The sequence below is a fragment of the Varanus komodoensis genome, unplaced genomic scaffold (assembly GCF_004798865.1).
Source record: "Varanus komodoensis strain SLA01 unplaced genomic scaffold, ASM479886v1 scaffold22, whole genome shotgun sequence".
Taxonomy (NCBI): Eukaryota; Metazoa; Chordata; class Lepidosauria; order Squamata; family Varanidae; genus Varanus; species Varanus komodoensis.
Genome location: NW_025335606.1, coordinates 7,987,845 through 8,112,417, shown reverse-complemented (window position 1 = coordinate 8,112,417; position 124,573 = coordinate 7,987,845). Strand labels below are relative to the sequence as shown.

The 124,573-nt window shown below is 45.9% G+C and overlaps 2 protein-coding genes across 3 annotated transcripts; both read right to left on the bottom strand.

Moving 5' to 3' along the window:
* Positions 1-3,196: 3,196 nt before the first annotated feature.
* ME2 (malic enzyme 2) lies at positions 3,197-45,565 on the bottom strand. Of its 2 annotated transcripts, none has more exons than XM_044431329.1 (16): positions 45,412-45,565; positions 25,882-26,003; positions 23,461-23,594; positions 19,925-20,074; positions 18,245-18,320; positions 16,917-17,078; positions 16,435-16,538; positions 14,523-14,632; positions 14,312-14,409; positions 13,296-13,409; positions 13,086-13,200; positions 10,883-11,025; positions 8,626-8,728; positions 7,037-7,107; positions 5,390-5,488; positions 3,197-4,985 (listed from the first exon to the last, which is right to left on the bottom strand). In XM_044431329.1, exons 2-16 carry the CDS (start codon positions 25,987-25,989, stop codon positions 4,821-4,823), a joined length of 1,752 nt encoding a protein of 583 aa, XP_044287264.1. In that variant the 5' UTR covers positions 25,990-26,003; positions 45,412-45,565; the 3' UTR covers positions 3,197-4,820. The 2 variants fall into 2 exon arrangements, with proteins under 2 accessions (XP_044287264.1, XP_044287265.1); XM_044431330.1 differs by lacking the exon at positions 45,412-45,565 and adding an exon at positions 31,343-31,353.
* An 11,128-nt stretch (positions 45,566-56,693) lies between these two features.
* On the bottom strand, positions 56,694-102,472 carry MAPK4 (mitogen-activated protein kinase 4). The gene is made up of 6 exons (XM_044431331.1): positions 102,315-102,472; positions 101,418-101,988; positions 73,002-73,146; positions 60,832-60,993; positions 58,888-59,089; positions 56,694-57,381 (listed from the first exon to the last, which is right to left on the bottom strand). The coding sequence occupies exons 2-6, from the start codon at positions 101,961-101,963 to the stop codon at positions 56,694-56,696; spliced, it is 1,743 nt and encodes a 580-aa protein (XP_044287266.1). The 5' UTR covers positions 101,964-101,988; positions 102,315-102,472.
* Between the last annotated feature and the right edge of the window lie 22,101 nt (positions 102,473-124,573).

Here is a 124,573-nt window from a genome sequence, read left to right as displayed (position 1 = left end):
CTTGGTACTGTTAGACGAGATTCACCAACTCCTTGCTAAAGGAGCTGGTGAATCTCGTCTAACAGTACCAAGGAAGTCGGAGTATAGCGGATAGGATTCGGTGATGGCACAATGTCGAATTCGATTCCATATCCGTGCTGAATGATAGATAACACCCACCCATCAGATGTGATGGACTCCCAAATGGAGAGCCGACTCTTCAGTCGATCCCCAAATGAGAGGGGGGAGGGTAGAGTTGGAATGAGAGGAGAGGTTCGCTCGTCGCATCAGCGCTGTTGCCTGTCCGTATCAAAGTGGCGGCGGCCCTGTTGGAAGCGCTGGGGTGGTTGTTGCCTGCGATGCTGCTGACGTTGATGCGGTTGCTGTTGCCGAGGCGGAAATTGTTGTTGGTACTGTGGATGTGCCCATGACCACCTATGTCGGGGTAGAGATTGCAATTCCATACGACGGGCCGTCATCCTTGATTCATGGATTTTCTTCAATTTGCTATCCGTCCTCTCATGGAAGAGACCGGAACTGTCGAACGGCATCTCCTCAATTCTCCGCTTCATCTCGTCCGGAAAATTGCAGTTACACAACCAGGCGTGTCTGCGGAGGGAAATGGCACCGACCAGCGACCTCGAATCAGAGTCCACGTGGTGCCTCGCGGTGGAAAGCTGTTGCACCGCCACTTGCATAGCTGCCTTAACAAAAGTCTTAGCAAGTTCGCCCTGGTTTCCCGGGAGGGTATCGATGATGGCATCCAGGTGTTGCATAAGGAAATACTGGTAACGCGCCAGGGTTGCCTCATGATTAGAAATTCGTAAACCAAGGCCCGAAGCTGCGTATACCCAGCGGGCAAGGGAATCAACCTTTCTGCCCTCTTTGTCATGAGGCGAGGTGTGTCCACGGGCTTCCCAACCCTGCGAGGATTCTACAAAAACCGAATTCAGCTTGGGGTGATGGAGAAGAAATGGGATGTGTTCTTCCCACACCCGATACATGGACTCGTATTTACGAGAAGTTGGTTGTGGGTGAGCTGGGAGGTCCCATGGCTGGGTCACTGCCTGCCGTAAGGTCGTAATAAACGGCAAGGCAATAGATGTGGGTCGTTCGCCCCTGACCACATCATAAAAACGATCGGTGCTTGGTCCCGGCTGTTGGTGGACTTCTATATCGAGCGATCTCACTAGTCTGGCCATCAGATCGTTAAACGATAGATACGGTTCCTCGGGCGACCCCAGGCCCTGAGAAGCAACCGCTGAATTCGGCGAGGTCGAGTCAGCCTCAGACTCGTCGGATTCCATCCAGTAGTGGGGTGGTACACTGGAGGAAGAATCTCCTGGTGACTCTGATCTGCCACTTTCTTTAGATGGGGCCCTCGGGGCGTCTCTGGGCGTTGAATGGAAATGTTCCCGAGGCGCTGGTGGCGAAGATTGTCCCCTGGAGGTCGGATAATAGGCTACGGAGTGGTACTCTTCCCGTCTCGGAGCGGAGGAGTACCTGGAGTGGTACCAATCATCAGACCTCGCATCCGAGGAATGGCTCCTACAGCTTCTCGGAGGGGAGATGGCGATCTCGGTATCCATCGGGATCGGAGGCATCGGGGTTGGTGATTGAGCTCTAGGTGGAGAATCTCGTATTTCCCCATCAGAGATGGAACCACGCCTTGAATCCAGAATGGGTTCGGCTGTCAGTCGGCGCGGTGAGCCCGGTGGGGTAACCCTCATAGCCGCCTGGATGTTCAGGACCGAGGGGCTGCCGGTTCCGAAGCAGGGCTCGGAATCGAGGAAGAGGCCGAGCCCGAGTGGCGGTGTTTTGCCTGCTCGGGGTTCTTCGGCTTCTTAACCGGCTTGCCCGGCTTATCTTTCTTGGCCTTCTTATGCACAGGATATTTATCTGAGTCGCTGTGCTTTCTTTTTTCCTTTTGTTTCCTTGGCAGGGAAACGGACTGGTCGGCCATGGTATGAGCGCCTTCTTCAGAAGGGCATGAGGGCGGAGCAATGGAGGAAGAGTCCAGGTGTTGCGGCAGGTCAGCTGAAGTTGGACGGCCTTCGGGTGGGGCCACAACAGTGGAAGGCTTAGCCACCAGCCGGTCCGATTGGAGGTCCCATAAGAGTTTGCGGAGGCGGTTCTCCCTGTTCTTCCTCGCCTGTTTAGAGAAGGCCAAACAATGGCTGCACTTATCGGTTCTGTGCCCTTCCCCCAAACAAAGGAGGCACAGATCATGCGGGTCCGCGGTGGGCATTTTGGAGCCGCATTTTCCGCACTTGTGGAACACCGCCTGTTGCGCCATCATAGAAAGAAGAAAAAAGGAGATAGTAAAGCGGGAAAGTAATATTTTTGGGGTTTTTTTTTTTTTTTTATAGGAACGATAAAGAGGAAAAAATGGTGCTAAGTAAAGAAGAAATATAAGTGAAGTACTAACAACAAGAACAAGGGATACAAACTTGGTAGGAAAAAGGAGAGATTTTCGAACAAGCAAGAAGGTAAGTAGTAATCTGAGCGAGAGCGAAGCGGCACGAGGCACAACGAACGGCGGTCGCAAAGACTGGAAAATGGCGGACATTCCGCTCCTTATATAATGCTAGGGGGGAGGGGGAGCGGAGTTCCCGCCAAAAACCGTTAGCTGTTAATCTTCCGGCCAAAGGCACCGCGCAGGCGCAGAACGCATATGTGTGATGCACAGAGGCCACGACGAAGAAATTGTGCAATCTATACTTTGCAGCAACTTATTTGTACTGGAACTGCATCTGCTGCTCCCAAGCTGTTACTCCAGAGCAAGTGTGACCCCTGCATTGTCAACTCTATGACATCGTCTTGTCCTGACATGGGATAAATCCAAGTCCCATAGTTGAAGAGGCACAACACGCCCAATAATTCTTCTTATTAAGATGTCAGCCTCCCATCTCGGGACATATTAACTCCCATCTGTTCCAACAGGCATTTGCCAGAGGAAATGGATGGAACAACTTCTGTTGTAAGGAGCTGTCATCGTTTAAATATCTTAGATCATTTCAAGGATATGTCTATGATTTTATATTTGGCATTTGTTAGCATTTTCTTTACGTTGTTTCACAGTTTAGAGCTTTAGTTAAGAGAAAAAGAGGTTGAGAAACAAAATTTCTTACACGTATAATCACTTGGGATCTGAGCTTCAGTTGTCAGGCTTCGTGGTAGCTCCGTATCCATAGTTACAAAAGTACAAAACATCTTCTAGACAATGTAACATTCAGAATTTAATTGCATGGAGTGGGGAACCAAGCAAGTCTTTTTCTTTCCTTCTTGGACAGTGCACATTTAACATTGGCTTCCCCAAGACATTAAGAGATAAGTGCTTACAGAGTCCCAGAAATATTTGTGTTATTCCCAAAGGCCTACCAGGTAAATAAATAATGGTAAAATAAAGATTGCCAAAATAATGCATGCCCCCAAATCCAAAGCTAGGAAGAGCAAGGGAGAAAGAGTGCTTCCCAGTGGAAAACTCCACTTGAGCGGTCCTTGCCCTAATCACATCACTATATTTAGGATGTTGAAATGGGGATGCAAGAAGATGTTTCTCAGTGCGGAAGTGAATATGACAAAGTTCTGGGAAGGAACAGAGAGCACACGACTTGAGGCCAAGGAGTACAACAATGAGCATGCAGGGCAAAAATAACTTGGAAAAGCAGACTGCATGGAGTCCATATCCTACACATACACTGGTTGCTGGGAGAAGGGCCCGGTCGCCTGTAAGGGTGGCAAATTAACCGACAATCAGTGCCATCATCATTTTGAACAGTCTTCCATCGGAAGTCGCTCTGCACAATGTGCAAACCTGGACATTCTAATTTAACTTTGCGTTAAACAGCCCGGAGTTAGCCTAGCGACACATGATTCATTAACAAACCATTTGCTGCTGTAATGTGTGAGCTGGTCATGAGGACGGAGACCTGCAAAATCAAAACTCCACCAAACACTACAGAATTCAGAGTCTGTATTCACACACTAAGCCACACAGATTCTGGAGATTTAAACCATGCAAAAGCTCAGAAGAAGCAACTCAGGTTTTTGTCCCGCAAAGGAAGCAGGACACCTCGGATCTGAGAAAGCTGGCATGGCCCAGTCCAGCACACAAAACTCAGCATATCAGAGGGCCGCAAAGTCACAGAAAGACGACCAGAGTATAAAAGGGGACGGGGTGCCTTGACTGTCTGCTTACTCATTCGCTTTATATATTCAGCAGGATCAAGGATAAAATATTTTCTGGACTGGCCCACCTCAGGCTGCCAGTGGAAGGCTGCATATCGGAATACTTCCTTCATTAAAAAAGAAATTCCCTTTAATTAGAAAAAAAATAATAAAAACATACCAGGAGGCCAGGTCAGACTTTTTTGGTAATGAATCTGACACAGAAGAGGCATTCAAATATTCAACACCTCTCCATGCCCATCTCCAATGAAACTGTCTAGAAAAGGCAGACTTTTCAATTTTGCTGTATATATATATAAACGGGATCTGTAATAAATGGAATCGTAAGGGAGAGTGAAGGATTTTCTGGTACGTACTCAGTTACCTTTGTGAGGAATTTAAGATAATAAAACATCAAGGGAAGGTTTTCGTACTGTTTCCAGACAATCACTTACGTCAGGGGAACACATCAGAAGGGGAATCCGCAGCACGAACAATCAATCCAAGCTATCAGTCCAAGCTATGGTTATACAGTCAGATTTAAAACTTGGTTTTGCAAAGCAAAAGCGGATGTTATCAGTCTCAAAACACCCTGATTTGAACAGTGTTCTGGAAAGGGGATCCCTGCAGAATTTCAGATGCCACCTGAGCAATTGAGCCACGGGGGCAAGTCAGCGGTTTTCGGGTGAGTACGATGCAGATGCCGGCCAGTCGTACATATCTGGTAGAAAAGATTCATACTCGTAGCTCCAGATCTTTGATTGTATGTACTGGTTCTTGTCTGCAGGCTCAGGGTAATGGAATGCCATATGGTTGGCATACAGAAATTCCATAACCTGGAGAGAAGAAGAAGAAAAGGAAAGGTGACATCATCGCTCTACAGAACACTTTCCCAACCCGACACCATCTGGCTGTGTTGGACTACAGTTCCCATCACCAGTTGCCAGCCTAGCCAGGCTGGCTGGGGCTAATGGGAACTGCGATCCAAAATATCCAGGGGATGTCAGGCTGGGGGAAGCCACTCTGCAAAATTCACACGCAGGTCCTAAAAATGATGCCTGGGATTTGGTACCCAGAGGTTTACTCCCTTTGTACACGGAAGTCACTCATCACTGAGCCCTTGTTCAAACAACCAGGGAGGACCATCTCCTCGTCCCATGACAACATTTCTAATTATTATAATATCCGGACTGCATGGGGTTCTATTCCAGGATGCCCATCTCCTGGTACATGCACTTACTTTCACTGCAATGTTAACAGAAACCTCTCTGATGTTGGAGAGCGCAGGATAAAGTCTTCCTTCTGCAAGCTCTTCCTCACTCAGTTGTTCCATCAAAGTCTTTTAACACAAAGAAAGAGGGGAAGGAATATCAGACAGGTGGGATTAGACAAAACTGGTTAGCACTTGGATTACGGCACAGTGTCAGAAAACTAACAGCTGCTTTGCAGCTGTCTCTGAGAATAGCTCCACTCTGCAGAGGAACTTCACTGTGTTTATTTAATCCATTCTCCATCTCCATTCACCACTTCTCCCCTGAGACTTTCACAGATTTTAGTCATTTTGGGGTTCTGGACCAGGTCTAGAACCTAGAAATGTGCCCTGGAATGGGTTTAAGAAGCAGCTAGAGGAAAGTGTCAGAAGAAGCTCAAGAAGAGTATCACAACTCCCTCTCCTGGAAGTTTCTTTCCTGCAAATCACCCTTTCTTGAGAAATCTACTCTGGAATGAACACCTGACTAATTATGCCAAACAGCTAAACAATAGTTTACAGCAAAATAGTTTACTTTGCAGAGAGAAAATCTCTAACAAATCCCACAAGATTTCCACCAAATATGGGCCACACGTTTATTTTATTTTGGCCTGTGGCTGCCATCAGATCACATGCGGATGTAAGTCACAAACGCATCTGGGGAGGGGCGGGAATGACACCGTGCAATTGCCCACGACGTGACAGATGTTTCAGATGTCCACGTAATCACAGGTTAACTGCAGCAGCGTCACAAACCAAAGGATCGCATAAAAAGCCTTCTCAGTAACCTCACTGAACATTCTTCCCGAACCCTTTCGGTGTTTAAGACTGCAACTTGCATCAGCTCGGATTGGCCTGGTGTTGGATCACGGAGTAAAATGAATATTCTCACCTACAGGGGGCGCTGTGGCACTACGCCCACCTCTGTGCATCCACTTCATAGGGATACATAAGAAAACTGTTTCAGTTCTGTTGTCTAATCAGAATCTATCCAGTACACACCCTCCTGTTCAAACCCTCACTCTAATCCAATCTGCAGTCCGTCCATTTTTGAGCTTCCAATATTATTTGCAAACCTCAAGGTATGCATTTCACAACCTGTGTACGTTTGCAAAACATGCAGGAAAGATGTGTATTGCTGAAAAATGGACACACTCTTTCTACTTTAAAGTGTAACAATGCATAGATTTCAAAGATGTGCACAGATGTGGATACTGGAAATATGTATGGATTTTTGTAAAGAAAAATTCAAAGCTCATAATCTGACAGACTTGACCGGGAACAAGCTTTGAGGTGGAATTTGGGGAACTTTGGTGAGCTCAGGCTTGGCTAATTCATGCTTCCTTAATATATCACGTACAGATGCACACCTACATAGCAAAGGGAAGATTAAAATCTATCCTTAGCAGGTTTGCCTAACCGTTCCTGAACCAGCCAGTTTATTTGTTATAAATGGATAATTCTAATTAAGAACTAAGTCCTTTTCTTGCCTCTTCAACAATCAGAAAATAGAAGTCAGTTTGGTTCTTGCATTCTGTCTTTTTAATCTGAAATCATTCCACATAGGCAGAAACTCCAAATTGGTTACTGTTTCACCCACCAGCTCCTCACCCAGCACATTTACAGCCATTTATTTACCTTTGCCGCCTCCAAGAAGACTTTATCGCTAATGTGCCGAACGCCACTCAAAACAACAGCAAGAGCAACACCTATAATAAGGTTAGAAATCAGTTTGCAACATCCTTTAACTTACTGATTTAAAGGGTTTTTATTTTGCTGTTCATACAAAAGGTCACAGTAGTGTGTGCTGCTTTTGAAAATGCAACTCTGCCCAAGAATTAAACCAACAAGAAAATTAAACAACTCACTGCCTGGAGGTAAGAATGGGGTTTTCCTCAGCAGTGGAGAAAAGCAGACTTTCTCTACCACTGGCCATTGAAGCTGGCAGACCAGTTGGGAGAGGTTTTCCATCCCGGTTTAAAACCACCGGTTGAAAACCCAACCACCATGGCAGCAGCCAGCCATAAACAGCACGCAAGAACAGCCCTGCAGCTTCAGCCACATGCTCCATGCTGTCCAACAGTCTCTTTCCACAATGGCCAACCAGAGGCCTCTGGGCGCTCCCTCAACGGGGCACGATGGCAGCTGTTCCCCGAGGCCCCAGACTGGGGGAGTCTGCCATTACCTAGACAGGATGCTGCAGTGTGTCTCCCTGGTCTGTACAAACCATCGTAAGCAATAAAAAGTAGGACAGTGGCTATATACCAGTTCTCTAGTGCTGTGATACACCAACGATGTTGTTGGTTAGTTGCAGAGTTGTGTCCGACCCATCGCGACCTCGTGGACAACATTCCTCCAGGCTCTCCTGCCCTCCACCGTCCCTCGGAGTCACCCACGTCCACACCCGTTGCCCCAGTGGCTCCATCCAGCCGCCTCATCCTCTGCATACACCGGTGCATTTTTTCAACGTGTCCTTGCCAGTGTAATGCATTTCCGATGCAAGAGGGCCCTAGATTTGCACGTGCCACCATGGCTTCCAACCTCCTCATCTCAAAGCAGCAGCAGAGCGCATGGCCCTCCGGGTGCTGTCGGGTTCTAATTCTCACCAGCCCGAGCCAGCAAAGCCAGGGGAGGAGGATGCTGGGAGAGGTGGCTGAACAACACCAGACAGGTTGCTGGTTCCTGATTTTTGTCTTTATAAGAAAAAGAGCCGGGAAGTGCCCAGGCTGTAGGGGCTGGGCCCACGTCTCCCAAACTACAGCCTTCCAAGCTTGTCACGTCAGAATCTGAATCAGAAGGGGGAGGAAGAGGAGGCAGAGGCAGAATTCACAGCTGAAAGGCCAAGGCCATACGCCAAGAGGCTGGTGAGAGAGAGACCGAAGGAAGCACCCCTGCACAGGCGGAGCCAGAGGGGAGCAGATGCAGTACAGCCAGCCCGACAGTCCGGGGTCAGATCAAAAGATCAGACCAGCTGAGTGCCATCTGCCCCACAGGCAGCAGGAACCACCCTGAGGGTGGCGCTAGTGGAAGGGAGCAGGAGGACTCAGAAGCTGGAACCGACTTCTTACCACTAAGCCCCATTTCCCTAGTGTCTGGTATTCTAACTTCACAGGGCTCTTTTATCAATGACTTCTACAACACACCTAGCTGACCCGCTTTAACATATGAACGACTGCGGTTAGAAGCCCCTGGTCGGGAGCGACGTGGAGGGAGAAGGAGGGCTTTACCTGGAAATATGTAAGCGTTGTTCCCCTGGCCTGGTTTGAAAGATCGGCCATCGCTCAACTTCACTGGCTCAAAAGGACTTCCACTGGCAAAGAGACAACGCCCCTGCCACACACAAAAAGAGGAAATGATACTTCTGGAAGCCAGATTTGCAAATGTCCAGCCTGTCAGCAGTATCTCAAGTATGAGGAAAGCACAGAACAACATTCTGCAGCAAGCCTTTATATATCTGATTCTTTATATACTGGGCAGCCACTGTACTTTTTCCTACACCGAAATGATCCACACAAGGGCTCCAATAGGATCGTATTATAACCTGCATAAGAGCAGGACCTGCCCAACTGGTACATCTACTGGATAGCCATGTACTGGACGCATGCTCCCATAGAGCCTGCATGTGTGGAATTCTGCCTGTGTGTCAGTGGAGTCCTGCAAAGTGAGAGGCAGGGGGGATGCACCGTTCTGTCCGCTTGATCCACCCAGTATTCCTGGGGGGCAACTGGGACCTGTTTCCAACATGCACTGTCAGAGCTGGAACCGTTCCAGATGCTGTGGCTGTACAGGATGACACAGTCACACACAGAGCATTTTGTGTGCTGGAGAGCATTGGAAAACGCAACCCCCTGTTGTCCTGCAAACTGATTAGGTACAATCCAAGATGACTTTAGGATTTCAATGAAGGTGCGGCTCACTTTTAAGCAGGGAAACAAGATACTGATGATTAAAAAATCAAACCAAACCAAACCAAACACCACCCAAGGGATAAATGGGGTGCAACCAAACTTAAAGTTTTGGTTAATAATATTTATTTATCTCATGATCTTAGGGATGTGAAGGCTTGGGAAAAAAACCCTGAGAACTTTTGGGGAGGGGGGGGCTTCTTTGAAAAATACCTGGAAGAAAATAAGGTTTTTTCTAAATGTTTTATTCCGTCTCCTCTCCTTCCACCACCAGCCCGGACTTCACATTTCTACTTGCCCCTTTTCTGAGTCTTATAAGAACCTGGCAGGGCGCATCATTGCTATTGCAATCTGATCCCACAATGGCTAATTGTCTAACATTACGAACGAATTGCACTACCCAGTTCCATTCAACACATGGCTTTATGGGAAAAAGGGCACTGTGTTCATGCATGTTAGATATCAGGGTTTCTGGCCGCTCAGCCAAATGAGTCAAGCTGCATAGACCCAGGAAGAAAAGATATCATGACAAGTCTCATAAGAACTAGAGATGGAAGTCTCAAGGGTTAATTGGGTTGGCTGGACATTTGTTAATTCTCCTGATGGAGCCTCAGTTAAGCATTTGAGTGAGTTATTCTTAGGACTTCTCAAGGAAGGAGGTGAGTTTCTTCCCAAGGGTGACTGGACAGGTTTTATGGTCTTAACCTTTTAGGGCATGGGTCCTCAAACTACAGCCTGTGGGACGGATCCGACCTGTCATGTCCTTCCATCCGGCCCGCTCCACTGTCTGCCGCACACAGGATGCAGTGGCTTGCTCAGTGGGAGATGGTTTTGAACTTGCTGGGAGATCTCTGACTGAGCGAGTCACTGCCGCGCATGCCCAATGGCACCTTGCGCACACCTGACGACGCCTCACCTGCCCACGCACCCAGGCACCCCCCCCACCAGCCCGTGTGTGTAGCCGCCGCCTTTCAACTGGCCCCCTATTGAAACAGTTTGAGGACCCCTGTTTTAGGGCATGACTACCTGCAGCTGGGATGGAGGAATGTGGAAGGTGCCACATGAGATGTGGGCCAACCAGGACTGGCTGTTGGGAATCGCCCTGTGCCCAGAAGAGGAATAAAATAAGGGCCTTTTGTCTCTCTCTGAAAAGAAATTTGGCTGGAAACTTTCTGCCTGGTGGACCCTGCTGGACCTCTGCTCACAGGACATCCGTCGCTGAGATGAGGTAGAGTAAGGGCAGTTTTGCTGTCTTCTTTGCTGGGTGATGCATTGCCGAGTCACATACTCTTGAGAACTGGAGTTCTAATCCTTTTGAGTATTTTACCTTGGATTCTTGTATTGCCTTTTACCTTTTCCCCTTCCCTTTTCAATCCTAGCCCTCTGTCCCCTCCCCTTTTATAAATAAACTCTTTCCATCAGCCTAGTGAGGCCATTTCAGGGCATCAATGCAAAATCCAGTGCCCAGATCAGGACAGACTGCAGAATCAGACACAGAGATTTGCAGCCCTGACTGGGGCTGTGTGGGGCTGCCCAAGCCTTCCTTCCTGACGAGTGACATTCGGAAATCTTCATTTACCTCTGTCAACGTGTACGCATCCTCAGCGGTGCATTCTGCTTTTGCAGTTGGGTTACTCAGTGCGAATATTATCGGCCTCTGATTGATCGAGCCCATTGCTTTGATCACGTCGTGTGAAAAGAGGCGACCAGCCCCTGCAACTCCTGGAATTGGAAAGGTGCCAATCAAGCAAAAACCAGGGAGCAACCGCCTTTTAAAAGAGGAAAGTTCAATTTCTGGACAGCAGAGGCAAATGGAAATGCTTGCGTTTTAGCACAGAACTAGTATCTTTGGGCCTGGAATCCCACCGAGCTGGACACATAGCGTGGCCACTACAGAAACACCCAGGGATGTGTCAGCACATGCTTCTTTCACAGAACAACCTGCCAAGCTCATGTGTGCCTTGGAGCAGCAGAACAGGAATGCACCAAAAGCATCGTACGTGAGCGCACACGCGCAGAGGACGCATCTGCATGCAGCAAGACGTTCACTCATGTCACGTTCATGTAAGCACCCCTCGATGACACTGCCCTGCCAGCTCTGCTCTGGAGCTGCCTGGCCATTTGTTGCCACGCCCAGTTGCAAAGAGGTTGCTGCAGCCAACAAACCCCTTAGTTTCATCCAGCAAGCACTGGCTTTGCGATGGGGAAATGGGTCTGGCTCAGTGGGAAAGCAGTGCTTTGCATATTCTGCCACTCTGTACGACTCTGGTGCACCCGCAGATGGAGCATTGTGTTCAGTTCTGGGCCCCTCATTACAAGAGGGCTGCAGCAAGGTTGGAATCAGTGCAGCAAAGGGCCACTAGGACGGTGGCCGGTTTGCAGGGGAAGCCCTAGAAGGAGAGACTGAGGGAGCTGGGTCCTTTCAGCCTGAAGAAGAGACTCAGTGGGGATCTGTTGGCAACATACAGGTATGTGAGAGGGTGTCACACGGAGATGGGTAGAGGCCTGTTTTCCCCTTGGAGGAGGGCCAAACGTGTTCCAATGGAGCAAAGCTCAGGGATTCCAGGAATTACTTCCTGATAAGACCCCCAGGGTATGGAAGGCCTCCAGGGGAGGTGGTCGAAGCTCCATCGGTGAAGGTGTTCAAGGATAGGCTGGACATGCACATGGTGGGAATGTCATGACCGGAGCCAACTGAAGCCGGGGGTCAGACTAGATGGCCCAGGAGACCCCTTCTGATTTCTGTTTCTATGTTTCTACACAGAAGTTCCAAGTTTAATCCCCAGCACCTGCAAGTAGGGCTGGAAAAGTCCCTGCCAGAAACCCTGGAGAGCTTCTGTCAGTCCGTGTCACCAGTACAGGGCTGGATGCACCAAGGGTCTGTCCTCAGGTTAGTTTCCTGTGCCCCTAAGCGACAGAGCACTTTTTATGACTCCGCATGCCGAACCATCACCTCTGATCAGAGTATCTTAAATGCACTTTGCATTTCACCTCCAGCACAACTGCAGGTCACAATGCAGATCGCTCAGTAACAAGTCACAGAGGCTTGGTTTGCTTATGCATTTCCCTCGGCCTTTACGTTTGACGACCGGCAGCAGCACGGCTGGGCCATCCCAGCTGCCAAGTACAGATGAAGATGAGGCAATGCAGACGCCTCTGCTGGTAGTTTTACATTCATGCAGTCTCACGCCGCGTGCAGAAGAGTCTGGGGCAAAGCAGCATCAAGCGTTGCGCATGCTTGTGTGAATCTGCCCTTCAGCTACAGACGGCGGAGAAGGTGAAAGAGGTCTGCTTTAACAGGAATGGCCCTCTGCTGCTACATGCAACTCTGGGCATCCCCACAGAATTCACATTGACCCAAACCTGTTGGCGGTGCAGACAGACATGGATCGGTCACAGCTGAAGATGGAACTTTTGCCGATCTGATGCCCTGAGTTGTTGCTGTTGTTACATTCCATTTATGCCTCCCTTTTGCAAGGAACCCAAGCTGACTTACAAGTTTGCTTTCTCCCCATTTTAACCTCACATCTTTGTGAGGTTGCTTAGGCTGAGAGTTTGTGACTGTCCCAGTCACGCAGTGAGCTTGGCTGAGTAGGGAGTAGAGCCCAGCTCTCCCAGTTTGGTCCCCAGTCCAAGGCTCTAGCCACCATGGGACACAAAATTTACAAGCATGAGGTTTAACAAGCATAAGAGCTGCTCTGGGAAGCCGCTCCATGCATTTAAAATCAAAGCACCATCTGGTCTCGCAGCAGAACCACGTGCTTAATGACCAGAACACTCACCAATGATAGCAGAAGGCTGAAGCACATTCACCGCATCCAGGAAGGTCTTGGGTACCTGGCCAGGGGCTGGGTGAGTAAAGGGCTCTTGATTAATATCCACCGCTTGCTCCCGACCCTGAATATTTTGGAATAACACATCCTTGAGGATCAGAAAACAAAAAAGTGGAAAAGACTAGATTGTTCCCTGCCAAACTTCAGGTGGAAACTCACCTGGGCCAATAATCCAAATTTGTCAAACATCCATATTTTCTTATATGCTTCCTCTGTCGGAAGTCCACTTTCCACCATCGCCATGACAATGAGATTTGCAATTCCGAGAGCAGCCTGAAGGACAGGAGGAAAACGGGATAGATGCAGTTTTGCAGGGTGGTCAATCAGCAACTGCATAATCAATTCACCAAGTGCATTTCAAACAGAGTTCTGGAAAACTCAGGGTTCCTCCAATGGGAAGGGATATAAGGCCAGATAAGATTCCTGTAAAGATGCTAGCATCCCTGCAGAGTTAAGCCACAGTTCTGCCCTATACCCATTGCCTGCTCATCAGAGGATGTGGAAAGCAAAGAAAGAGAGCCTGTCAGCCCCACTGCTAAACCAAGCATGCCCTCTCTGCAACCAAACCCTCTGCAACCTACAAAGGTGCTTGGGAAAGACAGGTAAATGCAGGAAGTGTTCAATGAGGAAAAGCTCATTGGAAGATGCCTCCCACACCTCTGAGTCCTCCTCTGAGCCAGGATGGGGGCCCAGCACAGCAAGGCCAAGCTGCATGACACCTCAGATCTTCAGCATGCAAAACAGGTCCTCTCCCACCAAGCTGGGTCAGTTTTCTCTTAACAGACCAGAGGAAGGCTGCAAACAGGGCGACTTATTTTATATTGTTATTTTTTGCATTTTAACTTAATGTTTGTACTTTACAAACATTGGAGGGCCCTGAAAATCACCCCACACAGTGCACACATTTAAGCAGAAGCTTAATTTGTCTAATTTACCTTGGCGCTGCAGAGGCAGCTTTCTCTGGAGCAGAATTTGGATCACAGAGCTTTTCTTTTTAAAAGGCTGACAACCATACAAAACCAGCCCCCATGATGCAGCAGGGAACCCGTGCCACCCTTGATGGCATGTCTGATCATAACAAAGCAACACCAGGTACATCTCAGGTTGTTTTCTAATTTTAATAGCTGGGAGAGGGAGGTCCAGAGCTGTGCCCTTCTCCCAGCTGCACAACTCACCTCTCCCGCACCGAGGAACAAGATCTTGTGCTCCGTGAGAGGTTTACCCGTAACCTTCTGGGCCGCCAACAGCCCTGCCAGGGCCACAGCAGCTGTCCCTGTGAAGAGGACCAGAAACGCACTGAGTAGGGCGAAAACGGCAGGCACAAAAACACACAGGGAGCAAGTGGAATGCAAGACAGGTGCTAGAAACCCAAAGGGAATAATTCACCTTGTATATCGTCATTGAAAGTGCAGTATTTTTCTCTGTACTTCCTCAAAAAGCGGAACGCGTTATGGTTGCCAAAGTCTTCAAACTGAATGAGCGTGTTTTGGCCATACCTAGAGGACGCAACAAGAAAGCAAAGTGAATTTCCGTCCGCCGACAGACCCCCGTTTTCAATGGATCTGTTCCGATGCGTCGCACATGCAGCTGCAGCCCTGCCTGTGGAGCTGCGCCACTGACACAACAAATGTATCATGGGATGGGAAACACCCACTTGCCCCATCAACAGACCTCAATCATGCTCCTAACCGGGGAGCTGAAACAGTCTCTCAATCCTTTGTTTTGTCGTAAATTTATACCCGACCCATCATGACCCCATGGACAACATTCCTCCAGGCTCTCCTGTCCTCCACCACACCCTGGAGTCCACCCAAGTTCACACCCACTGCCCAGTGGCCCCATCCAGCCACCTCATCCTCTGCCGTCCCCTCCTTCTTTTGCCATCAATTGTTCCCAGCATCAGGGTCTTCTCCAGGGAGTCCTTCCTTCTCATTAGGTGGCCAAAGTATTTGAGCTTCATCTTCAGGATCTGGCCTTCTAAAGAACAGTCAGGGTTGATCTCCTCTAGGACTGACCGGTTTGACCGCCTTGCGCTCCAAGGGACTCGCGGGAGTCTTCACTGCACTTACGCAAGCCCCTTTGCCACGGCAAGGCAGTGATCCATGAAGGGGTCTCGATCCTTTAGCAGACTTTAACAGGCCTTTTCAGAACTCTTTCCAATTCTGAAATGTCCTTTCTTAGATCAAGAGATCAGAATCATGCCCAGTTTTCTAAGTGTGGTTGTACCATTGATTTGTATGATGTTGGCAGTTTGTTTTCAGCTCCTTTCCTAGATATCCCTAACATGGACTTTGCCTTTTTTGCAGAAGCCACACACACACAAACTCTTTCTTGGTCAGTCACAACCAGCTGAGGACCATCAGCTTATACTTGCTCCTACATATTGACTTCGAACCACATTTGCCATTTTGATGCTCATTCTCCCAGTCTGGAGAGATCCCTTTGGAGTTCCTGCAACCCTGTACTGCTTTAGCCATCCTATATAATTTGCTATCATCAGCAAACTCGGCCAATTCACTGCTCACCCCTAAGTCAACTACAGATAGCGCAAAAAGGTTTGGTCACAATACAGATCTCTGTGGGACATTACTCTTTACATCCCTCCATTGGGAGAATTTACCATATAACTACTCTCTGCTTGTCTGTTTTTTAATTAGTTATTAAATCATAAGTGGACCTCTCTCCTTACTTCATGACTGCTAAGTCGGCTTGGGCATCACTGGTGAGGAACTTTGTCAAAAGTCTTTTGGAAGTTCAACTAGATACTGTCTATCCAATCTCTACATGTTTTCTGACATTTACAAAGAATTTGAAAAGGTCAATGAGATTGTAAAGGGTTAGCCACTGGGATTTCTTGTTTTGGCTTCAGCTAATGACACGAGTTTACATTACTTAAAAAAATGTTTACCTGAAGTGTTTCCATAAGTAAACATAAGTTATACAAGTAATCCGCACTTCCTTCTCCTCACACGGATACTTAACTTGCTTTTGTGCTGACATTTTGTTACTGGGGGCTGAGACATGTTATCAGCACTCCTCATATTGTTATGGTGCAGTTGGAATGCAACTATCACTGTTTTGAATTTATACGCGCTTTTCTGAAGAATTTATTTATTTCCTTCACATGCCACCCAACTGGCGGATGCTGCCTTCGGGATGCTTTAGTGCCATGATTGTAATATTCTTAAGTCCAACATATTTATGAACTGAGCCCTCCTCCATCAGGAAATGTAACTTCAGGACTCATACGGATTCTTTGCACATTTGGGAAGGGGTGTAATCATTTCAGGATTTATACCTGCCTACAATGGCTTCCATGAACTCATCAATGAGGTCGTCATACAGCTGCGAACGGTCTCGTTTCTGGTACAGTCCCATGTAAAATGGGTCTTGCAGGAGTGTCTAAGAAAAGTGAATGGAAGTCATTAAATCAATATGCAATGCTACAAAAACCTACTTAACATTATAACTATGCTATAAATGATTGGGGCAATTCCCAAGAAACGCGAACATGTGCAGCCAATCAGCGTCTTAGCTGAATATTATGCACGAAATTAACTTTCAAAGAATAATAATCTAAGAAGCTTACAAGCGAAGGGTAGGTGCTGGGACTTTGCACCAAAGAGGGAAGAGAGTAAGGAATGGATCCGGTTACATCTGCACAGCCCGTTCAGTTGGAACAGGATCAAAAGATAATCAGAGAGCACAATTCCGCACCTGCTTAGCCCGAAAAGAAAGCCAACAACTCCCGACATGCCCCAGCCAGCCACTGAAACTTACCTGGTTGTCGGTGCCGACATCAATACACACAGGCAGGCACTTATCAGGATGTATTCCGGCACAGGCAGTGTACAAACAAAGTTTCCCAACCGGAATTCCCATTCCATACACACCCAGATCGCCCAGACCCAAGATTCGTTCTCCATCTGTGACGACGACAGCCTGAAAAATACAGGTGGAAATTTGACTTTCCTCAGAGACTTGCACCAAGGTTAAAGCACCACTACCACAAACATTTAAGATCTTTTTTCTCCTGGTACAAATAAAGAATTTATAGTATCCATGCCATTTTGAGCAAAAAAGCTATTCTTTTCTGAATTAAACTAAGGCTTGGCTGCATGAGCTATCTGGTGGTGGAATCACAACATATCTGCATGGCCTCATGATGAAACCTACCAGGGATAGTACCTTCCTAGAATTTGGGGTCTGGAATGGAGAATTCCTGCACAATATGACTTCATCCATACAGTGCATATAAAAACACAAGAACATCAGAAAAGCCCTGCTATCAGACCAGAGGTCTATCTAGGCCAGTATTCCATACACACCGCAAAGCAGCTGCCCATAGGATCCCTCCAGCAGGATGGGTGCAAGACCTCCTCCTGCCCAAGCTCATCAGCCAGTGATCCACGCAGGCAGCCCACCTCTGGTGAAGAAGGTAGCCCATAGCCCATAGCCAGCAAAGCCAGTAGCCACGGATAGCCCCCTCCCTCATAAATCTGTCCAATGCCTTTGGAAAGCCACCCAGATGGGTGTCCATTGCCACTTCCCACAGCAGTGAATTCCATAGTTTAAGTATACATTAAGTGAAGACGTACTTCCTTTTATCTGTCCTAAACCTCCCACCAACCAGCTTCATGGGGTGATCCCAAGCTCAAGTGTTATGGGAGATAGGGGAACTGTCTCCCTCTCCACTTTTGCCACACCATCCAGTATTTCCAACACCTCTATTGAGTCTCCTCTTCCTCTCCTTTGTTCTAAGCTGAACGGTTCCAGTTGTTGTGGGTGCACCTCAGACGGGAGCTGCTCCGTCCCAGATGGTTTGTCCACCTAAAAGATCTCCAAAACAGTTGCTAACTGCTTCAAGGAGATCCTAACCAAGATTAGTTGGGAATTTTGTGGTATGAGGTGAAAGGACAGACTTCAGAAGGCATGCATGGTCTTTGTAGGGCACAAACCCCAAAATGCTAAAATACGTCACGAATTTATCCATCTATTATCTACCCTGAAGAAACAAGGCTGCCATTACAGAAAATATACAGATGAATGAGGAAGAGTAGTTTGGCTTTTGGGTGCTACAGGAATGAAGGAATTAGAGAGATCGTTACCTTTACATCATTTTCTGGCCAGTTGTTCACAATTGATCTAATATGACCCCTATCTGTAATGGCAATGAACAATCCCCTGCAAAAAAAAAAAAAAAAGGTCAAAACAGAAATACATTCACCCCTGAAACTTTTAAACTACTTCTCTGATTTGCAAAGGACTGCTTGGCACAAAGCATCTCTATCTTAAATTATTTATTTAATCATTAAAAGCAGTACCTTAAAAAGCCACAAGTAACATGACATAGGATGTCTAAAAGATTCTGTTATTTAAAGTTTCTGGAGCTGAGAAAACCAAAATTAATCAAATTTTAATATTCATACAAGCGTCACTCTGCCCCATGAAATAAAGGTTGAACCTATCCGATAAACCAGGAACAACAGCGCCCAAGGTGTAGAACAAAGATCATTGAACAAAGAGATCATAAAACAAAGAGGAGAAGGAAGAAAAAGGCTGCTATGTGAACAGGAATGCACAGTGGAACAAAATGCCAGGGAAGGGGTAGATTTTTTAATTGTCAACTAATTATCAAATGAAAAACAATGCAAAAGCATCAACATTTTAATGTTGTAGGATTCTAACTTATTAAATTATCTGTACTGCAGTTATAATACATATTAACTAGCTGTTTACCACTGCCGCAATTCTCTCGGTTGGCTTGTTTGCATACAAATTGTATGAGCAATCAGATGTCTCAAAAAACAATATGGAAATACTTTATCATCTGTGAGGGAAGGGAAAATGGTCAGTTTGGTGTGGTTGTAATCCCCACTCTGGATCCTAAGAATAGGAGGAAATTGGTGGGGCAGGCTGAGGAATGAAAACGTCTTTCCTACTGGTGGAAAATTTATTTATTTATTTAACTGATATACTGCAACCTATAGCCCAAGTCAGGGCTCTCCAATACATTAAAAATCAATAATACAAAAAGTCCATAAAATACAACAATATTACAGTAGGAATAAGTATAGCAGTTTAAACTCAATTAAAGTCCATAAGAATATAAACAATATAAAACAGCCTTCCCCAACCTGGTAGCCTTCAGAGGCATTTGGACTGCAACTCCCAGAATTCCCATCCAGCAGGGCCACTGACTGGGAATTCTGGATGTTGTGGTCCAAATGTGTCTAGAGGGCACAAGGTTGGAGAAGGCTGAAATAAAATATATTCAAATTTGTTAATTGTTAAAATACCTAGAAAATAGGACAGTAATGAGTGTGCCAGGTGAACTTCTTTGGGGAGCCCGATCCAAAGGGGTGGCACAACCATGAAGAAGGTCCTTGTGGTATTTGTCAGTAAATATGGGAAAAGACAATCCTTCAGGTATCCCCGTCCCAAGCCTCTTAGGGGTTTTGTATGTGAGAACAAGACTTTTAAACTGGTCCTGGACCTCAACTGGTAGTCAATGTAGATAATACAGAAGTGGCATAATGTGGGTGTGTGGGCTAAATTTTGTCAGCATCCATCTAGCACTATTTTGTACCAGTTGAAGTGTCTGGGCCAACTTCAAAGAGTGTTAAAATAAGTACTTTTTCATATTGCATATTGTAACATAAGCAGAAACTAAAAATGAAAAGAAGAGGGCAACAGCTTCTTTCCCTTCAAGTTTCCAGACTGAGGCAGCTGCAATTCTAATGTTTCACAGATATATGCACAGAAATATCTTATAAGGCTGTCCTTACTTTGGCCTCCTAAAGATATGTCCATACTGGGAACACGCTAGTCCCACCGTCGGTGTATAGACAATTGGCATTAACCGCTCAATGTCATCTCGCAAAACTCTGTAGAATAACTTCTCGTTTCTCTCCTGCATCCCCATTACATAGATGTATCTGTTAACAAAGCAGCAGAGAAGCAATATTGGTTTGAGACATACACTTGCCTGCTACTGGAAAAAACTTCTAAAGATGAACTAAAAGAGTAAACATTACTTTTCTTCATAGCTTATTTTATTGGTGCCCTTCCTTTTCACCAACACGATGGAGCTCAAGGCAGTCAACAATCACAGGAAGTAAAGCATTACAAATTGCATCATCAATACAGATAAAACCAGGGCTTTTTTTGTCATAGAACGCACCGGAACGGTGTTCCGGCATCTTTTTTTTTTTACGGGCATAGTAGGTTCATTAACATAGTGCCTGCGGGCTGCTTGTGTGTCGGCGATCATTGTGACGGCGCCGCTCGGCTTGGGACGCTGCTTGGCTGAGTGCTTACTGCCGGCGGCGACCATTATGTTTATGTGTGTGTAGAGTGACTGACCCCAAGAGGTGAGTTCCGGCACCATTTTTTTTTTTTTTACAAAAAAATCACTGGATAAAACAATAATAAAACAAATATATTGAAAGCTGGAAAAGTTCCCCTGTGTGGTCTGCTTCCTAAGGGTCAAACTACAAGTTACACTCAGCTGAGCATCTATTCTTTAACACTCTCTTTTCCTAATTTTCTGCAGAATTTCAGCAGAGGGATAGCCAAAGATGGGCAGAGAAGATTAAAAAGCTGCTTCTCCTCTGCCTTTTAGCAATTAATGTTTGCTCAAAAGCCTAATGCTGCTTTTGACTTCCCTGAGGAAAAGATATAAGCACTCCTGCACACAGAAAAGTGGCTCTTGGAAGAGGAGGAAGTAGATTTTGAGCAGGAAATTGACAAAAAGAAAGAATTAAGTAATCTCTTTCTCTTCTCTCACTTCCTTCAGTCACTTCAGGGAAAACTGCAGCCTTAGAAGCCCCTTTCAGTCAAAGCAGGGGTGCAGAACTTCAAGGGCCAAATACAATGGTGAAGAATCTCTTGGGGCCATGTGCTAGTGGTGGGAAGGACAGAGGGCAAAACTAGGCGGGCCAACAAATGCCAGCAGATTTTGGTTTCAAGCTTTCACTAGCAGTAACTAAACCTTAGCAGGAGATTCATAGATCCCCAGTATAGTAGAGTTGGAAGGTCCAGAGAGCCATAAGGTCCAACCCCCTGCTAAGTGCAGGACTTTCCATGTTTAAAATGGGGGAAATGATCAGGGCAGGTGCAAATTCTCCTGCGGCCTGACCTGGGAAGGCGCATGTGCTCCTCTCCACCGTTATCTGCTTCCACTGCCGCCCACGCCTCCCCACCTACTGCATTGTTACCCCGACCTCCTCTGCAGGGTGGCCAAGCTCTCTGAAATCCACGTCAGGTGGAAAGGCTCTTCAGAGAGGCCACCAGACCCAACCTCCTGGCTCTGAAGGATCTTTCTCAGAGCAAGGCGTTGTGGGAGGGGTGTCTCTGGAGACTGCGACGCTAAGGGCAAGTTCCAAGGATGCTCTTCCTCCCACAATGCCTGAATTTATGGAAAGAACGACCCTTCAGAGCCAGGAGTCTGGGAAGGGCCACCTCTCCAAAGTGTTGCCCCAACTACTTTTCTGGCTGATGCAGCTCTTCCAAGAGCTCGGCTGGCTGCAGTAAGAGCAACTGCCGAGTGGGAAGCAGCCATGGAATGGGCAGGTCATAAGGAGCGATGGGAGACACAGCCGTGGCCGAGGGAGGGAGCACCGTGGTGGCACATCCTCCCGCCAGAGAGAGGGAGCCTGCAATCTGTTGCTTCTCCTGCCTGAAGCAGGGGATTCGGCCTGCCTCAAAAGAGGGCCAGCCCTAACCAAACTGCAAAAGCAGGGAAACTTCCAAACACTCAACTATCAGGGGAGAACGCTGGAAACAGGACGTGGGCATGGCCACCGGGAGAGCGCAGGGACCTGATTTGGCCCTCAGTTGGGTGGATCTGGCTTGTCAGCCCTGAATAAAGGAAGACAATGTCAAGAGAGATAAAAATGTCATGCATATCATAGCTCATTTGGTCATCTTGTCTGGCCTTTAGTTAGAATGATGCCACAATAATTGGGAGCAGGGAAACAAAGCAAAGGTGACTGGAACAGCAAAGGTCTTGTCTTAGGGGTTGTAGGGATTGTTCCTTAGCCAGGTAAACTTTGGGTGAAGCAGGGCTGGGTGGACAGTTGTGTCCCTCCCAGCTACTTTCACCAACTGCTCCTTTAATGGATGGAAAGATGGATAAAATAGGCAAGGATGACTTTTTTGTTTTAAAGCCGCCTACTGGCTTTAAAAGAAATCTAATTAATGCATTAAAATCCAACAGAGAGTTTGACCATCAGTTTGCTGTAGTCTATTCACCAATGCTCCTTTTCTAGTTGGGTGTTTATAGTGGCAGGATATGGTATTGAAGGGGTAGTTCTCTCAGACTCTTCTGAGCCTTTAAATATTGACATATTTGGAGAATGAAAAATAGAAAGCACTGAGAAACTCAAGCAGAAATACATGATGTGCCAAGCTATGACTATGAGCCAATTAAAGTAAAGCCACAGATGCCAAGATCAGCATGTCTCATAATACAGATATTTGGAACTTGTCCATCCTGATGGTTCCTGTAGAATGAGGAAAGTGCAACGAACTACTTTTAAAACAGAATCCACATTTTAATTGCTATATTCCATATGATAGCTATGCAGATGGCAAAAGGTATGCAGTTTTATTGCATTTAAATGTCAGTTGTGAAAGCAACCTTGAACTGCAGCCTGAACACAATGTACTTACTTGGAAGTAAGCCCTTTGCACTCAATGGAAATTGCTCCCAAGATAGTAGCATTCGATTGAGCTGTACAAATTGGCTTATGGGGACGAGGGTAAAATGGATAAATCAGTTTAGTCCCTGGGTGCCCGAGTTTGATATGAGGCTCCCTTGATAGTTAACCCCTTAGGCGGAACATTGCTTTATGGGTAAATCATCTGTAGGTTGTAGACTGCATCCAAGCAATTATTTATTAATGTTTAAGTCTCTAATTATCCTTAACTTTGCAAGAGAAAAGGAAACCGAAACAATGAGACGGAAGGCTGCTATGACTTCACAAGAACCAGAGCAACAAAGAACTTGCTGGGAATGTTTGGAAAACAAGACCAAGTTCAAAGATTTATGGCTTCCACCATCTAGAGTTAAAGACAGCCAAACAGCAAGGAGAATGGATGTACTTAGCAGGAGCTGCTTCTGTGGAACCTCATATCCTGTATCATTTCATATCCACTTTCCTAAGAAAAATGCACTGAAAACTGAATATTTTTCCCATGGATTTTGGGCATCCTGTATTGGTCCACCCTGACAAGTTGCCAAATTACAACTGGAATTGTATCCCATCCAAATTTGGAGAATGCATGAAAAAACATTAAGCGCCAGCCAACGCACTCTTACTTTTCCAAAGGGTCGGTCATTTTTGCCACGTTCCTATGAAAACGTAAGGCTTGGATGTCTTGCGTCTCTATCTTTGGAGGTAGAAGACCCTGGAGGCCGAGCATTTGTCGTTCTTTTAACGTAAATGCCATGCCCTGGACACAGACAGGAAGAGAACAAGTTAAAAAAACATTCAGGCAGTTCAGGCCAAATTGTCTTAGCTGCACACGGCTGCCCCCAAGTGTGTGTTCACTTTGCTTGTTTCATCCTCTGATCCAATCTATACCACCCTTTCTCAGTGCTTATACAAACAGGTGAGGAGGCAGCAACGGCAGAGAGGAAACGCAGCACCAGGACAATCCAGAGATCAGCAGTGAGAAACACACGGTGACAGGGGCCTTGCGATTTGCCAACAATTCCAGCCCTGCATTAAAGCTCAATTTTGATGTTTCTGAACTTTAGCTAACAGTTGGGAACAAAAGCCTTTCCAAGTTTGGTTCCAGAGATCAGCACACAAACCTTTTAAGGGACTGAGCTTGGGTGGAACAGCAAGAGGATCTGTTATCACCTACTGTAGATCACTCACTGGCAAACATCTTAAGTTGTGGCTCAGCACAACACCATTTTCTGGCCACGTCCCCAGTGGCAGTGCATGAAATACCCATTTCTGTAGATAAATTCAGCAGCCTACAAAACCCTGAGGCTAGACTGCTGCATTAATGTCTCTATGTGAGGCTGTCTGCACTGATTGCTTGCAAGATCCAGTGGGGACAGATAGTAAGGCAAGAGTTACTGCAAGCACCAAGATCTGCTCTGGACCTCTCAGCTGCCTTGCAGATAGAATGCCTGGGAGTCTGACTTCTCCTCGCTCACAGCCCCATGGATTTCAATGAGCATTCAGAGCAAGTACATCAAGCACAGATCTGGGATATGGATTCAGAAAACTGCACAAGGCTCTTTCTTTGAGCAACCTTTTGAGAACTGATCCATCATTCCTTTTAATGGCTCTCTGTGGCGTAACCAGCTTTAACGTTATGGTTGCTTATTGGATAGAGGTTTTTTTTTAAATCAAATTTTATTATTTTCTCTATAAATCCAAAACTAAAACAGCAATTGATCAGAACATCGGACATACTGGGTTGACATCTCACTCCTTTTTACATTCAACAACCATATTCGATTCGACACATAGTCCCGTTTCTCCAAACGCTTACTGGATAGAGTTGACATGATTTTCTGATCTGGCTATGGCAGTGTTTCAAATCACGTTGTTAGTCACCTTGCGTAGAGGCAAATCAGCAGTATTGCTTGTGGTACTGGCTAACGCAGGCAAAGACTGGCCAAAGTTGCTTATTACCCACAATGGAGTCCTAGAACCATCAGTTTCTTTAATATCCAAAGAGAATTTCAGGGTTTCTTCACTGAGTTAGCAAGTGGCGTCTCCTTTGCCATGCTGGAAAGGTGCAGGCCTGGTGCCAGATGGGTGACCAGGTGTGAGAATGGAGCAAGAGGTTGGCCTCAATGGCCTTCTAGGCCCCTTCCAACTCTACCACTATTCCATTCTAAATGTTTGCATATTCATTGTAACAGACATTAAAGACTGGAATGACAACAATATCATGGTACATCAATATTTAAATTAAATCTTGAAACTCTCAGTTCCTGCCCAGCAATTCTTATACAGGCTGTTTTGCTTGTCCTTCCAGGTTTGGATTTCAGTGAGCTGGACATCTTTTTCGTTAACTGCGCTTATAAACTCCTTCCACTGAGCCTGACAGGGGGAGGAGAAAGAATAAAGCTTCAGGGCTGCTGTGAAGCAGCACCGTCTTTCTAACAGAAAGTGGAGATCAATTGCTTTAATCTCTGTTCAGTCTCTTTAGAGATTCAAGTCTCCTCAGAAGCTTTCCATTTTTAGAAGATTTAACCTTCAAGGTCCCAGTGGCTCTGGGGACACGGGCTTCAGGAAACAGACATTCAGATAATGTTACTGGAAGGGACGGGCATCTGTGAGAGACGAGCTACATAGCCCTGTTTTGAACGTCCCCAACCATACTGGCCGTGGAATTCTGGGAGTTGTAGTCTAACACAACTGGAAGAGTCCTGGTTGGGGAAGGATGCCCCACGTAAGCACTTTTATTTACAGGAGGCAGCCATCCACCCCCATCTCTCAGCCTCTTCCGCTCCCGATTGTGCCAGCCATCTGCCCTGACTTTCACTTCGCCTCCATAATCTTCTTATGACTCCACTTGAGGAAAAACAAGTGGCTGACTGAGCAAAAAACCGGATGGTGACCTTGAGGTGCGCGGCGGCTGAACCTGTGGCACGCAGAGCTGCTGCTTATCAAAGCACTGCTCAGATTCTGAATGGAAGGTGTCCCTGCACCTGTAGCCTGCTTAAGCCCTAGGGCACACTTACTCATTCAAACGTCCAGGTGAGACTGACCTTGTTCGTTCGAGGGTTCAGCATCAAGAGCTTCCCTTTTTCTTTTGTATGTACACCACGGCATGCCAATATGCACGGAGAGGCGGCTGTTCTTAATCGAGAAAACATTTTGAATAGTTTACCTTAAAGAAAAGGAAAAAGGGGAAAAGGTAGGTGGGAAAAAGGGTCACATTACATATGAGTAAGGTTCTCTTCTCATTCTGCAGATCCATACGGGGCAGCAAGATTTCTCATTCTGGTTTAGTACTATAAAGACTTTCAAAAACCCTTATACTACAAAGAAAGCATGAACAATTCTCGGAAGAACATGAATGACTCATGCTTTCTAATTTTTATTATATTTGCTTATCATTATATTTCTGGCCTGTCTTTTCCTTCATGCAAGGTGGTTTACATAGTCCTGTGCCTCTCCATTTGATCCTCACAACAGCCCTGCAAGGTAGATTAGGCAGGGAGTCCATGACTAGCTCAAAATTGCACAGTGAGCTTCTTGGCCAAGTGGGAACCAGAACCTAAATCCCTCCAGTCTGAGTCCTCTGGCTGTACTCCTTCACTTCTTGGTATTTGTCCCTGAAAGACCAAGGTTAGTAGCAGCAGCTGATATCCATGAGTAGCTGGCTCCGTGTAGGACTCTAGCATTTTGCATATCCCACAATGCCCTCGGGCAGTGATGGCGAACCTTTTAGAGACCGAGTGCCCAAACTGCAACCCAAAACCCACTTGTTTATCGCAAAGTGCCAACACTGCAATAAAACCTGAATACTGAGGTTTTAGAATAGAAAAAACAACTCACAGCCAGTCTAAGAAAATATGTACATATCCTTGACAGCACACTGATTGGCCATGCAAAATCTCACATGAGTCACGGCTAATGAGTCGCAGCTCGTGATGTCATCATCTGGTGTCGCTACTCCTTTCCGAGCATGCGCATGTGCACTGTTATCTGATGCTCGGATGCTGGGGTGATGCTGGCATGACTTGACTTGCATGCCAACAGAAGGGGCTCTGCATGCAGCAAAGCTCAGGGAACCAATGGAGCAAAGCTCAGGGTCCCATTGAGATGCCAGGAAGCACTTCCTGACAGTCAGGACCTCGAGAGTGTGGAATGGGCTTTCATGGGAGGTGGTTGAGGCCCCATCGATGCGGGTATTCAAGGATAGGCTGGACGTCCACATGGTGGGCATGTCGTGAGTGGAGGCCGGCTGGTGCCGGAGGTCAGACTAGATGGCTCGGGAGGCCCCTTCTGACTTGCTCTGTTCTCTATGTTTCTATGTCCGCTGCAGCACGTGTGCCATAGGTTCGCCACCACTGCCCTAGGGCATCCTGGGTGCATTGTGGGAAATTTAAAATGGCAGCTGGGGGTCCTCTGATGGAGAAGAAAGTCCACCTCACCAAGGTCCCTCTCAATCTGGGAGCCAGCCCAGGCCAAGATAGACTCAAAGTCAGCTTAGACTCTCACCTAGCTGAGAATTAAAGAATCGTTCTGATTAATGGGTGGGATAGAAATTTAACAAACAAACTCCTCTGCCTGAAGAGCAGAGATATGAATGTTGTATTCACAGGAATGTACGCAAGTGGACTTGTATCTGGATTGTGCAGATCAGACCTATGTGTAAATAGGACAATACGTGGAGGACCCCTCCGTGATGTGATGCTTTGCTATCTGTCCATTTTATCCGCTATCTGTCTGTGATGGGTCAGACATGACTTTGTAACTAAACAAACGAACAATTTTATAGCATTTAAGGTTCCTACATTGACAGTATCAAATTCCAAAGGCATCTCTTACCAAGAAACAAATGTAAAGCACAAAGACTTTGAACTACCTCTGAAACAAGAAAAACACATAGCCTGCAACATAGCAAACAATCATCAAAACCGAAAAGCACTAATACCTGAGCTAAGAAAACACCTTTACCAAAGAAGAGAAGAGGCCGGTTTGGACCAACCCCGGCGTGAACGACTTCGGTGAGCCTTCCTAGAGAGGAAGTTCAAGGGGACGGGGGCCACGCTGAAGGAAGCCCTGCTCCTTGTGACAGGCACCTGAGCTGGGACAAAAAGGATGCACAGGAGTGGCCCTTCCTTTATTCATGTGTTTACTGGATTTATATCTTAACCTTCTCCCCAAAATGGCGGCCAAGCAGGCTTAGCCCACATAGCTGTAGGCCTCGGGACAAGCATGGCTCTCTTCCTGGAGAGGTCCTTCTGCTCCGTGTCCTCTGCACACGATAGAGAAGTAAGAGGTGAAGGTGCCGCTCATTTTACTCCCAAAGGAGCAGACAAGCACACCGACCTCCAATGCAAGTCTTCAGGGCAACCTTTATTTATTTGTTTGTTTGTTTGTTTGTTTGTTTATATTGCGATTTATAGCCTGCCTTTTTCCTACAAAGGGCTCAACGCAGCTTATATCATCTCTCCTCCTCCATCTTATTCCCACAACAACCCTGTGAGGTAGGCTGGGCTGAGAGTCTGTGACTGGCCCAAAGTCACCCAGTTGGCTCCATGGCTGAGTGGGGACTTGAACTCAGATCCTCTGAGTCCCAGTCCCGTGCTTTTAACCACTACACCACACTGGCTCTTAAGTGTCAACCTTAAGTGGCCTCCAGTGGCACTTCCGCACATTATCTCCCTGCTTGTTTCCACTCAAGAAACTCAGGGATGAAATGACATTTACTGAACTGAAAATGCAGGTGTACACGCTGACCAACTTCGCAAAGTCAATGAAATTACCCGTGATGCAGGCTGCCTTTAGAATGCAGTGTTCCTTGGTTCAGGTTACTAATTAACAATGAAACTCCTAGACGTTATATTATGTTAATCAATTATGAGCTCGTGAGGTAGGAGAGCAGTTCTAACGTATTGCTTTGAAATCCAATTCTGTGGTCTCTATAATACACAGCAAAAAAATACTGCCATAAATCAGCTCTTCTGTCCATCACCAAGGATTTACAAAGACCTCTGAAGGTCCTTCGGAAAGTTCTGACAGGAATGTGGGAAACAATTGTGCCTGGGTTTTTATTTTTAGCCCTCGTGCATTCACTGCTCTTGGCTGGCCCGGTTTAATTTGCAGGATGGGGGTGGAGGCAAAATCAGCCTTTCTTTCGAGGTTCTGAATTCAGAATCTCCTGTACCAACTGCCTGCTCTCTCGGCACTTTCAAATCCAATCAAGAGGGAGAAAATAGCTTTAGTCTGAATCATGCAAGGTTTTTTTTTGGGGGGGGGGTGGATCCCAGACACAATTATTTATTCACTGCTTGGCAACACAAGCAATGGAAACTTTGTTGGTATTAGAAACACAAGCTGCTTTGCACAGAGCGATCTGGGAGCAAATCAAGAGACTGTGGACAAAAACCAGCTGGCTTGCTAAAATCAAGTGGTTCAGAAAGAATTAACAAGTACAGATAGTACAGACTTTATAGCCAAGAACAGCATTCAGTTCCCTCTGGAACAAATATATCATTGGCAGGTAAAGAGTTCAGGCAGGTCCGGATTCAGACAAGGTTCAATTATTTCTTTTAGCACTTGTCGAAGGAGTAAGTGGACAATCTTATGAGAATTTAGGCAGAGAAAATAGCCACCACTTCCCATACAACCCAGCCATAGCAGGCTGGTGCATGTGGCTTAATGAAAGGGTTGGTTGTTTGGGGTTTTTTTTTTTTTGCCTAATGTTGTGAAAGATTTTACCTTAAAAGACTTGAAATACAGTTTGCTGCTTTGCTTTTAACAGACTGGTGAATTACCAAGTAATATATTGCAAAACCTCCATAAAATGGGCTTTCTTCTAATAATAAGAGATTTTTCAGGGCTGAAAAGCAACCCTGAAGAAATTTATCAACTGGTTTATTGCTGGGAAAGAGGGTACACTTAAGAAATTGAAATCATGCAGCACAAGCCATGCAGGTTTTTAGATCCCAATATGAACACCATCATCAACTTATTTGGCTTTATGTTACTGCCTGACATGATTAGAGAAGGTTAAGCATCTTCAAAGATATTTAGCCAAGAGATACACACTCCTTCCAATGAATTATTAACTGAGGAACAGGATTGCTCTTCTGTGGCATGGAGCAGGGAACAAAGGAAGTGAGATCCAAGAAGCAGAGCGCCCCAGGAAAAACAAGTGAGCTTTATTATTCTCTCTCCAACTTAATCTTCAGCTCACCATTGATTGCTGGATTCCATTTCAACCCTCATGAGGTTTGCCATTTTGCTATCCTCCAAATTCTTTTAAAGTCTCTTCTTCCCCAGCATGCACAATGCAACCTAATCTTCGAGTTAAATTGTTAATCTGCTTTTCTGGGGACTTTGCTTAGGATCCAAACATTTTTATCGGTCCCTCCATTTCACAGCAGCAGCAGGTAATCTGGTGTTCTTCTGGTGTTACACGTTACAGTTCTCATCAGTCTTAGCCAGGACAGCCAAAAGTCAGGAATTATGGAAGCTGCCATCAAAAGCATTTGTTGGACACCAGAGACAATGCCCCATGTGTCACTCCCCTCGTGTAAATGACATTGTGCTAGCAGAAACCAGCTTCCCAGCCACATGCAAGGGGAGAATTCAACTGAAGATCTCCCTGTTCAGTCCCTCGCAAGAGCAAATGTGTGAAGGAGGAAAAAGTATCTCCAGTGGACAGAAGATGCCACCACTCCTGGCTGCACTCACCCAATCCACCACCACAGGCAGCCCACCGAGACCAAATGCTTGCTCCCCAGAGGTGGTATTCGTGCTACAATTTCGGGAAGCTGCACCTACATCAATGATCAATATGTAGTTGTATGTAGCCCTCTGGGGAGCCTCCAGCCTGTAGGAGGTTCTGAATGCCTTACGCCACACAACAACTAAGCTTAAAAAATAAACCCACTAGTGCCAAGGAAAAGCCTAGCTGATGCACTGGGGAGGGCATTCTTTTGCGGGGAGAGGTGCTGCTGGGAAGGGCATGACTAGGTCAGTCCACCCACACACTAGCTTTCCTACCCATCACTTCTTCCAGCTCCGGAGAGCAGATGCCGCTCTGGAGAAGCAAGCCTGCAAACACAGAGATGCCGGAACATCACAATGGCAGCTGCCGAAAGCCTCATGGGGCAGAATGGGTTTTTTCCATCATGCCTCTTTTCTTTAATAAGGGAAGAATGGCATGAGAGGGCGGAAAAGCCATTTTGCCTTGAAGAACAAGTATTCTCTTCTGAGACAACACATTGGGACTGGCAACAAAGAAGGACTCTGTGGTGGGCGGCTCAGATGGGAGAATGCAAAGGAAAGAGAACAGAGTGATGTATGTGGAGCCGAAGGTAAGGACACATTCCGGGGAGGGGAGGGGGGGGGGAGAGCGCACATTACGGTGACCTAAAACAGAGGGCAACTCTGGCCCTCCAGATGTTTTGCCATACAACCCCCATCAGCCCAAGCCAATAATAAGAGAAACTGTAGGCTGAAACATTTGGAAAGATGCAAGCAACTCACCTTGGTGTAAAGCATTTCCCCCTCGGATCTTGGGTTGAATGCAACATCAGGTGAGCATACTTGCGCATTGTGAATGGCTCGGAAAGGGTGTGCCTGGAGCAGTGATCAGAAAAGGATCTTGACCATCCTTCTGTGTCTTTAGGGAGAAAGCAAGTTGTGTAAACCATCCAGGCTCTGTCCACTGGGTGGAGGACCAGCTGCAATTGGGGCCGGATCCAGTTCCTGCCGAGGACAGAGCTAAGAAAGGTGGAGCACCCGCTTGAGAAGCGTTTGCAGCCAGCAAAGAAGAACAAGAGCAGCATCTCCAGGTTGCACAGTGAGCAGATGTGATCCATAAGATTTTGTGGAAACAAGGCCCAGCACGGCAGTGTGGAGAAAGCAAAGCAGCTGCAAGACAGATGACTGGCGAGGAAGAGCAAAGTTCCTCTCGGACCTGTCCTCAAAACTTTTATGGAGTGAGGCATTCCCACCTGACTGAGCTATTTGCAAAAACAGGCTCTCTTGCTCATGCGGCTGGCCTCCCAGAAGTTCCTCTCCTCAGCCAGAATGGTGGGTGGCTCACAAGTTCAATTTCCCCTAATGTCTGTTAGGTCACCAGTTGAAATATCACCACAGGGACCACAAAGTCCCAACATAAAAGCTCAGTTCTGGTCTACTTGCATGGGCTGCCTCTACATGCTTAATTTTTTAACCAATAAGGCCACACATAGCTCAAAACCACAATACCCAATGGAGTATCTCCCCTGAATGAATTTACCCCTACACTTAGGTCATGATTTCAGGCCCTCCTGTAGGTGCTGCCTCTGAGGGAGGCTTGGAAGGTGCAACAAGGGAGAGGGACTCCTTGGTGGTGGCCCCCCCATTAAGGAATGTTTTCCCAATGAGCCCTGTCTGGTGCCAACATTATTATTTTTCAGTGCTTGATCAAGTCCTTTGTCTTGCAGGCATTTGCCAGCATAGGAGGTGATTTTAATCAAGTCTGGAATTTTTCTTGTTCCTTGTTTTTAGATATGTGCGTATGTCTCTGTGATTCCATATGTATATGTTTTGTATGTCCATGGTTTTTATAAGGTTTAAATCTTATTTAAGGTTTTTTATATTTTTAAGGTTTAAATCTTACATTTTTAAGATTTTTAATCTGTCAACTGCCCAAAGAGATTCAGTTCCAGGGCAGTATAAAAATGTAATCAATGCAATGCAGTGAATGTCGGGAGCTGAAGTGCCCAACCCTACAAAGAGAGGGGGTGTATAGTTGCAGACCTACTCTTTCACATGCACACATCAATACTTGTTTCCCACTAAATGTTCCTCGTTTCAGGAGCCTGATTTAAGAAAGGGGAGAGAAACTAATGTTGTTTTGGTCTCTGTTGTCCAGCCTTTGGAATCTGAAGCTGTTGTCCACCTACTTCAAGTTATCTGCTGGTAGATCCAAATCTACCTTTTGCCCTCCCCTAATGTAGGTGTTCTGGGTGATGATTCCAGGCCAAAGAGAGTCAAGCAAAGGAGAAAAGGTAAAGATTACTGGATACAGCAGAAGTCGTGGGGCAGTACAGCTGAAGGACAAATGTCATTGGCAAGAATTGCACAGGTTATGAGGCTGGGGAGATGAAGATGAGGCTGTAGACGGCTTTGATGGCAAGATGCTGCTGACGGATCTGGAAGTGGGTCCTCCAGTTGCTCCAAAACGCTGTGCTTGCAGGTCAGGTAAGACGAAATCTTCAGGTCATTCTGCCATGTACAGTGATGCAAGGGAGTTTCCACTCTTCTTGGCTTGATGTGGGGACGGCATGCCCAAAGCAGGACTACGCAGGTCAAGTCAAATCCATGTCAACACATAATTCAAGGGGTTGACCCTCTTTAAGCTCAGGACCCAAGTTCCACTTTGGAGAACTTCTAAGGGCTACATTAGAGGACTTATGTGGAGTTGGACCATGAGTCCATCCAGCTTAGTATTTGCGACATGGACTGGCGGTGACTATCCAGGGCTAGAGGTCTTTCCCAACCCACCTGGGATGTTCTCTACACCCAAGCTACAGCACTGAGCAGTGGGTGGGGCAAAATGAGCAGGGCCAAAAATGCTGGCACATTTCAGCTCAAAGCTCTCAACTGCCAGTAACTAAGCCATAGGAGATCTTCAACCTTCAAACCCTCACAAAATCTAGGGAAAGGGGATGTGTCCCTCTGGAGAACCCAGGGAGCTGCACTAGGTCCCTACAAGGCCAGAGTGGACCCCTAGGCCCGAGTTTTACACCTCCAATGTAGTTAATTCCTGTACAATCCACCATACAGGGACCTGTGCAGGGAGAGAGACAGGGGGAGTGCGTCCCTGTTGGTTCTCCTGGATCTCTCAGTGGCTTTCGATACCATCGACCATGGTATCCTTCTGGATCGGCTAGCGGGATTGGGAGTTGGAGGCACTGGTCTGCGGTGGTTCCGCTCCTATCTCAATGGCCGATTCCAGAAGGTGCTGCTGGGGGACTATGGCTCTGCGCCATGGCAGTTATGCCATGGAGTTCTGCAGGGGTCCATTTTGTTCCCCTTCCTATTCAACATCTACATGAAACCACTGGGAGAGGTCATCAGGAGGAACGCTGATGATACCCAGCTCTACCTTTCATTTTCAACCAATCCAGGTGAGGCAGTGGCTGTACTGAACCGGTGCCTGGCCAAGGTAATGGGCTGGATGAGGGCCAATAAACTGAAGCTCAATCCAGACAAGACAGAGGTCCTGTTGGTAGGTGTTTCGGGCTTCGGGGTGGGGGACCTGGACCTTGTCCTGAATGGGGTTGCACTCCCTCTTAGGGACAAGGTTCGCACCTTGGGAGTGCTCCTCGACCCTGAGCTGTCATTAGAAGCTCAGGTGATGGCGGTGGTGAGGAGCGCTTTCCTTCAGCTTCAGCTGATCCTACCTGGAGAACGATTGCCTGGCGACAGTGACACATGCACTGGTAACTTCCCGATTAGACTTCTGTAACATGCTGTACATGGGGCTACCCTTGAAGACGGTCCGAATACTTCAATTGGTGCAAAACAGAGCTGCCAGGTTGCTGACGGGGACAGGCCGTTGTTCCCATATAACCCCAGTTCTCCGTCAGCTCCACTGGCTCCCAATTGAAGTCCGGGCGCAATTCAAGGTGTTGGTTATCACCTATAAAGCCCTTAACGGCTTGGGACCTGGGTATCTAAAGGAGCACCTGTGTCCATATATGCCCTCCCGCCCCTTCAAATCGGCGGCAGCGACCCTTCTCCGGGAGCCCTCTGTGAAGGGTATTAGGAGGGTGAGTACCTGGAGGAGGGCCTTCTCTGCGGTGGCGCCCCACCTATGGAATGCGCTCCCCAGAGAGGTCCGCCTGGCACCATCGTTATTTTTTCAGCGCCATACCTTTTTATTTAAAAGTTATTTTAATCGTTAATTTATGAATTGTATTTATTGGGTTTTTATGTACATGCTGAGATGTTTCCGGTTTTTTAAGTCTGATTATATGGCTGTTTATTTGTGTTTATTTAGTGATGTTGTAAGCCGCTCCAAGGCTTTTTGCGAATGGGGCGGCATAAACATGGTTTAAATAAATACATACAATTATTACCTATTGGATATTACAGGTATAGGCCTCTTCAGAGATACCACGGACACGTAAGACAGGAGAGGCCATGGATTGTGCGGACAGGTGTGACCCCACTGTGCCACATACGGTTGGGTGGACTAGCCCAACAAAATTGCCTGTGTTCCAACTCCTGTTCAAAGAATCATGATGGAAAAACTTTAGTGCATCTTTCTTCTCTCACGTTTTGAAAAATGAAACCCACGTTTCGACTCCAGGATGGGCTAGGAGATAAAATAAGAACCAAATAGCTTCAAGATGCCACTCAGATTCAGAACAATTTGCACACACCTTTCTTTCCCCACAAAAGTGTTTTCCTTTCAGTAAGACCAGAAGACAATCCCCTGTCAGCTTAGCCATCCAGACAAGCCAGCTTGACTTCAGGCAGCCAATACTTTTGGGCATGTTGAAGCCTGCAGCCAGGATGACGGCTAGTCCACACAAGCAGGCTTCTTATCAGAGGGGCAGCTGGCCAACTCAAACTAATAGTTAGCACCACTCAAAAGTGCTTATCTAGAAGCAAATGTTTCCCAACAGCAGACGCTGTGTGTGTTACACAGCAAGGACTGCATCTACCTACTTCATGCATTAGGGAAGCTTCCTTTTGGGAGGAAGGAATAATTTGGATAAAGCTTGTCATGGAAAATCCTTTAATATTCAAGGGTACACGTCTCCTTTTAAATTACCTTCCTATCTCTTGGAATTTAATGTGAGATCCACATAAATGAATTTTCCACACCCTTTTGACAACGAAAAGACTAATACAGGCAGAGTCCAAGTTACTAGCAACCTGTACTTACAAGCAAATGAACATAAAGCCTATTAATTTTAAAAAATCACAGCGGAAAATAGAGAGGAAGCAAAAGAGGAGGGAGGGCTGGCAAAGCATCAATACAAAGAGAGGACATGAAAGGAGGGAGGGGCCCCCTCCCAAGCATGCCTTCTTACCCTGCCCATCCAGAGAGGGAAATCCTTCTGGCATTGCCTTGCTGCAAAGAGGAAGTATGAGGACCGGGCCGTGGGCAGCAGCAGAAACGGGCAGAACACCGGGTCCAGGCACAAACTCAGACAGAGTCCAGAGCTTCACTAATGGGCCAGAGGCTAGAGGCAAGTCAGCAGTCCCAGGTCGAAAGCACAGAGAGCAGTCAGATTTCACACAGAGAGCAAGAGAGGCAGAGCACAGTTATGAGGCTGGTTTACCGGGTGAGTCGATGCAGTGAAAGCAGGAGCAGTTGGAGCAAGGCCGAGTCTACTCAGGGGAAGGACAGGAAGAGCAGGAAGGGTGCAGGCTGGAGCACAGCAGGGTCTATGTGGAGGGAGGGAGGGAGGGAGGGAGGAACAAGGCATGGATTGTTTTGGAGCCAAAGCACAAGTCCTGGTGACAGCTTGTGTCGCTGTGGCCAAGAGTCTCCAGGAGCTTCAGCTGTAGTGCACGCTTGCTTCCCAGCTGTATGTCCACCGAGGAGCACCTTGCTCGGCAGACTCCTGTGGGGCTAATCACCCTCTGATCCTCACAGGTGGTACTTGTGAGTTTGGAGGGGCGGGGTAGAGATATTCACAGTACTTGCAAGTCCCCCCACCCCCCATGAATGTGGAGGGAAAGCTGTGTGTGATCTGACTTACATACAAATTCAACTGAAAGACAAATTTCTGTTTTCTCAGGAATGAAACTCATTCGTAACTGAGGGACTGCCTGTATTACAACACTGGAAAGATAACCATTATCCATAATAATACAATGAGTGGAGAAATGAAACTTTCAGTTTTTGAAGAGATGGCCTTATGGTGTAATTTATAAACAGACAGATATATAGGCATCTGGGACACCTGCATTGAAGAACATGCATAAGTATTAAGAATGACATAACGTTCTATTATATCCTAAGAGATAATATATACTGTACATAACCAGTGCACCGTATTTTACTTTGATGTACCCAGAAGTACCATTCCATCAGGTTACAGAGGCAGAGATTTGAAGTGCAGTCACTCTGCTGAGACACCAGCTTCATTTGACTCTCCCTCAACTGTCACCCAGCAGCAGCCATTCCATTAGGCTACAGCAGAAGGAGAAAAGGGAAATCAGCTTCAGGCCTCCTCCAAGTGTGTTCACTGGTTGCAATAAAAACTTTAAAACTTTAAGAACTGCTACCTCAGTTTCCCTTTCCCCTCTTCTCTCCCCATCCTTTTTTGTGACCTGCTTTTTAGATTGGAAGCCTGAGAACAACTTTAGTCTTCCTTGCTATTTTTCTTTAAGCTACTCTGAGAGCCCTTTCAACTGAAGAGCTGAGGAAATGCTTTGAAATAAAGCACCTTTAAAAATTGTAAGAGCTTTTAATCATGTCAGCCTCCAATAAGTGATCTAAAGTGGCACAGACCAGACACTAGCCCTAATCTACAGGCAGCAAGAATGACTTTATGTTCAGTGGAACAAGCAACATGAACCAGAGAATTGCACACTCTCCCTTTTTATTAAAAATAACTGCATCTTCATCAGCTGGAGACAAAACAGGTCCGTGCTAGGCTGGCTCATTGCTTTAGAAGAGATAAAGCAGCCTCCCATTAATTAAACTGGCAATTTCCTAGCAGAAGCTGGTCGATGCATTATGGCTCTGTTTCAAATGCACACACAGAATTTCCTTCTGCATGTCAGATTCCATTTAATTCCTCCAATTATTGTCCTGCAGCAGAAGAGAGATAAAGGCATTTCCCTAAGATTGTAATGTAACACCTCAATACAGGAACAGGCATTTTGTTCCAAGACATCAGAAATGTATTAAAAGCCAGGAATGGGCAACTTGTAGACCTTTCACTGTTTTGGCCTGCAACTCCCATCATGCCTCACCACTAGCTATTCTGGTTAAGGCTGATGGGAGCTGAAGGCCAAACTATCTGGAAGGCCACAGGTTTTATTTATTTATTTAAAAAATGTGTAGTCCGTCCATTACTGTCATCTCTGGATGGCTTACAACATTATTTCAGACTTCAATAAAATAAGATAAATTATCTATTCCACACTGAGCATCATTTAAAATAAATTAAATAAGTCATTTCTGAATAAACTGAAGCTCAATCCAGACAAGACGGAGATCCTGTTGGTTGGCGGATCGGGCTTTGGGGAGGGTGAATTGAACCTAGTCCTGAATGGGGTTGCACTCCCTCTTTGGGGCAAGGTTCGCAGCTTGGGAGTGCTCCTCGACCCGGAGCTTTCATTGGAAGCTCAAGTGACAGCAGTGGCGAGCAGCGCTTTCCTTCAGCTTCGGCTGATCCATCAGCTGCGCCCCTACCTGGAGAACGATTGCCTGGCGACAGTGACACATGCATTGGTAACTTCCCGATTAGACTTCTGTAACGCGTTCTACGTTGGGCTGCCCTTGAAGACGGTCCGGATACTTCAGTTGGTGCAAAACAGAGCTGCCAGGCTGCTGACAGGGACTGGGCATTATGTTCACATGACTCCAGTCCTCCGTCAGCTTCACTGGCTTCCCATTGAAATCTGGGCCCAATTCAAGGTGTTGGTGATGACCTATAAAGCCCTAAACGGCTTGGGTCCTGGTTACCTGAAGGAGCGCTTATGTCCATATATGCCCGCCCGCCCGCCCCCTGAGATCAGTGGGAGAGGCCCTTCTCCGGGAACCCTCTGTGAAGGAAATTAGGAGGGTAAGTACTCGGAGGAGGGCTTTCTCTGCAGTGGCGCCCAATCTATGGAATGTGCTCCCCAGAGAGGTCCGCCTGGTGCCGTCGTTATTTTTTTTCGGCACCAGGCGAAGACCTTTTTATTCAAACGTCATTTTAACTGTTAATAGTTATGTATTTTATTCTTTGGCCAGGGCGACTTATTTTATATTGTTAACTTGTTTAATATTGTTAATGTATAGTATTTTAATTGATTTATTTGTGAGCCGCCCCGAGGCTTTGGCGAATGGGGCGGCATAGAAATTTTCTAAATAAATAAATAAATTTCACAATTAAAATTATGTGTTGAAATATTGGCCAAATAAAAAGGACTTGACCTGGCGTTGAAAAACATATAATGACGGCGCCAGGCGGACCTCTCTAGGGAGCGCATTCCATAGTCAGGGTGCCACCGCAGAGAAGGCCCTCCTCGGAGTACTCTGTCTCCTGACCTCTTTCAAAGAGGGTTCCCGGAAGAGGGCCTCTGCTGCCGGTCTTAGGGGGTGGGAGGGCATGTAGGGAAAAAGGCGTTCCTTTAGGTATCATGGTCCCAAGCCATTTAGGGCTTTATAGATAATAACCAGCACCTTGAATTGAGCCTGGACTTCGATGGGAAGCCAATGGAACTGATAGAGGACTGGGGTTATGTGAGAATAACGACCAGTCCCCAACAGCATCTTGGCAGCTCTATTTTGCACCATCTGAAGTATCCGGACTATCTTCAAGGGCAGCCCCACGTAGCCCCAAGTAGAGTTGCTTCCTCCATCATTCATTGAAGAGCAACAGGCAACCACACTCTAGGTCAGTTTGGCATGCTACTTTGGGTTTTCTTGCTGTGAAGTACTCCCTATCAAACAAATTAGGAACCCTACAAAGAGTTAGGTTACACTATTAATAACACTTCTCTGAATACTGCTCCAGCCTACAGATACTTAGTAAGGAGAGACACTAGGAGCATCACACACACACACACACACACACAACCTGCGAAGTGTACATCCAAGCCTGCCTTCCTTCTGGATTGTTTACTGCACTAAGCTAATCTTCTATGGTGAGCAGAATATGTCTATAGGTGACCAGGGACAGAATCTCGTATGAAATGTTAGTAGGTGGTTCTTCTGCCAAGTTCTTGGGGAAGACTATACCTTCCCTAAAGGATCAGGTGTGTAATCTAGGGGGTGCTCTTGGGCCCAGCACGCCAGTGGAAGCACAGGTGGCCTCAGTAACACAGAGCACCTTTTATCTGCTTAGGCTGAGACACTAACTACACCCTATCTGGACAGAGATGGCCTGGCTATAATCATAGCATTCATGTTCTGGTAACACTTTATTTAGATTACTGTAATACATAGGTGCCTTTTTAAACGATGCAGAAGCTTCAGCTGGTCCAAAATAGAACCAGAGGAACAGAGAAATTGGAGACTGGCCAATGTTTATATGATGTCAGTGCTTCACAGTCTGGCTGCCTCTCAATTTTTAAGTTCACTCCTTCCCAGTTGGACTCTGTGATCACAAGCCCTCTTTGAATCAGGGCTTGTCTTCCCAATCATAGCTTGGTTAGATACAACAGACCATCAGCTTGGCTTTGATATCACACTAACTTGTTGCTTACTCAGCCAAAGAGCAGGAAAAGGAACAGAACATGTACCAACATGTAGCTCATTCACAGTAGGGCTTTATAGGACAGGATGCCTGGTTTATCATTAGGTGCAAACATACCCTATCACATGCAGCTTGTCCTCAGCTTAAAAAAATAAAATACAGCCACGAAAGCTTCAGACTGTAAATTTGCTTTATTATTTTGTTCTATATTACCCAATAGCTGAAGGTCGCCAAGGAGTTTATAGCAGATGATTAAAACAAGCCAATTGTAACATCTAAAACAATAGACTTGACACAGACACTGGGTGCCATTAAATATCTTCGTATGTCTTCATGTGCCTTGACACTGACAGCTTTTTAACCAGGCACCAAAAGGATGACAAAGCTGGCACCAGGCAGGCCTCACTGGGGAGATCATGCCAAGGGGAGGCACTGCTCCCTGGCTGCCATCCAAGAAGCCTTTTTCAAAGCTGGCACACAGAGGAAGGCTCCGAGGTTGAATCTTGTGCCCTGGTAGATCATGGTTGGGGGAGGCAGTCCATTAACTGAGGAGGAGGCTGGCAAAAATGGGTGGGTTCCTCACCCTTTTCCGACATTCCTTTTCCTCCTAAAAATGCCCCACTGCAGCTTTTTGCCCAAAAAACCACACTAGCGTTTGATTTTTAAAAAACTCAATAAAACATAACAAACAGCAGAAAAAATAGTATGTACCTTGTCTAGCGAGGCCCTAATTGTTAAGTCACATAAATAGCCAACAGTCCCCATATTATCCACGACCCAGCAGGATGGGGAGCTGCTCGTGGGAAAGTTTCTTGTTATCTCCAATCTCTGCCATCCCCAAACCCTTAGCAGCCCCCCGCCCAGGGACAGGGTTAAGTGAGAGCAACCGGTTCGGAGGGAGTAAGGCGCCCACCATGGGAACTCCAGCCAAGACTCCAGGAGTTGCCTGGCCATTCATTAATGGCTATGCTTGCCGTATCATGTGACATTTCAAAGAGTAAAGGGGAGGATGGAAGGAAAGGCAGATGTGGTTGTGTCTCTCAGATGCCTCTCCATCCCAATACCGAATCAAGGCTGGAGAAAGCCACTATGCAAGCCTGCAAAACTTGCAACTCAACCCAGCAGCCGGATGCTGTGGCTGCCACATATTTGGAGACCGTCCCCTTCCCAAGGGCCCAAGCTGGCCACAATATATCGATGACAAGCCATGTTCAAGCTTAGGGGGTCACCAAGTCACACACCCCACAGCAAAGCCTCTTCCACATGCAGTGCCTCTTGGACCAACTAGCACCCTCCATAACACATCCTGCCAGATGGAAGAAGCAAGGCGAATCACATTCTGTGAAGAAGCCTATGGGTCAGCCAGCAGCCGCAACTGAGCCACTCCGAAGCCTACAGGTCACCAGCAGCCGCAACTGAGCCACTCCAAAGCCTACGGGTCACCAGCAGCCGCAACTGAGCCACTCCGAAGCCTACGGGTCACCAGCAGCCGCAACTGAGCCACTCCGAAGCCTACGGGTCAGCCAGCAGCAGCAACTGAGCCGCTCCGAAGCCTACGGGTCAGCCAGCAGCAGCAACTGAGCCGCTCCGAAGCCTACGGGTCATCCAGCAGCCGCAACTGAGCCACTCCGTAAGTATAAGCAGAGAGAGGGCATGACTTAACCAGAACTACCTCTTGACCATCTGCAAGACCACAGTTCAGAGGCCAAGCACCTGCACCGCTTGCAAAAGGAGCCAGGCATAATCCCTGGCACCTCCAGTGTAAAAGATCAGGTTGCAGGTCACAAGGCCCTGAACCTGAGATCCTGGCACCTGGCTGCTACTGGCAAAGGGCTGGATGTGCTACTGGGGGTGGGCAACACTGAACTGGGTGTCAGGGTGGATTTGATTTAAATCATTAGTCCATAAGACTGGATTTAAATCATGGTTTTCTACCTAATCTGTCTGCATGCATGCCTTACCCATAGGTAGTGGAACATCATTAAAATATTCCCCAAACAGGTCTCTTTTATAGCCTGCTGCCATTATAGGTTTCATCCTCCAGGGGAAGAATACAGTGGTACCTTGGCTCATGAACTTGATCCATTCCAGGACTCTGGTCGAGATCCAAAATGGTCGTGAGCCAAGTTAAATTTCCCCATAAGGTCCAATGTAAATAAGGTTAATCCGTTCTGTAACTGTTTTTTTTAATCAGAAAAATGTGAAGCAAAGTGACAAAGAACAACAAAGATCACGGCCATCTCCCCCACCCCCCCGAGCACAAGCACGGCCATCTCCCCGCCCCCCGCACCAGTACGACCGAGATCGCACCTGTCATCCCTGCACACACCCGTCACTCCGGCACATGGGTGGGGAGAGAGACGGGCGCAATCACGGGTGCACTGGGGAACAGAGAGACGGGCATGAACAGGGAGCGCTGGGGGAGGGAGAGACGGGCACGATCTCGGCCATTCCCCCCCCACCCCCAGCACGATTGCGGCCATCTCCCCACTCGGCCGTGATCATGCTGGTTAGAGGGGGTGAGATGGCCAAGATTGCGCCCGTCTTTCCTGCAGGAGTGTGCCCGTGATCACGCACGTCTTCCCTGCACGAACGCAGCTGCGATCCTGGCCACATCCCCACTCTGGGGGAGGGGAGAGGGCTGCGATCCTGGTCGCCGCCCAATGCAGAGTTCACGACCCACGTCAAAATTTTCATGAAATTTTTGTTCACAACCCGATTTGGTCATGAGCCAAGACGTTCGTGAACTGTGGTGCCACTGTAATATGGTAAACCTCAGGGTATACACAAAAAGAATCCAAAGACTTGTGGAGTATTCTTCTCAAAGGGTTTCATTTTCCTTTTTGCTACCTGCCCCTCCCTCCTCACACTTAGCTTCTAGTGCAGATCTATTCCGCTCCCAACAATCTTCTTCTAGTCATTGATTTTTTTCTGTAATCTGACTAATTAAAGGAGAATGTAAGTTAAATAAATAAATAATAAACATAGACTGAGCTAAGAGGTTGATTCTGTGTACATAGTTTTGTAAAGGAACAACGGGATTAAGGTCTTTTTCTCAACCCTGTATATTTATTTTATAACATTTTGCTGTGAGGAAGAGGAACATCTGCAGACACAAATTCACTTTTGAGAACTGTAAAGCCAAGCACCTGCAATAATATCTTCTAAACAGAAAAACTGCCCAATAATCATACAGAAACCTCTGGAAGAAAATGACAGAATTCATTTATGAAAAAAATTAAATAATACATGAATATATAGTCTCATGCTACATAATTAAAAACTAATACTTATTTCATGATGAATGATCTTTGGACCAAAATATATCTTAAATAAATAACTATCTTTAGGTAGATTTTTCCCAAAAAGCATTTTATTTAAAAAAAAAACCAATTTGAATCAAAAATCCAATTTAAATTGTAAAAATCTGATTGTTTTGATTAAAAATGACTTTTATCCGCCCTGCTAGGTGTAACACGGAGTCTCGGTGGCTTACATGAATCCAGTGCCATGCAAAGGTGATTCCACTGTCAGGTGCTTCAGGTGTACTGATGTTCTCAGCTGCCCAGCCGGAGGGTGGCGGAGGGAGATGGAAGGAGGCTGGGGCACCATTTGGATAAGATGTAAGCCACCAGCTCAAACCTCCTCCCTTGCGCCCCCAGCACACCGCTTGGCCTTCTCGCAGAGGCAGATTTCTAACCTTGGAGAGACAATTTCTCTTCCTGCAGGTTGCAAAGGAGGCAGTCCCAATTCTGCTCTTGGTAGAATTATTTAGAGTCCTAGCTCTGAGGACTTCCAAGTCCCAAGCAATGTATGCAGGTTGCCCTCAAACATGTAGTGAGAAATTATATCCCGATGAGTCATGAACAGAAGACCAAGAGAGAAAGTAAATACCCATAAATTATCACATTTAATATGCATTTGCACATTTAAATAAACTTGTGGATGATATTTCATAATGGTGGTGACTCTAGAAGTCCCCTGTTGCAGCACACTGGATTTCCCCCTTTCCAGGTTCTACATGCGTACACACGTGTGTGGGCCTATGCACACGCGTGTGCTCAAGAGCGCAAGCAATGCATGTGCAGGCAACAAGATTCTCCTGACTTGGCTCCACGGTTCTTGCCAAAGCTGTCACAAAAGAATTTCCATGTCGAGAACGGCAGCACAGAGTCAAAATGCCGGTTCCTGAGTTTGAAACATTCACTTCCTGGCTTTTAGGGCTGAGTAAGGTCATTTCAGGCCAGGAGCTGGCACACTGAACAGCTCGCTCTAAGGGCTGGATGTGCAGAAATACACAGATTGCATCCAGAAGGCTCATTTTAAACTTTAGAGGAGCGATTGGCACTGGCTTTGCCCTGTGACCGAACCGCCCCTCGCGTTTGTAACTTGTCCAGCCGCTTTGTTTCACTCCTAACAGTGTGAAGGTTTCCCCCAATAATCTCCCACCTGTCTTAACCGTGCACGCATCGATTTCAACCGGTTTCCCTCCAGTTGGAGACTGTCCAGATGACTTTAAGGTATAACAAATAGCATAACACATCAACAGCAGCCTACAAGAAGGGGATCTGTCCCCATGGCAGAACTAATAATTTGAAAAAGGAGGCGAGTGAAAGATAAATTCACTGCTCTGAGCAGAAGGAAGAATCATCCCCCCTAAGGGAAAACCTGTTTGAGTCTTAATTGAGTCATTTAAGGACCAATTATTTCGTCGCAGCTTCACATCGAAGACACAGAAAATCACCATTCCTAAACATGGGCGAATAACATCTTCTCAGCGAGAGCCAAATCCCATTAGCATCCTACATCAGAGGAGGGCCTACAAATAAGCAATCCCAGTATTTATAGAGACCCTACAAGCTGCAGATAATCAAAACGCTGCTTTAAACAAGCAAGAAGTCAGTAGCTCCTATAATGATGATGACTACTAGCAGAGGTTGTAGTTTATGCGCTTACTCCAAACACACGAGAAACATCCTGAATTGTGCGTTTGTTAGGGCGGATTCCTTGACTTAGTTCCCACCTCATAAATACTATGTTCCAGAAGAGAGGCCAGGGGTGCGGTACAGAAGGAAGAGGTATAGAAGAGGAACACAGCCAGGAAGGAAATAAAAATAAATCTACTGAGATTATAAGGGGGAATCATAAGGCGTATAGATAGCAATGCCGGTAAAAGAAAGAAATCATTACCAGGGAAGGGCTGCCGCTGCCGCCGCCGCCGCCTCCAGCTCTTTGTTGTAAGGCTGGGCTTAAGTGATGCTAGGCTACAACCGCACGCTCTCCCCCACCAAAAGCTTCTTCCTCCTCCAGGCCACAGCAGTGAATGAAGCACGCAAGGCGGAGGCAGGGCGGGACACCTCAGGAGGCGGAGCTTCCCCTGGTGAGTAGCAACATGTCTTGGCCAATGAGAAGTAACCCGCTCGCCACCTGCAGCCAATGGGTCTGTGCCGCTCGCGTTTGGGGCTCTCGCCACGGAGAACGAATCTCTTAGGAAAGAGGCGATAGCGGGGGGGAGGGGGAGGTCTTTAAATATGCTAAGCGGTTGGCGGAAGCAGCCAATCGGTGTGCTCTCGTAAGAATCCGCGTCTTCAAAGGGACCGCGTGGGATGCAGGTGCGGGGACTGAGCCTGGTCGAGGGATGCTGCGGGAGCCCCGCGGGCAGAGGCGATGCTGGCTGGCAGCCTTCCCGGGCTCGACTCCCGAGTTTTTCCTCTGGAGCCCCGAATCTCTGGAAGGCCACCTGCCCACCCCGCCCTGCCGTGCAAGGGCACTTGCTGCAGCCGAGATCCAGGGGCTCTGGTCCTCCCTGTTGTCCCGGATCTCCCTGGGCTAGCGGGTTTTATGCCCACAGGTGCTCTTCTTCCTGCGGTGACCCCCTTGAATCCCTCTGCCTAAGGTACTGGGCTTTTTTCACCCCCTAAAATCCAGTGCACTCAACGAAGGCACACTTTCCAGTAATAGGATGCTGCTTGAGACAGCTGGCCGGAGATGTGGAAAAGCAGGTCTTTGTTTATCATTTAATTGATTAGTTTTTAATTGCATTTTCAGTCCCAGCGAAGCAGATGAGTGTTTGCAGGATTTTCTGCCTCAGAAGGCTAAAGGACCTGACTGGCTTTGCCTCCTGCAACCCATAGAGACCAGTGGGGTGGCGAAAGGTAGCTGAGATGGTACAGGGAATTGTGTGCGGCAGAGAAACAACTGGGAGTGGAGAGAGCGCGAGCTGTGAGTAGGCAAAGACGTTCAAAGGATTAGAAGGACATACACTGAAGCTGAAGCTCAAATACTTTGGCCACCTAGTAAGAAGGAAGGTCTCATTGGAGAAGACCCTGATGCTGCGACCAATTGAGGACAAAAGAAGGGGATGGCAGAGGATGAGCTGGCTGGATGGGGTCACTGGGGAGAAGGGTGTGGGGTTGGATGGACTCTGGGGGATGGTGGAGGACAGGAGAGCCTGGAGGAATGTTGTCCATGGGGTTGCGAAGAGTTGGATGCAACTTTGCGACTGAACAACAAAGTGTATGTAGAATTGGAATCTTGCTTCTTAGTGAGTGTGTTCAGAAGGGCAACCTGCCTCCTTCACATGGATGGTAGTTCCAGTGTCTGGATTTAAAGAGAATGTGGAGACTTGTAAATTTGGTAACTTAAAAAATAAACAACCCAAAGCAAAGGTAGCCATGCTGGCCCACGAGAAATAAAAACAAAAATCCACAGTTGGCCAATACCTGTATTATGAATTTTGGTTGGCTGTAATAAAAGTATCCAACTATGCATTTTGGGGTGTTCAAGGCACAGTTCTGCTTAAAACTTGGAGGATTACAGGCATCCTATGCATGGTGGGCCTGGGGAGGAAGGAGGGGATGGCCCCCCTTTGCATTTCTCCCACCATGCTGGGCACTGAGATGGTCCGGAAGTTCTGCTGGGAGGCAAGCAGAAAGGAGCCTGAGGCTCTGCTAGGACACACCGTGTGCTGCCAAAGCCTGTCTCCTTCCAGCTCCCCAAAGACACATCCAGCAGAAAGGGTGTAGTGGAGAGGGCCCTTGGAGGTGTTGGAGCACCCCCAATTATTTTGGAGGGGCCCTTGGGAGGTGTCGCTGAAACCAGGGTCAATGTTCGTTCCCCTCCACCTCACAAGGAACTTAATTTTGCTGGTTTCGTTGGGGAAATAATGACTACAGTAGAATAAAAGCATTGTAAGTGGAGTATATTCACTGGAATCAATGGGAAAAATTATCCATGACTTCTCAATAGCCTTAAGTTCTTCTTACTTCAGTTAGGCTATTTAGTGTGGATTTAATGTGGGTTTAATGAGGATCCTGCAAGACCACAATAAAAGATTAAGGGATATTTTGAGAAACTGGAACCCTTAAACTCTGGACTCAGAGGATCTCCCACATATACACACACACAAAGGCAGTGGTTGCAAAGGAAGAAGAAAATTAAAAGAAACCAAACAGTGATGCTTGATTCAGACTGCTGCTCTTGGAAGAAGAGAACAACGTATGTTTCTATAAGTGTGGGCAATTAGTGCCTGGGTTTCCTTTTTTCCTCTTCCCTCCCCATCCCTTTCTTCTTGAATGTCAAGTTTTTAGATACAAAGCCTGTGAGCAGGCACTGCCTTACTAATTCCACATAAGCCACTCAGAGTTTTTTGTCCAGAGAGCAGGATATGAATAAGAATAATAATTCATAATAAATAAGAAGTAACTTCTAGAAGCTGTCATTGTTTCACCTTGAAAAGGGATACCCTCATCATGTATTCATTACTCAACAGAAATTCAAACAAAGTGACCAAACTCATTTTTACTGTATAATCATAGGCGGCTCTCAAAAATAGGTGTGACTTGGTGGTGTGGCTTTGAGGTGTGGCTCTGACGAACATGAAGGGACTCCCCGCTTCTAAATTTATCACTACACTTCTTTCTGCTGCAGCTGCAAAGGAGCAGGGACCGTGTTTCAAGTTCAGAGGCCTAGGTCCAACCTTCGAGCAAATTTCCAAGGACACAGTTTGGACTCTGAAAAATCTTGTGGTCATATACTCTGTTTAGTCACCATAGAATTGCGCTGTAAGACTTGTGTGATGGTGAGCTTGCTGGAAGCTTTATATTGCACTATTTGATGTTGAAACTAGAACCTACCCACGAGACACATGTTCTAAAATCCCATAAACGACTTCCCTACATAGTAGCTCCTCTGGCATTTCTGGGAACCAGGAGCAGCAAAGGAATCTTCTCCAGTCCTACAGTTGGTGTCCGGTGCCCCTAGACGGCAGCCTAGCATAACCTGCAGTATATTCCCACGCTCTCCTTTGCTAGTTTGCTATGTTTAGTTTGAAGGTGCCGTGCAGTTTTTGTCCCTAGTGCTCCATCCTCTCCATCTGTTTTTGGGTATGAAAGATAAAGGAACAGTGTTCAGTTCATGGATGGTCATTTTTAAGAAAGCGCAATTTGGGGCCGTGCCTCAGCTATTTTAGGTATTTAACATCACCCTGGTGGTAGTGTATAAATTGATTTTTGATTGTCAAATGTAAGTGCTGAGCTCTATGTAATTTAATAAGGCAGATTTGATACAACAGCAGACATAATAAATATGTATTGCAAAAAGCCTATGTTGCACTTTAATTAAAACTCCTTCTTATCCTGAAATGACCATCCTAAGCCTTATTGTGAGCTGCGGTTTTAGTACGATGTTCTTCCTTTTATCTGCCCTGATATTGAAGTGAATGACTTCCATGTCCCTGAAATGCTTTAGATGATAGGCAAGCAGCTTTGCAGCTGTTAGAGAATGAAAATAGATTATTAGAGAGACATGGAAAAGCAAGACTTTCTCTTCTATTGCTCCCTCCCTCTGCATGCTGAAAATATAACTGAATATATTCCAGGAATTCATGGCCAGCTTCATTTTTATGGGGGAAAGCAGTGAGTTCGGCTGCCTTTATTTTCCTCAGAAAATACCTTTACTAGGAAGAGAAAAGAAGGGAGAAAAGAAAAGCAGGTGAGAAGAGGTCAAGGTTGGGAAATTTGGCATAGAAGCTAGCAAAGGTTTTCATGCATGGGAAACTTTTGTCCTGTGGGCAAAATCTGGCCCACCAAGCTGCCCCATCCAGCCTGCAAAGTCCCCCCTCAAGTCCAGAGTCCAGCCCCCATAATGTACAGAAAGTGGGGGGAAAGGAGTGCCAGATTAGGAAAGGGAAGTCTGATTCCCAGCAAGCCAGCACCCCAACGTACATTCTTCCTGGGGGTGCCTCTCTGGTTCTTCCCCACCCCTTTCTGTTCCCAGACAGAGATTAGACATGGGGCAGTGCCTTAATGTGCTACCCAAAAAGGAGAACTCATCATCAAAAAGTAAAGGACATTGATTTACATGCTCTTTGCATATACTAGTTTAAACAATAGCTGCATGTTCAGAATGTTTCTCATCTTTCAAACTGAAATGCAATCCATTTCACCCTAGTGGGAAAGACAGTGCTCAGGTTGCTTGTCTAGATGCGAATCGTGGATTGACAGCTTCAAGATCCCCAAACCCCTTTCTGTGGTGGCTTTTTGTTTACTCTTTAAGCCAGACTTGGACTGGATTTGAGAGCCCTTCAAACAGAGGAGCGTCCTTTGTAAAGTAGGGCATGGGGCTGCCTCAGGTCAACAGGTCTGAAGAAGCTCTGGGCTTGGAGAACATTAGAGCACTTGCCGCCTCTCCGGGATCTGTACCCCTTGCTGAGATGCGCACCCCTTTGCTCAGAAGTGAGGGGATCCCCTAAAGGAACGCAAGGATATTTCCACAACGTTCTTTGTTGGTGTCCCGTCCAGCTACTGCTCAGACCTCCTAAGTCTCATCAAGGTCACACAGGCTGTATCCCTATATATTGCAGGGGAACATCAGGCATGATGGTGCTTTCGGATGGACTGCTCCTAGGAGGGCTGGATGTCTCGTGAAGCAAGGTGAAGCCCCCAATTCAGGCAGCAAACTGAGCCATTCTCATCTTCACTCCAACCAGGATGGGCTGCAGTGGATGCTCCAAAGAGCCCTGCCAAACATACGCACACACCACAGCATTTGCCATTGTGGGAGAGAGAGACTGACAGGGCAGTCCAGGGCAAAATGGCCCCCATCCTCTGGTTCATGCTGAAAATCTGGACGTGCAGGCTCTCTGAGGATCCACATGGGCCAGAGAAGGCAGCCAAAGCAGCTCGTGAAACAGTTTATTTATTGTATTGATATCCCACCTTTCTCTCACTCTGGAATTCAGGGTGGCCACAAGCCGTTCCTGGGTATCTCCCCTCCATGCTCAGGCCAGCCCCAGCCCTGCTTAGCTTCAGTGTGGTGGATGTCTTCAGACCATACTCTGGGTCGCCCTGGTCCAAATGTTCTTCCACAGAGCCAAGTGTTGTGGGAAGGGGTGTCTCAGGAGATCACTTGCACTGCGGTGCAAGCAGTTCATTGAGAGCATGATCAATGTCTCCTCTGGAAGCACCGTGTCTTTCAGGAAAGCAAGTTGCTCTTTTTTTCTTCTTCTTACAGAGGAATTCCAAACAGCTTCCAAGGAGCCACACGGTTCCCTGGAAAACAGTTTGAAATCATGGCTCATTTATCCATCATTATTTATTTGATTTATTCGATTTCTATTGCACCTTTTTTCTTACAATGAACCCAAAGCGGCTCTAAATCTTATGCCCACAACAACAACCCTGTAAGGTAGGCTGGAGTGAAAGTCTGTGACTGACCCAAAGTCGCCTAGCTGGCTCCATGGCCGAGTGGAGACTAGAACCCAGATCACCTGAGCCCCAGTCCCGTGCTCTTAAGCACACTGGCTCTCATATCACACTGCACAATACCAAAGAAATCGATGGCTGCAGACAAACAATTATTGGTGAAAGGAAAGAAAGCAATCCGCCAAAGACCTGGCTTATTTCAGTTTCTTTTATTGTTGCTTATATACATGAGGAAATCCTGACTTGTGATTTGCTAAAAGCAAAACCATACTTTCCGCTCTCCTTTTTGAAAATGCTTTCATAATACTGGAATCTGAAACAGTGTGAGCTGATTATGTATTGGAGCGGAGGCCAAGAGCCCCATGAAAATGATCAAGTGCTATGAAATAAATAGATGGAGTTGTGATTCCATTCAGGTACACCAACTCAATTTCCTCATTGCAATGGCAGTTCCAAAGCAAAACACCCCCAAATTTTATCTTTTTGACATTCATAGCCACAGTGATAACATCCAAGATATATTTATGATGACATTCAAACTGTATATGAGAAAGAAAATGGATAAATATTGACTTCTCGTTGTACTGAGAATTTTTGCACTGTTATTATTTCCCTGAAGTATTCCTTTGGGAGGGGAAAGGGCAATATAACTTCCCATCTCATGGGATAGAGAGCACTTTCTTTTATAGGACGAATCCATCAGAAGAAAGCAAGAGAAGAAGAAAGGAAGGCTGTGCAGTTTCTTTCCATTTTGGAGAATACATTAGAAGGGGGTGTTGAATCTCACTCAGTCAACTTTGCAGCTTTTAGGGGCTGCCTTTCAGTGGTACGTGGGGCAAGAGGTGTGAGCAGGCATGAAGAGATGAACAATATCAGGAGATTTTCTCTCCAAGGGGGCAGGGCATAGGATTAGTCGGAGTCCCAGCTACGGGGTCCCGAGATCTCAGATGGGGAACTCTGAAGGCTGAACTGGTGCCCCACGGTCCTTGCAGCTGGTAAGGAAGCACCAGCCGCCTTTCCAAGGACAACTGGGCCTCAGTGGGACATGCTGGGAGTTGGGTTGCTGGCTTCTGCCACTGGCATCCCTGCCACCTCCCCTTCCCTTCCCCAGTGCCTAAGCAGCCATCGAGACAGAAGACTTGCTGCAGTTGCCACCATGGGTCTCTCCATGCGTGATGTGAGGTCTTCGCCCACCGCCATCCACTTCCTCACAGTGAGCTTTTACGAAACGAGTTGCCCACAGACAATGGTGAAACCAAGACCAGACTACATGAAATCCTCCTATTGCATCAAGGCAAACGGTTTTTTCCCACTGTTAATACCTGGTGGGGGCGATATACCGGTCGGGGCAACCTTCTCCTCAACCTGATGGACTCCAGATGGTTTGGACTTCAGCTCCAGCCAGCACAGACAATGGTTGGGAATACTTGTAATTGTAGTTGAAAACTACAATTCCCTGGATTGGAGCTCTCCAACATTTCCGGATCCAACAGGATGTCTGAGAACCTAGTTACTGTTGCAGGAGCCTGACTAGTCAAAAATGAGCTAAAGGGGTGTGTGATAGGGCAAGGAAAGAGAAATGGTGAGGCCAGGAGGAGGTGGAAATGGCAAGGCAAAGGAGAAGAAGGGAGAGAGCAAGACTATGGGCTTGAAAGGGAGACAAAGAAGACAACTTGTTTTAGAAGGTGGCTTAATGTTTTGTTTCTTTTTCAAGGGACAGCTCTGTGGATACTGTTGGAGCATTCTTCATGGGCCCCTGCAGGATTGCTGTGAGGATAAATGGGGGCGAGGGAGGAGCTTGCATGCCACCCTCAGCTGCTTGCAGGTCAGAAGGGACAGAAAAGCAAGAAAAACACCCTTCCCTCTTATAGCCTTCCTGCACGAGGCACCGATTGTGTTTCTTACTCATGATTGTTTTTCAGTGAGGTTGCAATTCTCATTTTGCTTTGCTTTTTGAGAGCACTTCTTTTTTTTAGGATGGGGAAAATGGAGTCGTTTTGCCTGGTCTAAGTGCGCTATTCTGCTGTAGCACAGCTCCATCTAGAGGTTGTATAGCAGCAACACAGGAAAGGAAGAGCTGTTGGTATAGAGCTCAGATCTCAACGCTGTGATGAAACTGAAAGTAGATGTAACAATTAATAGCCAGTGCAAAAAAAAGCCCATAACTTTTTATTCCACAAAGATGTCCTTAGTGGGATTTCTCTGAATGGTTCCACCCGCTCCTCGTACTGGTCTTTTCCCTAAGGTCAGGGGTGCAGAACCTCAGACTCGGGGCCAAATTCAACATTCAGGAGGTTCCAATCTGACCCTCTGTGATTCTCTACAAGGCCTTGCCCCTCTTCCTGGCCCCATCTCCTGAGTTCTTTGGAGCTTTTCCCCTCATACTAAAAATCTGAAATGTCTCTCCATGGGCTTGGTTTGTACAACCCAGGAGGAAACAATGAGAACCACCAAACGAACAAAGGAGATGGATAAAGCAAGAAGTTCCAGGATCACCAGCAGATCTCTTAAAAGAGATGAAAAGGGAAAAACTAGCAGGGCCAAGGTCCATTGAATGTGCAGGCACTCACAAAAAACCACCAATTTGTTGTGGGTTGTAAGTAAATAAATATGTAAATAATATTTTAATTGACGTTTAAAGATAGAAATATATACTGTTCCTAAACTCTAAATAGGTGGAAGTCTTCCTTTCATTAAATCAAATTGAGATTAGGGGCTATTCCATCCAAGTCTCTTGGGCTTAGGAAAGTGCAAACATTTTGTTGTTAGTGATAGCTGAGGTATCTCAATTGCCTAGAATAATTGTTTGGGGGGGGGGGTCTTTCATTTTGCCCTTTCTAGATAATAGTTCAAACACTTGAAAGTATTATATTTTTAAATTTTCCTCTAGGTCAAAAATTCCCCTTCTATGGAAAGCTAGCATTGCAAGGAGAAAGGGGACATTCAGATATGCAATTCTGCATCTTTTCCCATTAATGCTCCAATACGGTTATCCTATCACAACCACCCACAGTTTACAAGCAGCATGTTGTTGAAAAGACAAACAGAAGCGAGCTAGTGTGCAGGTTCTCAGCAACCTGGAAATGTTTAACCATAGGTAGGGGAGTCTCTCTCATTCTCCCAACAACCCAGAGTTTGGGTTGGAATGTTTGGCGACACCACTGAATTGCTTAGCTCTGCTTGGCTGCAGCAGAAGCAGGCAGAAACAAGCACACTTGTTTGTTTGCACCGCATTTCCAACAACCCACAGTTCGTTAACTGTGGCTTGTTGCAGTGTGCAGCTTTTCTGTACACGCATTTCAACAATATTTGAGTTTTGCTGAACGCTACAATCAATTACAACCCATGCTCCAAAGCTAAACTCGTAGTCAAATCCTAAACCTCAATGCTAGAAATACTGGTTACGAGGATTCGACGTTTACAATGTTGTGGTTTGTTCTCCCGTCACTTACATCTTTTTTCTTTTTTGCTGTTAAGGGATAGCAAATCATCTTGGGAAGCAAGATCTTGGGATCACTGTCAACCCTACAGGTTAAAAAGAAACAAGGAAGTCACAAGGCAGGCAATCCTTTATGAGGAGCCAGCAGTGTTCAGGACATGGTGTACATTTTTAAAGAGCTACGTGGAAGTCAAAAGCCTGCACACTGCATTCTAAACACTCCTAATAAAAGATGTTAGCTCAGCTGTGGATGCAGCAGAAGAATTACATGAGCTTTTCGAAAGTTAAACAATGAGCAAGACAGATTTTCAGTTGCAGGTGAAAGAAATGTCATCACCCAATGATCAAATTGGTGCAAAGAAAGTAATACATAGTGTTCTTTAGAAAAGCGCATACTATTTACACATTTTCAATATTTCCTTAAAAAACATTGATCAGGCAGATTAAATAGAAGTATATAACATTTCTTTTTCGATATATAAATTAAACTCAACTGGTTAAGTAGTAAGGTGCTCAGAAATGTGAATGAAAATAGAGCCCACAGCACAGCCTTTGTGTGAATCTTAATTTATTTACAATATTTCTTTGAAATGTCCTTTACCTTCCAAGGACACTTCAGTGCAAAATACCTGTGGCAAAAGGACCATTGGGTGTCTGCTAATCCTGGAAACACTTATAAGTGCAATTGTCTTGTATGCATAACATCTAAAACTGCTGTCCTGAAACCAAAAATTGTTACCATTCTTTTTCAAGGTTATTTTCACTCCTAATAGATGCATGAAAGGCCTTACTAACATTCAAGCCTTTGGCTTTCTTTAGCCTTTCTCAGCCTGAGTCCCTCCCGGTGTTTTGGCCTGCAGCTCATGTCATTCCTGACCATTCCCCATTTTGAGTAGGGCTAATGGGATCTGAAGGCCAGAAGCATTTTGATAGGAGCAGATTGGGGGCAAGGCATAATACTACCCATGTTTAGACAGAATATACTGTTAAAGGACTTTATATTTCAACATTATAAATATGTTATATTTATAACATATTTTATAAATATATGTTATATTTATATATATATGTTATATTATAAAAAAAATCCTATCTAAACATGCATAGGACTGAATCCTTAATTATTGTTTTTGAACAAGCAATCCAGAGGCAGAGTCAAAATAACATTTCACATCAGTTCACAATTTGGCAGCATTGCCAATTTTTATTTCAATTGTAAAAAGTCTCACCTTTTCTATTTTGCTTTTGACTTTGCTGGATACTAAAAAACAAAAAAATGACTCTCGTTGATGAACTTTAAGGCAATGACAATGTCATTTTGCTATACTCAGTACTTGTGAAGCTGCTAGGGAACATCTTAGGTGGGGGATTCCTGGATATCACCTCCTAAGCTCCCAGTGACCCACAGAATTATGGAATCATGGAGTTGGAAGGGGCCATGAAGGCCATCAGGTCCCAGTTCAATGACAATATATACTTAACCCCAAACTCTTGAGTTGTCATTATCTGCAGCCAGGCCACAGAAGGTAGAATCCTGATATTTGGACTTTGGCTCCCATAAACCAATGGTCAGGAAGGGTAGGAACTTAAATCCCAAACATCTGATGATCTGAGTTCTACCTTGTCTATGGCATTTTAATCTATTTGATTTCTATGCTAAAATAAAGCTTGTTTTAATCTTGTTTATTACCATTAGCCTGCTTTCAGCACTATTTTGCTTGGTGGAAAGGCCAGATACAAATCTATGAAACACGTTTCAACTTTTGCAGTGCGATGCGCAGATGCCCTCCCAGCAAAGACGTTGTAAGAGTGATGGAAAAAATAACTGTGAAATGCTTGGGCTCTTGGGAAAAGTGCCATAATAATGTGAGTTAAGATGACACTAAAAACCCAATTATGTAAAGCAGGATCCCTCCAATTAGTCATAAAACAAAGTGGATTTGGATCCCCTTTGTAAAATTAACAGTTTAGCATCGCTTCTGTCTAGAAATTCCCTTCATGGGAGACTGTTGTCCAGAACATACCCCTGAAGGAATGAGGCGAGGCCGTTAAGGCAATACAAGAACCTCAAACATTTCATTCACACCTCTGGATTCCTTTTAAGATCACTCCCAAGGCATCAAAAGGGGAACTTCAGTAACCTTAGGGTTAGAGTTATGGTAACCTTAACATGAAGGCATTTCAATAATGTGGGAAAAAGAATGGACATATTTCAGGTATGATCAAACCTTTGTTGCCATTTAGCATTGGGTAATTAGTATGTAAAAGCAGAAGTATTTTTAGAGTTAACCATGAAAACCAGAAGCCTGGTTCATGTTTCTTTCTCCATTTTACCACCTCTCTTTATGATACACCTCTGTCTGCACAATCTCACTCGGGTGTTCCGCAAGACACGCCCCATTGATGTCTTTCAGTTTGTTGTCAGGCAGGTCCTCTGGCTTTGTGCAAAGTTTTAACGCCCTCGAAATAAATACATCCAAGTCAAACTGAGGGTCACCTTTGCTGTCGACCTCCTTGGACTCTTTGTGGAGGTGGTGAGGAGAAGATGGCAAACTCCGTTCCTGAATCTCCGGAAGGGGATTGGGACATTCGAGGCCAGTCTGGGTGCTCGTCACCCACTGTGCTATCTCTAGGAAAAGGTTTGACGGCTCCTCTTCTAACGTGAGCTCGGCTGTGGGTGCAATAGATGCTCTTTTCCAGTGCGACAAGTCCAAGATGAGCTTGGGCTCTGAATAATGGTGGAGTTTGTTGTCTCTCCACAGCAGCTTGTCTAAGTAGGAGGGCGAGCCCACTTTGTAATCACAGGAGTGCCCAAATTCCCCTTCCGACGCTCTGTCCATTGAAGAATGCGACTGCTCCAGGAATCTCTCCGAACTGCTCTGGGAGTATTTCCGCGGATCGACCTGAGCTTCCTCAGCCATGGATTCTGATCCTGCGCGAGGATCACGTTGCACCCCGTCCAAATCGTGGCACTTCTCGTGTCGCCATTCCAGATCCGAGGACAAGCTCACCTGATACCTGTTTTGTTCAAAATGACTACAGTGTTAGGCACACCATGCAATACTTAATGTCTCAGGTGCACAGTGAAATCCCCCATTATCTGCACAAGATGCCCTTTTTGAACTACTCATCTCAACGTCATATGGTGTATTTTATCATATTTGCGTTTTACCATCATTATGTTTATTATTGTACCCCCATTTATGAATTGCTGTGAAAGCATCAGGAGTTTCAGCTATTGGACAGTACCAAAATGAAATAACAACAATTTAAATCTTGTCTTAAGTTTTTCAGAATTTTCCACGTGGCTTACATAAGAAGCATATCAAACATCTAAGATTACCTAAAATAAATCTTTAACATAATATAAGCATCTCCTAATGCCTAACTACATATAACCTGGCCTATAAATGGATTTAATGTATATTCTTCCTTGCTTGCCTTCCATGCCAACTTCTTTTGTCCCCTCCCCATTTTGACCTTTCGATTGTAAACACGGGGCAATAATGACCCATTTAATAATAAGTATTCAGTCCTTTTGGCTTGGAGAAGGCAGTGTTTACAGTCCAGCAACTGCAGATGGAAGTCTTAACTATTAGAATGATCATAGTTCTTGTTATTGGATTTAGACCTCTTCCTTTACTGCCTAAGTACACATAATGGAATGAATGCATATTCCTTTTTCAGTCTGGAACATATGCAGATCTTGGCATACTCAGTATCCAAAGGAAAAAAAATGAGAGAAGCTGAATTCTGGGACCTCCATAACTTATCTAAATTAAGCACATGTCCATGCATTAGCATGCTTTGAAATTATTGTAAGTTGCCCATAGAGTTTTGACTATTGGGCAGTAATTAATTAAAGGACTGATTAAAGGATAGCTGGTCTTAAAGAGTGCTGATGAGCTATGCAGAGGAAATCAAGTCCTGAGCATGGAATACCAGATTCCTGTTCTGTTCATGGTTGGGCTTCAGATTGTTCACAAGGCATTGATGCAACATTTGCAAACCTGGCTTTACAGCCTTAAGGGCTAGAGACTTGCTGAGGCAGATGAACTTGTGCTCCTGTCCTAGAGGGCAACAGAAACATTGACTGAACAGTGCAAAGGGGTGTCTTTTAAACTTTGTACTCTGTGCTGAATAAAAACACACTTAGAATTCTATATGAGAGACACACAAGTATAAGGCTAAATGTTGTGACCACTATAAATTATGCAAATAGGGCAAATCTGCATAAGTGACCTTCTTTTGCAAAATTTACTCTAGTTACGAGTTGGTGAAATTTATTCTGGACTTGGTAGTCATGAGAAAGGATAAGCCTAATTCTCAACAGCTGGAAATCCTTCAGTTCATTTCTATGGGTTCATCAGGCCTTTCAAAAAAAATCCTAGCATCAGTAAGGACTAGAAACATTCTGAAAGAACTAAAAGTGGAAATTCTCATGAAATGAAATTCTGCTGTCAAGTTCACATTGTGTGCTCCTAGAAGATTGTGATATATGGACAATCTAGTGAATAGATGTACCTCTCCCAATTGGACATCTGGCTTTGGTTGGCTTCCATCAGTAAAATATCATCTATCTCATCTTCAATCCGGAAAGGATGTTGAGAAACGGGCTCATCCTCAGGACAATAATATGGACTCATATAAGGATGCTGCAGCCCCATCTCTGCAGTCAGGCGGTCCATGGGATTGAAGGTGAGTATCTTTTCCAGAAAATCAATAGCTGTGCATAGGAGAGAACAGATAATCAGGCTGTTTATGTGCACACGCAGTTCTTCCTCCCGAAGAAAGAGTCTCAGCGGACCATTCTCTGCATGATAAGAACAGTCACCCCTGAAATCAGATAAGGACTTAATCTTTAAGTCCTCTTTCTATTTAATTATGGGCTTTAATTGTCCTTGATTCAAAAGCAGAACTCTAGGAATGACATGCACACTTGGAAAGGCTGGTGTGCCCTGTGATTCCGAGTCCCCTTGAAACCGTGACAGGAGTCAAAACAGAGACAGCTAAACAGAGCCAGGTCTACAAAATATGACTGGGGGCTCCGCATTGTGCATATCTACCCCGAAATAAACCCTCCTTCCTAGTTGATGGGCAGGGAAGGTAGACTAATCCCGCTAAGGGATGTTGGCCATCTGGCCCACTAAGCCTTCTTAGATTCTCCCAGGGGGCTCCAAGCCACACCCCCTGTTGGAATCTCCACTGCTTTCTCCAATCCCATGTTGGAGGCACAGCAATTGGTGATGAAGATGATGGGACTATTGCTGTGCTCGCTGATATCATCCTGGCCACAGAAGCTCAGTGGGGGAGATTCATCCTCCCACCTAAAATGGGTGGCCAACTCCTGCCCCGATAGATGCATTTAGGATTGCAGCTTAACAGTGTGACCCTAGATGGGCTTACTCAGAAGTAAATGGCACTGAAGTCAATGATGCTTACCCCCAGGTAAGTGAGCATAGGACATTCCTGCTATGTCCTCCATTTCCCCCAGTCACAAACAGCCTGACACCATTAACTTAGCGCAAATTACAATTACCAGTTTAGTATCTCCAAACATTTTAAAGGGGGAAACAAAAATTTAAGGGTTTTCCCTCCTGCTGGAGGAAAAAAAGGGAAATGGTGAGGGGAGAAAATTTAAAACTTTCCTTATTTCTTATTAATATCAGTTCTATTTTTGTTAAGGCAAACAGATATAATGCCAAAAACCAATCATTGGTTTCTGACAGGTTCAAAATAGAAGTATAATATTGCATTTAAGATTGCAGGCTAAATAAATTGATTCTAGTTTTCAGGGTGAAAGTATCAGAGGGTAGTTTCTTTCCATGTCTGCACATTTGCACAAGCCCACAAAAATGTGAGTCAGTGGCTACCTTAAAAAGCAAAATCCCAAACTGATTTCTTGAAAGAACATTAGATGCATATTTCACCTTTCCTCCAAAAGCTCTGTTAGTTTTATCCTCAGAACATCCGACAGAGTTAGACTAAGAGATCACGAGTTGCCCACAAAAACTCAGGTTGAACCCAGGTCTCCCGCTTTCAGTTTGGCACTCTGACCACGACTTCACTATCCATATATCCTCTTTCACATAGAATTCCTATAGGGGTGACCAGTTCACACCAGCATCACTGGAGCAGTGCTGCAGAAACAGACCCACCTCTTCCAGACTTCCCTAATGCAGTTCCTCCAGATATTTTGGACTTCAGTTCCCATCTGCTGTAGCTGCTATGCCCAGTGGCCAAGAATGCTGGGAGCTATAGTCCAAAAATCCGAGTGACACCAGGTCAGGGTGGCTAAGCTAGAACCATCATTAGGGAAATATTTATTCTAGAATCCCAAACCCCCAACTGTTGACTGGGATGCACTGCTGTATGAAATGAAGCCAATGGATTTCCACTGACTGCTGCTGCCCAGGCAACCTCCTATTTTCCAGCAAAGGGTTCCACTATACGTGGAGCTCACTGTACCTTTGCTGTTCACTTTGGGGAGAAGTTTCCGCAGGGGCCTCTTCACCTCCCAGGTGCGGTTGACAAATGTTGGCATCACTTTCAGCAGTTCCTCCTTGTCTTCTTCACGGAAAACAGGGATGGTATCCAAAATCAGCTGCATCTGTTCCAGCTCGTGGCTTCCTGAACAAGCAAAGCAAATGCTGTTTATGGAGTTGTGCTTGGGATTCAAGCGGTTAATCTGTAGAATCTGCTCCTGGTTTCTTTGCAGAACTGCGATCTGAGCACTGCATGTGAAGCATTGACTTTTCCTGCTTTTTCACCATATAACCACTAGGTGGCAATGTAGTATAGCAGAATAGTGCAAATACACAATTGGAAAAACAGGGCTTTTTCCCATTTTCATGGACTCATAGAATAGTAAAGTTGGGGCCATTGGGTCCACCTGCCTGCTCAGTGCAGGACTCCTAGTTAAACTATCCCTCTCAGATCCCAGTCCAGCTGCATCTTGAATGCTTTCAGTGTGAAGGAGCCCACAACCTCTCTAGGTCATTGGTTCCGTTGTTATGCTGCTCTCGAAGTCAGGTCATTTTTCCTGATATCTAGCCAGAATCTGGCTTCCTGTAACTTGAAACTGTTATTTTGTGCCCTGTACTCTGAGATGACAGAGAAGGGATTCTGTCCTTCCTCTTTGTGGCAGCCCTTCAAGTACATGTAGAGTAATAACCTATGTCCCCTCAGTTTTCTCTTCCCCAGGCTAAACATGCTCAGTTTTTCCAGTCTCTCCTCATAGGGTTTTGTTTATAGTCACTGGAACATCCAGTTTCCCTCCTCTGAACCCTTTCCAGCTTGTATGCATCTTACCAGAACTGTGGTTCCCAGAACTGGACACAGTACTTTTCACAATTACATGCTGCATTTTCCCAGCTAAAACAGCTTTGCTACTCAAGGCATTTACCATGCATTTTCCATTCCCTACTTATAGTTGCTTACAGTTCTTTACTGGAAAATAAGTTTCTCCAGTTTTGCTCCTGTGACCAACAGGCCCTGGGAGTGGGTTTTCAGAGCAGAGAAATGTGTCAGTCTCAAAAAATTTGCTGAAAGCGTTTGTGAGGCACAGAAGTGAAGTTAGGGAGTTGTGATCTTGTCTAGAGAACTTGTCAACAACCTAGAGTAGGGAAGGGTGAGCACATGAGAAATGCCTTGTGCAAAAAAGCCCCTAGGCCCAGTTCACACATGCATTTTGCTACTTGATGATTGCTCCCTGTGTGAACAGGCTCCACGGTTCAGACTTGACAAAGGGTCCTCAAAGCACAAAATTTCTTCTGTCAAATCATCAAATATATAGCAAACAGTGATGAAAGATCAAGTGGTCCACATGTCTTTGTGAGCAGGCACTCATCTCAGGATCGCCACAAAGGAGGGCAGCTTTGCATATGCTAATCTATACCTACCGATGCAGACTGAGCAATAATTGCTAAATAATCAAATGGGGAAGACAGAAGCCCGGCTGACCTGCATGTCCACACACGGTCTCTTATCAAGTGTTAACAGTTGCTGGGTGATTTCAAGCCCTCCTCGGACTCTTTGGGCAGTTTCTGGTGGGGAACGTCTACCCTTAACACTTCCCTTCTGCATTGACAGTTTCAACCCACAATGTGCAATCAGGATCCACCACTTACACAAAGGGAGATGTGTTATTTCCTAGAGGTAGCAACAAAGTAAGAGGAAATACTCTTTTCTGGAAAGGGGCAGGTTGGACTTGGGCATAAGTCCCCTTACGCAAATTCTGCCTGCCTTGGTCCAGAAATGTGGATTTCAGCTTTTTCCAGCTTGTCCCTGGAAGTGCTAAATTGTGGTTGCGCAAGTGGTGGGAGATAGTCATTGGGACACAGGCGAATCGACATGGATCAAGCTGCCTCTCTGGAACTTGGCTGTTATCTTGTGGTCAGATATTGACTGGACAGCCATTCATGTCGGTGGCATTTCAAATAGATGAAGGGTGACCTCCATGGTCACTCTGTTGGGTCAGTGTGATGTTTTATGGGTTGACCATCTGACTAGACTTATAGTCATTCCTCCATACCCTGACAGTATACAACCGCCTTCTGCAATGTGATATCCTCTGGATGCTTGGGGCTTTGGTTCCCATCCACCCCAACCAACATGGTAAAAGACCATGGACACTGGGAGTTGTAGGCCAAAATACCTGGAAGGTGTCAGAGAGGGGAAGGCTGTTGCGTGTCGTCTTATGTGCAAATCAAGCTGCCTTCCCATATATCTGGAAAGAACTGCTCACTCCACTGAAAGGAATGGTAAATCCAGTTTGTTCCATCCTCCGAAATAAGTTTAATAATGATTCCTCTTCTGCTGGGAACTGTAGCACTGTAGGTATGGAGGAGCAGTCTGGCAGTCTCTCCCAGTAGCACGACTGAGGCTGCACAGACTCCCTGAGCCTCTCATTTATGGTCTCGGGTAAACTTGAAACGTGTACAATTTCTGTGCCTTGTCTTGGACTGGGGCCCTTGTTTTTCCAAAAACTAGAATGAAACAGGGTTCATAACTGACCCCTCCCCCACGACACACACACACAAGTGACCTAGTTCTGCTTTGCTGACTTTGCCCCGGAATTTGTATCATTTCATTTCTATCTTGCCTTCCTTCCATTATGGAACTCAGAGCAGTGAAGAAGGATTCAAGGCAGTCTCTCATCCAGGCCCTGATTCACTTGCAACCTGCGTACATTCACCGAGGCGGCTGGGCTATCAAACTCACTAGTTTTGGAGGATTTTGTTCCAGCAAAGCTTGTGGGGGAGCGTGCACCTGGCCAGACAATTTGTCCATCCAGGGGAGGGCAGTCTCCTCTAGGAGTAAGCAGTGGAGTTCCCATGGACACCCCACCTTTCTGTGCCTGGCAAGATGTCCACTGTTGCTACGTGCCCAAGAGGGAGATCATGTGGAGAAGGCCACCAGTCCCAAACAGAAAATCTTCAACAGCCTCAGCACTGCACAGCTCCCAAGAGTCTTTGATTGGGCTTCACAACAGTTAAACTAGGATAAAAGCCATACAAAACTTGGGTAGATGTACCTAAGCTTACAGAGACCGGGTTCAGACAACACATTAACCACACCCAGGGGATAAATGCAGGCTGTCCCTGAAACATGAGTTGAAATGTGAAGCTAGCCAAGATAACAAACCAGGATGAACAACCCAGAGTTTACAACTAAAGAACACGCCATGGGTTCTCTTCATGGGTTGTTTGTGTGAACAAGCCATGGCTTGTTAGTGCAGCTGGGTTCAGACAACAGGATAACCAACCATTCCACAACAACTCACAGTTCAATGGCAACCCAGCACAACCCACACTCAGCCCTTGAGGCTGGATTATCATTGTCTGTTGTTAAAAATGCCAAATTTCACCACTAGATGGAAATCAACAGCAGCTTTTCATGCCTGTGATAAATAGCCTACAGTTCAGATCCTCCTGTAATTAGATTTTATCCTGTCTATGCAATTTGCAGTTTACTAAAAAACTTGTTTACTTGCATGTTCCCATGATAAATGGCAGAGTGCACAGTGAAGCTGGAACAGGGTTGAATTTCAGCTGATCATCAGTTTTATAAATACTGAGGACACAATCCTATACATGGTTAAACAGAAAGAAGCCCCGGCACTTCCATCATGGAATTGCAGGGGAACGCTGGGAGCTGCAGGGCTTTTCCCATCTTTCACACGCATAGCACTGAAAGGGGACAACAGCAGGTCTGCTCCATTCATGGAAAGTGGGTGCGGACGACTTCAGTGCACCCACAACTGGAGTACTGTGTCCCACATTGCAAGAGAGACATAGCTAGGCTGGATCAGTTCAGCACAGGGTCACAAGGATGGCAGCCGGACTGGGGTGGGGGATGCCGTATGAGATGAAGTTGAGGGAGTCGGGACTTTTCAGTTTGGAGAAGAGGAGATTCCAAGGAGATCTTATAGCAACTTATAGGTATGTGAAGAGATGTCACATGGTGGAGGGTCGTGACCTGTTCTCCCCTGCGGTGGAGGGAAGGACACGATCTGATGGGGCAAAGCTAAAGAAACCAGGTTTTAGGTTGGATGTCAGGAAGTACTTCCTGATGGTTTGGACTACTAGTATATGGAATGGGCTTCCACGGGAGATGGTGGAGGCCCCACCAGTGAGGGTGTTCAGGGAAAGATTGGACACCCACGTGTTGGACATTATATGAGAGGAGCTAGCTTGTGCCAGGGGTCAGACTAGATGACCTGCAAGACCCCTTCTGACTTGCTATGTTTCTATGAGTCCATTTTTAACCACAGAGTGGGTAGATGGGTGAGGAACACAGACACATCTTTCCAGCCACAGCTTGTTCTCCTGCAGGTCTCACATCAAATATTTTGCTCCAGTTCTGGAGTCTAGGTGAGCCTCAGGAGTCTTTTCCTGGGGAAAAAGACTGCATGTGCTGAGCCGCACAGGCAGGAGTGAGAGCTCCACACCACTCCCCCACACATGCCTGCTGTTTACTGGATCCTGATTCTTCCCTCTTCCTGAACCTGGGGACCTGCCATTGCCACGTCAGGTTTGACGAGGGACCAGACTAGAGAACTGGATTCGTTTTGTTAAGGTTGTTCTTTCCCTGCTTTCTTGATTTAACTGTGCTTCAATGCATGTGTTTTACTGCTCTTTAAATCACAGTTTATTTATGCTTGTAAGTCACCTTGCATGGCGGTTTTCTGGGCAGAAAAGTGGGGTGGGTACAAGTCAATGAATCCATCTCAGAGAGACACCTCTTTTTCCAAGGAATCCTTGCATCTTAGTGGGGCGATTCCCCTTTTGTGCCAAAGAGCCAGGCAACCAAAGGCCTTGCTTTCAAATTGGTCTCGTTCAGGCGTGCCAGGAAAGAGACATCTGCAGATGTTGGTGGCCGTGGCAATGTGGCTCCGTCAGCAGACATCTGACCTGCCCCCCCCCCCCCCCCAAAAAAAACCATGCTGAAACACTGGCTGCTACAAGGGCTGCAGTCAGAGTGAAAGATCAGAGTCAGGAAAACAGGGGCCCTCGCTGAAGCTTGCGGCCTGAGCAAAGACCACATGAAGCATGGATGAAAGCAGCTAACGGTGCAGTCCCAGGCATGTTTCGACAGGAGAATGTTTTGCACTTTCCAGCACGTTTCAGCCACTTTTGGAAGAGGAAAGGCTACCCCTGGGGCATGACGCTGTGGCAGGTCTGTTTGGCCCTGGGGTTACCCTTGAAGACAGTTCAGAAGCCAACAGTCATGCAAAATGCAGCAGCCAGACTAAGAACCAGGACTGGGAGTTCTGAACACAGGGTGGCAAGGAAGGCAAGGGCCTTTTCACGGGTGGCCCCCTGACTGTGGAATGGTCTCCCCACGGAGCCTGCTTGGTATCCACTTTGTCATCCGTCCAGTACTTGCTTAAGACAGCCTTCTGTGCTGAGGCCATTGAAGCTATCTAAAGTTACCTAAGAATTTGATAGAGGTACTCATGACTGGTGTTTTTAACAAGTCTGTTTTGCATTAAATATTGCTTAAAAGCTAACTAAAAAAACTGTTTCTAAATTGTATATCATAGACGCTTTAGAGGTTTTAAAAAATTTATGAAGGTCCTTTTCAGAACTATTGTGAAGTGCCCAGAATGCTTCAGCCAGTGGGTGGCGTAGAAATGAAATAGATAAATATCCCCACGCCAACCTTAAAAACCCTCCCCATCAGATCTCTGGAAGAAAATGTTCCATTTTGACCCTGGTCAAAGGTGGCTAAGAAAGGGCTTTGTTAGAGATGGTGACAAATGGGGGTGTGGGTGACAGGACAGCCTCCATGAAAATGTATTCCCTGCACACTCTGAACATTTTGAATTAGCCCCTAATACAGATAAATAAGCATCACAGTTGAAGGACAAATGTAAAGCAAGAAGATTTTATCATGCCACTTGGTAGTTATTTCTTTCTGAGGGCTGCTAGCTAGCCATGCTCAGGTTTGATGGAGAACAAATTTATCACAATAGGGTTTTGTTTCTGTTTGTCTGTTTCCTTAGAATCTCATTAATGTTGTCTAAATAATTAACAAACTCAGATCTGTATTCATTATTATTTTAGCAGCTGAAATTGCCTACTTCTATGAGCTGTGCAGGAATTAGATGAGATTTCAGCTCTTGGAACTGGTTCACCACTCCCAGATGCCAAGAGATGAGAAGTCAAAACCAAAATGGATGAATCATTGTGGGATGCTGAAGTCTGAAGAGGATTTGGAACTGTTCATAGAATCATAGAAGAGTAGAGCTGGAAAGGGCCATGAGGGCCATAGAGTCCAACCCCCTGCTACCGTTGCAGGACACCACGTTACACCATCCCACTCAGATGGATGTCCAGTTTCACCTTGAATGTCTCTAGTGTGGGAGAGCCCACCACCTCTCTAGGCAGCTGGTTCCACTGTCGTATTGCTCTGACAGTGAGGAAGCTTTTCCTGATGTCCAGCCTGAATCTGGGTTGTCGCAACTTGAATTGATAATTCCGTGTCCTACACTCTGGCACCAGTGAGAGGAGATCTTGACCTTCCTCTTTGTGACAGCCTTTGAGGTACCTACAGAGGGATATCATCACTTTTCAAAATCTGTGATTCCAGGAGGGCCAGCTTTGAAATTTGTCTTGTTTCCTTAAGCAGTTGACAGGACCAAAAGTCAGAGGGTGGAGCTAAATAATTTTAGAAGTTAATGATCTTACAGGGTCCCCTCAGGTGACCATGTGGACTACTCTGATGGTCAACCACACAGCTTTCTCCCGTCTCACCTCCATTCCATGCTTTAAACCTGCCTGCCTATTCCACATATGTTGGAAAGAGAGAAATAGCCATCTCTGAAAGCCAAAAAGAAACACTTTGAGCAGGTACATTTTAAACTCACTTCAATCACTGCACCATCAAGACTACAGAAATAGAGTGGAGTTTACTCCTGTGGCCCTGATAATAAACACACTTACTTGGGAATTTTGTTGTTCCAAATTCTAATGCATGATTACAGTAAAAACAATAGCATTAGCATGGGCTGCTGATGCTGTTAGATTTGGACACCAGAGCAGTTGATTGCTCATTATAGAAAATAAAAATAAAAACAAAGTAAGCAAGCTACAGTATAAGACTCAAAAGGACTGAGTAAAGTGAAGTAATGCCCGACAGGGCCATTCAATCCAGGATCTAAAAGAACGTAGCTGCAGCTCTTTTCTCAAGACCCTGTTAACACTGTGTCACAAACAGTATTCTCCATGGTCCCCTTGGCCAGCTTTGGTTAGCCATTCAGCTGTGGCCATGTCTGGACAGAGAGAAACTGACCACAGGGATCTATGCTTTGGTCCTCTCCAGGTTAGATCGCTGTAATGAACTGTATTTGGGACTGCCCTTGAAGACAACTCAGAAGTTCCAGATGCAGAAATCAGCCTCAAGAGTGTTGGCTGATATGGCTATGTTTATGCATATATTCTGAAAGAAGCCCAGTGCCTCCTATTTGTTTCTGGGCCCAATTTAAGGTGCTGGTACTTATCTTGGGGGCCCCAAGCAACCAGGGATCCAAATCTCCTATCAACCTGCCTGAGCCAGGAGATCTTCAGCTGAAGCCCTTCTTCCAACACCTCCTTTGCCAGAAACATTCAGCCACAAAAGAGGAGGCTTTCTTCAGCGGCAGAATATTCTCCCTCGAGAGAACCATTCTCGGTAGCCATGTTGGCTGGAGACATGGGACCAGCACAGCATATTTGGACAGCACCGGGATGGGGGGAGGCTGCTTTGCACCACTCCAGGATCAAGCCAGTTCATTATTTTGGTACATACGCCAGTGCTTTGCTATGCTATGCCCTGCGTTCTTTCCCACCTCCCTCGGTCCCAGGAGGACGCCAATGTTGCCTTCAAAAAATCTGTATTAAAAAGTGCTTTCCTCCCCTGCTTCCCATAGCTTGCTAGGGTGGAGAAGAACATCCTCGGTGTGAGCAAAAGCACCACACTGTTTATTTTAAAACAACAGCGCTTGATGTACAAGTCCTTGTTGCTGGGAAAGGAATTGAAGAATGCCTGGACATGCTGGGTCTCACCCCCGGGAGGCCCCAAACAAGCCTTCACACCCAGCACCGAGTCAGCGGCCATTTATTTTGGGTCTTTATTCCTTATCACAAAACAAACCTCTACCAGAGTCCCAGTCACACTGTGAAGCAGCAGCTGCATCACAGCTCGGACCTACCGCCACCGATGCCATTAGCAGCTGCGGAACACACAACACAGCTCCCGTGATGTGGCCAGACTGCAGGGCCGCCACGTGACTGCAGCGCCCTTCGTTTCAAGAAAGAAAGACAAAATCCCTCCACACGCAAAACTAGGTATGAGGGCAAAAGCTGGTTCTCTTCCGCTCCACGTTATCCTTACGACAACCTTGTGAGCAGGTGAGGCTGAGGGGCAGTGACTGGCCAAATCCCCCGCAGACCTCATGGCTGAGACCCCGCGATCCCAGTTCAGCCCTCCAACTGCTGCCCTGCACTGCGTCTCAAACTGTCTCTTACAAAAGACCCTGCCGTCTGAGGCCATTCTTTGCTCTGTCTCATGGTAGGTCCGGCCCTAGAGAGAAGGCACCTCTCTCCCCACTCAGAATACCAAAACTCGCAATCTCTGCCTTAAGTTGACTAACAGGAGATCCAACCTATTGGGGGCAACGGAGGGCATTCTGCATGGCTCCACCCAAATGTTAGAATGCCTTACCAAGGGAGGTTTATCTGCCCCCCTTTTACGCTCCCCCCATCAGATAAAAAGTTTTTCTTCTTCAGGAAAGTACTCAATGTCTATTCTGACTGATGGCATCAGTGACTGATGTTCCCATTTATCTTCTCGCTGATTTTGTGGCTTATTGTAATTGTGCGGTGTTTGTGTGTTTAATGCAGCCACTGATTTCACTCTTTACTGATGTATGCTGCTCTGGATGCCTTTTAAAAATGAGATCAACATACCCAACGGACAGTGAAAAAAAATGCATTATTAACTTAGAAAGTCCCAGTCACAGGGACTGTATTAACTTAGAGAAGTCCTTAGAGAGTAGCCAGCAGTTTTGGGTACAATTCTATGCATGCTAGACAGAAAAAGTGTCTTACGATGACTACCTGGGAAATGCTGAGAACCTGGGAAATGCTGGGAACTCTGGGATCTTTTCCTGGCTAAATATGCATGGGATTGCACCCATGAACAAATTCATGGAGGCTAGGCCTTTTGAATCACCAGTTGGAACTAAGATTGCTGGGAGAAATATCAACAACCTCAGATATGCAGATGATACCACTCTCATGGCAGAAAGTGAAGAGGAGCTAAAGAGCCTCTTGATGCGGGTGAAGGCGGAGAGTGCAAAAGCTGGCTTCAAACTCAACATTAAGAAAACTAAGTTCATGGCATCCGGTCCTCTCACTTCCTGGCAAATAGATGGGGAAGACATGGAGGTAGTGACAGATTTTATTTTCCTGGACTCCAGGATCACCACAGATGGGGACTGCAGGCAAGAAATTAAAAGACACTTGCTTCTTAGGAAAGCTATGGCAAATCTAGACAGCATACTAAAAAGCAGAGACATCACCCTGCCAACAAAAGTGCGTACAGTCAAGGCTATGGTTTTCTCAGTTGCAATATATGGCTGTGAAAGCTGGACCTTAAGGAAGGCTGAGCGCCAAAGGATTGAGGCCTTTGAATTGATCCTAGAGATCAACCCTGACTGCTGTTTAGAAGGCCAGATACTGAAGATGAAACTCAAATACTCTGGCCACCTAATGAGAAGGAAGGACTCCCTGGAGAAGACCCTAATGCTGGGAACAATTGACAGCAAAAGAAGGGGACGGAAGAGGATGAGGTGGCTGGATGGAGTCACTGAAGCAGTTGGTGTGAGCTTAGGTGGACTCCGGGGGATGGTGGAGGACAGGAAGGTCTGGAGGAATGTTGTCCATGGGGTTGCGATGGGTCGGACACGACTTCGCAACTAACAGCAATAGGTCTTTTGATCATTATTAATTAATAACTGAGAGCCAGTGTGATATAGTGGTTAAGAGCGTGGGTGCAGGACTCAGACAATCTGGATGGAGCCATGGAGTTAACTGGGTGCCTTTGGGCCAGTCACAGACTCTCAGGCCAACCTACCTGACAAGGTTGTTGCTGTGGAGATAAGCTTGAGAGCAGCAGGAGGAGAATTATGTAAACGGCTTTGAGTTCATTGTAAGAAAAAAGTGGGATATAAATCTAATCTAAATAAATATCAGTCACAAATAGAACTGGCATCTGGAGGGCACCCATATTAGGAAGGCTGATCTAGAGTGAGCTTTCCAGAAGCTGGATGATGCCCTGAATCTTCTGCCTTGAGCAGGATTTGGATTAGATAGCCAACAAAGACCCTTCCAACTCTTACAGTACGATTCTGTGTATAAAGACAGTAGCAGTCCCTCTGTTTCTGATGTTCTTATGGGGGTCCTATTCATTATGCAGCTGGAAGAACACCACAAACCAAGCAACACTCTCAGGATTCTCAGGGGAACTCCACAGTTTGAATATCTTGACCAGACACACTCCAAGGGCCACAGAATATTGACCAGCTGTTCAGGTTGGGTGAGGAGGACAAGGATGGAGAACCAGCTGTGGGAGGTGGACCAGAGTACAATGACCAGGGCTGACTCAATTGCAAATGGTGAACATCAGCATTTCAGTGCTTGGTTGAGATCTTCCATGTTCACCTGAAGCCCACCTGGCCGTGCCGACCACCTCAAAAGTTCCCTCCCTTTTCTACCAGCAGGGCACCAGCCAGGTTCTTCAACGTGGGAAGCTGGTCTCTTCCTGCCAGAAGGCATGGGACCACACTTGTCTCTGCTCAAGGGTGGAGGGAACTAAGCCCCCCAGGCTGGAGGAAAGAATGGCCCCCCGAGCTGAAGGCATCAGCCATCACTGTCCTGTGCAGAGCGGATGCTACCAGGCCTTCTTGAGTGAGATTATTTTAGAAGTCCAAGGGGTTCGACTCCATTATTAATGAAGCCCATCATTTATTTAGAGATATCTGTGCACAGCCACTTACTGGAGTGTCAAAATCCTGCTGTCTTGCAAAATAAATAATGAGCAATGATGGTAATGATAATAATAACAAAGAAGAAAGATGGGCACTGGGATCAAACTGAAGCTTGTTTGTTTAGTTGCATCAGGGGGTGTGCTTGCTTCCTGGATAAATATTTATGGGCCCCTTTCTAGCTGTTGTGGAGGGACTTGGCTGGCAGCCTTCCAACAGGTGAGCAAACCTCTCGTTCTTGCATGAGGATTCTTTCGTATAACCCCTCCGAGAGAAGCTGCTATACTGAACATCCATCAGGACGTTTTCCCAGATTTATACTTGGATGAAGTTTTGCACAGGTGGTAAGAACTCCCTGGGATTTATGGGCTTCTTGTGCTGCATCTTTATGTTTCAAGTAATGTCCTTCTCTAGCAGAACTCAAGGAGACACTTAGTTTTGCTTTGCAGGTGACAAATCATTAACCCACAATCAAGTGTTGTGTATGGATTCGGTGTGGGTTGTCATCAAACCATGGGTGGTTGTTGAAACATGGGCTATTCAGTTGTCTGAACCAAAATGAAATAACAAACCATGATGAACAACTCACTCTTCACAACACAACAAAAACCATTCGTTGTTCATGGTTAACGAGTCATAGCTTGCTACTGCAGCTGGATTCAGACAAGTTGATAACCCACAGTTCAACAAGAAGCCACACTCACCCATATTCAACCCCTGAGTGCAGTTTATCGTGTTGTCTGAACCTAGTCTGTCCTTTCGTACTCGACTCTTGTTCTATCAGCCCAGTTGAAAGATCATATTACTCTGCAAGGACATTCCCTCTGAGTCAGCACATCTGCTGTTGCAAAGCCTAGCATCTGGTAAACATTCATTCATTGCTTTTACATTTCCAAATTTATTTCCAAAACTATGGGGACCAGAAAGGGTCTTTTTTTGGGGGGGTGGTCCAAAAACATCTGCCAAACATAGAACATCAGGATTCCTCACCAACCAATGCATGTCAAGTTTACAGAAGGCCTTAAACCACTAGAAAGGAAACTTCCAGAAGTATGGAAAACCCTCTCAGGGAGAGAAGGGGAAGGGGAAAAAAGACTTGGAGACATACCGGCAAAGAGCATCTTTCCCGTAAGCATCTCTGCTAGAATGCATCCAGCTGCCCACATGTCAATCGCTTTGGTGTAGTTGTTTGGTGAAAGGAGCAAGCGAGGCGATCGATACCATTTTGTTACCAAGCCTTCTGAGAGGTAACCCTGAAGGAGAAAAAGAAGTATTTCCATTATCCATCCGTAATGGTTTGTCCTTCCTTGTATGTGTATATAGCAGGAACCTGCAGTGAAAGAATTAGCTCAAATTGATATGCAAAATATATCTGCACCTTGGCCTTGTTGAGTTGCTAGCTCACAATGATAGTTGAACCCAGAGCTAAAGAATCCCCCTCTGCGCAATCCCAGTCGCTTCCCCAGGGCCAACAAAGAAGCTGCTTCAGGTAGCAGATACTGAGTGCCATGCAAGGGCAGCACAATCTTGGTTATTTCTTAGGATTGTGTCTTCATTGCCAGGGGCAGGGAGAGATGCCAAAGTAACTCCACCATATGAGGGTACTCTGCACCTTAAATTTGGGGATGGGCACCTTAGGCTTCTCGGTGCTGCTCACATGGTACAGTATTTTGAGCAAGCTCTGTTCTTCCCTCAGGTTCTTGTTTTACAGTCCATGACCACCTCTGCACTCTTTCTTCAGTTCTACATCTTAGCTTCCTTGTCTCTTAAAAGTCTTAGCCAAGTCCTCAGCAATCTCCTCAGATCAGGCCTGGCCCCTGGGGCCTGGGCAAAGTTTAACTCCAGCCAAACCCTTCACTTGCCTTTCTCTCGCAAAAGTTCAGCTACAGGGAATCCGACAGCTTTATTCCTTGAGAAACTGGAATACCCATAAACATTCCATGACGTCATACCAGCTCAGCCCAACTGTGTTAAAGGCTTCCATATCACAAGCACAACATGGTGGGGATTGCATATATTTTCATTCTTTTATTGTTGAAAGTGCACGGCATACAGTATCTTACAGCACCCCCTCAGGATCATCATCTCCATGGGGTTGGGCTCAGTGAGCATCAGAGGCCTCGCCTAAGGACTCCATAGCAGAAAGACGATGGTAACCAAGGACTTCTGGATAGATAGCTGGAGAGCCACTGTGCTGCACTAGCTCTCTGTGGATTTAGGGCACAATCCTACCACTGTTCAGACAGAAAAAGGCTAGGGCCTGCTTGGAGTTGCAGGGGTTTTTTCTATCTGAACATGCAAAGGATCGTGCCCGTAGTTCTATCTGGCTAGAGTCATCCCCAACCCATTGCCTTCCAAAAGTCAGACTACACCTCCCAAAAACTCCAGCCGGCGAGCCCACTGGCCAAGCTGGCGGAAGATCATAGGAGCTGCACTTCAAGACATTTGGATGGCCCCACGTTAAGGTTGCTTTGAACACTCAAGCAACTCTCAAAAGCTCTAGGTATTGCCATTATTGTATTCGTTTCAGTACATGAGTAATCAGAGCTCAAATAAGATTTCCCCTCCTCCCGTTCTTCCACAAAGCTTTAGGGCTTCTGCTAAGAGGATTATCTGGGGGATCTTCATTATCTTGCAGAAAGAATAAGTATTATTTTAGGAAGCAGAATGTCCCTTCATTATCCGTTGCTAAATGGCATGGCTATCTTTTTCATAAGAATGGATTTGGAGGCGTCCTCTTTCATGCACTAGCGCATTCATTAAAGAAGCAGGTACAGCAGGCTCTCTGCCCAGACTGGCTGGCCAGTTCTTAAAGAAACATCAATCCAGCTCGAAATGCAGCACCGTTTCAGCCCGTTCTCCATGGGTGCTGAACAGCCAGGGACCAGCTCCAGCTTTAGAGTGTTCAAAGTTTACAGCCCTTCTTGCAGATTCTTACCATGACTCTGAAAAGAAGGTCACCATTAGTTTCTTCCTACGTAGGAGCTGGGTAGAAGGTATGGAAGGTTTTCAGGGGATGCAAGAACTTCACTACTTTTCTCAAAAAGTATGGAACAGCTAACCTGTTGGGAGCTGGATTCCCTTCTTCTTCCTTTCAAATATCAGACGGTTCTTTGGCAAAAAAGATTTTATTTCCAACCTACAGTCAGGAAATTTATTTGTTGAGTTATATCTCACTTCTTTTCATACAATGGACTCAAAGCACCTCACATCATTCTTGTCTCCTCTCAGTCTTAACAACCCTGTGAGGCAGGCTGGACTAGAGTCTGTGACTGGCCCAAAGTCACCCAGTTGGCTCCACAGATGAGCAGGGACTAAAACCCAGGTTGCCAAAGTCCCAGTCCCATGTTCTAAGCATACCACAATGTAACAGTCAACAAAGGGATAGCCTCTGAGCATGCACAGAGTGGTTCATTGAGCCCAATGAACCCTCCTTTTCAGTTACGCTGGGTGTGCTCCAGTGGAGAAGGGCTAGCTTCCTGGATCTATGCAGGCCCTCTATCTGGCTAGCCTTTCTCTCCTGATGCCACATCGCAAGGTCAGGGATTGGATCAGACGCCTCCTGCTCTTCTTCTGTACCTCCTGCCAGCACTTCGAAACCTTGTCTGTTTCCAGGGCCCACCTGAACACCTGTAGACGGCAGCCTTGAGGTGGGCTCTCCCTCCTCTGCCATCCTCGCCTTCTACAGACCCAGTTTCCCAGGATCCATCCAGTGAGTCACTGCCACCTGGCCATGGAAAGCACGCCAAGAAGAACTGCCTCTTTCATTCCCAGCAAAACCTAACCTGGTACCTTCCCAGCGCAGCTCCCACAATCCCCCACCAGCTTGGCTGAGGCACATGCTGGCCGGCGTTTATGGGAGTCGTGGTCTGACGCATTGAGAAGGCAACAGGTTGGGGATGATTCCACTCAAATATAACCAGAGGCCCAATGCTATGCATGTGCAGGCGAAAACTCCAGCAATCCCTAGCATGGCCCAGCAGCCCACATGTTGGTGTTGTAAGACTTTTTTCCCCCCCACCCAAACTTACGCCCTAAATCCACTGAACCTTGTGTCCTGAGACACTGAAGGCACAATCAGCAAACTGGCAAGCTTAGAAAATGCCCCAGGTTTGAAGGCTCAGCTGCATCTGTACCATGTACACAGAGAACAGCTATTGCTGAAAGAAAACACAGAGGGTCTCAACAAACTGCGTGTTTCTTCCAGGACTTCTCCCTGCCTGCAAATTCAAAACACGGATGCAGCTCCTACTTTAATATGTTACAGTAAACACAGTTTTGCTTTTGTTTAAAAGCATTGATGTTCCACCTTTCTCCCCTTCTGCAATGTACTGCAGATGGAAAACAAGTGTTTCTAAGAGGAGAGTCTTATAATCGTCTCTCCCTGCTCCCAGCACTCCTCTTTATACCTCCTCCAAGATCCGGTAGGGACCTCAGGAGTAGGGGACAGCCAGAACTGTTCTTTTCATGCTGGCTGCAGGAGGCTATATGATTGTACTTTAAAGACCTCCGAGGTAACCCCCCAACTTAAGTAAATAAATAAAATTGGTAAACCAACTCAGCAAGATCTCTATGCAAATACAAAAACTGTAATATTTTCTTGTAGCATATTTTCACAAAAGGAAAGCATTGGACCATACAGACAAACCTAGACCATTTACTCTATAAATAAATAAGAAAACAGCAGAAAAATAAATACAAACAATTTAAGAAATCAAATGAAAGAAAGAGCAATCCAAGAAACAAGTCTCAAATCAACCCAATAAGCAGCAGGTAAAAATAATTAATCTCTATCTCCATCATGCTTCCGGCCAAAAGCTTGAGGAAAATGAAAGATATATTACCTGGTGCCAGAAAGATAATAAAACTTTTGGTGGGCATTATTAGAGATGACATTCCACTTTCGGGGCGTGCTACAGAAAGGCCCTGTCTCTGATAAGTCTATTCTAAATGAGGCATTTATTGAGCTGATAATTGCTCAATCTGATTTTAGTTTCGTCTCAGTTTAGAGATCCAAGCTGTCCCTTTCTTGCTTACCACCACACAACCGCTAAATGGAGCTGTGCTCTAGCCGTACAGCGTAAGCACACCAGGAAAGAAGGGCGCCATTTCCAGTTCCAAAGAAGAGGTAATTTCCCCTGTACTAAATTAATGCATGCATCAAGAAAGTGCTCTGAAAAAATAGGAGTGAAAAGGAAGGATCATACCTTGTCTAAAGAACCTGTAAACAGCCAGCATTGTGAGCACATAATAAAGGCCTTGGGTAGAAAAGCTCCTACCTGAACTTAGGAGTTCATAAGATGGGGGAAGACAGAACAAGGCCTTGAGTGATTATTTCAATAAACGGTTAAGCTCAGTTGAGCATACACTTATCTAGCTATTTTAGATTGTAAACTCCATGCAGGAGGCATCTGTCTTCTTGTACTTCATGATAAGCCACGATATGTTCACGGTGCTTTATTAATGCTACTGATAGCAGCATATTTCCAAGCTCTGATTCTCAAATCATGCACACACACATCCCAGATAGCAAAAGGGAGCACCTTTTGGGAGGCAAGTCCATCCACTGGCCATCTGTCTGCACAATGGAGAACCACTTCACCAGAAACAATGATACACCACAGGAAAAGCCTTGTTTCTGACCCAGAATATAGACGATAACTGGATCCTGCGCAGGATTTTTTTTTTTAATCCTTTTTTCCACCAAACCATTTGAAGGGAATTTCATGGGGTAAAACTGAGCTCTCCATCCTTGCCCTAGCCTGTGATAAACCAGGGAATTTGGCAGGGAGAAACCAACAATTACTTTGTTGTTGTTGTTGTTGCTGTTAGTCACGAAGTTGTGTCCGACTCATCACGACCCCATGGACAACACTCCTCCAGGCCTTCCTGTCCTCCACCATCCCCCGGAGGCCACCTAAGCTCACGCCAACTGCTTCAGTGACTCCATCCAGCCACCTCATCCTCTGCCGCCCCCTTCTTCTTTTGCCATCTATTGTTCCCAGCACTGAAATTACTTTTTATTGCCTTTTTAATCCCATACTTCCTCCATGGAGCTCAGACTGGGTACATGATTCACACTCACACATTTTTCCTTCACAGCAACCTGCTGGAGTAGGTAAGATTGAGAGAACATGACTGCGCAATGGCCACTGTGTGGCATTCCTGGCTGAGTGAGGATTTGAACTCTGGTTTCCCTGATTCTGGTCAGTCTTTAACCACTAGACCTCACTGCCCTTCAACAAGCAAAAGGGTTAATACCTTTTTGAGCTGAATTTATGGCAGTTGGATGTCCACTGGCTTCACTTGTTTTCAAATCCCTTTTCACAGATAACAAACCTACAAGTGTCTGGATTTTTCTGCACACAAGAGCCTGCTCTGTTTTGCATGCAAAGGAAAGAAGCATGTGGGCCTCGTGGGAAGAGGGTGTTGCTGGATGAGCAAACTGGCACCAATCTCTCAACTGCTCAGTGTAGACGTTGCGCTCCCTGTGCAGGGAGAGAAACCAGTCCCCAAGCTAACTCAGTGTGACAGTTGCGCCACAACCCAGCCAATACCCTTGGGAGAAAAAAGTGTGTCGAACTCTCCTGTCCTTCTCCCTGTGCTTTTCCAGAATCCATGTCCAACTCCTTGGTGGTCTCATCGAACAGGGAACCCTGGTGACGTAGGAGATGTTCCAAGCTCACTTACATAGGCCCATCAGACTTCAAGTGAAATGACAGCAGGGGACGGACCCATGTAGCTCGGAGGGGGGGCGAATCTCTTTCAACCAAAGGGCTGAAGTCCATGTCAGTGGAGGTTCCAGGCAGAAGGCAACAGAGGTGGGGCAAAAATTCTCCAAACACCAGAATAATTTAGCAGAAACCTTTTTACTGCCAATAACTAATCCTTTAGGGGAAGCATTTTAGAATGCTTTTAGACTGAGGAAAGGTTTTAGAATGAGGAAAAAAATGACACAAAAGTCCAGGAACCACCAAAGGAGGTTTTGGGGGAAAGGGATGTTGCCATTTGGAAGACCCAAGATGACCACATGAGGACCCCAAGAGGGTATTTGGGGCCTGAGTCTAAGGTTGTGCACCTCTGTTGCAGATAAATTTACAAATTAAAATGAATTGAAGTCCTACTTTAGGGCTCCTTCAGTTGCCAAGTATTTGGTTCCACCTTCATGAACAAGATTTAAGAAAGATGCAGGTAAATTAGAAAAAGTCCAGCGGACAGCAACAAAAATGATCCAGGGTTTGGAAACACTGCCCTGTGAGGAGAGACAGAGAACTGGGCATGTTCAGCCTGGAGAAGAGAAGACGAGGGATATGATATCCCCTCTATAAGTACCTCAAAGGGTGTCACAAAGAGGAAGGTCAAGATCTCTTCTTGCTGATGCCAGAGTGTAGGACACGGAATGATCAGTTCAAGTTGCAACAACTCAGATTCAGGCTGGACATCAGGAAAAGCTTCCTCGCTGTCAGAGCAATGCGACAGTGGAACCAGCTACCTAGAGAGGTGGTGAACTCTCCCACACTGGAGACATTCAAAAAGAAACTGGATAGCCGTCTGAGTGGGATGGTGTAACATGGTGTCCTGGACGTAGAGTTGGAAGTGGCCATGAAGGCCATCGGGAATAGTAGAGTTGGAAGGGGCCATGAAGGCCATCGGGAATAGTAGAGTTGGAAGGGGCCATGAAGGCCATCGGGAACAGTAGAGTTGGAAGGGGCCATGAAGGCCATCGGGAGTTGGACTCGATGGCCTTCATGGCCCCTTCCAACTCTACTGTTCTGTGATTTGATGAAATGAGGATGCTCTGATGAAACTGATCTGCAAAGAGAGCATTCAGCTGAAAGGGAGAATAGCAAACAGGAGCTGGTTATCATGTATTTGTTCTGCAGCAATCAGCAACGCTGGTTCCTTGAAGTCTGCGTTACCTAAGGCATTACCAAAATACATAAGAGAAGGAGAACAAAAGCTGAAAACTCAAGAGTTCTTTTCAAGTGTTCTGCTCCTTTTAAGCCATCTCTCCAGCTGAAATTCCAAGTTACTACAGGGACCTTTGAAACTGGGCATATACAAGTAGATACCCAATAAAAACTCCATGCACCCGGAACTCCAGTTCCGGGTGAACTAGCAACTTTTCTCAACAAAGTATGAGGAAGCAGCCTTCTGCAGGTGTTTTAACGTTTGTGCATAATTCAGAACAGATGTGAAGCACATGGATTTTGCACGGCAAAGTTGAAAGAATCATGTAGGAAGAGAAGAATAAAGGAAGACATGAGGACTGTCATCACAAACCTGAAAGGCTGACATGGAGCAGAAACATTCCTGTTTGCTCTAGAGAGCACAACTAGAATGAATGGACTGGAATGACAAGAAAGAGTTTTGTCTAAAACGTGGGAGAAGCTTCCTAATGGGAAGGGCTGTTCAGAGGTGGAATGGGCTACCCAGAGAGATGATGGGCTAGTGCCAGGTTTTGGAGGGTCATTTGGCAAGTGAATTGACCTTCGTACACCCACTGTCACCAGTTACTATTGCTCCTTATCCTCTCGTTTAAACCACACCATCACTTGCTGGCTGGATGGGTAGAAAGCCAGCAAGGAAGAAGACAAGAAGCATCTACTGTTCCTCGTTTTCACCATCTCCATTGTCTGGGCCTGAGCAAGAGGTGGAAGAACAAGGATGCAAGAAGAAGAGGAACAACTTCAGGAGGGCTTTCTCTGGGCTTCTGCCAGGCTGTGAGCCCTTGGCAGGAGCCCAACCAACCCTGCCTTGCAGGCCTTGTCCTCGCGGTGAACTCTCCTTCGCTTGAGGTGCTTCAACAGAAATGGGATAGCCATCTGCCGTGGGTGTTGCAGATACAGGAGGGCTGGACTAGAAGTCCTTCCAGTTCTTCAGTATTTTGATTTTGTCCAACTGCAGCCCCGTTGTCCACAGAGCAGGATGGGCTGGGGGCAAGTTACCGAAGATGCCCAACTCCTTCACACCTCACTTATGAGGTCCCAGGAGCAACTGGCCAGCTACTACAGAAACCACATAGGGCACTGATCTGTGACCCAACAAAGGCAGTTCAATATGTCTATCCACGTCATGAACTTAGGCCTCATACACCATGGAGTTGCTTCTGCAGAAGAGCAGTTTGATTGGAGGTGCAAATAATGGCTTTCTTTGTGTTTCCCAGCCCTCCACACAGTAAAGAAAGCCAGTGTGGTGTAGTGGTTAAGAGCATGGGGCTGGGGCTCAGAGGATCTGGGTTCTAGTCCCCGCTCAGCCATGGAGCCAACTGGGTGACTTTGGGCCAGTCACAGACTCTCAGCCCAACCTACCTCACAGGGTTGTTGCTGTGGGGAGAAGATGGGGGAGGAGAGATGATGTAAGCTGCCCTGAGTCCTTTTAGGAAAAAGGCAGGATATAAATCACAATATAAATAAATAAATAAAATAAAAAAATCCTGATCAGAGAGAGAGAGCAGGGCTGCGCCCTTTGCTTGAACCTGTAGCGTAAACATGCCCCGCAGGCCATTTCTGCATTGCATTTATACCTCGCCTTACAAGAAACTCAAGGCGGCCTAGAAGGTTCTCCTCCTCTCCAGTTTACCCTCACAACAACAACCCTGTGAAGTAGGTTACGGGTCTGCGACTAGCCCTGAGTTTTACATTTGTACAATCCTTTGAAGAGCCATGCGTGTGCACAGGCATCTCAAGCAGAGCAGCATCGAGTGTTGTGCACGCCTGTGTAAATCTGCCTGTCAGCTGCAGAGGGAGAAGAAGGTGAAAGAGTTCTGCTTTAATGTGCATGCAACTCTGGGCATCCCACAGCACCCACACTGGACCAGTTCTGTTGGAGGTGCAGACAGATTTGCAGATCTGACGCTCTGAATCACCACCACCACATTGATACTCTGTCTTCCATTTGCAAGGAACGAAAAGCAGCTTACAAAGTTCTCCTCTTTATTTTACCCCACAACAACAACCCTGTGAAGTAGGTTAGGCAGCAAGTCTGTGACTGGGCCAAAGTCACCCGGTGAGCTTCATGGCGGAGTGGGGACTAGAACCCAGCTTTCCATAGCAGCTTGCAGAAGACATTCGCCATATAATGGTGAATGGTGCACACAACTAGTAACTCCCTTGTAAATTTCATCATTCCTGACCATTGGCCATGCTAGGTGGGGCTGATGGCAACTGGAATCTAACAACGCCCAAAGGGTCCAAGGATGCTTTTGCGCCCGAAGTGCAGCTGCATTGCACCAGTGGAAAATACCGGCTTCTCCTCTCCTAATGAGTGTGGGGAATGAGCCTCCAGCATAAGTCAGGAGTGGAGGGTTCTCCCTTCCCGAGCACAATTATCTTAATTAGGTGGCTGTTCTCTGCAGCTTACACATATAAACAATATGGAGGGTGTCTGTTATTAGCCTAATATGACTTCAAAAAAATGGAAAAGGCTTGAGGAGCATTAATCTAATCCAGAAAGCTCCGTGCAGTCTCAAGACTTTACCCTGGAGCAAGGAAACGACCAGACTAAGACTACAAGGCATTCTTTCTGACAACCTGGCACTCTCCAGATATTTTGGGCAACAGCTCCCAGCTGCCTTGGCTGGCAGCGTCAATGGTCAAGGATAAGAGTAGCCATCCAAAGCTTCATGTGAGTGGCCAGGAGGCTAGACAAAGCGGACCTAAGCCATTTCCAAAGCTGCTGTTGCAGCAAAATGGCCAGAAAGCTTGAGGGCCTCAAGGCATGGGTTGCTCTCTGTCCTCCAACATAGCAAGAACAGAGAGTCTCATGCATCTTCCAAGACAAACCAATTTGCTGTGGCACAAGGTTTCATAGGCGCTTCCACCTTCATCCGATGGAACAATATTCCCAAGAGCTAATGCCACAATAAATGCAGGAACTTTGGCCTGCCAGCCTGATGTTCAGCAGCCCTTCTTCTCAAGGCAATGAATCATTATTATTACTATTTGTTCCCTGCAAACACCCTAGAATTTGTTTAGCATTTATTCAGAGGCAAATAAAGAGGCGTGTTTGTGCACCAGCTGAGCGGAGGCAGGGAGCAGAGCCCACTAGCAATGACGTGTCTTTTCTCAAATTAAGCACGACAAAAAAAAATGGGACACCCTCTTGCTCACTTGGTCCATCTGGCTGTGTAGGCGGGAAGGAACTGGAGAGGCAAACTGGGAACTCCCCTGTCATATGGCAAGAAATGCATTCAGAGCTGCAGAGAAATGGTGGCACATTTCCTTGCTCCCACTTTCTAACCTCAGTAACGGCTCCCCACACTTTGCTTGAGCCTGTTACTCATCTCCTATGAACTCAGTGGGAAGTGGTGGGTGTTAAAGATCATTGCTAGTGGCTCTTTGGTGGGTGTTTTTGTCATGCTCAGCTTGGCTTGAGTCATGAACATTTTTTTGTGGGTGTGTAGGTCTCTTTGGACCTGTGGAAAGCGACATCCACACAGATTTGTGAGCGGGAAGCAATGTGAAGTGGCTGGATTCCTCACCATGTGGGCAAAAGCACCACTCAAAACATCTCTTCATAGGTAGGCAACCAACACAGGGAGAAATTTCAGGTGTGCCCCTACAGGATGGCCATGATTTCAGGAAGACCACCAGACCAAACACCACTTGCTTTACGGTCCCTCCAAAACTCTTTGGCAGAAGGTAGACCTGGGTGGACAACCTGCTGCCTTCTAGATGTTTTGGCCTACAACTCCCTTCAGCCTCAGCCCACATATAGGGTAATCATGTTTCCCCGAAAGGAGGAAATGCATCACAAAAAAGACAAAGGAAGACAGTGATTTGCATAATATTAGCATTTGGGAATTTATATCTGCAAGTTTAGAATAATTTATTATTATTATTATTATTATTATTATTATTATTATTATTGTTATTGAAATAGCGTACAAGCAACCCTACTGTGGAAAACTGTGTGCTTACTGTCCATGGACCATCTACTGAAGGACAACTAGGTTTATAGCCCTTTATCTTTAAACTGGACTTAAAGATAAACTTAAAGATAAACTGGATAAATCTTTAAACTGGACTTAGACAGGGCTGTCCTTCAAACAGAGGACCATCTGGCAGCCCTTTGAACACAGAACTGCCTTCTGTAAAGGCAGACATCTGGCCCTCCTGCTGGCATACTCAGCGGTGAGGGATTATGGAAACTGTAGGTCAAAATGTCTGGAGTTGCCCACCCATGCACGAGTCATAAATACAGGCATTTGAAAAAGGCTTCTAGCCAATGCCGGGGTGCCCATTGAGAATCAAGGATATGCAGAGAAATAAGCTGGCCAGAGGACCATGAGAGGTCCCCACACAACTCATCTCCTTGAAATCCAGGGACAGAAGACCTCACCCGAGTCAGTCTCTGCTAGTGCCTTTTTAGGTCCTGTCCTGTCTGACTCTTCACCTCTCAGTTGTCCAGATCTTTAGATGAACACCCCAAGCAGTTCTGTTCTGTGTACTCGCAAAGTTGAGCCAGACCCATCACTACCCCATGGACAATATTCCTCCAGGCTCTCCTGTTCTCCACCATCCCCTGGAGTCCACCCACTCCCACCACCCCAGTGACCCCATCTGGCCACCTCAACCTCTGCCATCCCTTCTCCTTTTGCCATCAATTGTTCCCAGCATCAGAGTCTTCTCCAAGTAGTCACCCTGTCCTTATTCCTTATATGTAGAAGCCACCAGGCCCTTATGGGGGCTGAAAGGTGGAGTAGATCTTTCCTAAACTAAATAAATGTTTGGTTGGTGACCAAAATCAATCAGAACTACATAGCTTCTTCCAACCCAAGTCACCTGATCTCTATTTCTTAGGGTGGTCATGTGTTCTACTTTACAAGGGATAGTCCTCTGCCGGCACATCTATAAGAAGGTGGTCCTCTATAGGAAAGGGTCCTCTGTTGAAGGACTGTCTTGTCCAAGTCCAGCTTCAAGATGAAGAAGCATCAGAAGATGCAGGGAGGTGCCTTGAAGTTCTCCATCAACCAGGAGCATCTGTACAGTGGCACTCTGGACAGGCACACAGGTGGCCTGAACATGAGAAAAGCCATGCAGGATGAGACCAATGGTCCATCTCACCCAGCATTTGAGTCCTACATTGGCAAACAACTGCCCGTAGGGCACCAGTACAACATCCCCGTCCTGACCAAGTTCTCCAGAAGCTGGTGTACTCAGGCACACTGGCTCCAATACTGCAGTCAGCACATAGCTATCAAGACACAAAGCCATGTAGGGCCGCCTCCTCCATGATTTCATCCAGTCGCCATTTAAAGCCATCCAAATTGGGGGCCAGCACTGCTTCTGATGGCAGTGAATGCCACCACATAACTATGCTGGGTGAAGAAGTCCTTGCTTTGATCTCTCCTGAATCCTCCACCAATGAGCTTCGTGGGATAACCCCACTGGATTCTGGTATCGTGAGAGGCAGAACAATGTCTCCTCCTCTACTTTCTCTACACATGCATGATTTCAAACACCTCTGTCATGTCTCCTCTTACTCACTTTTTTGCCCAGCTAAACAATCTCAGCTGTTCCTCAGAGGGGTGTTGCTGGAACCCCTGAATCATCTGAGGTGCCCCCCGCACTTTTTGCAGCTCTGTAATGCCCTTTTGAGGCGTGGCAATCAGAACTGCACACAATATTCTAAGATTTGTACAAGGGAAGTATGACCCGGTCACAAGCTTCTCCTCTATAGTATTTCTACTCAAGTTATAGCTGTTATGTCTAAATTTGCACCTCTGCTCATCAACCAGCACATGCAAATTGCAAGGAAATGTGTGTCCTTCTAGACCTCTTTTTGGGTGGTAAATAAATGGCATCACACTCTGTATTCTTGGCCTAATCTTTCCCACCCACATTGGTTCCTCTTCTCCTTCACTCCTTATGGGGCAAAATAAAAGCAGATAAACCCTACAGACCCAGCGATCCTACTGCCCCTAAATCTACCATTTATTTATTGTATTCATATGCCATGCCATTGCCCCAGGACTCTCTGGATGGCTCACAAAAACCAGAAACAACATCATACATAATTATAATAAAATAAAATGATACCATCTAAAGCCACTAAATTCAACTGATATAAAGTGCAAAAACAGGAGGATAATAGAAACAATAAAACCAGCAGTGAAAAGCAAATAAATCGTGATTCTTTAAACAGGTAATAAATTTTAAAAGTCTTTGCTCTGCAGAAAAACAGAGTAACAAGGGTGCCAGTCACACCTCCTTAGGAAGAGAGTTCCAGAGATGAGGTGCAATAACAGAGAAGGCCCTTTGTCTTGCCAATTCCCCCCTCACTTCATTTGGTGGGGTTCACAAAGGAGGGCCTGCACTGAAGATCGAAGTGGTACCCACTGAGTCCTGGCTGAGGTTCCACCACTCACACCAATTCTGGACCCCACTCTCTGGTCCAGGATGGGCATTCTCCCACTAACTGAGCGACAGGCTGGTGGATTCAAGCAGAGGAAGCAAACCCGTTCTCCATAAACATGCAATGCAGGCCATTCCTGGAGTAGGAACTTAACTGTGTTCTGCAACAGGCATCTCCTGCATCAGGCTGGCAGTAAATCCTGACCGTTCCAAGCTTCCATCTCCCTTGCAGCCCCGGTAGTTAATAATTCTATGGACAAGCACACTGGAAACAGCGGTATTTTACCCTCAGGAGTGGGTAGACACTTCCTATCATTATCTTGTACTCCCTGATGAGAAGACGATATCCTTTAAAGTCGTTCTTTTCCATGCCCATGCAGCCAAATAGGGATGGTTTTGCTGCTATTAAAAAAAGGGAACATCTCCTGCAACTGTTTTGGAATGTGACAACTCTTACATAGCTAAAATATGCCCAGCCGCCCCTTGAGATCGGCGGGGGAGGCCCTTCTCCGGGAAAGAAATTAGGAGGGTGGGTACTCGGAGGAGGGCTTTCTCTGCGGTGGCGCCTAAGTTATGGAACGCGCTCCCCAGAGAGGTCCGCCTGGCGCCGTCGTTATTTGCTTTTCGGCGCCAGGTGAAGGCCTTTTTATTTAAGCAGCATTTTAACTGTTAATATTATTGGATTTTATCTGGCCAGGGTGGCTTATTTTATACTGTATTTTTGTATTTTTAATTTAATGATTATATTTTTTATTGATATTATAATTATTTTAACTTATTGTTGTAAGCTGCTCCGAGGCTTCGGCGAATGGGGCGGCATAAAAATGTTTTAATAAATAAATAAAATAAATAATAAAACAACACCCACCATTCATGAACAAGAGGTGTGAGGAAATCCTCAATGTTTGCAAAAGGTACGGGCCTGCAGCTGGATGGGTGACTACATGTGGAGCAGCGGGTTGGACTTGATGGCCTTATAGGCCCCTTCCAATTCTACCACAGTTCTGTTCTGTTCTTTCCTCCATTAAGGTTGCGCTCTTCAAATTAAAGACATTGAAGTTCTTCGAGTTCACAGCCTCATACTGTTAACTTGTTTTATATTGTTAATTTATAGTATTTTAATTGATTTATTTGTAAGCCGCCCCGAGGCTTCAGCAAATGGGGCGGCATAGAAATTTTCTAAATAAATAAATAAAATACTTCGAACTTAATTCATTTCATTTTCAGGAGGCCATTTGAACTCTGAATCCTTTGAAGTCTGAAGCAATGTTCCCCATTAGAAATAATGGAAAGTGAAATAATCTGTTCCCAGACCATGAATAATAACAAAAGGCAGTCACTGAAAAGGCACTGAAGAAATTGAAAAAGCACTCATTGAAAAGATCGAAAGGGCACTTACTGAAAAGGCACTGAAAACAGATCAAAAAACACTGAAGCATTTTTTCACTGTGTCTGCAGATTGAACTCAGAAGCATCATTTGACCTTTGGAATGATCTTATCTAGATTTTAGGGTTTGAAGTTCGAGGCACCACTGTATATAGAAACTGGTCTCTCTGCATGTGTGTTTAAGATAGAGCGGAGCGGTCACTAAAAACTTCCTCCTGCTGCAGTTCCTGAGCTCTTCTGATCGTTTTCAAAAATTTACTTCAGACAAAAGATTGGTATGGTGCTGAATGAATGGCCAAATGTTCAAATACTCGTGGAACATGGTGGGCAGCTTTTAAATTCTGAGCAGCAGGGCTGGCCAAAGCTTTTTGCTTTCTAAGGCAAAGGACAAGATGGTGTGGCTTCACAAAGCCATCCAGACTCGCAGCTGAGTCATTCTTGGGCAGTGGGTCCCGGGGCAGGCCCCCAGTGCCCTTAAACACCTCTCTGTTCCCTACCGGTAGGGCCGGCCCTGTCAGCCAGTATTCAGTCCACAGCTATGTGCATCTTTCAAAACTGAACCCTGGCTTTACGGACAAGAGTGCTGCATTGGCTCTTTCCCCCCTTTCGTCTTTCTTCGTTCTCAGACAAAGCGATGAACAAAATATCCAGAACACAAAAAGCAAAAGCAGGCCAGCCCAATGAGCAGTGGCACAGTACAAAGAGTGAAAGTGCAGCCACTCATCAGGAAAATGATTTCCTGAAAGGAGAGACCAAAAATGCAAGGAGCTGTATCGGCTCACAACACATCCATTCTGGCAGTTTTCAGTCTGCTGTGAGCTGGTCTTTTGCAAAGCGAGTGAGCTGACATTGCAAGGAAGAGCAAAGCATTGCTGGGAGAATGCATCCCTCCCCCCTCAAAGGGAGCAGGGAACTCTGAAAGGGTTAGCAGGTGGCGGCGGCATCCGGGCTCATAAACTGTGCCAGTGCTTCTGCTGCACCACTGCCAGTGAGGGCCGAGCAGGCTCAATGAATGCTGCATGTCTGTTACAGGTGTTGGGGACAGAATACAGGGGTGGCGAAACGGAATGGAGTGTCATGGAAAAGGGCAGGGCTGACCAGCACCCTGAACTGGAGCGTTCTGCCGTATCACATTTTGGTGTGCATCCAAGCCCCACTGGTACAATCTCCCCATGGGCTAACCTGACAAAGGATATAAGGAACAGGTGATGCCATTTTGCTTCTGCTGCGACTCACCTTGGTCCTGAGCATATATAGGGTAGGGGGGTTTTTTTGTGGGGGGAGCTGTTTTTAATTAAAGGTGTAGAGATTTTCATGGAGGATGGGGTTATCAGCCAGCAATACCCAATAATTAAAATATAGAGCCCTCAATTCTCAAAGCAGCATATCTCTGATTATCAGGCACTGGGAAGCAACAGTCATGATGCTTATATTTACATAGGGATCATAGAATCCTAGGAGAGTTGGAAGAGGCCAGAGAGCCATCAGGTCCAACCTCCTGCTCAGAGCAGGACACCATGTTAAACCATCCCTCTCTGGTGGCTGTTCAGCTGCATCTTGAATGCCTCCAGTGTGGGAGAGCCCACAGCCTTTCACAGTCAGAAAGTTCTTCCTGATGTCCATCTAGACCTTGGCTTCCTGTAACTTGAGCCCATTATTTTGTGTCCTACACTCTGGGATGCTTGAGAAAATGTCCTGTCCTTTCTCTTTGTGGCAGCCTTTCAAGTAGATTACTATCACAAGTCCCCTCAGTCTTCTCTTCTCAAGGCTAAACATGTCCAGTTGTTTCCATCTCTCCTCCTAGGGCTTCATTTCCAGTTCCTGGATCATCCTTCTTGCCCTCCTCTGAACCCCTTCCAGACTCTCTGCATCTTTCTTCAAGCGTGGTGCCCAGAACTGGACACAGGACTCCCGATGAGGCCTCACCAGTGCCTCCTCTGTATTTTGCATGTTTTTGAAGTGACACTTCAATTAATGCAGCCCAAAATAGCATTTGCCCATTTTGCAGCCACATCACATTGTTGACTCATATTCAGCTTGTGATCTACAATAACTCCCAAGATCCTTCTCACTTGCAGTATTGTTGAGCCAAGTATTGCCCATCTTGTAACAAAGCATTTGGTTTCTTTTTCCTAGCTGCAGAACTTGACATTTGTCCCTACTGAAAGCATCATTCTGTTGCTTTCAGCCCAGCACTTCAACCTATCAACCTGGAATCTTTTTTCGGTCTTCCAGGGTATTAGACATCCCACCCGGTTTTGTGTCATCTGCAAATTTGATAATCATTCCCTGCACTTCCTCATCCAAGCCATTAATGAAGATGCTGAAGAGCACTGGGCCCAGGACTGAACCCTGTGGTTCCCACCTGTTACCTCTTCCCAGTTTGAGAAGGTGCCATTGATGAGCACTTTGAGTCCAAGTCTGTGGCCAACTGTGGATCCACCTGATAGTTGCTCCATTTAGCGCACTCTCAATTTGCTTGCTAATCAGGGCATCATGGGGTGCTTTGTCAAAAGCTTTGCTGAATGCAAGACAGATTATGTCCAAAGCATTCCCACAGTCCCCCGTGCAAAGATCAGGTTGGATTCTGGCTCTCTTGCACTTGCCAGACTTTCCATACTCAGCCCTGGCCAGAAAGCAAGCTGAGATCAAGTTTTCAAATGCTCGGATGTTACTGCATAATTCTTTGTGCAAAATGAGCAAACAATGAAATACTTTGTGCAAACTATGCAAACTGCATAATACTTTGTACAAAGTATGCAAAGGCCACAAGCCTCTTGTGTGAAGCAGAGCTCCACTTGAACTCGCTTCTGGATAGGTACCCATGCAAATCCTTTCCATGGGGCAGATGGGAAGAGTCCAGGGAGACAAAGTCCAACCCCCAGACCACATTGCTCCCACATCCCTACTTCACCATGACCTACTTACAATCTTCTGGCTGGCTACCACTGGAAACAGATTGATTTTTGGCCTGTGCAAGCAAGGTAATTCTCACCTGAAGTTATTTGAATGATTGCAGGATGTTAAGCTGAAATCACGGTAAGAAATGCTAACTCTGTGGATAGGCTGCTTAGCAGGGGCAATGAATAAGCTGCATGTGACGGAAAGAAAGGGAAAGGTTGAGCAAAAGTGGCGTCCCCTGTAGCACGGAGCCCATGCAAGCTTAGTAGCCGTCAGACACCCGAAATCAAATTGCTCGGCAGTGAGGATTTCTGAAAGCAAACGTTAATTAGGCTTTACTGGAAGAGCAGCAGACTTCTGAGAGAGTTGGGGGAAAACACGAAGACAGATCGTGCTCCCACTGAAATTAATTAGCACGGCAGAGCACCACAGCGCTAAAGCAAACGTCCTGTGTTGTCATTGGAGGCAGGAAGCCTTTTGCATTCTGTGTGCAAAAGGTACGAAGAGCATTAATTAGAAAATCAAGCCAGCCTTTAGCCATACGGAGTTCCAAACCATGCAGCAGATGTACAAAATCACAAGGGGTGTCCTTATTTAAGAGCATTAGGTACGATTATGCATATAATATTAAATATTTACTCATGTTTTATCTTTTAAATTTTGTGCTGAATTGGCAGCTGTGTGTTTTCAAGCTCTTCTGCTTGCTATAATGGTACTCTGCAGTTTAGTACACTGATTTTTATTGTGCTTTTGCAATTCTGTGTATGTAGAAGGCCAGCTGGGGGATGCAGGTCTGTGGAATCAAGCTCCGTCAGAGCAACTCAGAAGAGACGCTAATGCATCCCTGCATCGGCCTCTCTGCTCTGTCCACACGAGGCCAAGAAGGGACGAAGACGAGGGCAGCACTGAGGTAAAGCAGATTTACAACCAATCCTATCCCCTTCAGACCAATCCCACTTCCAACAAGAGCACAACATTACACCACCCGGAGAGTCAGCTTAAGGAAAACATAAAAATCAATGGAATGAAAAATACACACAAAACCCCCCCTCTCCTCCCATTCCACAGGTTCTCTAAGCAAGATCAAAGCCACCTTGGATCCCTCTGGAAGTTTTGTTTTTTAAAAAGTATGCAGGCATTTTAGGAATTGTTTTTAGTTCTTTGTAATGTTTTGCCCCTGTGGCTGGTTTTGTTTTTCATTTTATCATGTTCCGCTACTGGTTTTATCTGACATGTTTTATTGTTACTCTGCAGGTTATCTTGTTCATGTGTACACATTGCTGAGGCAATGTTGATTATGGGGTGGCTTATAAAACCAATACACAGATAAGTAATTGTTACTACAGAGGAGTAGAAGGTACTTGTCCCGGTTACTCTAAGCCAAGAGTGTCAAACCGCTTTCCACAAAAGGACCAATTCTGCTCTAGTGTGCCTTCAGGACCTTGACTGAATTCAGACCACACATTGACCCAATGGGAGGCTGGTGAGTCCCACTTCAGTGGGGCTCCTTATCCACTGCAGCTTTTCTTTTGAGCTGCATAAGAGCTATCCATGGTGCAGAAGTGCATTCTCCAAAACAGTTCACTGCTATGGAATGGCATGTATGCAAAGCTCAGGTTAGAAGCTGCAATGGGTGAGAATGGCTGAGCGTCCGTTGTCACTGGACCAGGAGTTGTTGTGTGGCTGCCAGCCCCTGGATGTCGGCAGAATATGTCTAGGCTCGGACGCTGGGATCGGGGTGCTGGAGAGGAATGGAGGTCTTCATGAAATGCAAGAGAACCAGAGGCAAGGCAAGCCTGAGTACAAGCTGAGGTGGGATGCCAGCAGGGCCAGGAGCAAGGTGAGGTCATAGAGGAGAAGTGGTCAACCGGGGTTAGACCATGGAACAGTTGGGAGCAAGCAGGGAGTCAAGGCACAGTTGAACTTAGGCCTGGTTCCAGCTGCCTTTCATGCAGCTGTCATGGGCACAGGAACCTGGCCTAGAGAACTGGTTGGTAACTTCCCATCTTTTTGCACACACAACTCAGTCCATGCCTAAAGCTGTTCACTCAAGACTTAAGCTTTCCTTGTCAGAAAAGCAACCTGGAATTAAATAAAGGCAGCAAGAAAACTTGTTTCATCTTTTCTCGAATCTTTAACAGCGTGCTCTACTCAAAATCCACCATGTTCTACAGTGGTTACTACTGCAAACACAACCGCTACATTTTATATTTTACATGTCTTCTGATTCTTGAATTACTCATATTTCCCACATGGACAATATTCAATATTTGCACATGACACAAAAAGTGCACAAGAAGTTCAAAATCTACTAGTGCCATTCAGGTATACATGTTCCTTTCTGCAGTTCCGTATGGAAAATCCACTGGAATTCAGCAATCTTTTGGCAGGTCAGAATATAAAAGATAAAATTATGTCATCACAGCAGAGACCAGGACGTAGAATTGATACCCACTGGGAGAATTCTCCAGCCAAGATACTGCCAGACTAAATTAAATGTGCCTGAAGCAGAAACACCGGAATGGCTTGCGCAGTTGCTGCATTTTTGCCCAAATATGGAAAGAGTTTCAGTTACCTTAAATGAAAATTCCTGGGTGTCAACAAATGTCTGTACACCAAAGAGGCACCCTCAGCATCACTCGATAATAGGGCTGGGCATCTTGTGACTCTCCAGGTGCACTTGGAAAACAATTCCCATCACCTTAGCCAGTGTGGCCAAGAGTAAGGATGTAGTCCAGCAACATCTGGAAGGCCACAAGTTGCCCACAACTGTCTAATTCGGTGCCCCCCAGATGCACTGGGCTACAACTCCCAGCTGTCAGCATCCAGGGCAAGGGCAGCTGAGTAACTGGTAGGGGACCCGGGACCCAGACAACCAGGTTAGGGTTCAAGGTTTACTCTAAAATATAGTCAAGCAGTCTGAGGTCAGTGCCTGGAGTAGGAGAACAAGGTAGAGCCAGCCCAAGAGGGAAGCATGGTTGAACAAGCCAAGAGTCAGGAAACCAAGGAGACAATGCCAAGGGGAGCAGGTACCAGAGCTGGAGCAGGAGAGAGCAAGGACTGGGAAGCAAGGACCAGTCCAGGAACAGAGTCCAAGAATCCAACAAAGAAGGAACACTCTAGCAAGTCAGAGAACATTAATTGCCAAGGCAGCTTCTGGAGAGAGAAGCAAGCTCTTCTATAGCCTTTCCCCCAGGGCTTCGAGGTGGTGCTCAAGTGAGCCCTGAAAGCTGCAGTCGGTTGGGGCACTAATCTTGCAACTCCTAGGACTACTTTGCTGGTCCTTGGCCAGCAGATGGAGCCCTGAAGCTGCCTTGGATCTTGACACCCTCATGCTGTCTGGGGATACTGGGAGTTATAGTTGAATACATCAGAAGGGTAGCAGATTAGAGAAGGCTGAGAAGAACTTGTTTATCTGATTTGTATCCCACCATTTCTTATAAAGAACTCTTGCATCATTCCCCTCCTGCTGCTGCTCTCAATCTTATCCCCACAGCCTGTGGGTTCCAGGCTGCGTGGGGACTAGAACCCCAATCGATCGGCTGAGTCCCAGTCCTGCACTCTTAACCACTGCACCACCATGGGCTATGCTCTTTGAGCCAGGTGTGTGCCAGAAAGAGCCAGGGCTTGGGCACAACAGGGCTTCCTGCTCCATTTGAGCATTGCTTGGGCTCAAGATATTCACAGCTGAAGTTCTCCGGAATCAGTGATTAGGCTCTGGCTTTGCCAGCCTCCTGGCTTGTCCTGAAGCTCCGATTCTCTCTCCAGTCCTTTCCACTGGATTGTCCCATGCTTTCTGGCTCTGGGCTCACTTCAGATGCGCTGCTCAAGCCCCAGGCCTGGCCTTGTGCCACACAGCCTTCTGCATCCCTTCCTGAGGGCTGCTGTACCTTTCAAAGCTGCTGGAGCAGGAACATTTCAGCAGGTGGCGCTTTCCCCAGCTTGGATGGGGAAAATCCAGACCTGTGGCCATTCTTTCGGCTTCTGCAACTCTTAAAGGCACAGAAGCTCTGGACCTGGTGCACACAGATGTTAGCTGAACGTCACAGGGAGGCGTCAGTTCGTCTGCCAGATCTGTTGTGAAGGTGAGCAAGAGTAGAACAACTGGGCTTTGTATGTTCCAGGGAGGTTCTTGATGCAAGAAGCAGCAGAGTGGCTGGTGGGAGAAGTGAATGTTGCACAGAGGTGGGTGGAGACCTGTTCTCCCCTGCACAGGTGGGCAGGATGCACTCCAGCAGAGCCAAGCTCAAGGAACCCAGGTTCAATTCATATGCCAGGAAGCACCTCCTGACAGTCAGGACCCCAGGGGTGTGGAATGGGCTTCCAAGGGAGGTGGTTGAGGCCCCATCGGTGAGGGTGTTCAAGGATAGGCTGGACATGCACATGGTGGGCATGTCGTGAGCGGAGCCGGCTGGAGCTGGGGGTCAGACTAGATGGCCCAGGGCTCCCCTTCTGACTCGCCCTGTTTCTATGTTTCTGTGCTGTGCTCAGTGCTGACTTCTGGAAGATCTGTAACCTGTAGACAGGCCTAAGAACAAAGAAGCTGGCCTTTGCACCACCTAGTGCCACCAAGTCTAATACACAGTGGATCGCAGCCAGAGAAGCGCCTTCATACCAGCCACCAGCTGCATGGAAGTGCTGCGGAGTGAACCCTGGAGCTTTCTGCAGGCAAAGCAGTTCCTCCTGAACTGCCTGAAATGCTAGCAGGCATTTCTTGTGCATACGTTACTCCTCATTCACAGGAGTTTACAAATGCCACCCCCTTTCAGGGCCTCTCCCATGAATTGCAACCATTTCCATGCCTTGTTTTACACTGAGAAAAGCACGCTGGAATTACCTAGAAATCTCGCTCACAGAAGCTTGTGTGTTTTTTGCAATTCTGCTGGACCACATCACCACCATGTGGTTGTGTAAAGGAGCATGCAGAGAGGCAGAGAAAGGGAAAAAAGGAGGGGCATGTTGGGAGCCAATCCTAATCCAACAAGGAGTCCCAAAGCAGAAGTGAAGTGGTGTATCCACTCCGGGTTGTCAACTGAAATTCTGAGGAGCTGTTCGTGGTGCTGAACCAATGTTAGCGATGCAGCCAGGGGCAGCACCACAGACAACTCCTTTAAAAGGCTAAAACCAGGGTAGATACGCCACCTTGCTGTCAGTGGGACCAGCAGCCTCCACTTCTTCATGTCAGAAGTTGGATACATGGTCAATATTGTCAACAGCTCCCTTTTCCAACTTCGTTCCTTCCAGCTCTCTTGGACTACACTCACAGAGTTGCCCCATAAACAGCTGGATGGGGATTCTTGGAGTTGTAGTCCAACACATCTGAAGGGCACACTGACCCATAGGGACTGACAGCCACTCCCAGTGGTTCCAGATACGGGTCTTTCCCAGCCCTGTGTGGAACGCTCAGCACACAAAGCCTGCATTCTGCCATGGATTGGTGGCCATTCGCCTTCCTTAATCCAGCCAAGCCAACTCCTCCATCGCTGGATACCAGCTTGAGCTCAGTCTATATGGCATAGCAGGATATGACTCAGCGGTAGCAGTCCTGAACCAGTCCCAGCTCCGATTCCCAGCATATTAACTGTCCTGTAGCAGACCTGGAAAAAAGAGTTCTCTGCCCAAGATCTGAGGGTCCTCCACCACTCAGACGGTGCCAGTCCAAAGGTCCACCTTCTTTCACATGTGGCTTCATGGGAGTCACCCGAAGTCATGATGTACGTCACGGGTGTAGAACTCAGGTGCAGGGCCAAATCCCTTCCCATTTCCCCCAGTCACATTTGTGTCGTCGTTGGTGGCTTGCTGAATTTGGTTAAATTACTGTTCCTTCCATTCTAAAAGGTTGAAAAGTCTCTTCTAAAACTTTGCTACTGGCTTGAGCAGTGTTAAGCTAAACTGGGCTAGTATTTTTGCCCTGCCCCTTTTGGATTGGCCCTGCCTATCCCAACCCCCCAAAGCTTATCTGGAATGGGATCCAGTCCTTGGGCTGGAAGAGGTTACCTCCCTCGCTTTATATCAGGATTCTGCAGGGTTCTGTCTGAGCCTACTCCTCAGCTCAGCCCAATGAGCAGAATTTGCAAAACAAAGGAAGCAAGCAATTCTAATATCTAATTTATCTTCAGTTGTTACCCTGTTCTTTTCTCCTAAACATGCTAGGTGGGCTAGAAAAAAGAAGGAGATGACTTGATCTTTTGTGTGTCCTGATCACAGCCTAGATGGTGGAGGACGGATTAAGGCCCTTCTGGTTTCATTTCATCTTAAGCCAGCAACAAAAGAGATGGATTGCTTGGCTATTTGCAGGGCAGTGCAAGTGAAATTAGTTGTCCAGAAGGAAGTAAAGCCCCCTCCATTCACCTGCAGCACAGCATAAAGCAATGCCAAATAGGTATTCTTGATCTGATTCCATAACATAATAATGGAATCAGAACAGTCTTTTAAAAAACACCAAAAGGAGTGGAAATCTTTAAATGTCACTTAGCCCTTAACCATAAGACCCTGTATAATTGGATCAAGGCAGAAGCAGATTGTCCTTCTTACTGAAGACATATCAGAGTTTGGGAGATTGGAAGGAGGCATCAGTTCTCCCACTGGCAAACACATTTCTTTAGTCCTTCTGTTGCCTCTGGCCAGACAATACAAAAACTTTTCAACTTCCTTTCCCAGAGTCAGAGCGGCCTACCTTTGCAGTGCTTTCATGCAAGGATTAATTGCCACTGTTGTGCATACAGTTACATGAACAACGCAGGCAAGCCAGTTGTACATTCACTCACATTAACTCTGCAGAGAATTGAACTGAATATTCATGTGCCAGGTTTTGTGGGAAGAATGCTATTTAACATCCCTGAAATCTCTTTTAAAACGCACCGTTTCCAGAAATCATAGGATCGACTTCCAAATTCTCAAAGGCCAGATTAAGGGCAAGATGCTGGACAGCCAGGAAGGATCCATTGCTAATATTCAAGGAGAATGTTACAGAACACGGATGCAAAATCCATTCCTCCAGGGAATCGGACCTAAATCTGAACTCCCTGACCCCATCCCCTTTGCCACAACCATTTGTGTAGTTTACCAGCCTTTGTGTAGTTTCCTCCCATTCTGAAAGCTTGAAATGTATCTCCCAAGTTTTCTTGATTGACACTAAGAGATTTAAACTAAAAGTTGTCAGTATTTTTTAAACGTGGGGAATATACCTAGTTTTGTCTTCAGCCACACCCCCTGGGAACGGACCACTCAAGGACTTCTCTGAAAGCCCTTGCACAGAACCTGTTCTGCATCCTCACACATATCTTACGGTAGTTCCATGCGGACAGTTTCCATTTTTTCTGCTTCGTCCACAGGGCAGCATAGGGAGAATCTTGTGTAATGGGAAAATCTGTGGACTAGGGTTTAATCCAGTACCAGTCTTAAGAAGTAGGACCTGTGACAAAACCTTAAAATGGCTCTTTAGGGTTCCAAGTGCCAGTCATGACCAGACCGCTCCATTCCATTCCTTCACCCATTTCTCTCCACCAGAGACAATCAGCATTGTGAACATTAAACATGTCGAATGGAGATGTTTGGGGGAAGGTTGTCCCTTAGATGTGTTTTCCCTAAATGATTTTGCCCTTCAAAATTTGAGTTCACTTCCAGCATGGTGAGACCTCCCCTCCCATTTATCACCAGTTATCTGTGTCCAGATGATCAGTGTGGCTAGAAAGTTGTCCTCAGTCAGTACCCAAGTTTGCTATTTGAGGCGGGGACAGAGCAGGACAACAGCAATGCTCCCCTAAAACACACCCGGCTGAGTTCAAACACCATGACAAGCTAGGGCCTAGGTTGAGTGTGAGTTGAATCATGGGTTGTTCTGTCGTGTGAACACAGCTGTGCTGACAAATCATAGTTTGTTAAGAACCCACAAAGGGTTTGCCCACCATGGCAACTTATTGCAGTAAATCACCATGATGTGTTTTTGTGATGTGCCAGGCAACCACGATGAGCTGGACAGACTATCCAGCTCACTGCTTCCTTGTTCTGTCCCTGCGGCTTCCCTCTCATTCCTCCAGGCAGTGCCACAGGAGACAATGTCAGGGGGAAGGAGAGCCCTCTTTTGGACAGCTGTGAGCACAAGCCACACCTGGTTTGCCATGGTCATCAAGCTGCCTCTGCTGTGCAAACAGGGCCCTGAGACAGCCGGAAGGGGTGCCTTGATCCACTCCTGGGCACAAGGAGGGCCAATCAGTTGGGCAGCGCTGCCCCAGACCATCCTGGCTCTTGCCCCAGTGAAGATCTCTGGGGCAGGAGCTGAGAGATTCTGGGATCTGACAGCCATGGGAACTGGGATAGCTGTCAGCCATACTCTATGGTCAGCCGCATGGCCAGAATGGCAACTGCCGCTCTTGCCAAATAGCTCTCTTGTTCTGGGGCTTCATCCTTGATGGGAGAGAGAAACCCTTGAACAGACTGCTGTGACCTGGTGTGACTTATACAGCCAGTGGTTAGAGTGATGAACTGGGGACCTGGGAGATTCAGGTTCTAGTCTCTGCTCTGTTATGAAGCTCCCTGAGTGACTTTAGGCCAATCATGGACTCTTGGACTAACCTACCTCACAGGAGAGGAGAACTATGCAAACTCCCTTGGGTTCCTCAGAAGAGAAAATCACCCCCAGTTCCCCTCACTCACTCCTCAGTTTCATGCTGCTAACTGGAGCAGCCAATGCCCCAACAGACAGACCCCTGGGACAAAGTACCTGGAAAACAGGATCTCCTTATTCTCCCTTTGGCTCTAACATGGCTGGGTGACTCTGGCTGGCCAAGTTCACTCAGCCTAGCCCACAACAACTTTGTCACAAACATAAAACCTACGAAAGGATGCATGCATTCTATATGCATTGCCTCAAGCTCTTTGCAGGGAAGATGAGTGCTAAGATGCAGGGTTCCAAACCATGTCAGCACATTTCTGTAAGCTGCAGAAGCTTTCAGCAGCCAGCAGAATAATGCTGCCTGGCTTTCTGATGCTTGGAATGCCAGAGCTCAGTTACCCAAAAATAAACACTACCCCTTTAAGGATGCTGGTGCTTACACTATTTTCTTCCTAATTTCCATTAGCATCCCCAAGAACTGGGGGTCCAAGGGAGGGGTGGGAGAGAACGCTTCATGTTGGGCAAAAGTCCCAAATAAACCACTAACTGGAGGTGGCTGGGGGAAAATGCCTCAGCAAAATTGCTGAACATACTTTGAATTCCTCCATCTGTCCATCTGTTCCTTTTATCTGGGGAAATCAGGCATATGAGCCAAACCCACGCTTAGGACACGGCTCTGTTTGATGGGGTTGGGTGGTCAAAGTTTTCCGTAACACAGCATTCTTTCTGCACAGGCTTCGACAGTGGAATTTTCCATGCTGCAGGTGAAGTAGTCCCAATTCTCTTCCTCCACCCCCTCTTACTGTTCTGCTTAGGGTCAGTGCTACCATATGCTGTCCCTGGGGAAAGGCTATAAGAAGAGGTGTACATGTTTTGGCTGCAGTACTGGAAAACAAATGGCAATCCCATGCAAGCTTACATGGGAGCAAGTCCCACAGAAATCGACAGATCGCAGGCAGGATACTTATGGTCCATTTCTTGCTGCTCAGTGTAATATGTGTTTCCTCAGAAGATCTAATTCTGAGACCCTTACTTGATGCTAGGTCTTTATTTTATTTATTTATAAGTCCTTTTAGAGCTATGTCTTCACAGACCAAAATGCAACAGGAATGTGATATGTAGAAAGCAGAAAATGTAAGACAGAAACATACTCAGTGTTGGATAAAGCTGATCCACTCAAGCAAGAGGTCCAAGCTCTGTCTAAATGCAAGTACAGAAGAGGGACTGGTGTATTTCTCAGCACTGGGGCCACCACCATGAAGCCCCTGCCTCATGTGCACACCAGTGTTATGGATCGGAACAGCGGGAACTCAAGAAGGTTCCCCAAGGAAGATCTTACTGTACAAGCAGGACTATACAAATTAAGATGTCCTTCAGATAACCTGGTCCCCTGGCTTTAAAGTTTAAAACCAACCCTTTGAACTGGGTCAAGAGACTTCCTAGAGGCCAATGTAGTTAGTACAAAATCAGAGTTACAGTTACTGATTTTCTGGGCCCTACCATCATTTCGATCCAACTGTCCTTTCTTCTGGTGGTGGATGAGCATGCTTACCTATTTATTTTAAGCTTAAAGCTCTTATTACCAGTAATTAAGATTTAGTTTAAGCGAGAGAGGAGAACAAAAAGACAGGAAATCACCAAACTATTAGCATTCAGGGGAAAAGGGTTGGGGCCAGAGAGAAATGAGGTTGTGGCATTCTAAGATTCATGGATGGACAGACATGATCTCTGGGTCTGAGGTTGTATACCTTTGTTATGCCTGTTTACCTAGAACTGAGCCCAAATGAACTCACTTGAGCCTCCTTGTGAGTAGACACTGCCCATGCCCTAAGTGGATTTGCACAGTATAATAACCTACTCTTGAGGGTTGCGCATGGGTTGAGTGTGGGTTGTTGTAGAAATGTGAGTTATCCTGTTGTCTGAACCCAGCTGCATTAACAAACCACAGCCTGTTAACCACAAACAACTCCTGAAGGGAGTCCATGGTTTGGTGCTGGGTTGTGAGCTGTGGGTTCCTATCTTGGTTGGGTTCAAACAACATGATAACCCATGTTTCAATGACATGGTAACAACAACCCACAAGCAACCCTTGATTGTGTTGTCTGAACCCAGTCAGGGCCTTTTTGTTTGGCTCATTGATCTGAACTCATCTCATAAAACACAGCAGTGGTTTGGCAGTGACGCTGGGGTGGGGGTCTGACGTGAGATGCTCCTGTCTGTAGGCAGCAATACGAACGCAGCAGCAGAACGAGCGTGGGGACATACCTTGTGCGAGTAATGTTGGTCCACAACCCGTGCTAATCCAAAGTCTCCAATCTTCAGCACCAAGTCCTCTGTGTTAATAAAAATGTTGGCGGGCTTTAAATCCCTATGCAAGACATTGGCCGAATGGATGTATTTCAAGCCCCGAAGCAACTGGTACATGAACAGTTTGGCGTGTTCCTCTGACAGAGGGCCCTGCTCCAGCAGCCGGGCCAAGTCTGTTTCCATATATTCCTGGATGACATACACCATGTTGAATTTGAACAGGTCTCCCTGCAGGTCTGCTCCTTTGGGCCCCAGCACCTCATAGACCTTCACGATGTTGTCGTGGTCCAGCCTGCGGATTATCTTGATCTCCCGGAAGGCATGTTTCATGCTTTGCGCATCGTTGATAGCGATCTTTTTCACAGCTACTTTGCGGCAGCTTTTGCTGTCCACCGCAGACAAGACGAGCCCGTTCACACCGAAGCCCAAGGGCCGAAAGTTGATGAAACGGCAGCCCAGGTCATAACCGTACACGCTGGCGATGTACTCGCACTTCTCTGCCATGACAGTGTTTGCTCCCTCTCTGTCCCTGCAAAGAAGGAGGCTTTCGGTTATGCATTTATATAAAAAGAGATGCAAGCACACAGAGCTGATCCAAAAATACTTTCCTAAACCAACTTGCCAACATAAAACATGGATACATGAGTCTGAGTAAAGGGGCAAAGGAGACACATCAAAAATTACAGATGGACAATAGTTTAAGAAAACCATCCACTGGACTTTTTTCTTCCTGAAATAAACTGAGCTCATAAACTAATCGGCTCATAGAGTTTTTAAAATGATCCTTATTTCTTTCACTTTGGGGAGTGTGAAGCATCAATTTGTATACCCTTGAGTACTTAAAACATTTATTACCTAGATGTGGGCCTTTTGCCACAAATCTTGGAAATTAATGTTGATGCCAGAAACCTTTATTTGCCAGAGATGGGATGAGTCATTGTCCATTTTGCATTTTTCTGCATGTGACGAATTGCTCTGTGAGGCTTTGGTGACTTTTCTGCCACACGGTCTTAAATAGAAGGCCAGTTTTCCATTCCATCATCAGAACACATGTTAAAGGGCAGAGGTGCTTTTCAGACAAATGTTCTTCCTTGTCAACTGAGCTCAGTGCCACAAGTGTCTGTATTCAAACTCTTCCCACTTTTGTACATCCTTTCGTTTCTAACATCTGCATCATTTGGTCTTCAGAGCACCTGCTTCTCATCGCTTCTTATAGCCTTTCTCCTGCAAGGAGGAGAAAACATAATGGATTAATTCGTTAATGCGATTCTTTTTATTTAAATCCTTTTTTCCTCAAGGTTCACCCAGCTGGGGAAGAAAAGAGAAGAGGCAAATTGGAAATATGAATGATAACCTTTTAAGAAACTGAGAATTTTTCCCCGCTGAAAGGAAGCATCATTAGCATCACCTACTGGTGCTCTCTTCCCCCACGCTGCCTTCTTTGTCTATTATCATACAAAATGAAACCATTTATCTATATAAAGGCCTACATTCAACCTTTAGTCCCACTCAAACAGGACAAAGACATAGAACAGAGAGAGAGAGAGAGCTGTGCAGAAAGGAGGTGGCAACTTCCACAGGTTGTGTGATCAGATAAATGGTCCCATCATTAAGCAGAGGGTAGCATCGGCTTTCACCTGATTTTGGCTGCCACGGAAGGTCAGCAGATGGCTTGCTGCTGCTGCTGTTGTTCCCAGGGAAAGGGAAAGGTGCTTGTGAGACTGCCCACTTCAAGGGTCAAAATGACTTGATACAGACTAGTTTGGGAAAGGCTGATCTTGGTACCTCCTCTATATTGCAGTGATGGGCATGGCGGCCGACATGTAGCGGTGCACGCACCTGACTGCTGGACGTTACCTACCTACCTGAGCAGGAGGATGGGTAACTAGCCTGGGCAAGGAACAGGCAGCAACAGGGAAAAGGAGGAAGAGAGCCAGTGTGGTGTGGTTAAGAGCGCAGGTCTGGGACTCAGGCGATCTGGGTTCTAGTCCCCGCTCAGCCATAGAGCCAAACTGGGTGACTTTGGGCCAGTCACAGACTCTCAGCCTAGCCTACCTCACAGGGCTGTTGTCAGAATATTAGATCAAGAAGGGGGGAGGCAAGCCGCTTTCTTTAAAAGAAAAAAGGTGGGATATAAATCCAAGCAATAAATAAATAAAGGAAGAGGGAAGGCACAGCAGGTATAAATACTTGCTTGCTCGCCTGCTCAGCCATCCACTCACCCAGTCTGGCTCCAGCTTTTGGAGTTCCTTTGGGCAGGACACCCTTAATGAGCCTTCTCCATCCAAGAGTCTACCTTCTTGCCACCACTGCCACCAGCTGCCGCGCTTTTCATCCCTTTTCTCATTTTCCTCAGTGGGCCCATTCAGAGCCACCTTCCGAGAGAAGTCTATTCCTTGTTAAATAGGTTATGTGGCCTTCCTTTTCAGGAGCCACTCTCTTTTTCTCTCTTCAGGTTGCACAAAGGTGTTCCATTGAATTACAAAAGATAGATTAAATAATGAACGGAGGCATTTTTGCAGATTTTGATAGAAAATTCACCATTCTGTTAACAGTGCATTTTTATTTTTTAAAGTGCAATTTTCCTGCAATGGGGGATTTGTGTACACACGCAAGATGCATGCCAATTCCTTCTCCTGCTAATAATCAGTGAATGCAGGTGGCACAAACAGGAGCAAAATCCACCGTGGCTAAACCCGAGCAGGAACCAAGTGACATGACATGACACGACACGACATGTTGATTCAACTTCGCGCGTACTTTCCCACAGCTCTGCCACCAAGTTGTTTTGGTGTGTATGTTCTACTCAAGTGAAGGTAGCTGGAAATCTGCCTCCGATAACAATCTTGCTTTTCTGCAATACCGACGGATCACAACCTATATTTAACAAATGACTCCCATGCCAAATGAACAGAGGCCAACGGCAGGGAGGAAAAATGCAACAGTTATTTAGTAGAAAGCAGGACTGCAAAGTAGCTGGGCATAAGCTCCAGTTCTTGGGCAGCGCATCAATCCCCGTGCCAAGGTGCTGCCTATGTTCCAGTGGGCCAGACAGCTATTAAATGCCCCATTTTTCTTAAGTACTGCCAGTGTTGCAAGGCAACTGTGTGCAAACAAGGTCAAACTTTATATACCTTTCCTATATTTCGGCAGATGCTGAAACGTTCCCTGCCAAACAGGTGTTTCAAGGTATAGAAGTTGTGAGCTTCATGTGTGGACGCCCTGAAAACAGAAGTGGGATATGCGTGCGATCAACACGGGGTGAAATCTCTCTAGTGCATTGGATGCCACATAGAGAACCCATGAAACACATCTGAGCTGCGACCCGGTGCAGGTTTAGATGGCAAAACCTCCTATGACTCCCACCGATCCTCACCCAGGACTTGTTTTCCTGTCTAAGCACTCATAGGATTGTGCCCTTCGAGATGTGAAGGCTGGGAGGCAGGACATGGGGAAGGAGAAAAATCCAGGGGAAAGCACAGGGGAAAAATCCAGGGGAAAGTATTTTTCCAGCTTGCAAAAAACCCAGAAAAAAATGTTTCTCCCCATCAACAATCTTTCATCTTTTTCAGCTCCCTCCTATAGTTTTTCCAGCTTTTTGCGTATCTAAGCCGATCTTTGATCACAAAAACAATTGTAATCTAGCCAAGCAACAGTTTAGCTGGGAAAACACAAGGTGAAGACCGCCCCCCCCCACATCCCACCCCTCAAAATGACTGCTTGCTCCTGTTTGACTCCAAACTTGGCTGCATGGGTCTGTCCCTGAACCAAGGGCCCCTTTCTGCACAAAGGACACTGTGTGGACTACAGCTTCCTTCATCCCCAACCATGGGATGGATGAGGATGATGGGAGTTGTCATTCCCATTGAGGTCAGAGCAGCTGGTTTCTGCATTCACCTGAGTGATTAAAGCAAGCAGTGGCAGAAACGGCTGGCACACATTTCTGGAGGCAACAGTCCGTTTCCTAGACTTCCTAGACCTGAACTTAGTGAATTACCTCCCTAACTTGTTTTCACACTTCCAGACAGCTCTGCCATTCCCGGTGAGATTTAGGTTTACAGACCTGGTTTCATCGCAAGCAGGCTGGGCTAGGGAATGTTTAACTGCATTTCATATCTCCCGTCTTGCCTGCCTGTGTTTCTACGGTGAGAATGATATAACGGTTTAGCTTCCAGTCCTTCAGATGTGTTAAATTACAGCTCCCATGCACCCAAACTGTTCTCAGATCTCTCTAATGGGCCATGCATCACGACATGGCCATTCAAGCTCCTGCTTCTCGAGGTTTTCTAAGGGTGTCTGACCTAATACATGGCTGAAATAATCAGGCAGAGTTTCCACCGAATGCAATAAATCAACCCAAACACGACACTGAACTTTCCTCTTGGCTGCAAGCTTGCAGGCTCTGGCAGGGAAGTCAGCCCATTACGTCATGCAGATAAGCCATTTATACAAAGACAGGCTGGATCTGATGCCCGTTTGCCAAGGAAACTAAAGGGAAACGGAGACAGGGCTGCTAATGAGGTCATGGCTGATGGCTTTGAAACAAGCATTCTGGGAAGAAAGGCTGTATGCTTAGACCTGAGAACTTCTGTCGCTTGAAAGTTAGCAGTGGACAGTCTCCGGAATTCAATAGACCATGAGTTTAAGCAACTCCTTGCGGGGGAAAAAGGTAACAAGAGTTGGTTGTTTCAGTGCTCAAAACATTCTACATGGAATTCAGCAACCCATATAAATTACACAAATTAATCTAGTTTCACATAGATATGGCAGGTTTATTTATTTATTTATTTATTCAATTTCTATTTCACATTAAAGTAGTCCAAGGACTCTTGGTTTACTTGGTTTTTGCTAATAATGGCGAAACACGAAGAGTGATGCAGGGCACCTATACCTAACCCCTGACAACTGGAAGGTTTTCTGAGCCCCAGCCCATTTCTAACATCTCATCACTGTTGTCCATGCACTTCCAAGCCTGTCTTGATCATCCTAAGTTCTAGAAATCTGGCTTAAATGAACGCTGCAATTCACCAGATGCTTCTGAACTCAAGACCAGATCGGCTGCCTGTCGCTGTGTTTGCAGGCACAGTTCCAGGTAAGAATCAGACAAAAGGCCAAGTGTCATTAAGGCCGCTGAAATGAGTTTGTGCCTGATTTAAACAGAGGACTTCCGATGCCCCATTCAGGTTCTGAAATACCATTTACATACATGTACACAGGTGATGGAATGGAGGGTGTCAGGGATGCTACAGTTGAATTCGGCTTTGTAAAACCTGCACTGATTAAGGAATTTGGAGGTGGGACCGGAGGACAACCAGGGTCTCTTCTAATTTTGTTTCACCCTCCCTGGATCAACATCCAGGTTTGGCTCCTGCTGCACTTAGCTAGCTGGTCCCTCCTACTCTGCCCAGGCAAGGCTGCACCTTTTCAGACCTCCATAGGTGTGCAGGTGCACACATGGAAAGAATGAGAAAGTATGTTTGTGTGCAAATATTTGTGCATACTGAGGGGTCAAAAAGGCCAATTAAAACTAAGGTTTGTGAGTAGGAACAGCTCCCCCCACCCCAGGTGCCAGTGAAGCATTTTAAAGGAGCTGTTTGTGGCTGTCAAAAGAGGGATTGCAAAAGCCCTCTACGAACACAGAAATTGTGATCTCTGGGATACAAAGCAGGGGAAACATGCTGATCATCATGGCAGGCAAGGGAACACACACCAGTCTTGCCAGTGACTGCAAACACAGACAGCCCAAGGGGAGAGCAAAGGAAAGACCAACCCACCATAGCTTATTACTAGGGTGTGTTGGCATGACATGCCTCATGTTTCTACAAAACCCGTATGTCAGATTCACAGGTTATTGGTAACTCCCTGTAAAACAGGAGTGAAGGGAACGAGAACAGTTTTCAATCTTTCTCCTGCCCTTTTGTTCCCTGAAAGCCACCTTTCCCCAGCCAATTTTTCCCAAAGGGATTTGTCCTTGATCTTAGAGGCCTGCTGGCATTAAAAAATACTGGGATGGTACAATTGCAGGTGGAAAAACCTGGGAAGGTTTCAGAACTGCTGCCCACACACAAATTCTGCCCAGGTATGCTACATTCTAAATCTTCCCCCATCTTCCCACTTCCTATAAGCATCACCCACATTTCGTATCAAGCCAAGCATGTTTAGTTTGCCAAGAAATATTCGAAAGGCCTGCAAAGCTACATATAAGAAAAAGATGGCTATCCCTTTTGTCATGCAAACCAGTCTGTGCAGATTGAAAGAACCATTTCCATTATAGAACAGACAATCCTTTAAGTAGGCTTGCCTTTCTACAATGCCTGGGTAGAAACTCACCTTGGAAGCATATACAGATTATGAGCTTCTTACTGTTAGACTGGTATATACATGTAACAGAAAACTAGAGGTACAATCCTATGCAAGTTTAGGCAGAAGAAAATCCTACAATTTCCAGCATGCCTGAGAGTTGGTCCTTTTTCTGTCTAAACCTGCCTAGATCTGGACTAAATCGGTCTCTAAGACAAAGCATGACTTGAAATAAATTTGCAGGAAAATCTGCTCCCCTTCTTTTATCACTGACGCTTTGGTGCAATTACTAGACTGTGTACATCACACCCACCCACGCAGAGAGAGTGCAGTCCAAATTAATGTGGTAAAGAACTGTGTACAGCAGCATCTTTGCTGGAAAATGTTCTTCATCGTTCTTGCAAATATTCTACAACTGGCCATGCTCTCACAAACTCCTTTAAAAGCATAATATATCATGGTGGTTTGGAGTCTTCTCAGTGCAAAGCTGGAATTAACTATTTTTGTTCACTGTCTTTAAATTACTGGCTGCTGCAATGCAATGGTATCTTTTCATACCTACATACTGTCTCTGCCCCAGTTACATTTGGATCACAACACTATTTTTTGAAATGCATTACGTCCCTAATATACAATCCAGCTAGAAGCAACAGTGTTTGAAACTAGGTTTATTGACTTTTGTATTCTCAGCCAATTAAACTATGGAGATCCACACTGCTGGGCTCATGAAGATGATGATGCTCATGCTCTATAAAAGAAAGTAGATGGCCAACCTGTTCCGCCAATGGCTCGGTTCACATGTAACACCAAACCATGGCTTGCTTTTTCATGAATCATCCTGGACTTGCACAATTCTTACTTCTATCCATTTCAGAGGTTCTGAACCCCTTTCAGCTTAAAGGCCAAATTCAAATTTTTGGAGAAGCTTTTAATGGTGGGCACAGGGTCAAACTACCATTCTATTTTAACTTAAAATGCTTACTGGCAGGAACTAAACCTTGGGAAAGACATTTCAGCCTTGAAGAATGAGAAGAAATTGTACAAAAGCTGGGAAACACCAAAATAATTGAGCTATCCTTGGGTACCAAGTCTAGCCCAAGCCATTTACACGGAAATACATTCCCAGATCAAGGAAAGTAATTGTGGCACCTGAAGCAGAAAAAAATGCCCACTTCGATCATTAATAATTGCATTACTTCAAAATCACCTGCCTGAGGCTGCTGCCTCCTCTATCAAATTGTAGGGCCAGCCGTCCTGGGCCCCATGAAGCTTGCAATGGGATTAAGAGCACAGCTTGCGATTCTGCCTCAGGCCCTAAAGTATCTTGGACAGGCCCTCTTGGGTCTTCTTCCCTTCTCCCCCCTACCCACCAGGAACAACTTTTCTCTCCAGAAAACACTTAGAAATTTGTTTCTATGGCAACAAAGTGGCACCGTTATTAAGAATACCACAACAAATGTTAAGTTTACAATATTCTCTCCCCTGCATCATGAATGTAGCATTCATTACTGCCCATTGCTTTTCCAAAGTCGTCTTCTTTGTTCCTCTGGAGCCCACAACAAAGCAAAAAAGCCTGATTTTTCAAAGGAGACTTCTCCGCTTGAATGAAAGCAAAGCAAATACACATGGCGAGGAATAAAAACCAGCAGCAGTGGACTGATACATCAGCCATAACATCAGCCATGGAGGACGCAGCAAGGTGCTGTTAGCAAGCAGCCTTCCTTGGACTGATTTTATTCAGGTGTGGGAAGGCAGATCTGTGCAGATCAGCTTGTGTACACAACCGTACTCATCCATTTCAGAGTGGAAAAAGAGCGAGTGGGAGGCGGTAGGCAGCAGAAAGCTTCAAAGCCAGAGCAGCAGAGCTGCCAGAATCCCAGAGGCTTGGGACGGATTCACACATGAATGGGAAGGCGCAGGTTTTGCTTCCCACAGCTGTTCATGGACCCAGAGCCGATGTGCAGTTTTTCCCCTGCCCAGCACTTCTGTAACTCAAGGTGTTGTAGCTGGAAGGACAGTCTCGTTTGTTTTATGGGAAGGCAAGGCAGAAATTAAATAAATAAATACGTTGAAAATGGAAGCATCACCTTCCAGCTTCTCCTCCTGCTCATGGCAGCACCAGAAGAAAACAGGGCAACTCTGGGACTCTTTCACATGATGCGAAACTGCCTTCTGTTTTTCCTTTGGGCGATTTTTGGGATCTAGAAGGAGAAAGCAAGGAAAAAGAGGAAGGATCTTCCACACAGCGGCAAGCCGGGCCACACAAACTTCTGACGACTTCTGTTGCCACTGAAGACCAGGCAATGGAGTCTTCCCCAGTCTGGCGCTCTCCAGATGCTTAGGACTACAAGTCCCATCAGCCCCAGCCACCATATGCAATGGGCAGGCTGGTGGGCTTTGTACTCTGAGACACCTGCAGGGTGTCAGGTTGGATAAGGCTGAGTCAGTGTGTAGCAGTCCATCCTGACACAGAGGTGGGATAGACCAGTCCTGAAGGCTTCTTGGGTCACTGCTCTTTGTACTACCTTTGGCACTAGATTCCAAAGCGGACAGACAGGGAGCTTGAATTCAGGAAGGTTTAAGAGAGGGTGCAATGAATCAGTTGACCTCAGGGCCCCAAGCGTAGCAATTTGTCTGTCTCCAATGAGGCGACTACTCCCACAGGATCTATGTGCTAAGAGCATAGGATCAGGCAAGCTGACTCTCCAGGCCAGTGGTCCATCCTGTCCAGCTCTCCATCCTCATGGCAGCAACCAGCTTCCACAGGATCCTTCAAGCAGGATGGGTGCAAGAGTTCCTCCTTCTGGGCAACTGGTCTATGCAGGCATACCTCCTCTAATAAGAGAAGCAGCACATAGCCAACAAGGCTGGTAGCCATGGAGAGCCACCTCCTCCAGGAGTTCACTCAGTCCCAATCGGTATAAAATGTTTTATAGATGGTATTTGTCGCCATATAGGTCAGCTAAGATGTTTCCAAATAGGTCAAATAGATGTTGGAAATGTAAATACAAATCGGGTACTTTTTATCATATGTGGTGGACTTGTGATAAAGCAAAAAAGCATTGGATTAAAATACACAAATGGCTTGAGGAAATGTTACAAAAATCTTTAACATTTAAACCTGAAGTTTCTTATTAGGTATTGTACCTGATGATCTTAGTAAACAAGCAATGTATTTGACTCTACATGTAACTACTGCGGCGAGGATTGCATTTGCCCAACACTGGAAGAGTGAAGAACCACCTTCCAATGAACTGATCCTAAAAAAGATCTTGGACTGTGCAGAAATGGATAGACTGACTTTGTCACTGAAGGAGAAAGAAGACACAGACTTCTATCAAACCTGGGATTCTTTTTATTATTGGCTAGAGAAACGGGACTATGCATAGACTTAAATATGTTTATAGTTTAACATGAAAAGAAAAAATGTGGGGGGCTGACCCAGTAGGTCTGATGTTTTTGATGATTGATGCGTCTTAGTTTCTTTTTGTTAGGTATATTAAGAATAAAACTTATTCACAATTTAAAAAAAAGGAATTCACCCAGTCCCCCTTTAAAGCCACTCCAACTGGGGGCAGCACTGCTCCCATTGGCAGCGAATTCCATCATGCAACTCTGCGATGGGTGAAGAAGTCCTTGCTTTGAGCTCTCCTGCATCTCCCACCCATCAGTTTCATGGCATGACCCCGGGTTCTAGTATTAAGGAAGAGGGAGAAAAGTGTCTCTCTTCCCATACTATGCATCATTTAAAACCCCACTGGCATTTCTCCTCGTATTTGCCTTTTTAAGAGCGAAACAATGCCAGTTCTTGTAACTGTTCCTCATAGGGGAGTTGTTCCAAGCCCTTTATCATTTGAACTGCCCTTCTGCACTTTTTGTTCAGAAAGTAAGCAGCACAGTCTTTCCGGAACATAACAAGTTCTATCCACGATCAACAATTCCCTTTGCGTATTATTAATTTATTTATTAAAAGCTTATTATTATTATTATTATTATTATTATTATTATTATTATTATTAGAACATTTCTATGCCACCCCTTGCCGAAGCCTCAGGGCGGCTTACAACACAATAAAATACAATACAATACAAAAATAACAATATAAAATTAAAATTAATAATATAAAATAAATAAAAATATAAACAATATAAAAGAAGTTATAAAAGAAAAGTTATAAAAGAAAAGAAAAGAAGTCGCCCTGGCCAGATAAATAAGTAAATATTGTTAACAATTAAAATGACGTTTAAATAAAAAGGTCTTCACCTGGCACCGAAAAACAAATAACGACGGCGCCAGGCGGACCTCTCTGGGGAGCACATTCCATAGATTGGGCGCCACCGCAGAGAAAGCCCTCCTCCGAATACCCACCCTCCTAATTTCTTTCACGGAGGGTTCCCAGAGAAGGGCCTCTCCCGCTGATCTCAGGGGGCGGTCGGGCGTATATGGATGTAAGCGCTCCTCCATCCTTTATTTAAATATCGCACACACAACTAGCATGTCAAGAAGGGAAGCTGGGATACACCTTCCTGACACTCTAGCCTTCCCCAAGGCATCCCAGCTTTGCTTTGTTTTTCACACAGGGAAGTGATCATGCAATCCCCCACCCCCTGCATTCTGAATTGGTAGAGTCCGGAAGGACTGTACTGCCCTGCTCTATCTGACAGTGTATAATAGCTCCAAACACCACGTTGTTTGGAAGGAATAGGGAAGCTGTGAAAAGGCTGCCCATAAGTAACACTAAGAAAGCTGACCAGATCACCTACGTCAAGGCTGAGACCGGGAAGAGCAGAGAAGAGCTGAATTGCTTAAGTGCTCCAATTGCTCAAAGAAGTTCCTCGCAGATGCACCCTTAATTAACATAAAAGGCTCCCCATCAATCAATAGGAACCCGATGCAAACGCTTCACTTGCAGCCAGTAATGTTCACAAGCTATTTGTGGCCATCCTCCCCTGTCTGTAAAAATAGGCCACCCAACATGAGAAGCGGAGTGGTCTGAGAAAGAGGTTTGGGAATCAGGTCTCTTGAGCCATTGAAATGGCAAGGCCAAGCCAATCAATTTCAATTTAGACAGACTACACCCCGAATTGCAAAATGTCATGAAAGGTAAATGGATGCTGACCTCTAATTGAGGCAGGCATCTTGATTTGCCAAAGGGCTGGTTGTTTCCTGCAATTCACAGTAACTTGAATCCACCAGCCGCATACCAGAGGGACCAGTAGGCGCAATGCAATCAAGCTGATGGCATCACCATTTGCTTGGGGCCAAGATGTCGCCATGCAGAATCAGGCAGCTGGGCCATCTAGCTCAGTGCTGGTTCTCCAAAGGCTGGGGCAAAAGTTTTCTCCCAGCCCTGATACCCACGATCCTTTGCATGATGGAGGGACTGAACTTGGGACCTTCAGCAGTTGAAGCTCATGCTTTGCGAGTCACTGCCCATCTTTGGCTATCCCCCAAAGGTCACCTTGATATTCAAATGCAGCCGAAATCGCTGCATTTTGTGGGTTGGGTTTAAGCTGTGGTGGGTTGCAGTGCATGCTGGGGGCTATTTTGAATGTTCAAACTATGGTGGTTCATGGCTTATCGTGTCATCTGAACCCAGCAAGGCATGGGTGTTGGCATGATTAATAAGCCACGCTTGATCCTAAAATTGTCCATGACTTTTGCTGAGTCAGATTATTAGACTATGCAGACTAATATTGTCTACTTCAGCCTTCAGTTTCAAAACCTACATGTATGTCATCATCGCCACTGTCATCATCTATACATTTATGTTTCTGTTTACTTTGTAGCACTGTATTATATTCTAATTTTACTATATTGTATTCTAATCTTACATGCATTTCTCTTAGCTAGGGTGGGTGTATTTCCTTTTAAGAGTTGCAGGTTCAAAACCAAGCAAATCTGTTACCTTCCCTTGGAATCCTCAAAATGCCTTTTAGCTGAGATGTAATGCATGCAAAAGCTGATGAATCTGTTAAAAAGTGATACAATTGACAACAATCCCATATTTAATGAATTTATTTATTGAATTTATAAACTGTACCCAAGAGTCCCACACAGTACTCCCTGAGCAGTGTCGAACCAACAGCAAAAACAATTTATATACCTTATGCAGTTAATAATATGTAGTTTATTCCCCCTTACTTAGAAATAAGTCCTGCTTAAATTAACAGAAGTCATTTTTGAGTGGACAGTTGTGCCATAAACGCACCTTTCATCAGTAGACAGCCAGACTCTTTCAGACTTATTGTGAAACAAAAACTGTCAAGACTCAATAGTAAGACAGAGCTTGTCATCTTGGCTTTCCAGATTGGGGATGATGGGCAAGAGGACAGTGCTGACAACCATGAATTATTCAGTCCAGTTAACCAAGGTTACACAGCTGGGAATCTTGGATCAGTTTTCTCAAGCAATCAATGTCTAAATCCTTTCCCACCATCCCCAGGGTCCCATCCTGTCGCCAAGATGCCTGTAGAGTCTCTCTTAACATTCTGGGTGTTTTGCCCATCACCTTACCTGGGAATAAAGCAGGGGGAAAATGCTAAAGATGCACCTCTCTTGGCCTCAAAGCCAGCATTCAGTTTTGAAAGATGCATGTAGCCACCCCGAATTAAAGCAACTGGAGGCCCTGGGCCCTGGACTAGGCCTTGGGAGGCCCAAATTTAATAGCATCTCTTCATGAAAAGTAAAACCTCATTCTCTTCTTTATCTACGCAATGAAAGCAGAATATTACTGAAATTTTAGCACTGATAAAATGGCTGTTTATAAATTTATAAGCTTTAATAAGTTTACAAAAGTATGGCATTAATGAAGTTGTTTACACAGTATATTCATAGGGGAATCATGGCTATGTTATAACATTGCACTATGTACAAAGTCAAAACATTTTCTTTTGAGGTCTATTGGATACAACTTTTCAATTATAAGTTGCAGTTTATCATTTTTATGAAAGGAATGCTTAGATCAGACAACTAATCTTGGAACATTGTTGACCTGAAATCATTCTTCCTCATTTTTAGACTAGAAAATGATCTTTCACTTAGCTATCCCCCTGATTTTTTAAATTACAAATGAAATAAAATTAATAGTAATATTTTTAAATTTTTTGGCAACAGGCCAAGGCATGCTCTGATCACCAGACCCTGGGCTGTAGCCCATTCAGTCCACATGTAAATCTGGCACCACACATACTTGTGAATCAAGTGCAGGCCCTACCTTGTTGAAGAATGATTCATCTGTAAGTCTAGATGGCTTTGGTACATGAAATGTGAAGGCACATGTTCTTGTTCTTTGCCTCAGAAAGCAAAATGTCTGGCTGGCCCTGCTGGCTTGGAATTTACGAGCTGGTCCTCCCTCCATGTTCTATGGGCATTTGAACATTTGACCGTTCATTAAGTGCCTTACTCTTCTTTTGTTCAAAGCAAATTTTTGAAAACTCATAGCTCAGGAATTGCAGCATAAGGAAGTTTTTAGCGCGCGCTCTCTCTCTCTCTCTCTCTCTCTCTCTCTCTCTCTCTCTCTCTCTCTCTCTCTCACACACACACACACACACACACACACACACACACACACACACCTCAGTTCACACCGAGAAACAATTTCAGCATAATCTGAAGAAGTCGGATTTCTTTAATTTCTAGAGCACAACTCTAACAAGGACAGGAATATTTGGACTGAGACCGGTAAGGGGTGTTTGCAGATTGACCATAGCACTTTATAATTTTCTCACTTTCTCCCCACCCTTTCATGTAAAAATGAAACCAGCACCAGTAACATAACCATTCCTTCACCCCAAAATACAATCTAGTCTTTAAAATACCTCTTTCCAGACCAGTGAGCAATTTTTGTCTCTCATAATCTTGCCCACAACTTTTATATAACGGCAGCAGCTGCTCCATGTAGCTCATCCCTGAGAATTTTTGAAGACTCCTCTGCAGGAAAATGTGACATCTGTATTGCATCAGGACCCACCTCTGCCTCTTTTTTAGGTTCTTGTGTAAGTTAAGTTTTAACTTACCAATTGTTACCAATTGTCATCTTGGAAATCAGTGTTTTATGATCTGACATGCCCACCATGGCAGCCATTTTGGGAGAGTGCCCATGGCAAGCTAGCAGAGTTTCAAATGTTGCTCACTGGCGGAAAACTCTTAGCTCCAATGCACAAATAGAGAGAGAGGGCGGTAGGGAGGGAGGTAAGTACTTTTATATTGTTATTTATTTTATATTGTTAATTTTATATTGTTATTTTTGTATTTTATTGTATTTTATTTTGTGTTGTGAGCCGCCCCGAGGCTTCGGCAAGGGGCGGCATAGAAATGTTTTAATAAATAAATAAATAATAAATAAGTATGGATAAGTAAGTATTTGACAAGTAAGTATGGACTTCCCTTAGTGTATCATCATTCCTTCAACTCAGGCCTTTTAATACTTTCTGAGATGCTTGAAGAATTTGTGCTTTCAGCATTCTGGGTATCAAATCAGGGATTGTGGCATCATCAGCTCATGTCTTCTTGGACAAATGCAACCTTGGATTTCTCTCCAGTCTTGCTGGGAGCCCATGGAGCTGCTTTAGCAACAGAGAAACAAAGCAGAACTGCTAAAAAAAAAGTGCGCATCTTACAATTGTGGCTTCTTTTGCCCATCCCTCCTTCTCCTGCAGTGTCTTCTGATCATTTATTGAGTCTTCTTCGGACCATCTAATTAAAAAGGTAAGCTGCCTGATCCTCTTTAAATTAGGCTGTTGAAGCAAAGAAAGCTTGGAGGAAAACCAAGATTGAAATTTTGTGTAAAATTAGGTTAAGAGTGGAAAATCAGTCCAAGAGTGGGCTGGAAGTGCCCATAAAGACTACTGTAATGGTATGTATGACGTAAGCCTCTTTCTCCATTTCTACTAATGCTTTCAGATGAGGCTCCTCTGGTACCATTCACAGAAGTTTAGGTCCAGTCAACAGCTTCTGCAGGAGGCCTTTCCATGTTTTCTCACAACTTCTCCCATCACAGAATTGTACAACAGCAGAGTTGAAAGAACCAGTCAGGCCATCAGGTCCAGCCTCCTGCTCAAGCAGGACTCCAGGTGAAAGCATCCCCATCAGACAGCTGTCCAGCTGCACCTTGGATGCCCCCAGTGTGGGAGAGCCCGTGACCTTTCTAGAACAGTGCTTCCATTGCCATTCTGCTAGAACAGGCCGGAGGTTTCTCCAGAGCTTCATCCAGAATCTGACTTGCCATAACATGAGTTTTTGCTAAAGGAAGCACATTTGCTAATGATCTGACTGTTTATGATTTGATGCACAAACTTGGTTGAGGAGAAAAAAAGAAGAGTTGTACAGTGCTTCCTAACTTACCACTGGGATCCCTCCGCCTGTCAATAGCTAAGCAATGACACTGGATTTTCCAGGTCATTTAGTACTACCTACCTCCCTATGCAGTGACACTTAGTGGATCTTGTAATTCTAATGTTGTTAATACTAATGGGCAGTGTGGGGAATGGAAGAACTGCCCTAACAACCAAAAATGAAGAAAGAGCAGGAGACCCACGATTGGACCTTAATTTGATATCTGTTCTGGAACCTATTTTAGAACCAAAGTTTAACAACTCTGCCATGTGTGAAATATCAGAAACAAGAGTGTCTCTGAGAACCTGAAGAATGTGTTTCCTTCCTCAGTGAGCCCACCCTTCAAACAACAGGGCGATCAAGTCCCAACAGTTAGGTTTCTAAGCAAGCCCCATGCCTGATTATGATGCTGTCCAGAAATATCCTAGAGCAGATCTCCAGAAATCCCTGGATCCATTAACATGAAAGCAGGATAATGTTCAAAGATGCACCTCTGTCGTCATACCTCATCCTCTCCCCCAGCCTTCCCTACATGGCATGCTTTTTAAGAAATAATGCAGCCCAATCTCCTTAAGGAATTAACTTCGGAAAAAATAATAAAATAATAAAATAAAAGGGGTTACATCATAAGTCCACATCCTAAAATAGCACAGAACAGAACATAATATGTACCCAGTGACTTTTAGTAGTTCGCATGACACGCTCAAATCAAAGGTTGTAGCACAGAGCCGGCTTTAGCAGCTGTCCAGGACAATCACCTACAGCAATAATGAGATTGGGTGGATTAACCTCCGGAGGGCCGAGGCCGGTGGGGAGGAATTAGAAAGGGACATGGCTAGATCAGGCAAGCCCATCTGTGCTGCATTTTTGGAGCTACAGGGGGAGGGAGCGAGACGAGAGGACTCCAGCCAGCTGACTGGACTTAGGGGAGAGCCTGCAAAATACCTTCCTTGCACGAGGTGGGCAGATAAGTGGCGGATGCCAAGCGGCATACCAATCGAGTGTGCCGTCAGTGACCGGTCCTTGGCTTTAACGAGCTCGGTTAGTCCCAGTTCTGCAAAAGGTTTATTTTACTCCTGTCTCTGCAGCCGTGTGCTCGTAGCAGTATGCCACCGTCCCCAGGTGGAGACTCTGCCCTCTCTTGCTGATCTTCCTTGCAATGTAGAAGGTGGAACTGAGGTGGTGTGGAACCTCTTCAAGCTCCAGGGCCAAATTCTGCTTCAGAGAAGTTGCATGCCAGTGGTGGCAGCAGACAAATCCAAAAGGGAGATGACCAAAATGGCAAAAATGTCATCTATCTATCTATCTATCTATCTATCTATCTATCTATTTCTATGCTACTCAATAGCCAAAAAGACTCTCAAACCCCTCATGGCTGGGAAATCAGTGTTAGGAGAAGCAACACTGAAGCTCAATCCAGACAAGATGGAGGTCCTGTTGGTTGGCGGATCGGGCTTTGGGGAGGGTGAATTGAACCTAGTCCTGAATGGGGTTGCACTCCCTCTTAGGGACAAGGTCCGCAGCTTGGGAGTGCTCCTCAACCCGGAGCTTTCACTGGAAGCTCAGGTGACAGCGGTGGCGAGCAGCGCTTTCCTTCAGCTTCGGCTGATCCATCAGCTGCACCCCTACCTGGAGTACGACTGCCTGGCGACAGTGACACACGCGCTGGTGACTTCCCGTCTGGACTTCTGTAACGTGCTTTATGTGGGGCTACCCTTGAAGACGGTCCGGATACTTCAATTGGTTCAAAATAGAGCTGCCAGGCTGCTGACGGGGACTGGGCGTTATGTTCACATGACTCCAGTCCTCCGTCAGCTTCACTGGCTTCCCACTGAAGTCCGGGCCCAGTTCAAGGTGTTGGTGATGACCTATAAAGCCCTAAACGGCTTGGGTCCTGGTTACCTGAAGGAGCGCTTACATCCATATATGCCTGGCCAGATAAATAAGCAAATACTGTTAACAATTAAAATGACGCTTAAATAAAAAGGTCTTTGCCTGGCGCCGAAAAACAAATAACGACGGCGCCAGGCGAAGACCTTTTTATTTAAGCGTCATTTTAATTGTTAACAGTATTTGCTTATTTATCTGGCCAGGGGGACTTCTTTTATATTGTTATTTATTTTATATTGTTATTTTTATCTTGTTATTTTTGTATTTTATTTTATGTTGTAAGCCGCCCCGAGGCTTTGGTGAATGGGGCGGCATAGAAATGTTTTAATAAATAAATAAATAAAATAAACTTCAACCATTTGGAACAGGGAAAAGGGAGGTAAATTGCAGAAAAGCTGGGAAACTGTACACCATCTTTTGTAAACCATCACGAGATTTTTAATGAATGACAGTGTAGAAAACCTTTACATAAATACATTAATAAACTAATCTTGGGTATGGAGAAAAGCCAGAAGAAGGGGCATTGTTCCCTGGGGAACCAAGGCTGTCTGGATCAGGCCACAATTAGAAAAACAGAGTAGTACTGAAACAACTGAAAATACGGTTTGAATCCCAATCCAGCCCCGATACTCACAGCATAATGCAGCATCTTGTATAATAGGACGGCACACAAACGCGTTTAATAAATAAATAAATAAATAATCAAGAGGTAAATGATCAACAACCAAGATCACCTGCTCGTCATTTCCTGCAGGAAACAGTAAAGGTATCATACAAATCTCCGAGAGAAAATATATAAATCCCGTAAAGTTGATGGACACTTCACCACATTCGTAAGAATCCTGGTATTTACCACATCAGGTCAAACTAGTTTTAAATGGTTACTACCACTATAATGTAGTGACTATATGGCTCTTTTAGCCTAAAAGAACATTTTCACCTATTTAAGAAAGGAAAAGGATCTACAGGCAGCCTTCAGCCCCCCTGATTGCTTTACAGACTTCATTTTTATTATGTTAATTCTCAAGGCACAATCTGAAATATGCAAAACTTGTGGTGTTTAGAGATGAAAGAATGTTGTACATACTCCAAGAAGCAGCTGTCTCTGCTGCTTTGCTGTATTTGAAGAGTAGAGGGTTAATTAGCTTTCAAGTGGGGTTTGTGCTCTTTCTTCTCCGTGCCACCTCCCTTTCTCATCAAAAGCCTCTTTCTGTTGCTTTCCTAATGAATGAGGGAGACAGAAAAAACACTGGGAGCTATTATCCTGACACATCTTCAATATACATGGAGTGTCAAGGGACATGTAACTTTTTAAGAAAAGCAGGCCTACTTCAAAGGCATCCTTTGCCACATCCAAAATTATTGCACCTTTTTCCTGACCCAGGGCAAACTCTGAAAATGAAATGTTTACTGGGTTAACCTTGTATTATTTAACTTCCGCGCAACCCAGAATTCTGGGTTTGGAGGTCATAATAACACCCCAAAAATGAAGTGTTCTTTGATTGATCTTCGAAAGTAGAAGTGGTACAAACACTGAAGGCATTATCTCTTGGCCACTACAATTCCAGGGTCAAGTAGCCCAGGAATTGCTGCTATGCACATGGTATCTCTACATTTTTCCTGGGGTTTGCGTTTGAACCCAGGAAAAGCCACACTGGCTAAGGCTCATGTCATCAGCAAGATACCTGCTACCCTAGTTGCCAGTGGAGTCCTCTTTTTAAAAGAAAAAGTACATAAATGTATACTACCTTAGGGGGAAAGAGAGAGAGAGAAGAGACAATCAAGGTAAATAATTGCTTGGAGTATGAGTGGACAAAAAAGCAATGGGGATGACATCACAGTGAAGAGAAAGACAAAGACTGTAATTACAAGATGGTTACTAAATGCTTCTGTGCGGTCTGAAGTGTCTGAGCCTGCCTAATCTTGGAAGCTAAACAGAGTCAGGTCTGGTTAGGACCTGGATGGGACACCTGAGTCCTGCATTGAGCCGGGGGTTGGACCCAACTATATATATTCTATGATTTGCCTAAATTAAAGTGTCAGTCTTTACCCAAAGAAGATCAAAACCACTGCTAGGTGCCAGTGCACAAATTTGCAACAGACCTTTCCACTCTGCAGTTGGGTCTTTGGAAGGTGCCATTCATTAGAAACACAGAAACAGAGCAAGTCAGAAGGGGCCTCCCAGGCCATCTAGTCTGACTCTAGGCTCCAGCCAGCTCCGCTCACGACATGCCCACCATGTGCATGTCTAGCCTATTCTTGAACATTACATTGTGTTAATAAGAGACTGATATTTATCACAGCGTTGTTTAACCATCAATTCCAGATCCTGAAATGTCATGTCAGTTTGATGCAGTGATAATATCAAAGTAGAAATATCCAGTCAGAGAATGCTCAAACCTGTGCAAATCTGCTTTAGAAATATTCAAAGGGCAAAGCCAACTTAGATCAAATTTGACTCACACAATTAAAAAAGGGAGGGAGGGAAGGCAGGCAGGCAGGCAGGCAGAAAGCTGTGGGTGCCTTGCAAGAGTAAAAAAGGTGGAGTATAAATGTAATAATAAATGCAATTAAAACATAGATTTGGGCCCTGCAACAGAAGTTCAGGGCAGGGGCTCATGATTCCAGGCCTTGCAATGCCTATACCATGTGAGTTGGTCAACAGGGTCTTTTGTTTACATGCTCCATAAAGTTCTGGTTGCGTTTGTTTGTTTGTTTGTTTGTTTATATGCCACCCCACTAGCCATAGGTTCTCTGGGCAGCTCATAGCACATTAAAATGTTTAAGCTATTCTTCTTTCTCTCCTTGTAGTGAGGCAGTTGTGGCCCACAGCAGAGATAAACCAGGTTGGTCTTCAGCCTGGTCTTCAGAAAGACCAGGTAGAAACTAATCTAACCCAGTTGCCCCCTGAGATCGGCGGGAGAGGCCCTTCTCCGGGAGCCCTCCGTGAGAGAAATTAGGAGGGTGGCTACTCGGAGAAGGGCTTTCTCAGCGGTGGCGCCTAAGTTATGGAATGCGCTCCCCAGAGAGGTCCACCTGGCGCCGTCGTTATTTGTTTTTCGGCGCCAGGCAAAGACCTTTTTATTTAAGCAACATTTCAAATGTTAATACTACTGAATTTTATCAGGCCAGGGCGGCTTATTTTATATTGTGTGTTTTAAATTATTATTACTATTTTATATGTATATTTTAATTTATGTGGTTTTATTTATTGTTGTAAGCCGCCCCGAGGCTTCGGTGAATGGGGCGGCATAAAAATGTTTTAATAAATAAATAAATAAGATGGTATTATCACCTGCAAGTTTGGAGGGAAGCACATCTTCAGAAGGAGGCCTGCTGTTACGGGAAGGCACGCTTAGACGCCTGGAGTTGCTCCCCTTCTTCTCCACTACAACCTCTTTGCTCACCTGCCTCTTAGAATCATAGACTCACAGAATAGTAGAGTTGCAGGGGCCATGAAGGCCATCGAGTCCAACCCCTGCTGTTGCAGGACAGCACTGTTCTGCTTGCTTGTTCTGGCCCAGCCAAGAGAAAAGGAGGAAGAGGAGGAGGAGGAGGAGGAGGAGAGGCCACTACTGTTTGCTCCCAACCTTTCAAGCAAGCGACAGTGATGATGTGAAAGAGGAGGAGGAAGAGCAGAGGTGACAGTGACCATAAGAAGGCCAACTCGCCAAGGGAAAGGGACCATTCCTTGGCCACTGGCCCTCAAAAACCTGGAGCTGGCACTGTTCAAAGGCACAACAGGATGAGTTTCCAGCGATAGGAAACACCAGTAAAAGAAGAGCTTGGCATCGATCGGTTGCCTAAATCCTTGTGAAGCCATTGCCCTATTTTTTTTTTATTATTATTTATTAAGATGTTTATATCCAGCCCTGGATGTCTTGATTTACCTGGCAGCAACTCCTTGGAATCTGTACCTTCCCACACATACACGTGTCTCATACTTCAATAAAGATTCTTTACCTGATTACCTGGGGCCAAGTTTACTCATCACAAAGTACAAGGTGACTTCTAGGCCAATGGTTGGACCCTTCTCCTCCACATAGACGGGATGCAACAGCAAGCAAAAAATTCCACAAAATAGTTGCAGTTGCTCAGTTTGCACATTATTCTGCAGACTCATCATTTTCTAGTGATGCACCCTCTGTTTTTTGCATTACTGCAGCCAGGCAGTTTCAGAATTTTTTCTTTTCTTTCTGGTTTATAAATAACTGGAAAACATAGCATCTGACCCTAGGTGAATAGGGAATACAAGCAGTAACAATGGACAAAAGCTCTCACCCCGTCCACAGTGTATGGCACCAACGTGAGTTCATTTCTCCCAGTCTCGGAAAGACATATAAGAGCTCTTTTATTCTATGCTTTGAGAAGAGTATACACAGCTTGCAGAGCTGCTAAAGAAATATAATTGCCTTGGATTTTTCTTGTTTTGCCCATTTCTTCACCGTGAACAATAAATGAGGCATCTTTCCACTGAGGATGGTGATCAAACATTAAAATTTTACTTAGAAGCATATGTGGAAGAGTCGCTATCACTGTGTTCTCTTGTGACAATGCTGTAGCTTCGAAAATAGTAATTCCAACTCCCATGAATCCTGGAGAACCCGTGAGTAAGTGACACCATCAGACAACAAACAGCTTGGGATCCCAGTGTGTGCAATCAATCATGGAAGAAAAGGCATTGGTTTTGCCAGGCTTCTTAAGACATAAAATCACATTCTGGATCAAATCAAAGCAGCATATTTTCCAGTATCCAGATTCTTGCAGTGGCCAAACAGAAAGTTCGCCTGCAGCATTTACAGTTGCTAATCCTCTCTCTTTCTGCTCCCCAAGAAGTGTTATTCAAGGGCACGAGACCAAAGCCATCCTGGACCTATACTGACCAATGACCAGAGGCGATTCTGTTAAGTGGTATTTTTTTGCCCTTCCAATCCATTTTTTTCCTGGGTTTTCCAAGAGAATATGAATGATAAATGGCTGAGTTTTTGGAAGTGGCCTGGTGCATACTGTTCTTACATATATAATCCCCCACCACAAGTAACCACTTTTTGCCCTGCACAAGTAAGTCCTCTTTCCCATCGTTGTGACTGCTTGTTGGCTACCTCCTCACCACCATCACCACCACCGCCATTATCTGGCCCAGGCTGAGAATGAACAAATCGATTTCAGTGGCAAAGAGGAGGAAGAAACCCAGGGGGCTGCTTCCAGTGGGTTCTGGCTAGGCTGTGAGCAATCATCTGGTGCTTGAGCATGGAAACCTTTGATGTCAGCCATGTATCTTGGAGCGAATATATACCTTTGGCCCTACCTTAGTTCTTCGGCATTTGAGGGCCCACATCTTTGACCCTAACCTGTCAATCATAAAGGAAATCAACCCTGATTGCTCTTTAGAAGGCCAGATACTGAAGATGAAACTCAGATACTTTGGCCACCTGATGAGAAGGAACAACTCACTGGAGAAGACCCTGATGCTGGGTGCAAATGATTGATGGCAAAAGAAGAAGGGGACAACAAAAGTTGAGGTGGCTAGATGGGGTCACTGGGGTGGTGGGCGGGTGGACGAGGGATGGTGGAGGACAGGAGAGCCT

Coding starts and splice junctions, on each gene's coding strand:
- ME2 (XM_044431329.1), bottom strand. CDS start 25,989: ATGTTTTCTCGATTAAGAACAGCCGCCTCTCCGTGCATATTGGCATGC. Junction 13,410..14,311: donor TGTTCCTCGGTGCGGGAGAG/GTGAGTTGTGCA, acceptor CCTGTCCTTCAG/GCTGCTCTCGGAATTGCAAA. Junction 5,489..7,036: donor TCTTCTTGGAGGCGGCAAAG/GTAAATAAATGG, acceptor TTGTGTTAAAAG/ACTTTGATGGAACAACTGAG.
- MAPK4 (XM_044431331.1), bottom strand. CDS start 101,963: ATGGCAGAGAAGTGCGAGTACATCGCCAGCGTGTACGGTTATGACCTG. Junction 60,994..73,001: donor GGGAAAGATGCTCTTTGCCG/GTATGTCTCCAA, acceptor TTGCTTGTTCAG/GAAGCCACGAGCTGGAACAG. Junction 59,090..60,831: donor CCCCAAAGTGAACAGCAAAG/GTACAGTGAGCT, acceptor TCCTATGCACAG/CTATTGATTTTCTGGAAAAG.